The following is a 144,179-nucleotide window of genomic DNA, read 5'->3' as shown; positions in this document are numbered from 1 at the left end:
CCCCACTCCAGTTGAGGCTGAACTGATGTTTTATATAAGTTCAGCATTACATCCTGTTTTTTTGTATTCCATGCCTATTATAAAGGCCAGGATCATATACGATAGGGATCAGGATCTACTCCAATTCCACAAACGAGACTCAGCGTTCCTTTGTTTAACTAATTATATTCATTTAGATATGCCAGGGGGCTCATACCCATTGTGGACCCAGTGGGCAGCATCGGAGGCATCAATGAGATCCTGGGGTATTTGGCCATGGGTTTCCTGAAAAACTACAAAACCACCAGTTGTATATTGATATCCAGATAGTGATATTATTCATTTTCACCAGTCATCAACTATCACAGAGGTGCTCTGCTATCCTAGCCTAATTATGTCTACAACACTAGATTACTTCATTATATTCCATATGAGTACTTGTGATTATACTATCCAATCACTATTAACACTACATTGTCCAATGACTACTAAAGCATGCATACGTTGTAGCATGTGACTACCTGTGGTTAGTCCCGCTCACTTCTCTGTCCTGTTTGCTGTTCAAATTTCTTTTAAGCCATTCACCACACCAGCATCAGGAATGGGCAATCCACTGATACCTTGAAACAGTAATTTAACTGTGGATAGATTAATATTGCATTGATGAGAGGGGGATAATGTGGACGTCATTGTCTAGACAGTAACCTGACAGAAAGGATTAGTATGGAGCAGGACAATTTTCATTCAATTAATTACAGGAGAATACAAGCCTAGTTAATGAAATCTGTGCTCACATATTTACCCTTCTAAGTCTGAGATACTGATGCACTTACTTTGGCCTCAGGACAGCAGACCTCTGCACTTCCTCTCATGTCTGTCTGGTTACTGTGGGTTGGGATTTTTGGATCATGATAAACTATATATGCTTTTCGATCACAATGATCACTGTTCTTTAAAGCAATAGGAAATCCCACTTCACTGCCGCACATCAAAATGAACATGTCATCGGGGGCACACAAGGAAGCTGCTGCTAACAATAGCCGACTGGCAAGTAGTCGAAAAGATAACCGAGCCACAGCTATTTGAGAGGCGGCATCCTCTCACTGAGGAAGTCAACTGCCTGCTTTAAACTCAACCCAACGTCACAAGAACACAGAAAATGCTGGAAAAACTCAGCAGGTCAGGCGGCATCTGTGGAAAAATTACCAGACTTAATAGGTGGAATTTAATGATCATGGCAATGGCAACCCTGCTGTGGCCATGTCCGAGAGTCCCAATGGTATTAAATCCCAAATCTGCCAATCTTCTGGCTTCCATCCACATTCCTGGGTGCTACAGGTGAGATTTCCTACCTCCAAGAACTGCCAGCCGTTCTCCAGAACCAGCAATGTCATTGGGTGTGGTGATCACTGCTACAGGACCTCGGATTAGGATTGTCAAAGGAGCGCTGCAAAACAGGCAAGCGGGATGGGATCGCAGCAGCCAGCTAAGCAGGCTCTGTTGAGGGTTTGGGGTGGGTGACAGGGGGAGGGGGATGGTGGGAGAGGAGAATCAGTGTAAAGGGCAGGAGGTTTGCTAGTGTCACACGGGAGGGTTTAAACTACTATGGCAGGGGGGTGGGTACCGGAGCAATAGGTCAGAAGGTGAAAAAACTGAGGGAGAACTAGGGAATAGGGCCAGTATGGCTCTGAGGAAGAGCAGACAGGGAGATGTTGCTGAAAACAGCGGGACTGGTGGCCTGAAGTGCATATGTTTGGTAAAGCAGATGAACTTCGAGCTTGGATTAGTACTTGGTACTATGATGTTGTTGCCATTACATATATCTGGTGTAGGAAGGACAGGATTGGCAGCTAAACGTTCCAGGATTTAGATGTTTCAGGCGGGATAGAGGGGGATGTAAAAGGGGTGGAGGAGTTGCGCTACTGGTTAGGGAGAATATCACAGCTGTACTGCGGAAGGACACCTCAGAGGGCAGTGAGGCTATATGGGTAGAGATCAGGAATAAGAAGGGTGCAGTCACAATGTTGGGAGTTTACTACAGGCCACCCAACAGCCAGTGGGAGATAGAGGAGCAGATAGGTAGACAGAGTTTGGAAAGGAGGAAAAGCAACAGGGTTGCCTGGTATGGAGCAAAATCTTACGAGGAAAGGCTGATGGACTTGAGGTTGTTTTCGTTAGAGAGAAGAAGGTTAAGAGGAGACTTAATCGAGGCATACAAAATGATCAGGGGGTTAGATAGGGTGGACAGTGAGAGCCTTCTCCCGCGGATGGAAATGGCTGGCACGAGGGGACATAGCTTTAAACTGAGGGGTAATATATATAGGACAGAGGTCAGAGGTAGGTTCTTTACGCAAAGAGTGGTGAGGCCGTGGAATGCCCGACCTGCAACAGTAGTGAACCCGCCAACATTGAGGGCATTTAAAAGTTTATTGGATAAGCATATGGATGATAATGGCATAGTGTAGGTTAGATGGCTTTTGTTTTTTTGACTTCCCATGTTGGTGCAATATCGTGGGCCGAAGGGCCTGTACTGCACTGTATCGTTCTATGTTCTATGTCCTATGGTTGTTGTGATGGGAGACTTTAACTTCCCCAATATTGACTGGGACTCACTTAGTGCTAGGGACTTGGACGAGGCAGAGTTTGTAAGGAGCATCCAGGAGCGCTTCTTAAAACAATATGTAGATAGTCCAACTAGGGAATGGGCTGTACTGGACCTGATATTGGGGAATGAGCCCGGCCAGGTGGTAAAAGTTTCAGTAGCGGAGCATTTCGGGAACAGTGACCACAATTCAGTAAGTTTTAAAGTGCTGGTGGACGAGGATAAGAGTGGTCCTAGGGTGAATGTGCTAAATTAGGGGAAGGCTAATTATAACAATATTAGGCGGAACTGAAGAACCTAGATTGGGGGCGGATGTTTGAGGGTAAATCAACATATGACATGTGGGAAGCTTTCAAATGTCAGTTGAAAGGGATCCAGGACCGGCATGTTCCTGTGCGGAAGAAGGATAAATACGGCAAATTTCGGGAACCTTGGACAACGAGAGATATTGTAGGCCTCGTCAAAAAGAAAAATGAGGCATTTGTCAGGGCTAGAAGGCTGGGACAAGACGAAGCCTGTGTGGAATATATGGAAAGTAGGAAGGAACTTAAGCAAGGAGTCAGGAGGGCTAAAAGGAGTCACAAAAAGACATTGGCAAATAGGGTTAAAGAAAATCCCAAGGCTTTTTACACATGCATAAAAAGCAAGAGGGTAGCCAGGGAAAGGGTGGGCCCACTGAAGGACAGGCGAAGGAATCTATGTGTGGAGCCAGAGGAAATGGGTGAGGTACTAAATGAATACTTTGCATCAGTATTCACCAAAGAGAAGGAATTGGTGGATGTTGAGTCTGGAGAAGGGTGTGTAGATAGCCTGGGTCACATTGAGATCCAAAAAGACGAGATGTTGGGCGTCTTGAAAAATATTAAGGTAACGGATACTATTAGCATGGACTCAAAGCCCCCGAAGTCGGAGACCTGGTTATCGGACATGGCTAGCTTTCTCTGTTTGGAGAAAATCAAGTTCGTCTTGAGAGGGTCACTGTTAGGGTTCACCCGGAGGTGGCAACCGTTCGTCGACTTCTTTGCGGGAAATTAATTGTCAGCAGATGGGAGAGGGGTGGGGGGGATAGTTTAGATTAGAGTAGGGAGTCAATAAGGGTGGGACCTGTATGAGTGGTAAATGGCTTTTGCACTCTGTTTATGGTTTCATGTATATTGTTTATTTTGTTGTTGTCACTATACCAAAAATACCTCAATAAAATGTTTATGAAAAAAAAAGAAAAATATTAAGGTAGATAAGTCCCCAGGGCCTGATGTGATCTACCCCAGAATACTGAAGGAGGCAAGAGAGGAAATTGCTGAGGCCTTGACAGAAATCTTTGGATCCTCACTGTCTTCAGGTGATGTCCCGGAGGACGGGAGGATTGCCAATGTTGTTCCTTTGTTTAAGAAGGGTAGCAAGGAGAATCCAGGGAACTACTGGCCTTATGTCAGTGGTCGGGAAATTACTGGAGAGAATTCTTCGAGGCAGGATCTACTCCCATTTGGAAGCAAATGGATGCATTAGCGAGAGGCAGCGCGGTTTTGTGAAGGGTAGGTCGTGTCTCACTAACTTGATAGAGTTTTTCGAGGAGGTCACAAAGATGATTGATGCAGGTAGAGCAGTGGATGTTGTCTATATGGACTTCAGTAAGTCCTTTGACAAGGTCCCTCATGGCAGACTGGTACAAAAGGTGAAGTCACACGGGATCAGGGTGTGGTAGTCACTACTAGTGGCATATTATATGTATTACGGCACTACCCATATAGTAAGGGTACAACGGTAAATCCCTGCCTGCTGGCTCTGCCCAGCAGGTGGCATATAAAAGTGTGTGCTCTACGATGCTGCAGCCAGTCTGGTTCCAGCTACAGGAGGCACAACATCTTGCTCAATAAAGCCTCGATTGTTCCATTTAAACGATGGATCTCCGCATCAAGCCTGATCACCTGCAGCTGAGCTCTCAAGCAGCCAACGCTACGTCCGCCTTTGACCACTGGCAAGCCTGCTTCGAAAGCTACCTCAGAACAGCCGCTGAAGAAACCTCGGACTCGCAGAAGCTGCAAGTCCTCTATTCACGGGTGAGCCCTGACATTTTTCCCCTCATCTGGGATGCGCCCGCCTACTCCGAAGTGATGGAGCTCCTGAAGGGTGAATAGACCAGTGAATCAAGTATACGCCAGGCACCTCCTGGCCACGAGACAGCAACTCCCTGGGGGGTCTCTGGACGATTTCTGGCATGCCCTGCACATCCTAGGTAGGAACTGTGACTGCCAGGCAGTTTCGGCAGTCCAGCACACCAAACTTTTAATTAGAGACGCTTACGTCACGGGCATGAAGTCTGCGTACGTCCGCCAGCGGCTACTGGAAGGGGGTATGCTCGATCTTGCGGGAACTAGGCACCTCGCTAATTCATTAGAAGTGGCCTTCCATAACGTTCAGTCCTACGCCCCTGACCGCGCGGCACTCTCGTGGGCATCGTGGGCCCCACCAGCTGTCGACTCCAGCTCACCGTAAGCCTGCTCCGTGCGGCAGCCAGCCAACCCTGGGGGGCACAAGTGTTGTCTTTGCAGGCAAAACAAACATCACAGGCAGCGCTGCCCGGCGCGGAGCGCGTCCTGCAACGGGTGTGGGAAGAAAGGACACTTCGCTGCTGTTTGCCAGGCCCAGTCGGTCGCCGCTGTTTCCAGGTCCGGTGTTCCTACACTCTCCACGTGCAACCCAAGGGCGCTGCCATTTTCCCCTCCGCAAGCCACGTGCGGCCTGTGGGCGCCACCATCTTCCTCACCGCAAGCCATGTGCGGGCCGTGGGTGCCGCCATCTTTGATGACGTCCGCCATGTGCGCCCCATGGGCACCGCAATCTTCGGCGCCATTTTGGACGGCGTCTCAGGACCCCTGCTCGTCTGGCCGTTCATCGCCTGCCGCTACCTCCGCCACCGCTGACCAGCCCGGGACTTCCCAGCATCTGCCACAGCTCGCCTCTAACACCCATGATCAGTCCCTACCCCGCAACCTCAAGGCCGCGACGACGACGGTGAAGATCGATGGGAACGAGACGACCTGCCCCTTTGACTCCGGGAGCACAGAGAGCTTCATCCACCCCACTACGGTAAGGCACTGGATCCTCCCGGTACACCCCGTCACCCAGAAAATCTCCCTGGCCTCCGGATCCCATTCCGTGGATATCCGGGGCTACTGCATTGCAACCCTCACCGTCCAAGGCATAGAGTTCAGCAACTTCCGGCTCTACGTCCTCCCCCACCTCTGCGCTGCCCTGTTACTCGGCCTGGATTTCCAGTGAAATCGCCAAAGCCTAACTTTAAAATTCGGCGGACCCCTACCTCCCTCACCGTCTGCAACCTCACGACCCTGAAGGTCGATCCACCTTCGCTGTTTGCGAACCTCACTCCGGATTGCAAACCAGTCGCCACTAGGAGCAGACGGTACAGTGCCCAGGACAGAACCTTCGTCAGGTCGGAGGTCTAGCGGCTTCTGCGGGAATGGGTCATTGAGGCCAGCAACAGCCCCTATAGAGCTCAAGTGGTAGTAGTGAAGACTGGGGAGAAGCACAGGATGGTCACTGACTACAGTCAGACCATCAATCGGTACATGCAGCTCGACACGTACCCCCTCCCACGCATATCTGACATGGTCAATCAGATTGCACAGTATTGAGTCTTTTCCACAGTGGGCTTGAAGTCTGCCTACCACCAGCTCCCTATCCGCCCGGAGGACCACCAATACACTGCATTCGAAGCAGATGGCCGCCTCTATCACTTTGGCGTCACTAATGGGGGCCTCGGTCTTCCAGCGAGAGATGGACCGAATGGTTGACCGGTACGGGCTGCGGGCCACCTTCCCGCACCTCGATAACATCACCATCTGCGGCCACAATCAGCAGGACCACGGTGTAAACCTCCAAAAATTCCTCCAGACGGCCAAACTCCTTAATTTCACATACAATAAGGAGAAATGCATGTTCCGCACCAACCGCTTAGCCATCCTTGGCTATGTCGTGGAAAATGAAGTCCTAGGGCCCGACCCCGACCGCATGTGCCCCCTCTTGGAACTCCCTCTCCCCCACTGCCCCAAGGCCCTGAAACGATGCCTGTGGGTCCCTAATTATGTGGACAAGGCCCGCCCACTCATTCAGTCCACAGTTTTCCCCCTGGCAGCTGAGGCCCGCCAGGCCTTCAACCGCATCAAGGCAGCCATTGCCAAGGCCACGATGCACACGGTCAACGAGTCCCTCCCTTTCAGGTGGAGAGCGATGCATCAGACGTAGCTCTGGCCACCACCCTCAACCAGGCGGGCAGGCCCATGGCCTTCTTTTCCCGCACCTTCCATGCCTCTGAAATTCAGCACTCCTCTGTCAAAAAGCAGGCCCAAGCCATAATGGAAGCTGTGGGACAGTGGAGGCATTACCTGGCCGGCAGGAGATTCACTTTCCTCACTGACCAACGGTCAGTTGCCTTCATGTTTCATAATACACAGCGGGGCAAGATCAAAAATGACAAGATCTTGAGGTGGAGGATCGAGCTCTCCACCTATAATTACGAGATCTTGTATCACCCGGGTAAGCCCAACGCGCCCCGTGATGCCCTTTCCCGCTGTACATGTGCCAGCGCACAAGTGGACCGACTCCGGGCTCTCCACTATGACCTGTGCCACCTGGAGGTCACCCGGTTCTTCCATTTCATCAAGGCTCGCAACCTGCCCTACTCAATTGAGGAGGTCAGGACCGTCATCAGAGACTGCCAAGTCTGCGCTGAGTGCAAGCCGCACTTCTACCGGCCAGATAGAGCTCACCTGGTGAAGGCCTCCCGCCCCTTTGAACGCCTCAGCGTGGACTTCAAAGGGCCCCTCCCCTCCACCGACCACAACACGTATTTCCTGACCATGATTGATGAGTACTCCCCGTTCCCTTTCGCCATCCCATGCCTCGATATGACTTCTGCCACGGTAATAAAAGCCCTGCACAGCATCTTCACTCTGTTCGGTTTCCCCACCTACATCTACAGCGATCGGGGATCCTCCTTTATGAGTGATGAGCTGCGTCAGTTCCTGCTCAGCAACGGTCTGGAAGGCCGTCCTGCTGGCCCTTTGGTCTAAAAATCTCCTGGTCTCCCGCTGGCAGGAGGTCCTCCCCGACGCGCTCCACTCCATCCGATCGCTCCTCAGCACCGCGACTAACGAGACCCCTCATGAACGTGTGTTTGCCTTCCCCAGGAAGTCCACCTCCGGGATCTCGCTCCCAACATGGCTGACAGGTCCTGGACCCGTCCTCCTCCGGAAGCATGTGCGGACCCATAAGTCGGACCCTTTGGTCGAAAAAGTCCATCTCTTACGTGCTAACCCGCAGTTCGCCTACATGGCACACCCCAACGGGCGCCAGGACACAGTCTCCCTCCGGGACCTGGCACCCGCTGGATCCCCACCCACGACCCCCGAACTGACACCCCCCCCCCCCCCCAGTTGCCTCATTCACCCCTGCATCGCTCATCCTCCCTCCCGCGAACCTCACCGCAGCCCCCACCCCAGCAGGGTCCGTCCTCCCACTGGATCCATTCAGGGGAGACGAAGACGAGGACAACACGCTCTCGGAGTCGCAGGTAACCAAGTCGTCGCCCACATCACCACCAGGACTGAGGCGATCGCAGAGGAGGGTCAAGGCCCCCGACAGACTTAACTTGTAATGTTTTCCACTACCCCTGCCGGACTCCTTTTTAACAGGGGGGTGAATGTGGTAATCACCACTAGTGGCATATTATATGTATTATGGCACTGCCCGTATATTAAGGGTACAACGGTAAATCCCTGCCTGCTGGCTCCGCCCAGCAGGTGGCGTATAAAAGTGTGTGCTCTCCGATGCTGCAGCCATTCTGGTTCCAGCTACAGGAGGCACAACATCTTTGCTCAGTAAAGCCTTGATTGTTCCACTATTCTCGTCTTTGTGGTAATTGATAGTGCATCACTGGGGTGAGCTGACAAGATGGATACAGTACTCGCTAGGTCATAGAAGGCAGAGAGTAGCAATGGAAGGGTGCTTTTCTGATTGGAGGGCTGTGACTGGTGGTGTTCCGCAGGGATCAGTGCTGGGACCTTTGCTGTTCGTAGTATATATAAATGATTTGGAGGAAAATGTAACTGGTCTGATTAGTAAGTTTGCAGATGACACAAAGGTTGGTGGAATTGCAGAGGGTGCAGAAGAGATTTACCAGGATGTTGCCTGGTATGGAGGGCATTAGCTATGAGGAGAGGTTGAATAAACTCGATTTGTTCTCACTGGAACGACGGAGGAAGAGGGGCGACCAGATAGAGGTCTACAAAATTATGAGGGGCATAGGCAGGGTGGATAGTCAGAGGCTTTTTCCCAGGGTAGAGGGGTCAATTACTAGGGGGCATAGGTTTAAGGTACAAGGGGCAAGGGGCAAGGTTTCGAGGAGATGTACGAGGCAAGTTTTTTACACAGAGGGTAGTGGGTGCCTGGAACTCACTGCCGGAGGGGGTGGTGGGAGCAGGGACGATAGTGATGTTTAAGGGGCATCTTGACAAATACATGAAAAGGATGGGAATAGAGGGAAACGGACCCCGGAAGTGCAGAAGATCTTAGTTTAGACGGGCAGTATGGTCGGCACAGGCTTGGAGGGCCGAAGGGCCTGTTCCTGTGCTGTACTTTTCTTTGTTCTGTGTTCTTTGTTGAGGATGTCTTCTTTCCAGGATAGAAACACTGGAGCTCACACATGATATTCTAGTACCCAGCTGAAACTGGTTTATTCTGGTTTGCTTACATACAGACATACACAAGTGACCACAGGAAGGTATTATTTCATTCCTCCCTCCCTACTGAAAATGTTCACAAAGTTTAAATTCCATACGACGTATATACATTTCTTGTTTTTCATGTATTTACAAATTCAACATAACCACTGGTTTCGTGTTACTACAAGATTTCTTGACCCAAATTTTCAGAACTCAGGCATGGACCTTGACCCATTTTGGACTGAGTTTGAGGAGGAGTTTTCCCCATCAAAGACTGATTTTGCCCTTGACCTTCACTTGAATCTTCTAATTCATCAGACGTGTCTGTCAGACTCTGACTGGGCTCTGAACTAGGTCCAGGCACTATTCATGTTCAATTATCCCACTTCACTCTGAAGTTAAAACGTGCAAACCTAGCTTTTCATTCCCAAACATCTTGACCAAATATGTGCAAAGACCACGTTTTCATGACTCACCTTGGTAACCATTTCAAGCAATTAATATGATGTCTTTAACGCTCACCTTCTGCTTCAACTTCAGGCATCTTTCACCCACTCTACCCCTATCATGGTTCTCTTTCTGTCTTAATTGTTTCTCTTCTACTGACTGCGCTAAATGTGGCTTGAGCAAGGAAAATCTTTTTCCTAAGGAAAACTCGCTGGCAGTAGTCGTGTGCGGTGTGCGACAGTAAATAATCAAAACAATTGCCAGTTTTAAAATCAATTACATATGACGTTTCTTCCAATTTGTACCTAGCATTTTCTTAACAAGAGCATGCTTAACATTTTGTACTATGCGCTCAGCTGCTCAATTTGAAGCAAGATGACATTGTGTAACTCTGGATTTTATTTACCCTATTCATTCTCATAAATCTTTCAAATTCTTCTGAACAAAACTCCTTTAGAAATCCATAGCAGCAAACAAACTCTGCAAAATAACAAGGGTTTTTGTTTGATTCATCGGAAACCCCTTAACCCACTTTGACTGGCTATCACAATGAAGAGTTGTTGCCCTTCTAGAATTTGAGCTTCTGTTAGACTAGAGTTGGCCATTTCATTCTCTGCAATCCTGCCTCACTGCCAGACTATGATGTATTTTCAGGGCAGAGACACCAGAGCACACACATACTCAACTGAAATTGGTTTATTCCAATTTAATTATATACAGGCACAATTCGCCACCAGAAGGTGTCATTATGCTTACTGCTTGCCACTGTTGGGTCCCCCTGTTGGGCTTAGGATTGCAGAGCAGGAGGGACATTCCCCCCACTCCCCCGTGCCCCCCTCCCCCCCCCCCCCCATCACCAGTCTGCAGTCCTTCCCACCAATACTTAACCGCAGCTTTCCCTCATGGTTTAGCCCACTCCTACCACTGGTTGAATACCAGCAGTGCCAGGTCCATTTATCAGCTTCAATTGGCCTCCAGGCGGGAAGGCCATCATCAACTCTTCCTGCCCTCGAATTAATTAGGGGGGAGGGTTAGCAGGAGTTAGGAAGTCAATAGGCTGTCAACTCCTGAGCCTTTATGCCACCCAACCCAATCCTGGTGAGAGGTGGTAAATTGTTCCCAACGTTTCAGGTCTGTGATCTTCCAGCAGACATCAAGTATCTCTTTGTTTATTAAATCTGCTGAGGGTGAGTACTGCCATGATTGCTGTTGGTTGGTAACAGCAGTTATTTGAAAAAGGAGTGGGAGTATGTGGTATCTCCGGAGGTGGAAATACTTTTTTTTTTACTCACTGCAAACATTTTCTATTTTGGCTCTGGGCACATTTTTTGGTTTTCTAAAGTGCCGGAGAGTTCATCAAAAAAACATTTCCAAAAAGAAAAATCTTTCATTTGTGTTATAAACAGATAAACAAAAGAACCAGTGAGGCGGTGAACAGGTAGCATTTTTTAATAGAGCGCCGCTGTCATAATACAGAAAGCACTGCCTGGTAGGACGGTAAAAGCAGATTCAACATTAACTTTGCAAAGGCAATGTGATATCTACTACAACAGGAAAAAAATCGAGCTGTAAGGAAAGTACGGAAGCACAGTGGTTAGCACAGTTGCTTCACAGCTCCAGGGTCCCAGGTTCGATTCCGGCTTGGGTCACTGTCTGTGCGGAGTTTGCACATCCTCCCTGTGTGTGCGTGGGTTTCCTCCGGGTGCTCCGGTTTCCTCCCACAGTCCAAAGATGTGCAGGTTAGGTGGATTGGCCATGATAAATTGCCCTTAGTGTCCAAAAAGGTTGGGTGGGATTACTGGGTTACGGGGATAGGGCGGAGGCATGGGCTTGAATGGGGTGCTCTTTCCAAGAGCCGGTGCAGACTCAATGGGACGAATTGGCTCCTTCTGCACTGTAAATTCTATGATTCTATGGAAGAGTGGGGAGGAGTGGGGCTAATTAGATACCTCTCTTAATGAGCTGGCACAGGCAAAATGGACAAGACATTAGAGAGGATGTGGAGATACTGCAAAAGTGACAGTGATGAGTTGTAGAATCAGAAGTTGGATTTCACAGGGGGACAGTTTACCCGCAAAACCCTCACCCCCCCCCCCCCGCCCCCCCATCCCCCCACCCCACCCCCCACCCCCACCCCCATCCCAGACCTAAAAGCTTGTCGGCACCTTTCCAAATTGCTGACAGCTCTGTAGTCCCAGCAGTGTCAAAAACATTGGTGGCCACTGCCTAGACAACAACCAGTCTCCACAATGAAGTAAAGATGTCTCCCGGACGTCAGGTCACCACTGTCTGAGGGACAAATTTGAGAAGACAGGGTCTTCGAGAATAGCGTCAGCTGGTGCAGGAATTGAACCTGTGCTGTTAAAGTGTCACTCCGCAACACAAACCAGCTGACCAGCCAACTGAGCTAACCCACCCCAACCTCTGGTAAAAAGCCCAGGTATAGCAAGAACTGCTAACAATACTATAGATCATAAATTCTTGTTTTTTAAACTCAAAAATCTCAACAGTAGGCTCCTTGTTTTATTATTATTTCCATCCAAGAGTTCTTCTATAATTTTCAGGATCTTAAGGGTTCATTCACTTCTCTTGAGACTGTACCAGGGTGTGCCACAGCCCTCAGGGATTCGCTCTGACTCTCCCAGGTTTAGCTACATGTTTCTGAGGTCTGAGACTTCTTAGAGTCTTTCCACTGGCATCCAGCTAGGCAACATTCCAGCTCTTTTTAAGCACCTCAAAACTGTGGGAACTCCAGCACAAGAGTGCGTCTCATTGCATTCCTGCTCAGTGACTCTAAAATCAGACAACACCCTTTAAAGCTTCTCTTAGCCTTTTGCTTCTGATCTACAGCTTCTATCAAATTCACTCTCTGCTTCGAAAAGCTGCTCCCATGATTCAGTTGCAACTGCTGGTAGCTTTCTTTCCTGCCTGTTTCAGCTCCAAACATAAACTGCCTGTTTTCTGTGAGAAATTACACAGAGAAAGCCAAAACAAAAGGGTTCTTCCTTGCAGCCTATCCCATGGAAACATAACATTTCCTGGAGGTTAGTTCTCCCAGTGAGCCAGAGAAGACACAGCCAGAGTGAGACAGAACCAAGAATGAGTTTGGGAATTTGAATCTAGGTGGGAATTGAATTAAATCAGTAAGGCAACTCCTTTTAAATTTCAGGAGTTTAAATTAATTTAAATTAAGCTAGAATTGTGCAGTGTAGGTTAACAAGGGCTGCCCCACTCACTCACATAACTGGTTGGCAGTTAAGTGTCAGTCACTTAAATCTACCTTGATCTAAAAGCAGGTGGGGGAGGGGAGTCAATTCAGGACAATTTAAAAAGAGCAACTTTAACTCACTCCCAGTGAACCAGAGAAGACACAGCCAGAGTGAGACAAAACCAAGAGTGAGTTTGGGAATTTGAATCTAGGTGGGAATTCGAAGCTGGGTGGGTAGGAAGTGCTTTTTATCCCTGGTAAGTGACTGGTAAGTAGTGTTTCTGTTTTTCTGTTTCTTTTCATTGGTGTATATATATATTTTTTTTTCTTTGTTGTTTATTTATTTATTTAATTGGGGGGGGGGGGAATTGTAATTGTTGAAGTTAACCGAAGGTTTAAGACATGGCAGGAGATCTCAGACCCGTGTCATGCTCCTCGTGTGCGATGTGGGAGCTCAGGGACAGGTCCACTGTCCCTGGCTCCTTCACGTGCAAGAAGTGTGTCCAGTTGCAGCTCCTGTTAGACCGCTTGACGGCTCTGGAGCTGCGGATGGACTCACTTTGGAGCATCCATGATGCTGAGGACGTCGTGGATAGCATGTTTAGCGAGTTGGTCACACCGCAGGTGAAAGGTACGGAGGGAGATAGAAAATGGGTGACCAAAAGACAGAGCAAGAGTAGGAAGGCAGTGCAGGTGTCCTCTGCGGTCATCTCCCTGCAAAACAGATATACCGCTTTGGATACTGTTGAGGGAGATGGCTCACCAGGGGAAGGCAGCAGCAGCCAGGTTCATGGCACCGTGGCTGGCTCTGCTGCGCAGTTGGGCAGGAAGAAGAATGGCAGGGCTATAGTGATAGGGGACTCAATTGTCAGGGGAATAGACAGGCGGTTCTGCGGACGCAATTGAGACTCCAGGATGGTATGTTGCCTCCCTGGTGCAAGGGTCAAGGATGTCTCGGAGTGGCTGCAGGACATTCTGGGGGGAGAGGGTGAACAGCCAGCTGTCGTGGTGCACATAGGAACCAACGATATAGGTAAAAAACGGGACGAGGTCCTACAAGCTGAATTTTGGGAGTTAGGAGTTAAACTAAAAAGTAGGACCTCAAAGGTAATAATCTCTGGATTGCTACCAGTGCCACGAGCTAGTCAAAGTAGGAATGTCAGGATAGAGAGGATGAATGCGTGGCTCGAGAGATGGTGCAAGAGGGAGGGATTCAAATTCCTGGGACATTGGAACCGGTTCTGGGGGAGGTGGGACCAGTGTAAACCGGACGGTCTGCGCCTGGGCAGGACTGGAACCGATGTCCATGGGGGGGTGTTTGCTAGAGCTGTTGGGGTGAGTTTAAACTAATGTGGCAGGGGGATGGGAACCGATGCAGGAAGTTGGAAGGTAGTAAAACAGGGACAGAAACAAAAGGCAGTAAGGGGGAAAGTGTAAGGCAGAGAAGCCATAGTCAAAAATCAAAAAGGGCGACAGTACAAGGTACAGTGACTGAGGGGAGCTCAGTGAATAGGACCAGGAATACTAAAAGGAATAAAACGGGAAGCGAAAACATTAATGGTAAGGTTGTTACATGAAGATATGGGCTCAACGACAAGGAAAACTAGGAGAAAGGTTAAGAGGAAATATAACTTAGGAGAGGTTACTGATCGAGGTGTTAAGATTCAGAACAGAGGTAAAAAAGCCAACATAAGTGTACTTTACCTGAATGCTCGTAGTATTCGGAATAAGGTAAATGAGTTGATGGCGCAAATCATCGTGAATGACTATGATTTAGTGGCCATTACTGAAACATGGTTAAAGGATGGTCACAACTGGGAGTTAAATATCCAAGGATATCAAACTATTCGGAAGGACAGAGTGGATGGTAAGGGAGGTGGTGTAGCTCTGTTACTGAAGGATGACATCCGGGCAACAGTAAGGGATGACATCGGTGCTATGGAGGATAAGGTTGAATTCATTTGGGTGGAAATCAGGAATAGTAAGGCGAAAAAGCCACTGATAGGAGTAATCTATAGGCCACCAAATGGTAACATTATGGTGGGGCAGGCAATAAACAAAGAAATAACTGATGCATGTAGAAATGGTACAGTAGTTATCATGGGGGATTTTAATCTAAATGTCGATTGGTTTAACCAGGTCGGTCAAGGCAGCCTTGAGGAGGAGTTTATAGAATGTATCCGTGATAGTTTCCTAGCACAGTATGTAATGGAACCTACGAGGGAACAAGCGGTCCTAGATCTGGTCCTGTGTAATGAGACAGGATTGGTTCAGGATCTCATAGTTAGGGATCCTCTCGGAAGGAGCGATCACAATATGGTGGAATTTAAAATACAGATGGAGGATGAGAAGGTAAAATCAAGCACTAGTGTTTTGTGCTTAAACAAAGGAGATTACAATGGGATGAGAGAAGAACTAGCTAAGATAGACTGGGAGCAAGGACTTTATGGTGAAACAGTTGAGGAACAGTGGAGAACCTACCAAGTGATTTTTCACAGTGCTCAGCAAAGGTTTATACCAACAAAAAGGAAGGACGGTAAAAAGAGGGAAAATCGACCGTGGATATCTAAGGAAATAAGGGAGAGTATCAAATTGAAGGAAAAAACATACAAAGTAGCAAAGATCAGTGGGAGACTAGAGGACTGGGAAATCTTTAGGGGGCAACAGAAAGCTACTAAAAAAGCTATAAAGAAGAGTAAGATAAATTATGTGAGTAAACTTGCTCAGAATATAAAAACAGACAGTAAAAGTTTCTACAAATACATAAAACAAAAAAGAGTGGCTAAGGTAAATATTGGTCCTTCAGAGGATGAGAAGGGAGATTTAATAATGGGAGATGAGGAAATGGCTGAGGAACTTAACAGGTTTTTTGGGTTGGTCGTCACAGTGGAAGACACAAATAACATGCCAGTGACTGATGGAAATGGGGCTATGACAGGTGAGGACCTTAAGAGGATTGTTATCATCAAGGAGGTAGTGATGGGCAAGCTAATGGGGCTAAAGATAGAAGGTCTCCTGGACCTGATGGAATGCATCCCAGAGTGCTAAAAGAGATGGCTAGGGAAATTGCAAATGCAAGAGTGATAATTTACCAAAATTCACTAGACTCTGGGGTGGTCCCGGCGGATTGGAAATTAGCAAACGTGACGCCACTGTTTAAAAAAGGAGGTAGGCAGAAAGCGGGTAATTATAGGCCAGTGAGCTTAACTTCGGTAGTAGGGAAGATGCTGGAATCTATCATCAAGGAAGAAATAGCGAGGCATCTGGATGGAAATTGTCCCATTGTGCAGACGCAGCATGGGTTCATAAAGGGCAGGTCGTGCCTAACTAATTTTGTGGCATTTTTTGAGGACATTGACAGTGCAGTAGATAACGGGGAGCCAATGGATGTGGTATATCTGGATTTCCAGAAAGCCTTTGACAAGGTGCCACACAAAAGGTTGCTGCATAAGATAAAGATGCATGGCATTAAGGGTAAAGTAGTAGCATGGATAGAGGATTGGTTACTTAATAGAAAGCAAAGAGTGGGGATGAATGGGTGTTTCTCTGGTTGGCATTCAGTAGCTAGTGGTGTCCCTCAGGGATCAGTGTTGGGCCCACAACTGTTCACAATTTACATAGATGATTTGGAGTTGGGAACCAAGGGCAAGGTGTCCAAGTTTGCTGACGACAGTAAGATAAGTGGTAAAGCAAAAAGTGCAGAGGATACTGGAAGTCTGCAGAGGGATTTGGATAGGCTAATTGAATGGGCTAGGGTCTGGCAGATGGAATACAATGTTGACAAATGTGTGGTTATCCATTTTGATAGGAATAACAGCAAAAGGGATTATTATTTAAATGATAAAATATTAAAACATGCTGCTGTGCAGAGAGACTAGTGTGCTAGTGCATGAGTCGCAAAAATTTGGTTTACAGGTGCAACCGGTGATTCAGAAGGTGAATGGAATTTTGTCCTTCATTGCTAGAGGGATGGAGTTTAAGACTAGGGAGGTTATGCTGCAATTGTATAATGTGTTAGTGAGGCCACACCTGGAGTATTGTGTTCAGTTTTGGTCTCCTTACTTGAGAAAGGACGTACTGGCACTGGAGGGTGTGCAGAGGAGATTCACTAGGTTAATCCCAGAGCTGAAGGGGTTGGATTACGAGGAGAGGTTGAGAAGACTGGGACTGTACTCGGAATTTAGAAGGATGAGGGGGGATCTTATAGAAACGTATAAGATTATGAAGGGAATAGATAGGATAGATGCGGGCAGGTTGTTTCTACTGGCGGGTGAAAGCAGAACTAGGGGGCATAGCCTCAAAATAAGGGGAAGTAGATTTAGGACTGAGTTTAGGAGGAACTTCTTCACCCAAAGGGTTGTGAATCTATGGAATTCCTTGCCCAGTGAAGCAGTAGAGGCTCCTTCATTAAATGTTTTTAAGATAAAGATAGATAGATTTTTGAAGAATAAAGGGATTAAGGGTTATGGTGTTCCGGCCGGAAAGTGGAGCTGAGTCCACAAAAGATCAGCCATGATCTCATTGAATGGTGGAGCAGGCTCGAGGGGCCAGATGGCCTACTCCTGCTCCTAGTTCTTATGTTCTTATGTTCTAGGTCCCAGATAGACATTTCAATGAATTGACATCAAATCACAAACCTATCCTTTGGTTTGAAAAGTAGAGATACTTTAAGACCTACCCTTGTTTACCAATTGATTTCCCACCTTTCTTTGATCAGGCAAAAGGACATGAATAATTTCTAGCTCCATTGGGGACAATTGTAATCTTACAAAATTCCATTTTGGAATTTCCATTCCAAAGCTAACAGAGGACCTTCTATAATTTATTGTTTATGCACCCTTTTCTATTTGTTCATTCATGTGATTATGGGTGTCACTGGTTAGGCCAGCATTTATCACCCTTGAGAAGGTGGTGGTGAGCTGCCTTCTTGAAGTGCTGCTGTCCATGTGGTGTAGCTACATCCACAGAGCTGTTGGAAAGGGGGGTTCCAGGATTATGAGCCAGCAACAGTGATGGTGAGTGACTTGGAGGGGAACTTGTAGGCAGTGGTGTTTCCCATGCATCTGAATCCCTTGTCCTTCTAAGTGGTAGAGGTTTGGAAGATTCTGTCAATGGAGTCTTGGTGAATCACTGCAGTGCATCTTGCAGATGGTACACACTGCTGCTATGTGTGCCAGTGGTGGAAGGAGTGAATGTTTAACGTCGTGGATGGGTGCCAAAGAAGCATGTTGCTTTATCCTGGACGGTGTTGAGCTTTTTGAGTGTTGTTGGAGCTGCATCCATCCAGGCAAGTGGAGAGTATTCTATCACATTCTTAACCAATGATTTGTTGGTTGACAGGCTTTGGGAGGCAGGAGGTGAGTTACTCGCCACAGGATTCCTAGCCTCTGATCTGCTCTTGCAGTCACAGTGTTTATATGGCTAGTCCAATTCAGTTTCTTGCCAATGGTAACCCCCAGGGTATTGATAGAGGGGGATTCAGGAATGGTAATGCCACTGAATGGCAGGGAGCAGATTTGGTTCTTTCTTGTTGAAGATGGTCATTTCCTGGCAGTTGTGTGGAGTGTATGTTACTAACCACATGAATATTGTCCAGGTTTTGCTACATATGGACATGGACCTAACGAGGGCCAAAATTGCAGTCAGCAAGGGTGTCACCTTGAGTCAGGGAAGGCGACACCCTCTTTCATCTTACATGATGGGCCTGATACATGACTAAAACCCCCTCTGCTAAATTGGGTTCTGATCAATGGAGCTCTGCTTGGGATCCTCAACAAGCCACTGAGCGACCACTACCAAAATATAGGTCTTTAAAAAAATACTGTTGTGGAGCCAGGAAGAACAGAAGCGCTCCCCTAACTCAAGGAGAGCCCAATCAGTCCAATCTCATTGCCATTCTGCTTTTCTGCCTCCAGGACTTGGTTTTGGTCCACCATCAGTGAGGCAAATATTCTGATCGATTCCTCTGTTCGAATAGGTGAGCTGCCAATGGAGCGACGACAAAAGCCAGAAACGCAATCAATTAATGTTGATAATTTCTGGGTCTCAAGCCTCCTCCTCCAACCGCACGCTGCATCGTTACTTCCACACCAGTAGCAATAATTCTATTGCTCTGTTTTCAAAGTCACTTTTAGTTCTATCCCCTAAATACATCCTTTAGCAAAGACCATTAAGGTGGCACGGCGCCGAGGATCCGGGTTCGATCTCGGCCCCGGGTCATGTCTGTGTGGAGTTTGCACATTCTCCCGTGTCTGCATGGGTCTCACCCCCCCCACAACCCAAAGATGAGCAGGGTATGTGGATTGGCCATGCTAAATTGCCCCTTAATTGGGAAAAGAAAATTTTAAAAATTAAAAAAGCAAAGACCACTAAAACAATTTTGTTGGGTGAGGATTGCAATCCAGTAATGGATTATTGAGACTTGCTATGGAAAAGGAGGTGGCAGATTCACCTCTGAGCACTTTGAGTATTGGTGAGGCTTTCTACGCATTTGTAGCCTTTCCTTCAATAAATACTGCAGCATGCTACTTAACAAATCTGAGTGTTAGGGGAAAATTCCTGACATGTTTTTAGTACACAACACCCAGCTTACAAACAAATTAGTAACTTTTCAAAACATAAGTAAATAACTCACTCTATCTGTACTGCAAATTCATTAACCTTCCATATTTAATTCTTCTATCCATGCATAATTCCATAAATTCCTTTTCCAATCCAAAGCTACTCCAAGCTACAGGCCAAATCAATAAATACATAATTCTCATCCATTTATACATTAATTTGTTGTGCTTCTCACAATCATTTTGAATCTTCAATTCCATTACCCTGACTCAGATTTGTAAATATTAAATTAAAGTCAAACCAATGTGAAAATGATTTATTTAGTTTTGCTATCCAACCCATTTTCCAAAAATTCAATAAAATATTCATTTTCTTCCAGCTGTACATTATTTAATCAGATCTTTGAAATGAATTCTCACTTTTTTAAGCTCACTGAAATGTGCTAGTGCAGTTTTTATTCGTTCATGGGATGTGGGCGTTGTTGACTAAACCAGTATTTATTGCCCATCCATGGTTGCCCTTGAGAAGGTGGTGGTGAGCCGTTTTCTTGAACTGTTACATTCTGTTCAGCGTTGGTCCATACACAATGCTGCATGTGCCTGCATAGTAGTAATGAGACTGGACTATGGCATTGTCCAGAGTCCGAGACCAGTGATCTGAGACATAGTTCAAATGTCAAAGTGGCAATGGGGAAATATGAGTTTTGTTAATTGTTAAGTCTAGAATTAAGAGGCTACTATCAGTATTAGTATAGTCCACTAAATGTTATTCAAAAAAACCCTGATTCACTAATGCCCTTTACATAAGGAAATCTGCCGCCCCTCCTGTGTCCAGCTTATTTGTGAGTCCGGTCTCACCCCAGTGTGGCCCTCCAAGCAAGCCGTTCAGTTGAATTCAAGAAGGCGGCTCACTGCCCCCCGCACCCCCCCCCCCCCCCCTTCCATTACCTTCTCAAGGACAGTTAGGGCTCAACAATAAATACTGGCCTTAGGGCAGCACGATGGCGCAGTGGTTAGCACTGTTGCCTCACGGCTCCGAGGTCCCAGGTTCGATCCCGGCTCTGGGTCACTGTCCGTGTGGAGTTTGCACATTCTCCCCGTGTTTGTGTGGGTTCTGCCCCCACAGCCCAAAGGTGTGCAGGGTAGGTGGATTGGCCACGGTAAATTTCCCCTTAATTGGAAAAATGAATTGGATACTCCAAATTAGTATTTTTTTTTAACAATAAATACTGGCCTACACTCACATCCAGTGAATAAAAAATGGGTGAAGGACGGCTGAGGACTTTGACCCAGCTAAACTGAAGGAACAGCAATATAGTTCCAAGTCAGGATCATGCATGACTTGGAGTGGAATTTGTAGCTGGTGGATTTTCCCTGTGCTTGTTGTTCGAGCTACCTGAACAGAGTGTGAGAGTGACAAAACAAAATATCTTTACCCGTCAGTCTGGCCTCAATAAAAGTCGAGATGGATTTGCAGGTACAGCATTAGTTATTTTATTTGACTTGCAAGCCTGATTCATTTCACAGAGGCATAGGACACATCTAGTCTCCTACACCCCGGAAAAGCGAATGAACAAGGAGACAAAGGGATTTCTGCAAATACATTCAAATGGTATCAAGTTTCACATACACGATTCCCATAGGTCATCCTATACCCCTCCTGACCTGGTCATACATTCTGATTGGCTCACTTCTCATCCCTTCCTCTGGCCCCCTTATTACCCAGCATCCTTTTCTCCTCCTTTGGTGGACACACCTCCTCCTTGCTTTGCCATGCAGTCTGAAATCCTTTGTCTGTGAACTCACCAGAATGAGACTGGCCTATCTCTACATTACAGTAACTAATATCTCTAAAGTAACTATTTTATATCACATTCGTCAAGAGAATTAGTGCTTTGAGGGAATCTTAAATCTCTTGGAAAAACTTTAATGTTGCATATGTTTAACATTTAACTGCACCTGCTGTTTAAATTCTAAATCTCAACCAAGGGCCTAAACAGGGAGATAGAAGTTATCCACTGCAGCAGTTAATTAGTCAAACAGGGGAACAAGCTCAAACTGGCCTGTTCTCAGTCCCTTTGTTTCAGAACATATAAATTCAGACATTCTCAGTGCAACCGGCACCCAGTGAAACATAACGCAGTGAGGGAGTTGGGTGGGCTGAGGGAGTTGGGTGGGCTAGGGAGTTGGGTGAGCTGAGGGAGATCAGTGAGCTGAGGGAGTTGGGTGGGTTGAAGGAGTTGGGTGGGTGAGGGAGTTTGGCGAGTTGAGGGAGCTGGATGAGCTGAGAGAATTGGGGAGCTAAGGGTGTTGGGTGAGCTGAGGGAGTTGGGTGAGCAGAGGGAGTTGGGTGAGCTGAGGGAGTTGAGTGATTTGAGGGAGTTGGGTGAGCTGAGGGAGTTGGGTGAGCTGAGCGAGTTGGGTGAGCTGAGGGAGATCAGTGAGCTGAGGGAGATCAGTGATCTAAGGGAGTTAGGTGGACTGAGGGAAATAAGTGAGCTGAGGGAGTTGAGTGAGTTGAGGGAGTTGGGTGAGCTGAGGGAGCTGGGTGAGCTGAGGGAGTTGGGTGAGCTGAGGGAGATCAGTGGGCTGAGGGAGTTGAGTGATCTGAGGGAGTTGGGTGAACTGAGGGAGCTGGGTGAGCTGAGGGAGTTGGGTGAGCTGTGAGAGATCAGTGAGCTGAGGGAGTTGGATGGGCTGAGGGAGTTTGGTAAGCTGAGAGAGTTAAGCGAGCTGAGGGAGCTGGGTGAGCTGAGGGAGTTGGGTGAGCTGAGGGAATTGAGTGAGCAGAGGGAGATCAGTGAGCTGAGGGAGTTGGGTGAGTTGAGGGAGATAAGTGAGCTGAGGGAGTTGAGTGAACTGAGGGAGCTGGGTGAGCTGAGGGAGTTGGGTGAGCTGAGGGAGTTGGGTGAGCTGAGGGAGATAAGTGAGCTGAGGGAGTTGAGTGAGTTGAGGGAGTTGGGTGAGCTGAGGGAGCTGGGTGAGCTGAGGGAGTTGGGTGAGCTGAGGGAGATCAGTGGGCTGAGGGAGTTGAGTGATCTGAGGGAGTTGGGTGAACTGAGGGAGCTGGGTGAGCTGAGGGAGTTGGGTGAGCTGTGAGAGATCAGTGAGCTGAGGGAGTTGGATGGGCTGAAGGAGTTTGGTAAGCTGAGAGAGTTAAGCGAGCTGGGGGAGCTGGGTGAGCTGAGGGAGTTGGGTGAGCTGAGGGAATTGAGTGAGCTGAGGGAGATCAGTGAGCTGAGGGAGTTGGGTGGACTGAGGGAGTTGCGTGAGCTGAGGGAATTGGGTTGCATGAGGGAGTTGGGTGAGCTGAGGGAGATCAGTGATCTGAGGGAGTTGGGTGGACTGAGGGAGTTGGATGAGCTGAGGGAGATCAGTGAGCTAATGGAGATCAGTGATCTGAGGGAGTTGGGTGGACTGAGTTAGTTTGGTGGACTGAGGGAGTTGGGTGGGCTGAGGGAGATCAGTGAGCTGAGGGAGATCAGCGAGCTGAGGGAGTTGAGTGAGCTGAGGGAGATTAGTGAGCTGAGGGAGCTGGGTGAGCTGAGGGAGTTGGGTGGACTGAGGGAGTGGAGTGAGCTGAGTGAGTTGGGTGGGCTGAGGGAGTTTGGTGAGCTGAGAGAGTTGAGTGAGCTGAGGGAACTGGGTGAGCTGAGGGAGTCGGGTGAGCTGAGGGAGATCAGTGATCTGAGGGAGTCGGGTGGACTGAGGGAGTTGGGTGAGCTGAGGGAGTTGGGTGGACTGAGGGAGTTGGGTGAGCTGAGGGAGTTGGGTGGGCGGAGGGAGATCAGTGAGCTGAGGGAGTTGGGTGGACTGAGGGAGTTGGATGAGCTGAGGGAGATCAGTGAGCTAATGGAGATCAGTGATCTGAGGGAGTTGGGTGGACTGAGTTAGTTGGGTGGACTGAGGGAGTTGGGTGGGCTGAGGGAGATCAGTGAGCTGAGGGAGATCAGTGAGCTGAGGGAGTTGAGTGAGCTGAGGGAGATTAGTGAGCTGAGGGAGCTGGGTGAGCTGAGGGAGTTGGGTGGACTGAGGGAGTGGAGTGAGCTGAGGGAGTTGGGTGGGCTGAGGGAGTTTGGTGAGCTGAGAGAGTGAGTGAGCTGAGGGAGCTGGGTGAGCTGAGGGAGTTGGGTGAGCTGAGGGAGTTGAGTGAGCTGAGGGAGATCAGTGAGCTGAGGGTGTTGGGTGGACTGAGGGAGTTGGGTGAGCTGAGGGAGTTGGGTGGACTGAGGGAGTTGGGTGAGCTGAGGGAGTTGGGTGGGCAGAGGGAGATCAGTGATCTGAGGGAGTTGGGTGGACTGAGGGAGTTGGATGAGCTGAGGGAGATCAGTGAGCTAAGGGAGATCAGTGATCTGAGGGAGTTGGGTGGACTGAGTGAGTAGGGTGGACTGAGGGTGTTGGGTGGGCTGAGTGAGATCAGTGAGCTGAGGGAGCTCAGTGATCTGAGGGAGTTGGGTGGACTGAGGGAGATCAGTGAGCTGAGGGAGATCAGTGAGCTGAGGGAGATCAGTGAGCTGAGGGAGTTGGGTGAGCTGAGGGAGATCAGTGAGCTGAGGGAGATCAGTGAGCTGAGGGAGATCAGTGAGCTGAGGGAGTTGGGTGAGCTAAGGGATATCAGTGAGCTGATGGAGATCAGTGAGCTGATGGAGATCTGTGAGCTGGGGGAGCTGGGTGAGCTGAGGGAGTTGGGTGAGCTGAGGGAGTTGGGTGAGCTGAGGGGTTTGGGTGAGCTGAGGGAGTTGGGTGAGCTGAGGGAGTTGGGTGAGCTGAGGGAGTTGGGTGAGCTGAGGGGTTTGGGTGAGCTGAGGGAGTTGGGTGAGCTGAGGGGTTTGGGTGAGCTGAGGGAGTTGGGTGAGCTGAGGGAGTTGGGTGAGCTGAGGGAGTTGGGTGAGCTGAGGGCGTTGGGTGAGCTGAGGGGTTTGGGTGAGCTGAGGGAGTTGGGTGAGCTGAGGGAGTTGGGTGAGCTGAGGGAGTTGGGTGAGCTGAGGGAGTTGGGTGAGCTGAGGGAGTTGGGTGAGCTGAGGGATATCAGTGAGCTGAGGAGGTTTGGGATGAGATTCAAAATAATACAGGCATTTGTGGTAAGATTTATAAAATACAGAAAAGAAAATATATAATTCAATAAAATAATCAAGTGATTAATTAAAGCACATAAGAATGCCAGGTGATGTACCATGGCTGCAGCACGTGGGAGCTGCTGGATGCCAGTGTGAATCAGCACAGATACACCTGCAGTAAGTGCCTGCACCTTGAGGAGCTTTAGCACAGAGTCATTCATCTGGAGGCTGAGTTGCGGACACTATGGCCGAATATCTCCTACAGTTTGTTGGCGGCACGATCCTCTGGTCGCGCCGGCAACGCACTCCTGCCCTCGGATTTCTGGGCGGAGTAGGGCGACTTCAATGGGAAATCCCATTGATAGCGGTGAGAACAGAGAATCCTGCTGCCCGTGGATAGTGTGCGGCCTCCCATTGCTGAGACACACGCAGATGGGGGACCGGGGAATCCAGCCGTATGTCACATCTGGGAGAGGGGAAGTTACCTGGATGCTTTGTACCAGGAGGCAGTCACATCCCAAAGCCTAGTATGCACTTACAGCAAATAATTAGGAACTCTAACAGAATGTTATCTTTTATAGGTAGGGGAATTGATTACAAAAGTAGGGAGATTATGCCAACCACTGTGCCATTGTGGACGGTCAAGTGGCACAGTGCTTAGCCAGGACCTGGGTTCGATTCCAGCCTTGGGTGACTGTCTGTGTGGAGTCTGCACTTTCTCCCCGTGTCTGCGTGGGTTTCCTCCGGGTGCTCCATTTTCCTCCCATAGTCCAAAGATATGCAGGTTAGGTGGAGTTACAGGGATTGGATGGGGGGGAGTGGGCCTAGGTAGGGTTCTCATTCAGAAGGTCAGTGCAGACTTAATGGGCCGAATGGCTTCCTTCTGCTCCATAGGAATTCTATGTTTTATTCATACAGAGGACTGGTGAGACCATCTGGAGTACTGTGTGCAGTATTGACCTTATTTAAGGAAAGATATAAATGCTTTAGAAGCAGTCCAGAGTTTAGACTAATACCAGGTCGTGGAGTGTGCTGTCTTATGGGGAAAGGCTGGACAGGTTAGGTCTGTATCCACGAGAGTTTAGAAATTTAAGAGGTGACTTGATTGCTCCTTTAAGACCCTGAAGAATCTTGACAGAGCGGATGTGAAGCTAATTCTCATGTGGGAGAATCCGGATCTAGGGGTCACAGTTTAAAAATTACAGTTCACTAATTTAAGCCAGATGGAGAGAACTGTTTTCCTCAGAGGGTCATGAATCATTGGAACTCTCTTCCTCAAAAGGCAGTGGAAGCAGTGTTTGAATATTCTCATGGCAGGGCTAGATAGTTTCTTGATAAAAAACAAGAGGGCTTATCTGCGGTAGGCAGGAATGTGGAGTAGAAGTTAGGAGTGGCTTATTCCTACTCCCAATTCCTATGGAAGAGGTCTTGTGTTCAGAAGGTATTGTTCAGGAGGCCTTAGCAAATGGCTGAGAGCATCTTGTGGATGATACATCCTGCAGCCTCTGCGTGCTGGTCATGGAGAGGGTGAATAGACCAGATGATGGGTGGCACGGTAGGACAGTAGTTAGCACAATTGCTTCACAGCTCCAGGGTCCCAGATTCGATTCCCGGCTTGGGTCACTGTCTGTGCGGAGTCTGCATGTTTTCCCCGTGGGTTTCCTCCGGGTGCTCCGGTTTCCTCCCACAGTCCAGGGATGTGCAGGTTGGGTGGATTGGCCATGCTAAATTGCCCTTAGTGTCCAAAAATTGCCCTTAGTGTCCAGGGGCTAATTTAGCACACTAGGCTAAATAGCTGGCTTTTAAACCAGACCCAGGCAGGCCAGCAGTGTGGGTTCAATTCCCATATCAGCCTCCCCGAACAGGTGCTGGAATGTGGCGACTAGGGGCTTTTCACAGTAACTTCATTTGAAGCCTACTTGTGACAATAAGCGATTTTCATTTTTCATTTCATTTTCAAAAGGTTAGATGGGGTTACTGGGTTATGGGGATAGGGTGGAGGTGTGGGCTTAGGTAGGGTACTCTTTCCAAAGGCTGGTGCTGAATAGCCTCCTTCTGCACTGTAAATTCTATGATTCAATAATGGGGTGTCAATCACGCAGGCTCCTTTTTTACTAGATGGCGTTGAGCTTCTGGAAAGTTGTTGGAGCTGCACTCAATCAGACAAATTAAGAGTTTTCCATCCCATTCCTGACCATTGTGGAAAAGCTTCGGACAAACATATGAATATACAAATTAGGAGCAGAAACAGGCCCTTCAGCCCCTCAAGCCTGCTCCATCATTCAATAGGATTGCAGCAGATCTGACTGTGGCCTCAACTCCATACTCCACCTGCCCGATAACCTTTGACTCCTTTGTTAATCAAGAGTCAAGAGGTGAATAAATCGCCAGAGAATTCCCAACCTCTGACCTGCTCTTGTAGCACAGTATCTATATAGCTAGTCTAGTTCAGTTTCTGGTCAACGGTAACTCCCAGAATGTTGAGAGTGGGGGATTCAGTGATGGTAATGCTGTTGATTGTCAAGTGGAGATGGTTGGATGCTCTCTTGCCTAGCAATTGTGTGCGTGAATGTTGTCATTTATCAGCCCATTCTTAAATGTTGTCTGAGTCTTCCTGCATGTGGACATTGGCTGCTTCAGTATCTGAGGAGTTACAAATAAACTGTGCGACCATCAGTGCACAGACCCTTATACTGGAGAGAAGGTCAATGATGAAGCAGCTGAAGATGGTTGGGCCTGGGACGCTACCCTGCAGCAATATCCTGAGATGATTGGCTTGTAACAACCACAGCTATCTTTCTTTGTGCTAGGTGTGACTTTAGTCAGTGGAGAGTTTTCCACCCAATTCCCATCAACTTCAGTTTTACTATGGCTTCTTAATACCACACTCATGCAAATGCTGCTTTGATGTAAAGCGTAGTCACCCTCACCTCATGTCTTGAGTTCAGCTGTTTTGTCCATACTTGGACCAAGGCTGTAATGAGGTCAGAAGTTTGAAGCATAACCTTCTCACTTTTGAATTTTAGCTAGTTTGAGACCAATGTTGCAATACCCTTTTTGATTATTTGTTGCAACTGTGCCCTAGGTTTCAGTAATATCTGAACGTGAATCCCAAAATCTCTTTACTGGCCCAGTTCCTCGTCTCCCGCCATTAAGAAAATATTGATCCAAATCTTCCTGTCTCTGGATCATTGGGGAAGGGCTCAACATTAATCGATGCACATAAAGAATCCTAATGTGCCGTTATACATGGGAGTCGCTTGGGAAGTTGAAACTTCCAGTGGGCTGATTCCCTGCGACCCAAGACTTTTCGCAAAAGTCTCCAACCTTGAGCAGAGACTTGGGCAAGACACATAAGATTTACCTGTGTATTTAACCTGGAAATGTTTGACAGTTTAAAACTTGTTCCAACAACTGGGTAACTCCACTATCGACCACCCCACCATCCTGAGCGGACTACCCGCTCTGACCACCCAACTACCTGACTGCACCTCAGGCCAAATATCTACCTGTCTCAGCCAACCAACCACCTGTCCCAATGACCCGATTACACTCCGACCAAATTGCAATCTGCCAAAGACCCTGGAACACCACAGCAGTTGCTGAGGGGAGCACCTATCAGGTGGATCTTCCAGCTTCAGTGTCTTCGAGGGGGTCCATCTTCTAGCCTCAGAATGTTCCTGGAGATCCCTCTTCATTCTACAGGAGATCTATCTTCTTTCTTCAATGGTGGATCAGCGATGTTGGGCTCCTTTTCAATATGGCACCCAGATCAACCTCCCCTACCAGCCTCCCCGAACAGGCGCCGGAATGGGGCGACTAGGGGCTTTTCACAGTAACTTCATTTGAAGTCTACTTGAGACAATAAGCGATTTTCATTTCATTTCATTTCAGATATGATAGCGGGATACATGCAATGAAGACCATCCCACCACAGAAGATGGCACAAACCACCTAGATGTATAATTAATTACGCTGGGGATGGAAGAAATGGCATGGTTTCCCATTGACCTCTGCAGCAGGAAACCTTACGGGACTTAATCCCAGATGGGGAATTCTGCCCTGGATCTTTAATACTTACCCGAATACAGCTGATAGGGTTATTAAGAAAAGGCCTGTCCTCTTTACTCCTCTCAGTGGACTCAGGTGGGCTACACTGTGCCGTCCATTTCTGTGCCAGCCTAGGATCAAAGGATTCCAAAGAAAATGGGCAGTAGCTTTGGTTGATAAAATCTCTACGGCCAGGGAATGAATGGTAGAGGCATTGCCATGGAGAATGCACCAGGTGGTGATGACTGAAAATTAACTGCCAAGCATTGTTTGAAATTTAAAGCAGTCAACTTGACTCTGATTGTTGAAGGCATTTACCTGGGGAATGAATCAGCTAATTGCTGTCACATATTTTGTTTAGCTGGAACAGGTGCAATGTGTATACATGTCCTTTCTGTCTAAAAAGAAGAAGGCCCTGTGTATTAATAAACATAGCTTCTAGGACCAGGCATGCATTCTTTTGAAGTTTGTTGATGAGTGCAAGAAGAAAAACTTTGATTTTTTTCCCACAAATATCCAAGTTCTGTACAATCTAATTGTTGTTTTCCCCTTATTTTGGTATTCTTGCAAAGTGTCCCGATGGCTTTAAGATGCGAAACTTTGACATGTCTCTTTATTGACATATATGGTGAAAACTGAGACCCCAGGACATACCCTTTGGAACATCACATGTACCGTCCTGCCATTGAGCTCTCTGCCGATGGATGCAAACAAACAATGAGCAGCAGCGGCCAGTGGGGAGGGGGCATGGCTGGAGTACTGGTTGCACACAGCAATAATTTACGATCACAGGCGACCCAAATTTGATGGTCACTCACCCATTTTTAGTAGTTATTCAACTTAACCCCCATGACTCAATGATCCTAATATTTAAGGGGAGGTCGGCAGGGTGTGGTTGAGTATGACAGTATGAGGCAAACCCAGTGAGACCCACAAATGCAGAGGGTCATGAAGTCATTTATTTCCGGCTCAGAAAGAGGCCATTCGACCCACTGAGTCCATGCCTGTTCCCCACAGAGAAATCCAGTAAATCCCACTCTGCATCGCCCTGCAAGATTATTTCTTTCAAGTACACATCCAATTTTCTTTTGAAGTCATTGATTGTTTCCACATCCACACCACCCCAGTGTGCTGCTGTTAATTTTAAATCAGGCTTCACTTGGTCTCTGTTAGTCTAACAAGCATGACAGCAGCAAGTCATGATCATTTATTCTTCCCTTTCCTACCAAATTGACGGGCAGACTGGCTGCCTGGCAGGCAGCCAGGGGGATCCTTGGGGACAGTCTCCAGCTACTGGGAAGGGGAAATGTCAGAGATTGGAGGTTAGTGAGGGGTGAAAGTGAGAGGTAATCGAGAGAAGGATAGACTAGAAATTGGACCTTGGGTGGAACAGGAAGAAAGAGGCAATTAGAAAGAGGAAGATTGGAGATTGAGGCCTGTAATGCTTAGGGAAAGGGAGGTAATTTGATCGGAAGAAGCTGAAATCTTCCTTGTGGGCCTAGGGTCAACGTTGTGGTTCCTGCAAGGGGTGCTACAAAAGGCACTTATCTTCCACTGTGTGAGCCAAATTTAAAGTGTTAATGAAGTATCCAAGGCAGAACCCCTGCGAACCTCAAAACGCCCTCACTGTCAAAATGGCATCAAAAGTTTGTACAATGAGGCACTTCAACCGGTAGAAATTTAACCCCTCAAAAATTTATCCCACCTCCCGTGGGAGGACTAGCACTAAACCAATAATTCTTGGCACATCCTTCAAAATCCATGCTAACCCTCTGATGAACTCGTGCTTGTATATGTTGGGGGTCAGTTAGCTTAGTTGACTGGACGGCTGACTTGTGATATGGAATGTTGCTAACAGTGTGGGCTCAATTCCTGTAAAAGCTGTGGGAAGTCTGAGGCCTTTTCAGCTTTGCTTCTCGCCTGAGGTGTGGTGATCCTCAGGTTAAATCACCACCAGTCAGCTCTCAAAGGGGGAAGCAGCCTATGGTCCCCGGGGACTATGGTGACTTTCATTTCACTTGTGTTTGTGCTTAGCCTCTTTCGCCAGGCCAATAGATTCTAGTAACTTCTCCACAACTGATGTTAAACTGACAGGTCTGTGGCTTTCTGGGTTCTTCCTCTCATCCTAAATAATGGAGTACTGATTCCTTTCAGTTGCTTTAATCAAGTCGCCTTTCATTAGAAGCCCTTCACAGAGGGGCAGCCTCCTTTTTACCATAACGTCAAAGAGGCTGAGAGACTTTTGCAGCGAGACAATGTTTTCCTTTCAGAGGGCAGCAACATCACTCGCTTTTAAAATCACTGATAAATGTCCTCAGCCGTTTTGTGCACGAGTCGGCTTTCTCAGCAAGACAATAGGTGCCGAAGATGTACAGGTACCAGAATAATCACAGGCACTTACAATAATGCATGGCTAATCTTGTGAAAGAGAGCTTCTCTATTTTTATACATATGGAAAAGTACTACACTGTGTTCCATTTTTGCATCATCAGCAAAGAACCTGAATTGGTTCTCAGTATAACATAGAGCTCCATAGAAAGGTCATTGGCCTGGAATGTTAACTGTGGGCTGGGGGTGGGGGTAGAGGGGTTGTTGTGGACGTGGTTGGCTGTGAACTGGAATTATGCAGGGCCCAACCAATTAACTTCCAGCAGGCGGAGGAGGCATCCAGTGGGGTGCCAGGGGCAGTGTGAGGTCACGTCGCAGAGTGTGCTGGCACCATCTTTAAAGGACACAGCAGCAGAGAGGGACACCCTCCAGCAATGGCAGGGGCAGAACTCCTGGTTGCCTGCCCACAGTTTAGCTATGCATCCCCGCAGGTTCTTGTGGTAATCACCACTGTTGTACATATTAGAAGATGTGTGGTGAGACCCTGTACTACAGGTACGAGGGCAGTCCCCCGCCTGCTGGCTCCGTCCAGTAGGCGGAGTATAGATATGTGTGCTCCCGATACAGCAGCCATTTCGCCAGCTGCTGTAGGAGGCCGCACATCTTAGAGTAATAAAGCCTCAGTTGCATTCAACTCTCGTCTCTGTGCAATTGATCGTGCATCAGTTCTCTTCCAGGCTGCCCAGGCAAGGCAGGGGGTCACCTTCTCCGCATTGCGACCCCGCACCCTCCCCCCTCCCCCCCCCCCAACCCTGCCCTGTCCCCTGGGATGGAACAGGAGGAGACTGGGCTACAAAACCCAGCAATCCTGAGAGGACATCAGCAGTAGCCATGGCCTTTTATGCCACTTCTCCCTCAACCCCACAAACCCGCCCCTGGGGATCATATAATCCAGCCCATTGTTACTGACATCTGAAAGTAGCTAAGCCACAGTCTGTAGTTCCTGCCTTGTGGCTAACTTTGTTGCACAGGAGGCTGCAAAGTTACGGAGATAAGGTGGAGGAGTGGGCAGGGACAGGGGCTGCCCTCGAAACCGGTACACACGATCCAGGGGTTGGCATGGAGGTGTCCCCCAGCACGGTTGCCCCCAAGTTACCCCCCCCCCCAGTGCCTTCGCCAGCAGAGAGTCCGCCACTCCTAGCCAAGGGTCCCCTATACCCAGCCGATGGTCTCCCACCCTCCGCTAAGCACTGGGGTGGTGTGGTAGTCACCACGAGCAGTATTACATGTATTACGGCACTGCCCGTATACTAGAGGTACCTGGGTAAATCCCTGCCTGCTGGCTCCGCCCAGTAGGCGGCGTATAAATGTGTGTGCTCGCCGGTGCTGCAGCCATTCTGGTTCCAGCTACAGGAGGCACAACATCTTTGCTCAATAAAGCCTCGATTGTTCCACTATTCTCGTCTTTGTGGTAATTCATAGTGCATCAATTTATTGAGCAAAGAGTTTTAAAACAATGGATCTTCGCATTAAGCCTGATCACCTGTAGCTGAGCCCTCAAGCAGCCAACGCTACGTCCGCTTTTGACCACTGGCTAGCCTGCTTCGAAAGCTACCTCCGAACATCCGCTGAGGAACCCTCGGACGCGCAGAAGCTCCAAGTCCTTTATTCACGGGTGAGCCCTGACATTTTTCCTCTCATCCAGGATGCGCCCACTTATTCCGAAGCGATGGAGCTCCTGAAGGGACACTTTGTTTCTGTTTGCCAAGCCCGGTCGGTCGCCGCTGTTTCCAGGCCCGGCGTTCCTGCAACCCCCACGTACGGCCCGTGGGCCTTCTCCACAGGCCACGTGGGCCCCTGGGCGCCGCCATTTTGACGCCATTTTGGACGGCGCCTCAGGACCCCTGCACGTCTGGCCGTTCATCACGTGCCGCTACCTCAACCACCGCTGACCAGACCGGGACCTCCCAGCATCTGCCACAGCTCGCCTCGATCACTTTGGATCAGTCCCGGCCCCGCAACCTCGCGACTGCAACAACGACGGTGAAAATCGATGGGCACGAGACGACCTGCCTTTTTGACTCCGGGACAGAGAGATTCATCCACCCCATGACGGTAAGGCACTGCTCCCTCGCGGTACACACCGTTACCCAGAAAATCTCCCTGGCCTCTGGATCCCACTCCGTGGAAATCCGGGGGTACTGCATCACAACCCCCACCGTCCAAGGCGTAGAGTTTAGCAATTTCCGGCACTACGTCCTCCCCCACCTCTGCGCTGCCCTGTTACTCGGCCTGGATTTTCAGTGCCACCTCCAAAGCTTAACCTTAAAATTCAGAGGACCCCTACCACGCCTCACCGTACGCGGCCTCACGTTCCTTAAGTTCGATCCACCTTCCTTGTTTGCGAACCTCATTCCGGATTGCAAACCCATCGCCACCAGGAGTAGACGGTACAGTGTCCAGGACAGGACCTTCATCAGGTCGGAGGTCCAACAGCTTCTGCGGGAAGGGGTCATTGAGGCCAGCAACAGCCCCTGGAGAGCTCAAGTGGTAGTAGTAAAGACTACTACAGGATGGTCATTGACGACAGTCAGACCATCAATCGGTACACGCAGCTCCACGCATACCCCCTCCCACGCATATCTGACATAGTCAATCAGATTGCACAGTATCGGGTCTTTTCCACAGTGGACCTGAAGTCCGCCTACCACCAGCTCCTCATCCGCACGGAGGACCGCCAATACACTGCGTTCGAAGCAGATGGCCGCCTCTATCACTTCCTTAGCGTTCCCTTCGGCGTCACTAATGGGATCTCGGTCTTCCAACATGAGATGGACCGAATGGTTGGCCGGTACGGACTGCGGGCCACCTTCCGGAACCTAGATAACGTCACCATCTGCGGCCACGATCAGCAGGACCACGACGCTAACCTCCAAAAATTCCTCCAGACCGCCAAACTCCTCAACCTCACGTACAATAAGGAGAAATGCGTGTTCCGCACCAACCGCTTAGCCATCCTTGGCTGTGTCGTGGAAAGTAGAGTTCTGGGGCCCGACCCCGACCGCATGCGCCCCCTCATGGAACTCCCCCCTCCCCCACTTCCCCAAGAACCTGAAACGATGCCTGGGGTTTTTCTCCTACTATGCCCAGAGGGTCCCTAATTATGCGGACAAGGCCCGCCTACTCATTCAGTTTTTACCCTGATGGCTGAGGCCCACCAAGCCTTCAACCGCATCAAGGCAGCAAGGCCACGATGCACGCGGTCGACGAGTCCCTCCCCTTTCAGGTCGAGAGCGATGCATCGGACGTAGCTCAGGCCGCCGCCCTCAACCAGGCAGGCAGGCCCGTGCCCTTCTTTTCCCGCACCCTCCATGCCTCCGGAATTTGGCACTCCTGTCGAAAAGGAGGCCCAAGCAATTGTGGAAGCTGTGCGACATTGGAGGCATTACCTGGCCGGCAGGAGATTCACTCTCCTCACTGACCAACGGTCGGTTGCCTTCATGTTCAATAATACACAGCGGGGCATGATCAAAAATGACAAGATCTTGAGGTGGAGGATCGAGCTCTCCACCTATAATTACGAGATCTTGTATCACCCGGGTAAGCCCAACGAGCCCCCTGACGCCCTTTCCCGCTGTACATGTGCCAGCGCACAAGTGGACCGACTCCGGGCCCTCTACTATGACCTCTGCCACCCGGGGGTCACCCGGTTCTTCCATTTCATCAAGGCCCGCAACCTGCCCTACTCCATTGAGGAGGTCAGGACAGCCACCAGAGACTGCCAAGTCTGCGCGGAGTGCAAGCCACACTTCTACCAGCCAGATAGAGCACACCTGGTGAAGGCCTCCCGCCCCTTTAAGCGCCTCAGCATGGACTTCAAAGGGCCCCTCCCCTCCACCGACCGCAACACGTACTTTCTGAACGTGGTCGCTGAGCACTCACGGTTCCCCTTCGCCATCCCATGCCCCGATATGACTTCTGCCACTGTCATTAAAGCCCTCCACAGCACCTTCACACTGTTCGGTTTCCCCACCTACGTGCACAGCGATCGGGGATCTTCTTTTATGAGTGATGAGCTGCGTCAGTTCCTGCTCAGCAAGGGCATCGCCTCGAGCAGGATGACCAGCTACAACCCCTGGGGAACGGACAGTTGGAGAGGGAGAACGGGATGGTCTGGAAGGCCGTCCTGCTGGCCCTTCGATCTAAAAATGTCCCGGTCTCCCGCTGGCAGGAGGTGCTCCCCGACGCGCTCCACTCCATCCGATCGCTCCTCTGCACCGCGACTAACGAGACCCCTAATGAACGTCTCTTTGCCTTCCCCAGGAAGTCCACCTCCGAGGTCTCGCTTCCAACATGGCTGACAGTTCCTGGACCCGTCCTCCTTCGCAAGCATGCGCGGACCCATAAGTCGGACCCTTTGGTCGAAAGGGTCCACCTCCTACACGTGAACCTGCAGTACGCCTACGTGGCACACCCCGACGGGCGCCAGGACACAGTCTCCCTCCGGGACCTGGCACCCGCTGGATCCCCACCCACGACCCCCGACCTGACACGCCCCCCCCCCCTCAGTTGCCTCATTCACCCCTGCGCCACTCCCCCTCACCAAGCGAACCTCACCGCAGCCCCCACCCCAGCAGGATCCGTCCTCCCACTGGTTCCACTCAGGGGTGATGAAGACGAGGACAACACACTCCCGGAGTCACAGGTGACCAGGTCGGCGCCCACATCACCACCAGGACAGAGGCGATTGCAGAGGAGGGTCAAGGCCCCCGACAGACTGAACTTGTCGTTCTTTTTCCACCACCCCCGCCGGACTCTTTTTTTAACAGGGGGTGAATGTGGTAGTCACCACTAGCAGTAGTATATGTATTACGGTAATGCACGTATAATAGAGGTACATGGGTAAATCCCTGCCTGCTGGCTCCGCCCAGTAGGCGGTGTATAAATGTGTGTGCTCGCCGGTGCTGCAGCCATTCTGGTGGCAGCTACAGGAGGCACAACATCTTTGCTCAATAAAGCCTTGATTATTCCTCTACTCTCGTCTTTGTGGTAATTGATAGTGCATCAGGTGGCAATCCCAGCGACCCGGGCTCTTTGCCTGTGAGCAAAGATGGCTACTCACCTCCTCGGCTCCCCACAGAGGCCATTCCACCAGGTTCATGTTTTTCAAAAGGAGTACTAATCGGCGGCAGTGTGACCACTTGCTGGGGAGCCGCTGAATGATGGGAGGCCATTGGATATGGGGTGGCTCCCATTAATTGTATGGAAATAGGGCTTAAGTGGTGATAATTGGTTTCTCTCCATGCTACCGACATCCCAACTTTTCCTGTGGGAGAGGCCCGTGTTAAGTATTGGGTTAAGAGACATTGCAATTAGTTGTCTCATTTATGTTAAGTATCCATTAATTGACACTGAAATGTAAAGGGGCTTCAGGTGGCCTCTGTCAGGTGATGTATAGTTAGCGTTTTGTGCAAAGGCTGTTGGAGTGAAATAAATGTATGTTTGTGAAAAAGGGACAGAACTTCAGACTCTTCATATCACAGCAACTGAAATGTCTAACAGCCCTTGTATAACTAACTGTTTGGCACCTGCCGTAGTTCTCATTTTCTGCCTCTCCCGCTATCGACCTTGTTTTGCTTGAGCGAGAGTGTAACGAGGCCGGAGAATTGGGCCCTAAATTATTGGGGTTTCAGTCCAGTATCCTCGCTACTGTTGGGTCTGGTCTAAGATCATAATAGCCTTTTAAACTCTGACATACACATATCCTCCCACACACACACTCACATACGTTCTCTCACGTACACTATCAAGCGTGCACACAAATATGCTCTCAAGTTCACACACATTCACACACACTCTCTCTCATACACACACTCACATATGTTCTCACATGTAATGACCTCCAATTGGCATTATTGGGTGGCCAATTGGAGTAAGAGCTCCCTCAATGATAGCTCATTGAGGGGGGCCATATAAGCACCTGTGTAGGCTTTGTGAGGCAGTCTTAAGTTGACTGGAATGCTAGCAGCACTGGTTGTAGCTGCTCTTGTAAATAGTTATTGCAAATAAATACTGATGTGGTGACGGTACCCCGGCCTCCTGTGGATTATTACATCACATATACACTATCAAAAACACACACAAGTTCACACCATACCACACTCATGCTCTCAAGTATACATTGTGGTAGTCACCACCGTTGTATTTTATATATGGGTATTACGGTAAGGCCCCTGTACTACAGGTACGGGGGTAGATCCCTGCCTGCTGGCTCCACCCAGTAGGCGGAGTATAATGTGTGTGCTCTCCGAACTGCAGCCATTTTGTAAGCTGCTGTAGGAGGCCACACATCTCTGTGTAACAAAGCCTCAATTACTCTCTACTCTTGTCTCGTCGTAATTGATAGTGCATCAATTTATTACACAGAGATTTTCAGAGATGGATCTCCGCATCAAGCCGGATCGCCTGCAGCTGCATCCTCAAGCAGACAACGCTAAAAGGGACTTCCAACATTGGCTAGCTTGCTTTGAAGTATACATCAGGTCTCTGCCAGACCCAATCTCAGAAGCACAGAAGCTCCAGATTCTGTACACGCGGCTGAGCTCCAACGTTTTTCCCCTCGTCCAGGACGTGCCTACCTACGCAGAGGCCATGGTGCTACTGAAGGAGAACTACGCTCAGCAGACCAATAAGATCTATGCCAGGCACCTCCTATCCACTCGGCACCAACTTCCCGGTGAGTTGTGGAAGATTTCTGGCGTGCCCTGCTCGCCCTGGTGAGAAACTGTGACTGCCAGGCCGTTTCTGAACATTCGAACCTGCTAATGAGAGACGCATTCGTTACGGGCAAAGGGTCTGACTACATCCGCCAGCGCCTCTCAGAAGGGGCCACGCTTCACCTCGCGGCGACCAAGAAACTCACCCTCTCGCTCACGGTCGGCTCACGCAACGTACAGGCTTATGCCCCCCGACCACACCGCCCACCCCCACCTGTGCATCGTGGACCCAGCCAGCGGCCACCCCATCGTGGACCCCATCAGCGACCGGCCTCAGCCAACCCCATGCCTGCGCCACACGGCAGCCAACCAACCCCGAGGGACCCAAGTGCTACTTCTGCGGACAGACAAAACACCCCCGGCAGCGCTGCCCAGCGCGGAGCACGCTCTGCAAGACCTGTGGCAAGAAGGGACATTTCGCTGCAGTGTGCCAGGCCCGCTCAATCGCCGCTATTGTCCCGGCACCCCCCACGTGTGGCCAGTGGGCGCCGCCACCTTTCTCTCCTCAGACCACGTGCGGCCTTGGGCGCCGCCATCTTGCTTGCCTCAGAACCAATGGGCACTGCCATCTTGCCTGCCCCAAGACACGTACGGCCCGTGGGCGCCACCATCTGACCCGCCTCAGGACCCCTGCCCGTCGGGCACCTCATAGGGCCGCTCATTGCCTGCAACCGCAGACGACCAGCCGCGTCTCGCCTCGGTCACAATCGACCAGCCTCAACCGCACAACCTCGCGACCGCTTCGACAAAGGTGAAGGTCGACGAGCAAGAGATATCCTGCCTTCTGGACTCCGGGAGCACTGAGAGCTTCATCCACCCCGATACAGTAAGGCGCTGCTCCCTCGCGGTACACCCCGCTAACTCTGTGGCGATCCGGAGGTACTGCATCACCATCCTCACCGTCCAGAGCGTAGAGTTCAGCGGCTTCCGGCTCTGCGTCCTCCCCAACCTCTGCGCTGCCTTGCTACTTGGCCTGGACTTCCAGTGCAACCTCCAGAGCCTAACCCTGAAATTTGGCGGGCCCCTACCACCCCCTACTGTTTGCGGCCTCGCGACCCTTAAGGTCGACCCGCCTTCCCTGTTTGCAAACCTTCCCCGGATTGCAAACCCGTCGCCACCAGGAGCAGACGGTACAGCGCCCAGGACAGGACCTACATCAGATCGTAGGTCCAACGGCTGCTGCGGGAAGGTATCAACGAGGCCAGCAACTGCCTCTGGAGAGCCCAAGTGGTAGTGGTGAAAACCGGGGAGAAAAACACGATGGTCCTTGACTACAGTCAGACCATCAATCGGTACACGCAGCTCGACGCGTACCCCCTCCCATGCATATCTGATATGGTCAATCAGATTGCACAGTACCGGGTCTTCTCGACAGTGGACCTGGAATCTGCCTACCACCAGCTCCCCATTCGCAAGGCGGACCGCCCGTACACTGCGTTTGAAGCAGACTGCCGCCTGTACCATTTCCTTAGGGTTCCCTTTGGCGTCACCAACGGGGTCTCGGTGTTCCAACGGGAGATGGACCGAATGGTTGACCAGTACGGGCTGCGGGCCACTTTCCCGTATCTGGACAACGTCACCATTTGCGGCCACGATCAGCAGAACCACGCCCCTAACCTTTCCAAATTTCTCCACAACACTAAACTCCTTAACCTAACCTACAACAAGGAGAAATGTGTGTTCAGCACGAACCGATTAGCCATCCGCGGCTATGTGGTTCAGAACGGAGTTCTGGGGCCCGACCCCGATCGCATGCGCCCCCTCATGGAACTCCCCCTCCCCCACTGCCCCAAGGCCCTCAAACGATGCCTGGGGTTCTTTTCGTATTACGCCCAGTGGGTCCCAAACTATGCGGACAAGGCCCGCCCACTCATTCAATCCACCGCTTTCCCATTGACGGCCGAGGCTCACCAGGCCTTCAACCGTATCAAGGCCGACATCGCCAAGGCCGCGATGCACGCGGTCGACAAGACGCTCCCCTTCCTCACTCTGGCCGCCACCCTCAACCAGGCAGACAGGCCCGTACCCTTCTTTTCCCGCACCCTCCATGCCTCTGAAATTCGGCACTCCTCCGTTGAAAAGAAGGCCCAAGCGATCATTGAAGCTGTGCGACATTGGAGGCATTACCTAGCCGGCGGGAGATTCACTCTCCTCACTGACCAATGGTCGGTTGCCTTCATGTTGAACAACACACAGCGGGGTAAGATCAAAAATGATAAAATCTTGAGGTGGAGGATTGAGCTCTCCACCTACAATTACGAGATTTTGTATTGCCCCGGTAAGCTCAACGAGCCCCCTGATGCCCTGTCCCGGGGTACATGTGCCCGAACGCACAAGTGGACCGACTCCGGACCCTGCACGACGACCTCTGTCACCCGGGAGTCACCCGCTTTTACCACTTCATTAAGGCCCGCAATCTGCCCTACTCCATCGAGGAAGTCAGGGCTATCACCAGAGACTGCCAGGTCTGCGTGGAGTGTAAACCGCACTTCTACCGGCCAGACCGTGCGCGCCTGGTTAAGGCCTCCGGCCCCTTTGAACGCCTCAGCGTGGACTTCAAAGGGCCCCTCCCCTCCACCGACCGCAACACGTACTTTCTTAATGTGGTCGACGAGTATTCCTGATTCCCCTTCGCCGTCCCATGTTCCGAAATGACGTCTGCCACCATCATCAAAGCCCTCAACACCATCTTCGCTCTGTTCGGTTTCCCCGCCTACGTCCACAGCGACTGGGGATCCTCATTTATGATCGATGAGCTGCATCAGTACCTGCTCAACAGGGGCATTGCCTCGAGCAGGACGACCAACTACAACCCCAGGGGAAACCGGCAGGTGGAGCGGGAGAATGGGACGGTCTGGAGGGCCAGAAATCTCCCGGCCTCCCACTGGCAGGATGTCCTCGCCGACGCACTTCACTTCATTCAGTCGCTCCTGTGCACCGCGACCAACAAAACCCCCCATGAACGTCTCTTTGTCTTCCCAGGAAGTTCACCTCCGGGGTTTCGCTCCCAACGTGGCTGGCAGCTCCAGGACCCATTCGCCTCCGCAAGCACGTGTGGCTCCACAAGGCGGACCCGTTGGTTGATAGTACAGCTACTCCATGCAAACCCGCAGTACGCCTACGTAGCGTACCCCGACGGCCGCCAAGACACAGTCTCCCTCAGCGATCTGGCACCAGCTAGGTCCCCACACCCCCCCACCCCTGCCCCGGCGCCACCCTCCCCTCCCCCGGCGCACTCCACCGCAGCCCCCGCTCCAGGACAATCCGTCCTCCCCTTGTTCTCACCCGGGGATGAAGAGGATTTCGACACGCTCCCGGAGTCACCGAAGACCAAGCCGACACCTGAGTCGCCACCAGCACTGCGGCGCTCCCAACGACGGATCATGTCGCCGGATAGTCTAAATTTGTAACCTTCTCTGTAATTTTAAAACCAATCTGTATGTATATAGTTTTCCACCACCCCCCGCTGGACTCATTTTTAACAGGGGGTGAATGTGATAGTCACCACTGTTGTATTATATTGTATATATGGGTATTATGGTAAGGCCCCTGCACTACAGGTATGGGGGTAGATCCCTGCCTGCTGGCTCCGCCCAGTCGGCGGAGTACAATGTGTGTGCTCTCCGAACAGCAGCCATTTTGTAAACTGCTGTAGGAGGCCACACATCTCTGTGTAATAAAGCCTCAATTACATTCTACTCTCGTCGTAATTGATAGTGCATCATACATACACTGCACATGCTCTCTCTCTCATACACACACAAAGCTTACACATACCATGAACATGCTTTCAAGTACGTACAAATTCACAAACGCTCTCTTTCATACACCCTCTCACACACACTCACATGCTCTCACACACCATGCACATGCTCTCAAGTACACAAATATTCGCACACGTTCTCTCTCACACACACACACGCACACACATGCTTTCAGGTAAACACACATTCACACACATGCCTTCAAGCATGCTCATAAGTACACACACTTTCACACGTGCTCTCTCTCTCACACACATACGCCACACATGCTATCAAGCACACGTACTAGCTCACACACAAGCCATACACATGCTCTCAAGTACACATACATTCACACAAGCTTTCTCCCTCTCTCACATGCACCCTCTCATACACACACGCACATATGTTCTCTCATACAGGCTATCAGCAAAGACATGCAAGCTCACACACATAAGTAGACACAGATTCACACATGCTCTCTCTCTCACACACACCTTCTCTAACACACTCTCCCATGCACACCCAGATATGCTCACACAAACACTACACACATGTTCTCAATCTCACACATGCTCTCACTCACATGCACGTTGACACACAAACTCACACACGCTCTCTCACATACACTCACACACACATGCTCTTACAAGCACTAAGACACACAGACGCATTCACACATGTACAGGCTCTCAAACTCATACACCCTCTTTTACACATCCTCTCACATATTTGCTCGAAAGCACACTCACACACATACTCTGAAGCACACACAATCATACATACTCTGAATCACACACAATCACACATACTCTGAAGCACACACAATCAGCTCCCACAAACAGCCACGTGCATACAGAAGCTTTCACACACGCTCACTTTCATGCACACATTCCTACGCAGACAAATCTACAAAGGTCTTACACAAAAACTGACACACACAGATACTCCCAAGTTCAGACACCCTGGGCGGGATTCTTCCGTAATCGGCGGGGCGGGCAACTCCGGCGGGAAGGAGTGGCGTGAACCACTCCGGCGTCGGCCCGCCCAAGAGTGGTTTGCGCCCCGCCGGCCGGCAGGAAAGGGGCTTGGCGCCACGGCAACCGGGGCCGAAGGGCCTCCGCCGCCCGGCGTGAGTTGGCGCATGCACGGGAGCACTAGTGTGTGCTGGCATCATCTCCGCGCACGCGCAGAGGGCTTCGTTTCCGCACCGGGAATGGCGGACCGCTACAGCCTCCGGTGCGGAAGGATAGAGTGCCCTCGCAGCACAGGCCCGCCCGCGGATCGGTGGGCCCCGATCGCGTGCCATGCTACCGTGGGGGCACCTCCCGGGGCCAGATCCCCCCGCGCCCCCCCAAGAACCCCGGAGGAAGCCCGCGCCGCCAGGTCCCGCCGGTAAGGACCTACTCCAATTTACACCAGCGGGACCTGCAAAAGATGGGCGGGACTTCGGCCCATAGCGGGCCAGAGAATTCGGGCATCCCCGGGGCCCATTGAGTCACGCCGGACCCCGCCATTCTGCGAGGTGGGCGGCGCAACTCATGCTGGGCCGGTTTTTGGGGCGACGGAGAAACCCGCCCTCTCATACACACTCTCGGGTATAATAATAATAGTCGTTATTATTATCACAAGTAGGCTTACAAAAAAAATCAGAATGTCCAATTCACTTAACAAGCACGTCTTTCGGGACTTGTGGGAGGAAACCGAGCACTCGGAGGAAACCCACGCAGACACAGGGAGAACGTGCAGACTCCGCACGGTTAGCGACCCAAGCGGGAATTGAATACACACAATTTCACATGCACACTCTGATGCACAAACTCTGACACATACGTTCACAGACACACACTCACATGAAAACAATGTCACATGCTCTCAGTCAGTTTGTGACTTTTTGGTGAAGCCAGTTGTTGAGTTGGGAGCCGTTTGACAGGTAAGTTTAAAAGGTGTTGCCAACTTCAGCTGTCATAATTACATGCGCATAATAAGTTAAGTATGTTTTTAAATGATTGATGAGAGGGATCTGTCCTTTACAGGTAATCATTAAATAAGTATTCGGATGCATTGGAATATTTTCTCCACTGGATAAAGGCTCTGAGGATACAACCGCATTGAGAATCAGATATTAGTGTGCCACCTGGATCCTGTGCTTTGAAGTTTGATTTAAAATGCAGACTTCTGTTTGGCCTTTGAAAGAAATCTGACCAGGTGGAGTGGGGTGGGGTGGGGGGAGGGGAGGGGGAGGGGGTGGGGGGCGGGTGAGTGTATGAAGTGTATGACGGGTGCACGGGGGTACTGGAGGTAATGGAGCAGGGATGGAAGATATGAAGGGGTACGGTGGGAGCATAGGGACTGGGTGAGAGAATGAAGGAATATGAGGAGCAAGGCTTGTGGGCCTAATAGTGTTATGGGCCAGGGTTTAGAGAACCCCAAAGTGTATCATGGAGTTCACCTGACCCACAACCTTGAATAGATTGTGGTATGGGGAGCACATGGCCCACTCTACAGGTGTGGTACAGCAGAAATGGAAAATTATTTTTTAAAGCAAAACAATGTTTATTCTATGAACTCAAGTTAACCTGTTTAAAACATACAGTGAACACCTTAGCAACCAGTAAATCAAATACAAACCCCAAAGAATACAACACTGAGTAATCCTTAATAAATTCCCAAACAACATCCAGAAGACAAAAGACCCTTTTAACACAGAGATCAGGTTTAAATTCTCTAATGAGAGCAGTTATCCCTTTGAAATCACCCAAATGAACAGTCTTTAGCTTGCAGAGAGATCCATGTACATCTGCAGGCTTTCACTGCAGCTCTTCTCTCTGAAAACGAAATTAAAAACACAGGCACACCCAAGCTTTTCTCAAAGTGAAACTAAAAGCTGACAGACAGCCCAGCTCCACCCACACTCTGACATCACTGCAGTAATAAACACCCATTTCTTAAAGGTAAACCCACTACAGTTATTCTATAAAAAACACCCATTTCTTTAAGGTACACCCACATGACAATAGTCTGGAATAGAACTGCTCTGATGTCCCAGTGAATGGAGGTAACCCTTCCAGCCTTCCGGCTTCAGCATCTGCCTGCATCAGGAAACAAGATGGCGACTCTCTGCGAGCTCTCCCAAACAGATCCTCTTTTTACATCTCTTATCCTTTTCTTTTATTTCCATGTACTAAATGATCTGTTTGAGCTGCTCGCAGAAAAATACTTTTCACTGTACCTCGGTACACATGACAATCAACAAACAAATCCAATCTCAGGTTTCCATCAGAGGGGCAATGGCCCTGACTCCAGCCGGATCCTAACTACCAGTGCGGAAAATAACTTGTGTGTGCGGGTTTATAGACGAGGTAGGAACATAATGTTGGGAAATGGCCCAACACACGATTCCCAACTTAAAGGAGAGAAATCCAGCCCACACGCTCTGAGTGCTGGACATTACAGCTGCAAACTGGGCAGGCAGCACTTACACGCCAATGTAAACTATGGTGTGATGATGTATGGTCGGTAATACACCACCGTCATGCCAGTCTCGATATTAAGGAAGTCAGCCGGCACGGAAATAATTAACAAGCTACTGAGCATGATAAATGTGCAATTGTACATGACCTTGCATTGCCCACTCCATTTTACAGGTGGACAGAAAAACGTTTGGGAGTTCTTTACACCAGGTGTGAAGAGGAGGCACAAGGGCAGAAGAAAATACTTCCCTAAGGGATCCCTTAGGGAAGCAGAAGAATCTGCTGATGAAGGTGGCAAAGATTGTAAGTTATTTGAATTAATTTAGCCACTGTTTTGAGCCAGACGTAAGATGCAAAGAGAGGTTGAGAGGACAGGGGACCTTTAAATTTGTAGACGTGACTGACTGGTTGAAGGCATATCCTCTTTCCTGCATGATGGTGTCCCAGTCTAGACTTCTGATTGAGCACAGAGCCTTCCTTTGTGTCTCTAATAGTTCACCACACTGCTGGGTAGCCACTAATTGGCATAAGACGGTGGGAGGAATGCTTTAGATTCTGTTTACTTCACACTGCCCAAAACAGTAAAATAGTCCCTCTCTCACACACACTCAGACACACATACTCTACCATAGACCTTCTCTCTCACACATACACTCAGACACACATACTGTAATACAGACCCTCTCACACATACACTCAGACACACATACTGTAATACAGACCCTCTCACACATACACTCAGACACACATACTGTAATACAGACCCTCTCACACATACACTCAGACACACATACTGTAATACAGACCCTCTCACACATACACTCAGACACACATACTGTAATACAGACCCTCTCACACATACACTTAGACACACATACTATAACACAGACCCTCTCTCACACACACTTAGACACACATACTGTAATACAGACCCTCTCTCACACACACTCAGTCACACATACCGTAATACAGACCCTCTCACACACACACACTCAGACACACATACTGTAACACAGACCCTCTCTCACACACACACACTTAGACACACATACTGTAATACAGACCCTCTCTCACACACACTCAGTCACACATACCGTAATACAGACCCTCTCACACACACACACTTAGACACACATACTGTAATACAGACCCTCTCTCACACACACTCAGACACACATACTGTAACACAGACCCTCTCTCACACACACACACTTAGACACACATACTGTAATACAGACCCTCTCACACATACACTCAGACACACATACTGTAACACAGACCCTCTCTCACACACACACACTTAGACACACATACTGTAATACAGACCCTCTCTCACACACACTCAGTCACACATACCGTAATACAGACCCTCTCACACACACACACTTAGACACACATACTATAACACAGACCCTCTCTCACACACACTTAGACACACATACTGTAATACAGACCCTCTCTCAGACACACATACTGTAATGCAGACCCTCTCACACACACACACTTAGGCACACATACTGTAATACAGACCCTCTCTCACACACACTCAGACACACATACTGTAATACAGACCCTCTCACACACACACACTTAGACACACATACTATAACACAGGCCCTATCTCACACACATTCAGACACATGTACTCTAATACAGACCCTCTCTCTCACAAAACACATTCAAACACAGGCACTCTTTCTCTCACACACAGCCACTCTCACAAACACATTGAGGTACACGTACCGCAACACAGAGTTCTCTCACAAACACACTCAGCACATATTCTAACACAGACCATCTCTATTAAACACATACATATGAGGAGAGATTGAGTCGGTTGGGATTGTATTCGCTGGAGTTCAGAAGAATAAAGGGGAACCTCCTAGATATCTATAAAATTCTAACAGGACTAGATAGGGTAGATGTATCAAGTATGTTCCTGAAGATGGGGGTGTCCAGAACCAGGGGTCATAGTCTGAGGATAGACCATTAGGACTGAGGTGAGAGGGCAGCAAGGTGGCGCAGTGGCGCCGAGGTCCCAGGTTCGATCCCGGCTCTGGGTCACTGTCCGTGTGGATTTTGCACATTCTCCCCGTGTCTGCGTGAGTTTCGCCCCCACAACCCAAAGATGTGCAGGTTAGGTGGATTGGCCATGCTAAATTGCCCCTTAATTGGAAAAAATGAATTGGGTACTCTAAATTTATAAAGAAAAAGGACTGAAATGAGGAGGACTCTCTGTAATGATATGCATATTGACTAGAGTGTAAAGGGTGAACAAGTTAATGATAATACGTCTTACTAATAGAGGGAACCACAGAACAGTCATATATATATATCATGTGACTTCGAGGTTTCTGGGATTAGAAGATGTTTAGATGATTAGGAGTTGAGAGTTAGGAGAGAGATGGATAAGAAAGTCAGGCATAGAGAGCAGTTGTATACTTGAGAGTTCTGTAAGTTAGAGATAGCATAGTTTTATATAATAATCTTCTACTTTAGAAATGTGAACAAATCTTAGTTAGCAGTGTAATAAATTTATAGTATTGTTTGTTAACAAAGCTTTGTGTTCTTTATTCAACACTATGCTTCTGAGCCATCCAGGTAAAGCAGAATAGAGAACATAACATGGTACAAGGAGTAGACAGTAACATGGTACCAGAAGTGATCCTAGAGTGGAATATTCAAGTTTAGGGAGAAAGAAAGAATCTCCATGTGAAAAATAAATGTGCGAAGAAAAAATCTCAACCAGACTCCAGTAGCAACAATAAGACTCCAGCAACAACCAGAAACATCACAGAAAGAAATGCCCAACTGAAGAGTCATGGAAAGTCTGGGTTTCCAAAGGCATTCAGCATATTGGGTAATGTAGGTGTAAACTGGAGTTTGAACTGTATCTCTCATTCTCCAGCCTACAAACTGCTAGTGATCAGTGTAAAACTGCTTTATTGCTACTAATAGCTGGACCGCAGGCTAGAAGTGTACAACTCATTCCACTTTGCGAATGAAGTAGATAAAAATAACTTTGAACTGGTCATTGAAAGATTTGATCATTATAGTGAAATGAAAATGAAAAATGAAAATCGCTTTATTGTCACAAGTAGGCTTCAAATGAACTTACTGTGAAAAGCCCCTAGTCGCCACATTCCGGCACCTGTTCGGGTACGGGAATTGAATCCGCACTGCTGGCCTGCCATGGTCTGCTTTAAAAGCCAGCTATTTACCTCACTGTGCTAAACCAGCCCCTATAGTGAGTTTAAAAGAAATGAAAAGCTGTGTAAAAGACTGCAAAAGAAACAAAAAGTGGTGATCGAAGATTCAATTTAAATGTCCCATGTGACTAAAGAATCTAAAAATAGAAGTGCCGAAACGTTGAATCAAAGTAAGAAACATGTTTGCCTCCATTCAAGCTATGGCGCAGTTCAAAATTAATTGTGCTGAAAAAGTCCAATCTGCGCAAGCGCGCCCGAAATAAATGCGCACTTCAGAAGTCGGACAAAGAACAAACAAAGAACAAAGAAATGTACAGCACAGGAACAGGCCCTTCGACCCTCCAAGCCCGTGCCGACCATGCTGCCCGACTAAACTACAATCTTCTACACTTCCTGGGTCCGTATCCTTCTATTCCCATGCTATTCATGTATTTGTCAAGATGCCCCTTAAATGTCCCTATCGTCCCTGCTTTCACTACCTCCTCCGGTAGCGAGTTCCAGGCACCCACTACCCTCTGCGTAAAAGACTTGCCTCGTACATCTACTCTAAACCTTGCCCCTCTCACCTTAAACCTATGCCCCCTAGTAATTGACCCCTCTACCCTGGGGAAAAGCCTCTGACTATCCACTCTGTCTATGCCCCTCATAATTTTGTAGACCTCTATCAGGTCTCCCCTCAACCTCCTTCGTTCCAGTGAGAACAAACCGAGTTTATTCAACCGCACCTCTTAGCTAATGCCCTCCATACCAGGCAACATTCTGGTAAATCTCTTCTGCACCCTCTCTAAAGCCTCCACATCCTTCTGGTAGTGTGGCGACCAGAATTGAACACTATACTCCAAGTGTGGCCTAACTAAGGTTCTATACAGCTGCAACATGACTTGCCAATTCTTATACTCAATGCCCCGGCCAATGAAGGCAAGCATGCCGTATGCCTTCTTGACTACCTTCTCCACCTGTGTTGCCCCTTTCAATGACCTGTGGACCTGTACTCCTAGATCTCTTTGACTTTCAATACTCTTGGTTCTACCATTCAATGGTTCTACCATTCACTGTATATTCCCTACCTGCATTAGACCTTCCAAAATGCATTACTTCACATTTGTCCGGATTAAACTCCATCTGCCATCTCTCCGCCCAAGTCTCCAGACAATCTAAATCCTGCTGTATCCTCCGACAGTCCTCATCGCTATCCGCAATTCCACCAACCTTTGTGTCGTCTGCAAACTTACTAATCAGACCAGTTACATTTTCCTCCAAATCATTTATATATACTACAAAGAACAAAGGTCCCAGCACTGATCCCTGTGGAACACCACTGGTCACAGCCCTCCAATTAGAAAAGCATCCCTCCATTGCTACTCTCTGCCTTCTATGGTCTAGCCAGTTCTGTATCCACCTTGCCAGCTCACCCCTGATCCCGTGTGACTTCACCTTTTGTACTAGTCTAACATGAGGGACCTTGTCAAAGGCCTTACTGAAGTCCATATAGACAACATCCACTGCCCTACCTGCATCAATCATCTTAGTGACCTCCTCGAAAAACTCTATCAAGTTAGTGAGACACGACCTCCCCTTCACAAAACCGTGCTGCCTCTCACTAATACGTCCATTTGCTTCCAAATGGGAGTAGATCCTGTCTCGAAGAATTCTCTCCAGTAATTTCCCTACCACTGAAGTAAGGCTCACCGGCCTGTAGTTCCCGGGATTATCCTTGCTACCCTTCTTAAACAGAGGAACAACATTGGCTATTCTCCAGTCCTCCGGGACATCCCCTGAAGACAGTGAGGATCCAAAGATTTCTGTCAAGGCCTCAGCAATTTCCTCTCCAGCCTCCTTCAGTATTCTGGGGTAGATCCCATCAGGCCCTGGGGACTTATCTACCTTAATATTTTTTAAGGCACCCAACACCTCGTCTTTTTGGATCACAATGTGACCCAGGCTATCTACACCCCCTTCTCCAGACTCAACATCTACCAATTCCTTCTCTTTGGTGAATACTGATGCAAAGTATTCATTTAGTACCTCGCCCATTTCCTCTGGCTCCAGACATAGATTCCCTTGCCTATCCTTCAGTGGGCCAATCCTTTCCCTGGCTACCCTCTTGCTTTTTATGTACGTGTAAAAAGCCTTGGGATTTTCCTTAACCCTATTTGCCAATGACTTTTCGTGACCCCTCCTCGCCCTCCTGACTCCTTGCTTAAGTTCCTTCCTACTTTCCTTATGTTCCACGCAGGCTTCGTCTGTTCCCAGCCTTTTAGCCCTGACAAATGCCTCCTTTTTCTTTTTGACGAGGCCTACAATATCACTCGTCATCCAAGGTTCCCGAAAATTGCCGTATTTATCTTTCTTCCTCACAGGAACATGCCGGTCCTGTATTCTTTTCAACTGCCACTTGAAAGCCTCCCAGATGTCAGATGTTGATTTGCCCTCAAACATCCGCCCCCAATCTATGTTCTTCAGTTCCCGCCTAATATTGTTATAATTAGCCTTCCCCCAATTTAGCACATTCATCCTCGGACCACTCTTATCCTTGTCCACCAGTACTTTAAAACTTACTGAATTGTGGTCACTGTTACCAAAATGCTCCCCTACTGAAACATCTACCACCTGGCCGGGCTCATTCCCCAATACCAGGTCCAGTACCACCCCTTCCCTAGTTGGACTGTCTACATATTGTTTTAAGAAGCCCTCCTGGATGCTCCTTACAAACTCCGCCCCGTCTAAGCCCCTGGCACTAAGTGAGTCCCAGTCAATATTGGGGAAGTTGAAGTCTCCCATCACCACAACCCTGTTGTTTTTACTCTTTTCCAAAATCTGTCTACCTATCTGCTCCTCTATCTCCCGCTGGCTGTTGGGAGGCCTGTAGTATACCCCCAACATTGTGACTGCACCCTTCTTAGTCCTGATCTCTACCCATATAGCCTCACTGCCCTCTGAGGTGTCCTCTCGCAGTACAGCTGTGATATTCTCCCGAACAAGTAGCGCAACTCCACCTCCCCTTTTACATCCCCCTCTATCCCGCCTGAAACATCTAAATCCTGGAACGTTTAGCTGCCAATCCTGCCCTTCCCTCAACCAGGTCTCTGTAATGGCAACAACATCATAGTTCCAAGTACTAATCCAAGCTCTAAATTCATCTGCCTTACCCGTAATGCTCCTTGCATTAAAACATATGCACTTCAGGCCACCAGACCCGCTGTGTTCAGCAACTTCTCCCTGTCTGCTCTGCCTCAGAGCCACACTGTCCCTATTCCCTAGTTCTCCCTCAATGCTCTCACCTTCTGACCTATTGCTCCCGTGCCCACCCCCCTGCCATACTAGTTTAAACCCTCCCGTGTGACACTAGCAAACCTCGCGGCCAGGATATTTATGCCTCTCCGGTTTAGATGCAACCCGTCCTTCTTATACAGGTCACACCTGCCCCGGAAGAGCTCCCAGTGGTCCAGATAATGGAAACCCTCCCTCCTACACCAGCTGTTTAGCCACGTGTTTAGCTGCTCTATCTTCCTATTTATAGCCTCACTGGCACGTGGCACAGGGAGCAATCCTGAGATTACAACCCTCGAGGTCCTGTCTTTTAACTTTCTGCCTAGCTCCCTGAACTCCTGCTGCAGGACCTCATGTCCCTTCCTGCCTATGTCGTTAGTACCAATATGTACAACGACCTCTGCCTGTTTGCCCTCCCCCTTCAGGATGCCCTCTACCCGTTCGGAGACATCCTGGACCCTGGCACCAGGGAGGCAACATACCATCCTGGAGTCTCTTTCACGTCCACAGAAGTGCCTATCTGTGCCCCTGACTATAGAGTCCCCTATTACTATTACTCTTCTGTGCTTTGACCCTCCCTTCTGAACATCAGAGCCAGCCGTGGTGCCACTGCTCTGGCTGCTGCTGTTTTCCCCTGATAGGCTATCCCCCCCGACAGTATCCAAAGGGGTATATCTGTTCGAGAGGGGGACAACCACAGGGGATTCCTGCACTGACTGCCTGCCCTTTCTGGTGGTCACCCATTTCTCTGCCTGCACCTTGGGTGTGACCACATTTACATAACTGCGATCTATGACGCTTTCCGCCACCTGCATGCTCCTAAGTGCATCCAATTGCTGCTCCAACCGAACCATGCGGTCTGTGAGGAGCTCCAGTTGGGTGCACTTTCTGCAGATGAAGCCATCCGGGACGCTGGAAGCCTCCCGGACCTGCCACATCTCACAGTCAGATCACAGCACCCCTCTAACTGACATTGCGTCAATTAATTAAAATTAAAATTTGTCTTTTATTTTTTTAATATTTTTTTTTTAATTTCAAAGTTACTGTCAACTATCTGTTTCCTAGCACTAGGTTTCTAATAGAAATGCGATAGCTAACTATAGTACTCTCCGATCTCTGGCTTAGATATCCCTCTAAATTATAATTAAGTTATTATGTTTAATTAGTTACCAAATACTAGCCACTCTGGCCACAGCTTTTCTGTGATGTCACTTCAGTTTCCCCCCGACACACACAATTTGAAAAAAGGTATAAAAGTAAAAATAAGTAAAAATCACTTACTTACCTTCTTACCTTCTGAGTGTCTTAGATGTTCTCAGGTTCTCTCGCTGACAGAGACTGCTCCTACACCTCCGAACCTTGACCTGCACAATGCTAATAATATAATAATAATATAATATGGCACTTACCTCACACCAATGGGTCTTATTATTAGGTTAGAGGAGGAGGGCGGGTGGGAGACACTACACGTGTAGTGTCTCGGGTTTCCTCTCCACCAAAATTTATTGATTGGGGGGGGGGGGGGGGGGGCCTTCCCAGAGGTCCGCGGGTCGAACTTCCGGTTCCCGCCTTATATAAAAACAAATAAAACAGAAAACAAGAACAGACACGGGACCAGGTAAGGGTTTTTAAATTCACTACTCACCTCCCAGAAGGCCCCTGTGCACCGCTGCCGCCGAAATCCAAAGGGCTGCTCCTGTAAAGGTAAGTGGTTTTAAAGTCGCTACTCACCTCCCAGAAGGCCCCTGTGCACCGCTGCCGCCGAAATCCAAAGGGCTGCTCCTGTAAAGGTAAGTGGTTTTAAAGTCGCTACTCACCTCCCAGAAGGCCCCTGCACACCGCTGCCGCCGAAATCCAAAGGGCTGCTCCTGTAAAGGTAAGAGTTTTTAAATTCACTACTCACCTCCCAGAAGGCCCCTGCGCACCGCTGCTGCCGAAATCCAAAGGGCTGCTCCAGTAAAGGTAAGTGGTTTTAAAGTTGCTACTCACCTCCCAGAAGGCCCCTGCGCACCGCTGCCGCCGAAATCCAAAGGGCTGCTCCTGTAAAGGTAAGAGCTTTTAAACTCACTACTCACCTCCCAGAAGGCCCCTGCGCACCGCTGCCGCCGAAATCCAAAGGGCTGCTCCTGTAAAGGTAAGTGGTTTTAAAGTCGCTACTCACCTCCCAGAAGGCCCCTGCGCACCGCTGCCGCCGAAATCCAATGATTGTTCATTTGGAAACTTAAAAGTTGGTCTCAAGTAGGATGGGACTTTGTATCCTCATACAAAGTCTGTACTTGATGATGAATTAGTAGGCTGAAGGGTTGTAGACATTTCAGACATGCGCAGTTAAAGAAAAAAACGTACAATTCAGAACCTGAACTTGAGAGTTCTGTAAGTTAGAGATAGCATAGTTGTATATAATAATCTTCTACTTTAGGAATGTGAACGAATCTTAGTTAGTAGTGTAATAAATTTATAGTTTTTTTGTTAACAAAGCTTTGTGGTCGTTATTCAACACTATGCATCCAAGCCATTCAGATAAAGCAGAATAGAGAACACAATTCACAGCTCCAGGGTCCCAGGTTCGATTCCGGCTTGGGTCACTGTCTGTGCGGAGTCTGTACATCCTCCCCGTGTGTGCGTGGGTTTCCTCCGGGTGCTCCGGTTTCCTCCCACAGTCCAAAGATGTGCAGGTTAGGTGGATTGGCCATGCTAAATTGCCCCTTAGTGTCCAAAATTGCCCTTAGTGTTGGGTGGGGTTACTGGGTTGTGGGGATAGGGTGGAGGTGTTGACCTTCTGTAGGGTGCTCTTTCCAAGGGCCGGGGCAGACTCGATGGCCGAATGGCCTCCTTCTGCACTGTAAATTCTATGATAAAAAACAATCTCCTCACCCAGAGTCGCTGGCCAGTGGAATTTGCTGTCACAGAAAGCAGTTGAGGCCAAAACCCTGAGGCCACGATTTAACCACCGTGTTGTGCCTGGACGCGCCGGTGAATATTGGGATAGGCCAAAATCAAGATTCGAGCCGGGCACGACCCATTTTGCAATTCACCGGACCTGCTCCCCACGGTGAGTTCCGAATCTCGCCCAAAAATGGAGAGAATATAATTGACCCTCATTTGCATTTATTTCAATCTCATGAGCGAGATGGAAGTCAAATGCTGCGGCATCCCGGCAAGTACCCAACTCCCCAACGAGAAATCAGGCGGGCATTATTTAGTACTCCTTTTTCATCTGTGAAGCTGTCACGATGTAAAGTGCAGTGTTAGAATATGTGTTTGAGTGTGTTTTGTCAGAGAGAGGGTCTGTGTTAGAGTACATATGTCTGAGTGTGTGTGAGATAGGGTCTGTGGTGGAGCACGTGTGTTTTAGTGTGTGTGTGCATATATGTGTGTGCATGTGTGAGAGAGAGTCTGTGCCTGAATGTGTGTGAATAATATTCATGATTGTTCATTTGGAAACTTAAAAGTTGGTCTCAAGTAGGATGGGACTTTGTATCCTCATACAAAGTCTGTACTTGATGATGAATTAGTAGGCTGAAGGGTTGTAGATTTAAATTATGTGGAGCAGCATGGACCTTGCAGATGTTGTGTGGCGATAATAAGATTAGACATTACTGAATGTCTCACTGATTAGTTTGTCCCGTAGCTCGCTCTCTCTCGCTCAGCAGCTGTCTGTGATGCAGCTGTGTCCTACTTAGGTTAAGCTTCAGTGTTACTGTCAGTATGACTGCAGGAGGAGCTGCGAAAAAGGCAGACTCAGGACTGCAGTTTGGAAGTATGGCTACAGCAGATGTGATTCATACCTGGAATGACCGAGCTCCAGGTAGGGAAGCATGGGCAAAGGAAAACCCCTGGAGTCATTCCAGGCTCAGTCAGATGCTTTAATGAGGGAGACTGACGGTTTCAATAACTCTTCTCTTAACTAATATTTGCTTGCTGTGAACCGCATTATAGTGGCAGAGGAGTAGTAAGTGGAGGTGACAGTTCAGGACTGCTGCAGTCTTTGAAGGGCCGCACACAGATGTATATATCCCTACCACTGCTACAGAGTGTACCTTAACTTAGTCACATATCCTGGGCTTTTTCAAGAAGCACTAAACAAGGAAGCTCACAATTAGATTAGTGCACAAGTAATAGAAGTAATAGTTTCTAATGTTGCCAGTAACTATTAGTAACTAATACTTGTTACTAATAGTACTCTGCCAGCAAGCAGAGTGTTTGATCAGTGAGCAGACAAGTAGGGCATGAGGAAATTATTTCTCTCAGGGCACAATAACACACAATTCTTTTGGGTAATCTTCACACATATTCAGTTCAGAGAGGTATTTTACTCCATATGGGTCCTTCGATCACTCTGGGAACATGTCTAAAACAACTGAACGGCTGTTAGCAGCAAAGTAAACCCCTTGTTAATGCCATGGATTATTACCTGACTTGGTAGACCCCTTGTTAATGCCATGGTTATTACCTGACTAGGTAAACATCTTGTTAATGCCATGGTTATTACCTGACTAGGTAAACCCCTTGTTAAGGCCATGGATAATTACCTGACTAGGTAAACATCTTGGTAATGCCATGGATTATTACCTGACTAGGTAAACCCCTTGTTAAGGCCATGGATAATTACCTGACTAGGTAAACATTTTGTTCATGCCATGGATTATTACCTGTCTGTTGGTGATTAGGTAATGTCACAAGAAGGCTCACTGCAATGAAGTTATTGTGAAAAGCCCCTAGTCACAACATTCTGGCGTCTGTTCGGGTACACAGAGGGAGAATTCAGAACCTCCAAATTACCTAACAGCACGTCTTTCGGGACTTGTGGGAGGAAACCGGAGCACCCGGAGGAAACCCACGCAGACACGGGGAGAACGTGCAGACTCCGCACAGACAGTGTCCCAAGCCGGGAATCGAACCTGGGACCCTGGCGCTGTCAAGCAACAGTGATAACTACTGTGCTACCGTACCCCCCTAATTACTGCAACAAATACACACCTTAACCCAGGCTTTTAAAACCCTTACTGCAACAGACATAAAATATAATATATATCAATTTCTTACATTCAACACACTGTGTCCCTCTGATTTAGGGGTTTTTGTTTTGACATGCAATTAGGCATGGTTCCTTGGGAAACCCAGCAGGCAAACAGAGGTGAGAAGAGTTGGATTCGTAAGGTAAGTGCCATGACAGCACTTCTAGCTTCTAGGCCAGGAAGATCAGGAGTGTTTCTTTCAACCCAAAGAGCAGAATCTTCCCACCTACACAATCTCTTTCCAACACCACCCTCCCCCAAGCCATAAGCTCGCCATATGTTGCCTTCGATCTCTCCTCTACTTTTATCACCCTTTCAGTTGGCTAAAACCTCAGCAAACTTTCCTCAATTCCACTTCAGTTTTGTTGTAAAATGTGATTGGTGTTTCACTGAGAGGTTTGTAGACATGTATAGTTACACAGAAACCTTTTATTGGTAATCCTTAACTTTGCACAGATTGAAGACACTGCCCTTCCAGACTCTACTCCACAGACAATCTACAATCATGTAATTCTCTACATCACAATCTGGATGATATTGTTTTCCAGTCCCACATTAACCTTAACTCTGCCGAACACCCTTATCCTACACTCCTCCCACCCAAGTCCTTACATAAATACATTTACAACACAATCTTTACTTTCCTTGCTACCCACAACACCCCGCCGACCCAAAGTCTCTGGGCTAGATTCTCCGCAGCCCCGCGCCCAAATCGCGGCCGGTGCGGGGGCGGAGATTCCACTTTCACGCCGTGATCGGGCCCGGCGCCGGTCCGGCAATTCTCCGGGCCACGGAAATCGGTGTGACCGCGGAGTACGGTGCGCGGCCGGGGGCCCATTGTCAGAGGCCCACCAAGCAAACCTCCGCTCCCGACCGGCTGAGTTCTCGACGGCGTGGAACTAACCACCTATTGCCGGTCAGGATGCTGGCGTGGCGGCTGCGGGTTCAGTCTGCGGCCCCCCGGGTGGTGGGGGGGAGGGGGGCCGAGCACATCGGAGACCGGGGGGGGGGGGGGCTTATAGGCGGCCAGGGATTAGATGTGTGGGGTTAGATGCTCGGGCGAGCGGCCAATTGGGGGTTTATTTTTTCTGTCTGGCTCCACGGTCTGAGTCCGCCATGGAGCTGGAGGTCACAGATCTTCTAGTTCTCGCTCCGTCATGATTGGAGGAATGATGGTCTCAGTAACTTTGGGTTAACTTTATCCGTTTGACATTGCGGTTGTAGTACTCTGTGCTTCTGGTACTTGGTTGTCTCCATTTGATTCTCTTTTTGTGCTCCTTCGAGTTGTATTTCTTTTTATCAATAACCCCTGTGTTCAGACACTGTGGGTGGGATTCTCCGATCCACTGGTGCAGGCGAGCTCCCGCCGGCAGTGGGATCCTCCGTCCAGCCAGCCAATGAGCTTTCCCATTTTGGGCACCTACACGCCGTCGGGAAATCCAGGGGCGTGGGTGTGCTGCCGGCGAAGCGGAGCATCCCATCTGGAGAATCCAGCCCCATAGCTTTGTCCCATTGTTTCCAAAGAGGGTATGCACTCCGAGCATTCCTGGAGTGGACTTGGATTTTCCTTTTCCGTGGGGCCCGCCATGTTTTTCTTGGAAGTTGACAATTCAGAAATGGAACCTTCATTTTCACTTGTTTCACAATTTCAACAATGTAATTTTCGACAACTCCAAGTACATGTGAGGCATTTAGTGCTTTTTCTTCCATCTCCGTGAGATTCAGCATCAGATTTACATTTTCTAATCTTATTTCTGTCTTTTCTTTCTCTGCCTGAAGCACAGCTTTGTCCATTATTTTAGTTACACTGTTGTCCAGGTCAGTCTCTGGCAAAGTCTTAACTTGGCAAAATTCTCCGTTTGGGAGACTACGTTCTTTGTGGGGGGGGTCTCTGTGGGGGGGTCCCTTTAGTTAGGGGATCGCTGTTAGTGGTCCCTTTAGTTAGGATGTCCCTTTAGTTAATGGATTCGGGGGGATTCTTTAGCTAGGGGTCCCTGTGGCGGGGTACCTCTAGTTAAGGGGGTCTCTGTCGGGAGTCACTTTAGTTACAGGGTCCCTGTGGGTGGTCTCTTTAGTTTGGGGATCCCTGTGGGTGGTCCCTTTAGTTAAGGGGTCCCTGGGGGGTTTCCCGAGTTAGGAGGTTGCTGGGGAGGGCGGTAGAGGGGTCTGGTGGGGGAGGGATGGGTCATGCATTGTGAGGGGGTGGTGACCCTCAGATTGACTTTGGGGGCAACTTCCTTAAGGAGCTATCCCGTTGACCTACCGTGAGGACCACCGCTCCAGGTTCTCCTTTGTTGATACCTGTTGTGATCCCCGTCCACGTGATTCCAAGCCCAGGGGGCCAGAAAATCACAAGGGCCCGGAGACTCTGTCGTCAGGCCATCCATTAACATTCTCCTGCTGGTGCGCGGGTGCGAACCACGATCACACCTGCCAGCGGGGCGCTGGAGACGCCGATCCCGACTTTTCCCAGACGCCCAATTCTCCGCCGCATGTGGGAGCCCAATACCGGCGGCGGACAGCGGAGAATTTCAGTTCTGTGAGTGTGCTACTCCTGGCTTGATTGTCTGCTCACAATCTGGAAGGTTCCACAGCTTTTCCAATGCCTCCTCTTCTTCATTCAGCTGGTTCTTTCTTGTAGCTTCGGGCAACCTCCTGGGATATGAAGCATTGCTGTGTCATCTCTGCCAACTGGTCCTTCAACTTGTTCAAATTGACATCTTCTCTTTGTCATTTTCCAAAGGGACAAACATAAAATGTTGGATAAACTCAGCAGGTCTGGCAGCAGCTGTGGTGAGCGAGACAAGGGGCAATGTTTCGAGTCCATATGCCTCTTCAGAGCTGGAAGAAGAATGAGGGCCTTTCTTTTCAAAAGTTATGAATAGTTTAACTTGGCACATGAGATTTTTAAAGTAAATTGTTTGAGCCAGGATTTTTAAGCCTGGTAATCAAGTGCATGCGAGGTTTCTGTGAACTCTGCCAGCAGCTTTTTAAAAAAGATGTTACCATTCAACTCGGCCGCCTTGTGTTATGGGGCCAGCTGAGACTCCTCACCGCAGCCTTTGTTCAGCTGCGCTCTGGATGTGCTGACCCTGATGGCTGCCCATTTTAAAAGGTAAGTTCAGCTTTTCTACTGTATTTTTTGCTCACCGCTCATGTGATTTGGATCGTACCATTTGATGTGCCATCAATGAACACAGGATGAGTAGTGAACGTAACTGAGGCTTTAATAAACTAAATAGAAAGCCTCCTGGCCTCTGATCCCGAACTGGAGGCGGAGCCATCGGGCAGTGGTTTATCACATTACATCTAATACAGTGGCCATTTGCCACAATACACATATTATACACTACAGTGGTTTACCACATTCACCCCCTGTTAAAAAAAGAGTCCAGCGGGGGTGAAGTGGACTTAAAGATCAGGTCTGTTGGGGGCCTTGACCTTCCGCCGTGATCGCCTCAGTCCCGGCTGTGGTGTGGGCACCGGTGTCGAGACCTGTGTGTCCGGGAGCGTGTTGTGTGTTGTCCTCTTCTTCACCCAGTTGTTGAGTCGGTGGGGGGGGGGGGGGGGCGGTGTATGGATGGGGTGGTGGTGATGGTCGCCGGTCGGCCTACGGGTGCCAGTTCTTGGGGAAGCACGGTAGCATTGTGGATAGCAAAATTGCTTCACAGCTCCAAGGTCCCAGGTTCGATTCCGGCTTGGGTCACTGTCTGTGCAGAGTCTGCACATCCTCCCCGTGTGTGCGTGGGTTTCCTCCGGGTGCTCTGGTTTCCTCCCACAGTCCAAAGATGTGCACGTTAGGTGGATTGGCCATGATAAATTACCCCTAGTGTCCAAAAGTGCCCTTAGTGTTGGGTGGGGTTACTGGGTTATGGGGATAAGGTAGAGGTGTTGACCTTGGGTAGGGTGCTCTTTCCAAGAGCCGGTGCAGACTCGATGGGCCGAATGGCCTCCTTCTGCACTGTAAATTCTATGATAATCAATGATTGAGGTAGGTGGGTAGAGGTGGGGGGAGGCGGTGTAGGGTCGGGGGTGGTGGTGATGGTCGCTGGGGAATCTGCAGGTGCCAAAGCCTGGGTAGAGGTGGAGGGAGACTGTGTCCTGTCGCCCGTCCTGATGTGCCACGTAGGCATACTGTGGGTTGGCATGGAGGAGCAGGACCTTCTCGACGAGGGGATCTGATTTATTGCTCCTCGCATACTTCCGGAGGAGGACGGGCCCCGGGACTGTCAGCCAGGACGGGAGCGAGACCCCGGAGGTGGACTTCCTGGGGAAGGTAAACATACGCTCGTGAGGGGTCTCGTTGGTGGCAGTGCACAGGAGCGACCGGATGGAGTGGAGCGCACCGGAGAGAACCTCCTGCCAGCGGGATTTTCTCGACCATAAGGCCAGCAGGACGGCCTTCCAGACCGTCCCGTTCTCCCTCTCCACCTGTCCGTTGCCCCGGGGATTGTAGCTGGTCGTCCTGCTGGAGGCGATGCCTTTGCTGAGCAGGAACTGACGCAATTCTTCTCTCATGAAGGAGGAACCCCGATCGCTATGGATGTAGGTGGGGAACCCAAACAAGGTGAAAAGACTGTGCAGGGCCTTGATGATGGTGGCAGAGGTCATGTCAGGGCATGGGATGGCAAAGGGGAATCTTGAGTATTCGTCAAAAACGTTGAGGAAGTACACATTACGATCAGCGAAGGGGAGGGGCCCTTTGAAGTCGATGCTAAGGTGCTCAAAGGGGCGAGAGGCCTTTACCAGGTGCGCTCTGTCTGGCCGATAGAAGTGCGGTTTGCACTCCGCGCAGACCTGGCAGTCCCTGGTCACGGTCCTGACCTCCTCGATGGAGTAAGGTAGGTTGCGAGCCTTCATAAAGTGAAAAACACAGGTGACCCCCGGGTGACAGAGGTCATTGTGGAGGGCCCGGAGTCAGTCTACTTGTGCGCTGGCACATGTACCGCGGGATAGGGCATCTGGGGGTTCATTGAGCTTCCCGGGTCGATACAAGATATCGTAGTTGTAGGTGGAGAGCTCGATCCTCCACCTCAGAATCTTGTCATTCTTGATCTTGCCCCGCTGTGTGTTGTTAAACATGAAGGCAACCGACCATTGGTCAGTGAGGAGAGTGAATCGCCTGACGGCCAGGTAATACCTCCAATGTCGCACAGCTTCTACGATGGCTTGGGCTTCCTTTTTGATGGAGGAGTGTCGAATTTCAGAGGCATGGAGGGTACGGGAGAAGAAAGCCACGGGCCTGCCCACCTGGTTGAGGGTAGCGGCCAGAGCAAAGTCCGACGCATCGCTCTCCACCTGGAATGGGATGGGCTCGTCCACAGCATGCATCGCGGCTTCGGCAATATCTGCCTTGATGCGATTGAAGGCCAGGCGGGCCTCAGCCGTCAGGGAAAAATGGTGGATTTAAGAGGATGGGCCTGGTCCGCATAATTGGGGACCCAGTGCGCATAGTAAGAGAAGAACCACAGGCATCTCTTCAGGGCCTTGGGGCAGTGTGGGGGGGGGGGGGGAGTTCCAGGAGGGGCGCATGCGGTCAGGGTCGGGCCCTAGGATTCCGTGTTCCACGACGTAGCCAAGGATGGCCAGGCGGGTTGTGCGGAAAACGCATTTTTCCTTATTATAGGTGAGTTTCAAGAGTTTAGCGGTGTGGAGGACGTGCCAGAGGTTTTCCTCATGGTCCTGCTGGTCATGGCCGCAAATGGTGACATTGTCTAAATACGGGAACGTGGCCCGCAGCCCGTACTGGTCAACCATTCGGTCCATTTCTCTTTGGAAGACCGAGACCCCATTGGTGACGCCAAAGAGGACCCTGAGGAAGTGGTAGAGGCGGCCATCTGCCTCAAAGGCAGTGTATTGCTGGTCCTCCGGACGAATAGGGAGCTGGTGGTACGCGGACTTCAAGTCAACTGTGGAGAAGACTCAATACTGCGCTATCTGGTTGACCATGTCAGATATGCGGGGAAGGGGGTACGCATCGAGCTGCGTGTACCGATTGATGGTCTGACTGTAGTCGATGATCATCCGGTGCTTCTCCCCAGTCTTGACGACCACCACTTGGGCTCTCCAGGGGCTGGTACTAGCCTCAATGATCCCCTCTCGTAGGAGTCACTGGACCTCTGACCTAATAAAGGCCCTGTCCCAGGCACTGTATCGTCTGCTCCTAGTAGCGACGGACTTACAGTCCAGGGTGAGGTTAGCGAAGAGCGGGGGTGGGGCGACCTTAAGGGTCGCGAGGCTACAGACGGTGAGGGGGGGCAGGGATCCACCGAAATTTAAAGTAAGGCTTTGGAGGTGGCACTGGGAGTCGAGCCCCAGTAATAGGGCAACGCAGAGATGGGGAAGGACATAGAGTTTGAAGTTAGCGTACTCTACGCCTTGTACAGTAAGGGTCGCGACACAGTACCTCAGGATTTCTACTGCATGGGATCCGGAAGCAGGGAAGTTTTCTGGGTCGCGGGTAAGATTGGGAGGGAGCAGTGCCTTACCGTATCTGGGTGTATGAAGCTGTCTGTGCTCCCAGAGTCGAAAAGGCAGGCCGTCTCGTGCCCGTTGATCCGGACGGTCATCGTAGATTTTGTGAGGTGATGGAGGCGAGCTTTGGAAAGTGATGGGGAGGCCGGTCGGAGGTAGCGGCGGCCAGTGTACGATCGGGTGAGCAGGGCGCCCGGGAGGCTGAGGAGTGGTCCCAAGATGGCGGCCCCCATGGGTTGCGCGTGGCGGGTGGCATCGTTGATGGCATCAAAGATGGCCGCCCCCATGGGTCGCGCGTGGCAGGTGGAGTACAAGATGCCGTTAAAGATGGCGGCCCCATTGGTCGCACGTGGTGGCCAAAATCGAAGATGATGGCGCCCACGGGTCGCACATGGCGGGTGGCGCAGCAGCTGGGCCCCGACAGGTAGCAGGCAGCGCTGCTGGGCCTAGAGGTTTTAGGGAGAGATCGGGCCTGGCAGGCTTTCGCAAAGTGGCCCTTCCTCCCACACCCGTTGCAAGGCGTGTTCCATGTAGGGCAGTGTTGTCTGGGATGATTATCCTGGCCGCAAAAGTAGCACTTTGGGCCTCTGGCGTTGGCGGGCTGCTGTGCGGCACAGGCTTGCGCCGCACCCAGGTCGGATGATGGCGGCGCCCACGAGGTCCATGAGGATGCCGCGCGGTCAGAGGTGTAGGCCTCCATGTTCTGGTCGGCCACCTCCAGCGAGTTTGAGAGCTGCACTGTCTCTGGGTGGCCGAGTGTACCCCCTTCTAGCAATCGCTGGCCGATGTAGTTTGATTTCATGCCTGCGACATAAGCGTCCCTGACCAACAGCTCCGCGTGTTGGGTAGCCGATACCACCTGGCAGTCACAGTTCTGGCAGAGTACCCGCAAGGCATGCAGGAATTCTGCTTGTGATTCCCCAGGGCGTTGTCGTCTCGTGGCAAGAAGATGCCTAGCATACACCTCGTTTACAGACTTTACATAGTGTCCCTTCAGCAGCATTATCGCCTCCGTATATGAGGGGGCGTCCCTGATGAGAAGAAAGACTTGCGGGCTCACCCGTGCGTGGAGGATCTGCTTCTTTTGGGGGTCGGTGAAGTCTTCGGTGAAGGATCCGAAGCAGCTTAGCCAGTGCTCGAATGTTGCCGTGGCATCGGCTGCCTGAGGAGGGGGGGGCGGGGGGTTGGGAGGACGTCTGCAAGGGCGACAGGAAGGTGGTTCTGAAGGGAAAGGTCTGGCACGGTATCACAGTGGTTAGCACTGGTGTCTCACAGCGCCAGGGACCCGGGTTCAATTCCCTCTTTGGGTCACTGTCTGCGTGGGTTTTGCACGTTCTCCCCGTGTCTGTGTGGGTTTCCTCCGGGTGCTCTGGTTTCCTCCCACAGTCCAAAGATGTTCAGGATAGGTGGATTGGCCATGATAAATTACCCCTCTGTGTAGGAAAGGTTAGGTGGGGTTATTGGGTTATGGGGATAGGGTGGGTTGTGGGCCTAGGTCGGGTGTGCTTTGGGAGGGTCGGTGCAGGCGCGATGGACCGAATGGCGTCCTTCTGCACTGTAGTAGTGATTCTAGTGAATGGGAGGCCTGAAGGGGGGATAGCCTGAAGCGGTTATAAAGGGTGGGGACCCTCGAGTCACTGTCCGTGTGGAGCTTGCACAATCTCCCCCGTGTTTGTGTGGGTTTCGTCCCCACAACCCAAAGATGTGCAGGGGTAGGTGGATTGGCTAAATTGCCCCTTAATTGGAAAAAATGAATTGGGTACTCTAAATTTATAATAAAAAATGAAGGGGGGCTGAAGCAGGCGCACGGAGGGGAGGGAGCCTGAAATATGGGATATGTGCTTTAAGGTTGGGGGGAGCCTTCATCGACCCCACAGCAGGATATACTTACCAGGGAGGGGAGGGGCAGCAGTGCCTTGATGCTGACAAGGAATGATAGGGGTGGGCCTGGGTCACCCTCATGCCTGAGTGGTATGTGGGGTGGGGGGGTGACGCGGACATTTAGTGATAGGGGGAAGTTTACCCCTCCATGGTCGAGGGTCCGGGTGTTGCCCATGTTCATGGGTGGGGAGGTGTGGGGAACCTCCAACTTAACTTTGAGATCTGTGCATGCTTGAATAGGGGTGCCCCGATCTCTGAGGAGCCAGTCTTGCCTGTGTCTTTAGTTCCCCACTCCAGAAAAAATTCTAAGTGTGTGAGCAATTAAAGAAATCTCCAGAAGACGCAACAATTCACTGGCACCTCCCTCAGTTTAGTCTATTGTATTCGCTGCTCCCCTACTGACTCATTACCAAGGTGCAAGGAAGAACGTTGCACTGGAGAAGGGTGCCCAGCCTCTCCAGGAGCAGCAGCTTCTCCCTCCAGACCTTCTGCCCTCCCTCTGGCCTCCAGCTGTTGTCAGTGACTGGCTTCAATGGCCTCTGTGCAAGGTTTCCACACCCATCTCCCATGGCGGAGGAAAACTCCCTGAGGCCAAACAAAAGGCAAAATGCCATTGGATAACAGAACGTTTCTCGGCACTGTGTCCGCCTGACAGCGGATTTCAACTTCAGTCTGCTGATTTGCAGTCTAGTGTATATTTGGAACATTGGGCGTCAATAAGGAACTGATATTTATTTGCCATTGTACCTGGATCTTTGTGCACATTATAATTCAAATAAATTGACTGACAACAAATTTAATCTATCCTCAGGGTCACAGTTAAAATCTACAAATGCTTTTGAAAGAAAGACAGAAAGGAGTCTGATTCTTTTCAATCAGAAAGCTTTCATTACATTTACTTGTGCTCCCGGGCAGCACGGTGGCGCAGTGGTTAGCACTGCTGCCTCACGGCGCTGAGGTCCCAGGTTCGATCCTAGCTCTGGGTCACTGTAGGTGTGGAGCTTGCACAATCTCTCCATGTTTGCATGGGTTCCGCCCCCACAACCCAAAGATGTGCAAGGTAGGTGGATTAGCCACACTAAATTGCCCCTTAATTGGCAAAAAATGAATTGGGTACTCTAAATTTTTTTTTTTAACGTTTTTTTAAAAAGTTTACTTAAGTGTTCTGCAAGTTTGTGGTTGAACCTGGCTCTGACCTTTTCGGAGCAGCGAAGTTAATTGCTTCCAACGACATCTGATTTTAATTTGTTTCGTATCAGATTAATTCTGCTTAAATATTCACAAAGCAACAAATTTTACAGTGCATAATGCAAACATATGTCAGGCATAAGACAATTTTAGATTTCTTAATTTGAATGGGTATTTCTCCATGGTGACAGAAGGGGATAAGGAATTAACAAATGAATGTTATGCAATTAACCCTTTGGGTTCTCAAGAAGAGCCACAATGCATTATCTTTTTATTTTTAATGGTTTTCCGAGTTTCAAATTTGATGGTGGCACGGGATGAGCAAGAATAGTTCTTTGACATGAAAATGACTCCAAGGGTATATGGAACAGTCTCTCCCAAAAAGATGTTGGTGCAAGAATCTGATCCAGTAGACATAAGAATTTAAATTCAGATCTCCAGGCACCGCAGCCTGGTGACATGTTGGACTAAAACCTTGCCTCTGAACTTTAACCCATTCTTGAACATTTGTTACCTTCCGAGACAGAGTGTTTGCGGATGGGAGGTATGGAAGGTTTCTCCAAACGTAATTGCAAGCACTCTGTCTCTGTCATAAAGACACAAAACTTGAGCATCATATATTTCTGAAACTGCAAATGATTACACGAGTTGCTGTTCAAACATTTAAGAAGGAACGATTTACCTGAGGTGTTTAACTGAAGAGTCCAATCTAAATGGTTGCTGCACAATTATGTTTTTCAAAGAGGAATGTTTTATTTAACTAAAACTAACATTGATAAGTCTTCTCAGCCTAACAATATCTGCCCAGTTTTAAGCATATTACTGATGTCATGGGGAAAAACTGTTGCTTTCAAGGCAACTAACATCCCTTCATCTTGGGAAGGTAGTGGCGTAGTGATATTGTCCCCTGACTAATAATCCAGAGACCCTCTGGACCTGGGTTCAAATCCCACCATGGCAGGTAGTGGAATTAGAATTCAATTTAATAGAAATCTGGAATTGAAAGTCTAAGGATGGCCATGAAACCATTGTCGTAAAAACCCATCTGGTTCACTAATGTCCTTTAGAGAAGGAAATCTGTCGTCCTTGTCTGGCCCACATGTGACTCCAGACCCCCCACATCACTGTGGTTGACTTTTAAATGCCCTCATCCCATGAACAAATCCAAATAAAATCAGGTGGACTGTACTGTGCTCCAGGATAACTTTGAAAACAGAGGCCAGAATTAATTTAACACTTCCCCAACCTCCTCCCCTCGCCATTCCCAGCAGGTGAGCAGGCGGGAGAGTGGGTGGAGACATGGAAATAAATATAGTTGGATCTCGGGCAAAAAGCCCCTGTCCCCTCATGCAACCACTCAAGCATTCCTTACCCTCCCCGCCCTGGGGCCCCAACTACTTACCTTGTCCTCCGAGTCCAAGGACTTAGTGCCAAGCAACTCCCTGCAGTGCCTCTTCTGGCCACTGCAGCGCTGTTCCATGAGGAACTGGTGAGCAGCTGGTCAATCTGATTGGCCGATAGCTCTCCAATGCGGGACTTCCTCCTCTGTGAGGGGCAGAATTCTCACCTTGGATTGGAATGGATTGGATTTGTTTATTGTCACGTGTACCAAGGTACAGTGAAAAGTATTTTTCTGCGAGCAGCTCAACAGATCATTAAGTACAAAGGAAGAAAAGGGAAGAAAAGAAAATACATATAGGGCAACACAAAGTACACAATGTAACTACATAAGCACTGGCATCGGATGAAGCATACAGGGTGTAGTGTTAATGAGGTCAGCCCATAAGAGGGTCATTTAGGAGTCTGGTAACAGCGGGGAAGAAGCTGTTTTTGAGTCTGTTCGTGCGTGTTCTCAGACTTGTAACTCCTGCCCGATGGAAGAAGTTGGAAGAGTGAGTAAGCCGTGTGGGAGGGGTCTTTGATTATGCTGCCCCCTTTCCCCAGGCAGCGGGAGTTGTAGATGGATTCAATGGATGGGAGGCAGGTTTGTGTGATGGACTGGGCAGTGGTCACGACTCTCTGAAGTATTTTGCGGTCCTGGGCCAAGCCGTTGCCATACCAGGCTGTGATGCAGCCCGATAGGATGCTTTCTATGGTGCATCTGTAAAAGTTGGTAAGGGTTAATGTGGACATGCCAAATTTCCTTAGTTTCCTGAGGAAGTATAGGTGCTGTTGTGCTTTCTTGGTGGTAGCGTCGACGTGGGAGGACCAGGACAGATTTTTGAAGATGTGTACCCCTAGGAATTTGGAACTACTAACCATCTCCACCTCGGCCCCGTTGATGCTGACAGGGGTGTGTACAGTACTTTGCTTCCTGAAGTCAATCACCAGCTCTTTAGTTCTGCTGGCATTGAGGGAGAGATTGTTGTCGCTGCACCACTCAATCTCCCTCCTGTATTCTGCACCTGGTGCCAATCAACCCACATTAGAGCTTAATATGGCAATGGGGCTGCTGGAGTCGGCAGGGATTTGTTCCCCACTGACTTCAGATGATGGATGCCGAGTTCCCATCATCCTGAAAATTCAGGCCAAAAAATGGACTCAGGCACAATATAGCAGAATATTGTGGAGGGAGGAGGGGGTTTCGTGGAGAGAATCAGGAGATGGAAGAGGTCCATGAAAAGTTTAAGTAAACTGAACAAAACTGGATTGACACCTTGGACCCATATTTTAAGAAGAGATGATTTTAAGATATTGAACGTGGAGTTTTGTCTCAGGAACATGAATGAGGTCAGATGGTAATATAAACTGGATGAGGGAAAATGATTGCTGGTGTACGATAGTAACAGGAAAATTACACCATCCAATTTGATCTAAGAGGTGATTATGGGTGCATTCCAGGAATCAAACCAAAGGGATTAGGGAATATGAAAACGAAATGAAAATTGCTTATTGTCAAAAGCAAGCTTCAAATGAAGTTACTGTGAAAAGCCTCTAGTCGCCACATTCCGGCGCCTGTTCGGGGAGGCTGGTCGGGGAATTGAACCCGTGCTGCTGACCTGCCTTGGTCTGCTTTAAAAGCCAGCAATTTAGCCCTGTGCTAAACCAGCCCCTGGTCCCTGGGAAACGCAAGTCACCTGGGCATGATTCATTAAAAGATATTCAATCTGGTGTCAGTGTACCTTCTACTGAAAGACAAGGAAATGTCGTTCAGAATTTTGTGTTTTTAGTGTTTCCTCAAAAGCAGCTTTGTAGCTGCACAGGGACAACTTAAGAGAACAATTGCGTGACATCATCGGAGATTATACCATCGGGGAATGGGCAAACGGGCAGTCTAACATCGCAGCCTGTAGTGCTAACGTCTTCTAAATAACGCTTTATGTTTTGGTTGAATTCCACGCCTGTAAACTCAGTCTTGCATCCAGCACATAAAAACTGGCAACGAGGAGGGCGAACAGCGTTTTCTTTTATCCGTCCATGGGATGTGGCCGTCGCTGGCTGGGCCAACATTTATTGCCCATCCCTGAGGGCAATTAAGAGTCAACCACATTGCTGTGTGTCTGGGGTCACACATCGGTCAGACCAGGTATGGACAACAGATTTCTTTCCCTAAAGGACATTAGTGAACCAGATGGGTTTTTACAACAATCGACAATGGTCTTATTGTCACCTTTAGAGTTTGAATTCCAGATTTTTATTGAATTCAAATGTCACCATCTGTCATGGCGGGATTCGAACCCAGGTCTCCAGAGCATTACCTTGGGTCTCTGGAATACTAGTCCAGTGACAATGCCACTACGCCACTGCCTCCCCTCAATGCCACTGCCTCCCCACAGCGTTTGTAGGCACCTGAAGAAATAATTGAAATGATCGATACTTAAAAGCAGCGATAGCGGTTGCCGCCACTGGAGGAACAGAAAAATCCGAAGGAAACAACCATGGAGAGCAGCCCGCCATTACTCCGCCCGAAATGAATTTGGTAGTCATGAGTAGCAAGTACCCTGCAACAGCAAATTGAGATTTGGGGCTCAGAGGTGATTTACAATTAAACACACATTGCAGAGGCCCCTATCAATGGGAGAGCCCCAGGCCAGGTCATGAACTGGGCATCCAATCAGAGGCTGATTACTCTGCATATGCTAATCGGTTCATTTGTATTTGTTGAGCCTGTCAGAGCAAATGCAGAATCAATACAGCCTCCAACTGCTGAGTCTGAAAGAGCGCGAAAAGTGGTAATGGACAGTTAACTTGAGGCGCGCGTGAGACCACATCGAGAGACAAGGGAAAGGCTGCTGAGGTTTGCGACTCAAGCCACGAGGAGCTGAGCAGGCGAGCAGGTTTGTGCCGGGTGCCGGCACCAACAGACCCAGGCCAGCAACACATATGCAAGGCTCAACCACCAAATCATGCCATGGGGTCAGCCACCAAGCAGGTGAGACGACCAGGTTTGCAATAGGTGCCAGCATGGAGCGAACCCAGGCCAGCAACAGTGAGGTGTGACCACTGAATTAAACTGTTAGGTCAGCTGCGCATAAGGCAAGGAGAGCAGGTTTGCACCGGTTTGCACTAGCGGACCAAGGCCAGCAACAACAACAGGCCCACGAGGCGCAACACCCCAAATCAAGCGACTCCTCGAGGCGAAGGAGAGGTGCAGCGCCCATGACAAGTGAGGCAGTCTGCATTGAAGGCCCCAGGCGAGCAAGGTGGGTGTGACTGTGAGAATAAGAAAGTGTGAGAGGTGGAGGGACACTGGGAGGGGATAGAGGTGGGGGGGGGGGGGGACAGTGTGTGAGGGGGTTGGGTTGCAGACTTGGAGGGAGGGAGAGTGTATGAGGTGGAGGACACTGTGAGGGGATAGAGGTGGGGGGAGGGAAGAGTGTTTGGGTGTGGGGGGAGGACAGTGTGTGAGGGGGTTGGGTTGCAGACTTGGAGGGAGGGAGAGTGTGTGAGGGCCGGGTTGCATTATGGAGGGAAGGAGAGTATGGGATGGGATTGGGGGTCCATGGGGAGTTTGTGAGGGGATTGGGTAGGAAGAGAGTAGAGTGAGTGTCGTTTGAAATCCATGATCAGAATCACAGCTTAATAGTTAAAAGATGAATCCAGACTTCCGCTTGTGACCATGGAGTGATTGGTCACATAAAGGGCTGTTCCTCTTCCAAGTCACAGAAAAGGGCTCTTTTTACTCAGATCCGGGTGGACCACTCTGCAACTGGATCCTCGATTTTCTGACCAACAGACCACAATCAGTAAGAATGAACAACAACACCTCCTCCACAATAGTCCTCAACACCGGCGCCCCGCAAGGCTGCGTACTTAGCCCCCTACTCTACTCCCTGTACACACCAGACTGCGTGGCAAAACTTGGTTCCAACTCCCTCTACAAGTTTGCTGATGATACGACCATAGTGGGCCGGATCTCGAATAACGATGAGTCCAAATACAGGAGGGTGATAGAGAACCTAGTGGAGTGGTGTAGTGACAACAATCTCTCCCTCAATGCCAGCAAAACTAAAGAGCTGGTAATTGACTTCAGGAAGCAAAGTACTGTACACACCCATGTCAGCACCAACGGGGCCGAGGTGGAGATGGTTAGCACATCTCCAAAAATCTGTCCTGGTCCACCCATGTCGACGCTACCACCAAGAAAGCACAACAGCGCCTATACGTCCTCAGGAAACTAAGGACATTCGGCATGTCCACATTGACCCTTACCAACCTTTACAGATGCACCATAGAAAGCATCCTATCGGTCTGCATCACAGCCTGGTAAGGCAACTGCTAGGCCCAGGACCGCAAGAAACTTCAGAGAGTCGTGAACACCGCCCAGTCCATCACACAAACCTGCCTCCCATCCATTGACTCCATCTACACCTCCCGCTGCCTGGGGAAAGCGGGCAGTATAATCAAAGATCCCTCCCACCCAGCTTTCTCACTCTTCCAACTTCTTCCATCGGGCAGGAGATACAAGTCTGAGAACACGCACAAACAGACTCAAAAACAGCTTCTTCCCCACTGTCACCAGACTCCTAAATGACCCTCTTATGGACTGACCTCATTAACACTACACCCTGTATGCTTCATCCGATGCCAGTGCTTATGTAGTGACATTGTATATGTTATGTTGCCCTATTATGTATTTTCTTTTATTCACTTTTCTTTTCATGTACTTAATGATCTGTTGAGCTGCTCGCAGAAAAATACTTTTCACTGTACCTCGGTACACGTGACAATAAACAAATCCAATCCAATCCAATCCAATTTTGATGAAAAGGCGTAGGTGAATGTTAGAGGAGTATTTACCCCTGGAATGGTAGGTCTCCTGATCGCCAGACCCGGCAGAAAACATTGAGAGGAGAGGCTGGAAAGTTGAAACAATCTTGTGCTTCACAGACAGTCTCTTCCAGCATGCAGGTGGGGGAGGAGCAAGCTGTAAGGCCCCAGATACAGGAACTGATGACTTTTATCAAGGAGGAATTCTATAAACAGAGGAAAGAAATGCATGAGGATCATGCAAAGGCCATTGCAGAAGCAGTGGCATCCCTGAAGAGTACTTTGGAGAGGTGTTTGGAGGTGCAGGGGTCACAGATTCAGGAGATTGAAGGAGTGATCTCGGACCACAGCGATCGTGTGGTGGCTCTGGAGGCGGAGGTGGGGCTCCTAGGAGACCTTTGTAAAACGCTAAGGGCAAAGGTGGAGGAGCAGGAGAATGCCTCGAGAAGGCAGAACCTGCCTGAAGGGGTGGAAGGTGTGAGTGCCACGAGGTACGTCTCGAAGTTGCTGGCGGGGCTGGTGGCAGAAAGGGTGCTAGATAAGGCACCTGAAGTGGACCGAGCGCATAGGTCTCTGAGGCAAAAGCCTAGAGCTGGGGAGCCGCCGCGGGCGGTGATCGTGAGACTCAATAAATTTGTGGAGAAAGAGAAAATTCTACGGTGGACCAAGGAGAAGCGTAGCTGCGACTGGGAGGGAAATAACGTCTGGATTTATCAGGACATCGGAGCCGAGTTGGCAAAACGGCGGGCAGGTTTCAACAAGGCCAAGGCGGTGCTGTACTGGCGGCAGATCAGGTTTGGGGTGTTCTACCCGGCGAAATTATGGGTGACGTTCGGAGGCCGGGAGTATTATTTCAAGACCCCAGAAGCGGCCAAAGACTTCATTAAGGAACATAAACTGGGGGAGAACTGAGTGGACAATGCTTGGGAACCAGGGTGCTGGCACTATGTAATGGTCGGGAGCATGTTTGAAGTGGGTGTAGGGATTGGTTTTTTTTAACCTTTTTCTGTGGGGGGAGGGGGGGGTGGTTTCTGTTCAATGTTGAGTTTGTAAGGAGTTGTAGGGGTGAAAAGTTTATGTGGGGATGGATGTTCCCATCCCCCTCCTGTTTTATGGGACTGTTTGCGTTTAACATCTGTTTGTTTGCTTTTGGAGAAAGCTACCTGGAGTTCAGGAGAAGTCCTTGTTTGGGTGGGGGAGGGTAAGGCCAGCAGGAGGCCTTCTTCTTTGAGCTGAGGCGTGGGGGAGGGGGGCGGAGAGGGGGGGGGATCATTCGAGTGCGCCTTTGGGCAGGGGTAGCCGCGCTAGCAGGTTATGCTGGTGAACGGAAGTGAGGTGGTGGGGGAGAAGGCCAAGAGGGGTGGCTGGGGGGAGGGGGGAAAGGGGAAGTGGGGGAGGAAGAAGGAGAAGGGGAAAAGCGGGGGGGGGTGGTTTCTGCGACGCAGCAGGGGGTGAGAGATGACATGGTCAAGGGCGAAGAAAGGGGCCATCTGGGATGGGCTAGGTACAGAGTGGAATTAAAGGGGCAGGAGTTAAGTGGGGAAGATGACGGACGGTAGAGGGGATTGGAGGCGCAAGCCTCTGGTAAGGTTGGTAACGTGGAACGTCCGGGGACTGAATGGGCCGGTTAAAAGGTCGCGGGTGTTCACGCACCTCACGAGCTTGAAAGCAGGGGTTGTCTTTTTGCAGGAGACATACCTCCGTGTGAAGGACCAGGTTAGGTTAAGGAAGGGGTGGGTCGGGCAGGTTTTTCACTCGGGGTTTGATTTGAAATCGAGGGGTGAAGCGATTTTAATGAGCAAAACATTGGGATTCGTGAGTGCGAAGGAGATGAGGGATCCAGGTGGGAGATATGTGATTGCGAGTGGGGTATTGGAAGGTGTGAGTGGGTTATTGGAAGGGGCACCGGTAATGTTGGTAAATGTGTATGCCCCAAATTGGGACGATGTGGGTTTTATGAGGGGGTTGCTGGCAGCAATCCCGGATTTGGCCACGTACCAGTTGATCATGGGAGAAGATTTTAACTGTGTCCTGGAGCCGAGGGTGGATAGATCGATCCCCAGGTCGATGGGTAGGGTACGAATGGCAAGGGAGCTGGGGGGGTTTATGGAGAGGATGGGTATGGTGGATCCATGGCGCTTTCAGAACCCAGGGGGAAGGGAGTATTCCTTCTTTTCACACTTCTAAGTTGTATTCGAGGATTGATAACTTTGTAGTGAGTCGGGAGATGTTAGTTGGGGTGGAGGGGGCAGAGACTGTGGGGATAGTTATCTCGGACCATGCACCCCACTGGCTGGATATTCGGTTCAGTACGGGACGAGAGCAGAGGCCGGGGTGGAGGTTTGACTCGGGGTGGTTGGCGTGTGGAGGTTTTTGTGATAAGGTGCGGTTGCCGATTAGGGATTATGTGGAGTTCAATCAGAATGGGGAGGTGTCGGCGGGCATTTTTTGGGAAGCACTGAAGGCAGTGGTCCGGGGAGAAATTATCTCATTTACGGTTTGTACGAATAAGGAAAGGAGGGCGGAACATGACCGTCTAGTGAGCGAGATAGTGGAGGTGGACAGGGAATATTCTAGGGTGCCCACCGTGGAGGGATTGGCGAGGAGGAAAAAGTTGCAGGGGCAGTTTGACAGGCTGACAATGGGGAGGGCAGTAGGACAACTGCGTAGGGCAAGAGGGGTGCAATACGAGTATGGGGAGAAGGCGAGCCGCATGCTGGCGCACCAGCTGCGGAGGCAGGCTGCGTCCAGGGAAATATTGAAGATCCGGACTGGGGCTGGGGATGTGGTGTCAGAGCCAGGGAAGATAAATGAGGCACTTAGAGAGTATTACCAGGGACTTTATGAGGCAGTCCCAGGAGGAGAGGAGGGGGACATGGGGTCGTTTCTGGACGAGCTGGAATTTCCCCAGGTGGAGGAAGCAAAGAGGCAGGCGTTGGAGGAGTCCCTGGGGCTGAGGCAGGTGCTGGATAGCATCAGGGGTGTGAAGTCGGGGAAGGCCCCTGGGCCGGATGGGTACCCGGCAGAATTTTATAAGGAATTTGCGGGGGACCTGGCAGCACATCTGTTGGGGGCGTTTAATGAAGCACTGGAGAAGGGGGAGTTGCCGGAGACGATGAAGCAGGCAGCAATTACACTAATCCCCAAAAAAGGGAAGGATCTGGTGGAATGTGGGTCGTATAGACCCATATCACTATTGAACACGGATGTGAAAGTATTGACTAAGTTGTTGGCGGGGAGGATGGAGGATTGTGTCCCTGGGGTGGTTGCAGAAGATCAAACAGGCTTTGTGAAGGGAGGCAGCTCACGAGTAATATAAGACGGCTGTTGAATGTGGTGGTGAATCCGTCGAGAACTCTGGTACCGGAGGTGGTGGTGTCCATGGATGCGGGGAAAGCATTTGATCGGGTGGAGTGGCGGTACTTGTTCGAAGTTTTGGGAAGGTTTGGGTTTGGGCTGAGATTTGTGGCATGTGTGCGGTTGCTGTATGTGGCACCAAGGGCGGGGGTGAGCACGAATGATATGAGCTCACGAAGCTTTGACTTACACAGGGGTACGAGGCAGGGGTGCCCGCTGTCGCCGCTGCTGTTTGCGCTGGCCATAGAGCCATTGGCGATGGCTCTCAGAGGGTCGGCAGAGCGCAGGGGATAATGAGGGACAGAGGGAGCATCGGGTGTCGCTCTATGCCGATGCTGTATGTTTCGGATCCGTTGGAGAGGATGGGAAGGATTCTGGGCTTGCTGGGGAGGTTTGGAGGGTTCTCGGGATACAAGTTGAATGTAGGGAAAAGCGAGGTATTCCCGGTGAATGAGCTGGCACAGCGGGCTAATTTAGGGGGGATGCCATTTACGGTAGCGAGGGATAGGTTTAGGTACTTGGGGATTCAGGGAGTGAGGGGATGGACAGGGCTCCATAAGTGGAACTTAACAAAGCTGGTGGAGGAGGCCAGGGAGGATCTTAAGAGGTGGGATACACTGCACTTAACATTGGCGGGGAGGGTCCAAGTGGTGAACATGAATATTCTGCCTAGGTTCTTGTTTATCTTTCAGTCTGGAGGAGCTAAGGGAGAGGGTAGAGCGGCCGATGGGGAGTGAGTTCAGGTATCTGCAGGTTAGGGACCTTGCACGAAAGGTCTGGAAGGGGTTCCCTAGATTGCCGGGATACACCCTGCTGGAGCGACTGCTGCTTCCGGATGTGGAAGGGGAGGGAAGAATTGGGGATATATACAAGTGGCTGGGGGAACAGGGAGGCGAGCAGGTGGTGAAGATCAAGGAGAAATGGGAAGCGGAGTTGGGAATGGAGACAACTTGAACCTAATGAAAATGTGGGGTTGACTGTGCAAAGGAACACTTGCTCACTCACACACTTCATTCGATGCCTAAAATCAAGATAAGTTTAATTAACAATATAAAGCGACACTATCAATCTGGCTGTCAAAAGTGCAGAAAATTGAAGGCGAAGCAAGAAGATGAAATTGGACAAAAAGACAGTTTGTCATTTTACTTTAAAAATGTTCGAAGTGTTGAACAGTGCACATTCATCCTCATCCAAAAGTATGGGTGAATTACCTGATGACTTAGACTTGCCGATTTACGGATACCACAGCACCTGAAAAAGGTGAACAAGATGTGTACTCTAAATCTTCTGTTGACGTGAGGGAAGGAACCTACTCCGAAGACACTGCCTTACGGCCAAAATCTGTTCCCTGGGTATGATAGCATATTTTGTATTCTTCATAAGTCCCACCTTCTGAGGGTGAAGAGAAATGGCATGACAGAAAGGACAAATTGATTGATTTGGGGGGGGAAACCTCTGAGGCAGTCTGTTGTTATGTTTGCAAATTATTCCCTGACCCGAGAAAAGGGAAATAAACATTTGTTGGCAGGTTCTCTAGCTGGAGAAATGTTGGAAGAGATATTGCTGATCATGAAACCTCCAAAGCTCATATTAAGGCTATGTGTGCGTTCGTTCAGAGATGTAAATCACCTGGAAGAATTGATTGCGTTTCCGGCTCAGTTTGGAAAGGAGTGTTCTCATTGGAGGAAAGTGCTGAGATGTGTTGTTGCCACAGTCAAACTGATGTCTTCCTTGGGCCTACCTCTAAGAGTGATCAGTATCAAATCCAAGAGGTAATTTTTTTATCCTGCCTTTAATAACTCAGTGAATTTGACGAGCTTTTCAAAGAGCATTTGAAAAGTTAGCAACATTGTGGCTCAGGGAAGACCAACTTTTCAACATCCAGAACCTACGATGACTTCATCACTATAATGTCTGAGTAGCTCAGAAACCAATTCACTAGTGAAGTCAAAGATGCCAAATACTATTCCACAATAGTTGCTTCAACACCAGATGTGAGTCATGGGGACCAATTAACATTCATTTTAAGGTATGTGACCAGCGATGATAATGATAAACTTGTACAGCGATTTCTGTGTCTTGTCCAGCTACAATCCCACACTTCTGAGCGTCTGGAGACAACTGTTTTGCAAATCATTGTGAATTTAGATTTGGGCATCAAAATTTGTCGTGGGCAGAACTTCAATAATGTCATCAAACTTCAAATTGACTTCAAATATTCAGTTTTACAAGCAAAACTAGACAATGCAAGCCCATGTTACAGTGGGCTTGTTACAGTCACTCTTGAACTAAATCTGCAAAGCAGCAGCTGAAGCAGACACATGAACATTAACAGAAAATGCAGGTACTTCTGATAGTGAGAAGCATACAGGACATAGGAAGTTATTTTTTTCTTTTTTAATAAACATTTTATTGAGGTTTTTTTTGGCATTGTGACAGCAGCAATATAAACAATGTACATAAAAATATAACCATAGTGCAAATACCACCTCCCTCGCCAACAGAGCCCACCATTAATTAACCCCCTAATCTACACTAATCTAACCCCCCCACCTCTGCTGACTATTAATTCTCCGTGAAGAAGTCGATGAATGGTTGCCACCTCTGGGCGAACCCTAACAGTGACCCTCTCAAGGCAAACTTAATTTTCTCCAGACAGAGAAAGCTAGCCATGTCCGTTAGCCAGGTCTCCAACTTCAGGGGGCCTCGAGTCCCTCCATGCTAGTAATATCCGCCTCCGGGCTGCCAGGGAAGCAAAGGCCAGAACGTCTGCCTCTTTCTCCTCCTGGATTCCTGGATCCTGCGACACCCCGAAAATCGCCACCTCTGGACTCAATGCCACCCTTGTTTTTAATACCTTGGACATGACGTCAGCAAACCCCTGCCAAAATCCCCTCAGCTTTGGACATGCCCAGAACATGTGGACATGGTTCGCTGGTCCTCCCGCACACTTTGCGCATCTATCTTCCAACCCAAAAAATCTGCTCATCCGGGCCACTGTCATGTGGGCCCGGTGAACGACCCTGAATTGAATCAGGCTGAGTCTGGCACAAGTTGTGGTCGCGTTGACTCTACTCAATGCGTCCGCCCAAAGGCCCTCCTCTATCTCTCCCCCCAGCTCCTCCTCCCACTTACGCTTCAGCTCCTCGGTCTGCGTCTCCTTTGATCCCATAAGTTCCTTATAAATGTCAGAAACCCTCCCCTCACCTATCCATCCTCTGGAAACTACCCTGTCCTGAATCGCAGGAGTGGGAAGGTTGGTACCTGTCTACGCAGAAAGTCCCGCACCTGCAGATATCGAAATTTGTTTCCCCCCCGCCAATGCAAATTTCTCTTCCACCGCCCTCATATTCGGAAAGCTCCCCTCTATAAACAAGTCCCCATCTTCTCAATCCCCGCTCTCCGCCATATTCGGAACCCCCCGTCCATCCTCCCCGGGGCAAACCGGTGATTGGCGCAGATTGGGGACCAGACCAATGCTCCCACATGTCTCCTCCATTGCGGAAACCATTCTGAAAATGTTTTTAGAAATACCTGTCACAATTGTTTTTGGTAAACATTCCTTTTCTGTATTGAAAAAGAGTTTAAAAATTATTTGTGAAGTATGATGAGTCAAGAACATTTCATAGAATCATAGAAGCACTACAGTACAGAAAGAGGTCATTCAGCTCATCAAGTCTGTGCCAACCCTTCGAAAGAGCACCCTACCCTGCAACCCAGTAATGTCAGCTAAACGTTTGAACACAAAGGGGCAATTTAGCATGGCCAATCCACCTATCCTGCACGTCTTTGGATTGCAGGAGGAAACTGGAGCATCCAGAGGAAACCCATACAGACATGGAGAGAAAGTGCAAACTCCACACAGAGTCACCCAAGAATGGAATTGAACCCGGGCCCTTGGCGCTGTGAGGCAACATTGTGCCTCTGTTCCACCCGGGACAAGTTCAGAAATATTGATAATTGAAAGTGCGGCTTTGCTAGATTTTACCTGCGATGATTCAATTGATGAAAAAGTATAGAAGAAATGCTATCTAAATTGCCATGCCAACAAGGGATGAAGCAAGAAAATCTAAACACTTGTCCCTCTTCCATATTCTCTTGCTTAAATTCTGTTTCTCAAAATGGACCGTTGCTGGTCTGATATAATGGCTGCAGCGGGTCACAAGCTGGTGGTTCTAACCACCATCACTCTCAAGACTGGACATCAGAGAGTCTCTGGGACAAAGGACGGAATCCTGCAGACAGAGACACTGATATTGGACTTGGACTCACTGGACACTCCAATCAGTGAATTTAAGGCAATAACTTCCTTGATTTTGTGAGAGGAAGTAAGGAAGTTAACTTTTATTTTTGAAACTGAATGAGACTCTGTGAAATATACTGAATGGCAGCTTATGCATCTTGTTGACTGGAGTATTCGCTCCTGCACTGGACTGGCTCATTCTGGCCTGCACTGTAGCGATGTCATTGGCTGATTTTTCCATCTCGGTGCTCATCAGCAAGTTCCATGTTTGCTAACCCCAAGCCACACAACAACACAATATCTACCATCTTCACCGTCATTCTGACAAGCTTGCATTTCAATTCAGCAATTGTTTTTACGAGTGAAAAAGCAGTGATTGAATTATCTAATTTTGTGGCTTCTGCCTTTGCGGTCTGTGGGGTGAAGGAGGGTGGGGTCGGGAGGGGTATGAGGTTGGGAAGGGGCCCCAGAAATTAAGAAAAGCGCGGCGCCCTACGATCTGTAAATCTGCCTCTGCTGTGGGTGATACAAAACACAAAGGAAAACAGGCTGAGCTCGGGTTGTGCCTTATTTTGGGGAGAAAGGAAGCAAGTTAGTGCCAAAAATTTGTGGCACTCTGTGCACATGCAGGTCTTCCCATCGAGAAAGTGGCAGTGGTTTATGGCGCGTGGGACCGTTTGATGAGACTACAGATGGAGCTCATATACAGAGCAATTCGACTATTTTGTTCAAGCTAACAAGATAGCAGCAGATACAAAAGTTCCAACATCCCTGAGCATTATTCGGGTAGGGGGTGGAGATATTTAAACTCCTTAGGAATCTGGTACTGTCGGAAAAGCCAAGCGCATAAACGTACAAAAAAATAATGGAAATCTTGCGTAATCACTATTCACCAAAACCTTGAGTATTCACAGAAAGATTTAGATTTCATCATAAGCACAGCCAAGAAGAGGGTGAATCGATTACGCAGTTTGTAGCTACCCTGAAAAGACTGGTTGAACACTGCGAATTCGGGGATGTGTTAAACGATACCATCAGAGATAGATTAGTCTGACTGTCTTTCAAACGCACCCCTTTGGTGCTACTTACAGGCTCCTGGCTGCTCTCACTGCTGAATGCTGCTCATGCCCTTTAAATGCTCAGAAGGCCTCTGATCATCTGGGAGCCCACCCAAGTCGTCCCTTTGGACACCCTCATACTCCGGCTGTATCATCAAGGGGATGAGCATGACTAAGCTCATTCAGGGGCCCACCAGATGTTGGTACTCCTCAGAAGCACTGTCCACTGCAAAGGAAGCAAGGGATCAGCAGAGCTCACCCTAACCAACAGACACATGCACCATGGCCTTTGGAGCTCTCTCTGGTTCTCAGCCCCTCTCAGGGCAGAGGCCTCACCAGTGATCCCCACCCCTCCGGATCACCAGCTGTCTCCTCCTGGTGAGGCTGGCAGCGCTTACTGCCTCTACCACCACCTCCCAGGCGGTGTTCAGAAGGGCAGGCAAGAGTCTGATGCCCACCCTGGGGAAGAGGTTGTCCCTTTGCTCCTCACTGTCATGAAGTTATTGGTACACTTTGGACTCCCGACCTTGGGGGTCAGGTCTTATGTGAGCCATCTTTGTGTCTGCCGTGAGTGTGTGGTAAGATGAGCGCTTAGAAACAGCTCCAGCTGTCAGGCTCTTTGGCGCTAACACCGGCCCCAGTGGTTAGGATGCCCGTTGAGCTTGGAATTGCTCTGATTTTGCGCCGGCAGAGTGCTGGCCCATATGCATGTCCTGACTTGTTACCGAATAGAGCCCCCAAACGGGAACGCAAATCACACGCAATTCAGTTCTGACAGCAATACTTAAAGATGCAAATTCTCCATTTCAGAGATTAGGGGCTGGATTCTCTGATTCTCAGGCTATGTCCTGACGCCGGTGTGGGAAGGTGGCATTATACGACCGAAAAATAGGGGGAACTCGGTGTGGTGGCTGCGGACTCAGTCCAGAGCCACCAGTCGGGGAAGAACCAATCTGTGGGCAGGAGGGCTTTGGCAAGGGTTGGGGGCACTGTTGGGGGGTGGTCCGGGGCTCACGAGCCGGCCAAAGGGGGGACACTACGCTGCAGGCCGCCGCCGTGCGCATGCGTGGACATGGACCCGGTAATTCTCCGGCCGTCTCGGCAGCTAGAGGCGGGTGCTCTACACTGCCTGCATGCTAGCCCCCAGCCAAACGGAGGATCCAAACGGTGGCCGTTTTGCACCGCATGTTTGGTTGTAAAATGCCACCCTTCCCATGCCGGCATCAGGATATAACCTGAATATCGGAGAATCCAGCCCAGAGAATCAGAGAGCTGGATTCTCCGTTTGGGAGTCGATGGCTGGAATTCTCTGTTTGGGAGTCTATCTTCTCCCACCGGAGATGAATCCCTCTGATTTGCACTCCCTCTGCCCAGAGGCAATTTCCTAACCCTCGCCATGCAAATTTATGCATGGCAGGGTTTGCAAGGGATTCCCTCAATAACCCTTACATTCAGGCCGCCATTTTGAGCTCATGGCCCGATAGTGATGTCCGCCGACTGGTCCCCCACAATGCAATTCTGCCCCCCCACCATGGGATTTTCTGGGTCACCCCGCACCCTACAGTACGAGGGTTATCCGACCACCCCATCGACCCCCCCACCAGGGACACCCATTATAATGACACCCCATAAGAGAGACCCCAACCAGAGACCCCCTCATAACAGAGACCCTCACCAGAGATCCCTCATTACAGGGCTCCCCAATAAGAAAGACCCTTGCCTGGAAGCCCCTCATTACAAAGACCCCCACCAGAGACCCTCCCCATGAGAGATAGTTAAGTGTCTCATTTCCTCTTTTCCTCTACAGAAAGCACTTAACTGTCTTTGATCCAAGGTCTGTCGATCATAGCTAAATGTTTATAAACATTGTGTTTCGTTTTACACCTGACTACCTTGAAATCCACTCAATCATGAAGGGAAATGAGGTTAAACAATCCAGACAGTTGTATGTTTGTGGAAGCTGTCAATCACAGCCAAGTGAAATCAATTTCACATTGACGTGAATGAAAGCCTTGCAGATCAAAGATCTGAGCGGGTTTAAAGGCACCTCGTGGTTTTCTCTTTCTAGGAATTGACAGGGGCTGCTTCATCTGCCTGAACCAGCAAGTGTATTGCACAGATGAGTTTGATGCAGTGATTTTTTTTTCACTCTCTCTGTCTGGACTGCTCTCTAGCTTTCAGGCATGGGTGTCTGTAGTGGGAGGCTTCCAGGCAGGCGTTTCTCTTATGGAGGGCTTCCAGGCAGGGGTCTCTCTTATGGGGACTTTATGGTGAGGTACTCTCTCTTGGGGGGGTGGGGGTTTCTGTAATGGGAGCTTCCACGCAGGGGTCTTTCTTATGCAGGGGTTTATTGTTGGGGTCTCTGTAATGTGGAGTCTCTGATGGCAGTCTCTCTAATGGGGGGGGGGGGTTCTGGTGGGGGGCCCGTGGGGGGAGTGGGTGGGCAGGATTTGCATTGTGCGGGGGTGAGTGACTCTTGAAGAGTTACCCTCATGACCCACCATAAGGTCCACTACGTAAGGGCTATGCTGAAAAATACCTACACCAATTCTCGCCCATGTGAATCCTGGGCCAGAGTATTGGAGATTCACGTAGACTTGGAGAATCCGGTTCCCAGCCCATTTGCATCCTCCCACTGTCATGGGGTGTGATCCTCAATGACACTGCCAACGGGGAACCAGAGCATCGGAACCACCAATCCCATTTTTTGGCTGACGCTGGATTCTACGACACATCGACAACTCCACTACAGGCGGTGGACGGCGAAGAAGTCATTCCTCCCACCGGAACTGAATCGCTTCTGATTTGTGCTGGTGCTTTCACTTCCTCTTCTGCTCAGCAGAAAGCACTTAACTGCTTTTAATGTGGTCAGGAGCTGTAAATCATAGATAGATGTTTATAAACATTGAGGTTAGGTTCAAACAGGGTACTTGAGAAGCATTTAAGTGTGAAGGGAAATGAAAATAAACAATCCAAACACCTGACTGTCTGGAAGGCATTATCCTGTCAATTACAGCCTACTAAAGCTATTTCTCTTTGAAAGTGAATAGAAACCTTGCAGGTCAAAGAATCTAAGGGGTTTAAAGCTTTAAGATGATGTGCTTTTAGCATTCTATGAAGTAATAGCTGCTGATTTCTACACCTGTGTCTATGGCAACAGGTGTAAGGGACAGGTGGGTGAAAAAGCAGTGATTTTTACTGCATCTGCCTATGCTGCTGTTTCGCTTTCAGGCAGGGGCTACTGATGGGGTTGGGAATCTCTGATATGAGGGTCTCTGATGGGAGATTATCTGATATGGGTGGGGGTCTCTGATAGGAGTCTCTGCAGATCTGATAGGATCTCTGATTGGGGTCTCTGGTGGAGGGTCTGAGGGCGCTATGATGAAGGGGCTGGGAATGGGGTGGACAGGATTTGCATTGTGGGGGAGGGGAGCTGCCAATGGACTTTGGGGGCACCTACGTTAAATACTTACCCCCTTGGCCCACTGCAAGATCCACCACATCAGGACCACACTGGCAAGTACTTGCACCAATCCATGCCCGTGTGAATCCTGGCCAAGAGGGCCGGGGCATCACAGAGGCGTGGGGGATCTGGTGTCCGGTCCGTTAATAGGATACAAATGGGTTCAAATGACCCATGTGCATCATCCTGCGGGCACAGGGAGTAAACCTCGATGCTGCCACCAGCAGGGGGCTGATGCCGATCTAGCTTTTTGCCCGACACAAGATTCTCCCACATTGGGAACTCCACTACCGGCGGTGAGCAGGGGAGAATCCCCCCCCCCCCCCCCCCCACCCCCCATAGTGTTTCAGTGTTTCCTCACAAGCAGCCTTGTAGCTGAACAGAGGCACTTTAAGAGAATGATTGCGTGACATTATCGGCCGTTTGCGCGGTGTAATATCGAGGCCTGTAGTATTAACACCTTCTAAATAAAGCTCTATGCCTTGATTGAACCTCTGAGGCCTGCAGACTCAATCTTGAATCCACCACAAAGAATAGTTTATTGATTGCTTTATTTGTGGGGGATGATTGTGTGTTTGGCTATACCAACAGTGCAATAGATAATGCATTTGATTTCAAGGAAAGTAACAGGTGCCAGAACTACTTCTTTCCAACTCCATGCTATGCACACCAACCTTGCAGTTGCCTGGTGGCTGAGCATGATCCTCTCATTGTGCAGTCAAGAGCTGACCCCGCCACAGTTTCTGGGTTTTGCAGTCCACATGCTTCCTTTCCCTCCCCTTTGCCCCCATCCCACCCCACTGCCCCCTCAGATCAATATCAGGAACCCAGCTGCCAGCCCCACTGATCCCAACCAACTGACATGTTAATAGCCTTAGAACAAGGATCCATGCACCTGGCGGGAAGCTGCCATGTTAGCTATATGCCGACCCATTTCTCCCAGGGAAGTAGGGTTAAAGTCATCTCTTTTTAAGAATGTATTTGATGGCCCTTCAGTAGTGTAATTCTAGAGCTATATTCCCCCCAAAGGCTGTGGATTTGACGATAACTAAAACTTTTCAACACTGAGATTGATGGACTTATGTTGGGAAATAGTATCAAAGATTAATTGGCCAAAGACACATAATGGAAAAACAGAGCTGATACACAGATCAATAATGATCGTGGGTGTGAATGGTCTCCTGTTGATATTACTTCACAGTCAAGAATTAGGCAAAATGAGATGAATGGGTATGACTTCAATGAGAATGTAAATGTGTCGCCTGCTGTAAAACGGGTGGCCAATTCACTGGTACCAAAGCTCAATTTTATCCTCAATGTCTCAAAGTCAAGACAGTCTTCTTCATTATGTAAGTTGCTTTTGAAAATCTGTCATTGCAACAAGTGACCGGCCTTTGACCCACATCCAGTGCCCCCTTCTAATGAGACGGTGAAACAAATGATTATTGAAACCATTTGGCACAGTACTGGGTTCTATAGGTACAGATTAGTATGGCAAGAGGCAAATTAGAAACATCGGAGAGAAAGGTTGAGTAATCCATCAACCTAGGCAGGATAGTTTATTGCTGTGCAGCAAGAGTGCACAACCCTAAATTTCCACAGGTCCTCCAGCAGAAGTCTGCCAGGAGTGCAGGAGAAGGCCCAGCAATTTGTGGATTTGGCCGGTCCCAATCTTTGTTCCCCATTTCTGGGCATGAGAATTCTATTTGGCATGAAATCTCCGTCCAGCTCAAATCACAGGTCAGACTTTACTGCACTCCTGGCCCAAGTTATTCCGGGTGATGTAGACCTCGGGAATAACAATGGGCTGGATTCTCCCAAAATGGGACTATGTCCCCATGCTGGCGTACAAACGGTGGAGTTCTACTCCAGAAATTCCGAGAAGCAAGTTGAGCTAATTCAATGCCCTGCAGGGGGCTGTCAGGGACCTGGAGTAAATCTCGCAGCTTTAGCTGCGGATATGGGCCTCCGCACTTCCAGTTTGAAGTCCGCGCATGCACACAGCGGTCTCCAGCGGCCGCGCCGAGCTCGGACTCGGACCGCAGAGCCAGACGGAAAAATGAGACCCCCCGATTGGCCGTGCGCCCGGGCATCAAACCTGGCGGATCTAAATCCCCTGGCTGCCTATAAGGCCCCCACCCCCACCCCCCGGTGTCCGATCCCCCCATCCCCGACCCGGGCGGCAGCGGACTGAGTTGGCAGCCGCCATGTCTGCATCCCAACCGGCAATAGGTGGTTAGTTCCACACCGTCGGGAACTCGGCCAGTCGGGAGCGGAAGATCGCTGGACGGGCCTCTGTCAATGGGCCCCAGCCAAGCCGCGTACTCCCCGGTCATGCCGATTTACGGGTCCCGGGGAATCGCCAAACCAGCGCTGGGCCCGATTACAGCGTGAAATTGGATTCTCCGCCCCTGCGCCGGCCACGATTTCGGCGCGGGGCTGCGGAGAATCCAGCACAATGGGTATCCCACAATCGGTGCCTCACCAGCGATGCATTTGGGGGCTCACTGGAGGTCATCTTGTTTGGATGCAAGTTGTTGTTATCTCAAGCTCTGACTAAAGCTAAAGTTGTGCGGCAGTAAAAATGATCTCTAATTGGTGATGTAGTGAATTTTTGGTGACATTTGGTCCCCCCTACTCAGTAAATTTGGAGCAAAGAGTATGAAAGGGCACTGAGGTGGGGTCAGTGAGTTTTAAGGTTGCACCTGCTGTTGTTAGCATCTTGTGAAATGTGTGAGCGAGGCCAGGCTCACAGATGGTGGTTAAATTGTCTCTATAAATCAGAGCGACAGAGCATGCAAATGAATTCTGACAGCTTTTAGTTTTCATTTCTTGCCAATTGTAGAAGAGTATCAATCATAATACATAAAATGATGCAACCACAGACCTCAATAACTCTGGACAGGAGTCTATAGATCCTGCCGAGAAACGTACATTTGGAATAAGAGAAGGCTATTCAGCCTGTTCAGTCAGTTCTTTCTCTCAGAAGGGTTGACAGTCTAAACCCAGTTTATGAAGCCAAAACACTCTGCAGCAGACTTTACAGCTCCACATGCTGTGGATGGTTCACCTTTGTAACCTTTTTGTAACCAGCGGCTCTAGTGTATTATGCATGTGGTGTTTACTGTCGAGGTCATGTCTCCCTTCCGGGAGTTTGTTCAGCTGCGGAGAGGGAGGGAGAAGAAAGAATTTCAACCTCACTGCAGTTCTTAAAGAGGTTGCCATTGTGGTGATATGCATCACTGTATATACACAAGGGGTTAATGTAAATACACTACAACTAAGTAACCACTAGAAGGCGCACCAGAGATGTCATGACATGCAGACATACAGCCAATGGGTCATTACAACAGGACACAACCAATGAGCAATCAAGACACCCAGAGGTGGCATTACCACAAGGGGACATTACACAACCCATATAAAAGGACAGGGCACACATGCTCTATCTCTTTCCACAGACAGAAATCTAGAGAGTACATCATGGTTGATCAGAAGCATCACACACAGCACATGGCTTAGAGCAGACTGGTTTAGTTAAACTGAGTTACTACAGTTAGATTAGCAGGAGAGTCGAACTCATTTAAGAACTGTGTTAATAGTTCAATAAACATATTGAACTCATTACAAAGTCTGGACCTTCCTTTGTCAAAGCAGACATCAAGGAAGCAGGTTATGCTACACAAAGAAGCATAACACAACGTGGTACCAGAAGTGCCAGTTCAATCTATTTAGTACAACTCAGCTAGATCCATGACAACCAGCAACAGCACCCAGACACGATGATCGAGATTCCGGTTCCTCAGCAACTCAGGTACCACGGCAATCTTAGTGCCAACTGGCATGCATTCAAGCAAAGATTTCAGCTTCATCTGGAAGCAGCCGACCTAAATGGCGGGGCCGATGCAAAAAAATTAGCTTTTCTACTCACCATTGCGGGTGAGCATGCAACAGAGATCTGAAACTTCTTCAAATACTCCAAAGGGCAGGACAAAAAAGACTTCCAGACAGTCCTGGACAAGTTTGAAAATTACTGCAAGGTGAATACAAAAGAAATCGGTAAAATTGGCGCCTGTACTCACCACGAGGCAGAGGTAGGGAGGCAACAGAAGCAAACAGCATTTTTGATTGGCAGCCATCTTGCGCGTATCCAGCCCACCCAGTCTGCATATGCGCAGTTCCCGAAGACGTGAACCGGCAAAACAGTGTTTTGCGCATGCGCAATCCATTCCTACACTTTACGGCACGAGCGTCAGGATGTCAGAGGCCCAGGACCACGCCCACTTCAAAGGGAAATGTCCGAAAATAGTGAAGAATAGTTTTAAAGCCAGAAAACACAATTCTTTCACCACGAAAGACAGCACAATGCCTGAATTTCGACCAGTAGATGAAAATAACCTCCGCAGAACCCTGCAACAAGCAGTTAGCACCGCCTAACGAGATGATTTGGTCCTTGAAGACTATGACAGTCTACCCAGATTACTTGAGCCACCAGAAGAAGACTCTGATAGTCTACCCAGCTCATCTAACCGACAAGAAGACACTGAAGGTCTACCCACTGTATGTGCGACAAGTGACGAAGGCTTCACAATTCCCACACAAGATGTGCAACTGACAGATCTCAGCTCGTATGCACAGAGGCACTCGACAATCCAAGTGAAACTACTCGTGAGTCCAGTGCAACCACGTCAATTGAAACCTCATCCACTCGAGCCTCTCCACAAGAAAATGAAACCTTGAACATTTTGACTCCGACAGAGGACCATCAAGAAACCAAAGATGATTCAGGTGAACCAGAACAGACTCCAGACGGGGAGCATCAACAAACCGAAGATGATTCAAGTGAACCGGACATGACTCCAGACGGGGAGCACCGAGGAATCAAAGACGAAACAGCAGATGCCACAAAGGACACTGACACAAGTAACTTTGTGAAGGACTCGAATTCTCCACTCGGAATGGACGTTGAGCACAACAAGCGCAACAACAAAACCTACAAAAACAACAAAGACAAGGAGAAGCGGATCAACGGCACCAACGTCAACAACAAGAACGACAAAACCAACAACACTGGAACAACGACTGGTACGACATGGTACAACTCTGCCAATGCAGGACACTGTGACAGCACAGCTCAAGACAATGGCAAGTGTGCAGACATACCATGGCATGATAACGCATCTTACAAATTCACGTTTGCTACACTACAAACAAGCAGCCCAGCTTTCAAGGCAGCTGACATACTGCATCAATACCGCAAACACAGGCACCAGTCCAGGTCAGACAGGAAAGATGACATCAAGAATCGCTACCACAAGCATCGAAAAAAAAAGAGTCCAAATCAGACAATGAAGTGATTTGACCACCTCATGATGACTTCTTGGTGCCTTAAGCACAGGGACGCTGACGGCGTTCACAAGGAAATGACAACATCAACATCGACACTTCAATAACAAAACAAGAAAGCCACTCAACCATACAAATTCATGAACTTTGGACTCATAAATATTATTTGGTATTGTACAATCATCACTGTCATCATGATTTGTACATGACATCACTTATCTACCTATTTTGTTCAATTTTCGTTAACCAAGTACAGAAAATATGTAACACGAAAAAAGGGCGGATGTGGTGATATGCATCACCGTATATACACAAGGGGTTAATGTAAATACATTACAATGAAGTAACCACTAGAGGGAGCACCAGAGATGTCATGATATGCAGACATACAGCCAATGGGTCTTTACAACAGGACACAACCAATGAGCAGTCAAGACACCAGAGGTGGCATTACCACAAGGGGGCATTACACAACCCATATAAAAGGACAGGGCACACATGCTCTGTCTCTTTCCACAGACAGACATCTAGAGAGTACATCAGGGTTGATCAGAAGCATCATGCCCAGCACGTTGCTTAGAGCAGACTGGTTTAGTTAGACTGAGTTACTACAGTTAGATTAGCAGGAGAGTCGAACTCATTTTAGAACTGTGTTAATAGTTCAGTAAACATAATGAACTCATTACAAAGTCTGGATCTTCCTTTGTCAAAGCAGACATCAAGGAAGCAGTTTATGCTACACGAAGAAGCATAACACAACAGCCATTGCCATTTTAAACGGAAGCGTCAGCCAAGCATTCTACAGAGTCAAGAAACACTGGAAAAGATTGCAGCAGGAGCAGATAAATTAGTGCTAGAATGTGTCTTCTGCCAGGTCAGTCTCTATATCAAAGAGAGGTGCCGACTGGATTGGAGGAGGTTGCCTAATAGGTAAATACATGCTCACACATTCAGCTTGTCAATTATTCTAAGTATTCATGTCACAAAGCTTCTCCTCTCACTATTTCACTCCTTGACTATGACCATGCGCAAGTCTTCCCCAGCTTCACAAACGCACATACCTTGTAATACAGGGTGAACACTGTATGTGCTCCTCAGACTTCCAGCTTCTCAGCTGGAAGGACACAGTGGAAGGAGGGAGCAAACCTGCACAGGGCTCCTGCACAACTATAGACCCTGGTGCCTTTTGAAAACATCACATTCAAAATCATGGGGTGGGCAGCGTAGAGGAAAGTGAAACTGGGGCCCTTCCCAAGTTGAGAACTAGGGTTATCCCTTTTCCTCCAATTGATTCACTCACTCACTGTAACATTAGCACATAGTTGTTTACCACAATGCGGTACAAAATATCTTTCCGTTGAAGCACAATCAGTAAGGATAAACAACAACACGTCCTCCACGATAGTCCTCAATACTGGGGCCCAGCAAGGCTGCATACTTAGCCCCCTACTGTACTCCCTATACACACACGACTGTGTGGCAAAACTCAGCTCCAACTCCATCTATACGTTTGCTGATGACATTATAGAATTTACAGCGCAGGAGGCCATTCAGCCCATCGAGTCTGCGCCAGCTCTTGGAAAGAGTACCCTACCCAAGGTCAACACCTCCACCCTATCATAGAATTTACAGTGTAGAAGGAGGCCATTGGGCCCATCGAGTCTGCACCGGCTCTTGGAAAGAGCACCCTACCCAAGGTCAACACCTCCATCCTATCCCCCTAACCAAGTAACCCCACCCAACACTAAGGGCAATTTTGGGCACTAAGGGCAATTTATCATGGCCAATCCACCTAACCTGCACATCTTTGGACTGTGGGAGGAAACCGGAGCACCCGGAGGAAACCCACGCACACACGGGGAGGATGTGCAGACTCCGCACAGACAGTGACCAAAGCCGGAATCGAACCTGGGACCCTGGAGCTGTGAAGCAATTGTGCTATCCACAATGCTACCTTGCTGCCCTAACTAATGCCCTAATGCCCTATGAACGTAATGGGTCGGAACTCAAAGTACGGTCAGAGTACAGGGGGGAGATAGAGAACCTAGTGGAGTGGTGTAACAACAACAATCTTTCCCTCAATGTCAGCAAAACTAAAGAGCTGGTCATTGACTTCAGGAAGCAAAGTATCGCACACACCCCTGTTTGCATCAACAGGCTGAGGTGGAGATGGTTAACAGCTTCAAATTCCTCGGTGGGCACGTCATCAACAATCTGTCCTGGTCCACCCACGTCAACGCTACAACCAAGAAAGCACAATCGTGCCTATACTTCCTCAGGAAACTAAGGAACTTCGACATGTCCACATTGACTCTTACCAATTTTTACAGATGCTCCATAGAAACCATCCTCTCTGGCTGCATCACAGCCTCATATGGCAACTGCTCGGACCAAGACCGTAAGAAACTACAAGTTTCAAGGTTCAAGTCACAACTACAAAGTCAAAGAGATCTAGGAGTACAGGTCCACAGGTCATTGAAAGGGGCAACACAGGTGGAGAAGGTAGTCAAGAAGGCATACGGCATGCTTGCCTTCATTGGCCGGGGCATTGGGTATAAGAATTGGCAAGTCATGTTGCAGCTGCATAGAACCTTAGTTTGGCCACACTTGGAGTATAGTGTTCAATTCTGGTCGCCACACTACCAGAAGGATGTGGAGGCTTTAGAGAGGGTGCAGAAGAGATTTACCAGAATGTTGCCTGGTATGGAGGGCATTAGCTACGAGGAGCGGTTGAATAAACTTGGTTTGTTCTCACTGGAACGAAGGAGGTTGAGGGGAGACCTGATAGAGGTATACAAAATTATGAGGGGCATAGACAGAGTGGATAGTCAGAGGCTTTTCCCCAGGGTAGAGGGGTCAATTACTAGGGGGCATAGGTTTAAGGTGAGAGGGGCAAGGTTTAGAGTAGATGTACGAGGCAAGTTTTTTACACAGAGGGTAGTGGGTGCCTGGAACTCGCTACCGGAGGAGGTAGTGGAAGCAGGGACGATAGGGACATTTAAGGGGCATCTTGACAAATATATGAATAGGATGGGAATAGAAGGATACGAACCCAGGAAGTGTAGAAGATTGTAGTTTAGTCGGGCAGCATGGTCGGCACGGGCTTGGAGGGCCGAAGGGCCTGTTCCTGTGCTGTACATTTCTTTGTTCTTTGTTCTTTGTACAGAGTCGTGAACACATCCCAGTCCATCACACAAACCCACCACCCATCCATTGACTCTGTCTACACCTCCCGCTGTCTCGGGAAAGCGAGCAGCATAATTAAAGACCCCTCCCACCTGGGTTATTCTCTCTTCCAGCCTCTTCCATCGGGCAGAAGATGCAACAGTCTGAGAATTAGCATTAACAGATTCAAAATCAACTTCTTCCCCACTGTTACCAGACTCCTGAATGACCCTCTTATGGACTGAACTGATCTCTCCACACATCTTCTCCACTGAGTAGCACTACACTCCGTATGCTTCACCCGATGTCTATGTCTATGTATTTCCGTTGTGTTTTTATCATGTATCCTATGTTTTTTATGAATGGAACGATCTGCCTGGACTGTACGCAGAACACTACTTTTCACGGTACACATGACAATAAATCTAAATCTAAATTTCAAGTGGATATAGCCAGCACACCAGAGCCCGTCCAGTACTCACTGCATCCGTTGATGTGCCGACAGGATGACACCCATCCCAGGAAGCACTTTGAGGAAACTATCCACCATACAAAGCATGTCAACATGGACCATTTCCAGGTGTATCTGTAGCAGAGACCAGAGTGACAGAGGCATTTTACACAGTGGGAAATCTCTCATTAATGCTCCAACTGCTGAAATGGAGATGTTGTTCTCTGATCTCTAACAGGTTCTGTTTTCTGCTTTCAATCTGCTTATTCTACTATGCGCTGCATTTTTTTAAAATTCTTTCCTGGGGCGTGACATCGCTGACAAGGCCAGCATTTTTTGCCCACTCCTAATTGCCCTTGAACTGAGTGGCTTGCTGGACCATTTCAAAGGGCAGTTAAGAGTCCAGCACATTGCTGTCAGCCAGACTGGGTGAAGATGGCAGATTTCCTTCCTGGAAGGGGATCGATGATCCAGTTGGGTTTTTACAACAATCGCTGCACGTTTTCCTGATCACCATTGTTGAGACTTGATTTATATTCAAAATTCATTAATTGAATTAAAATTCCACCAACTCCTATGGTGGGATTTGAACCTGTGTCCCCAGGGCCTGGGCCTCTGGATTACTGGTCCAGTGACATTTCCACGCTACCAAGATCTCCCTAAAAATTAAGCTTCTTTCTCTAGTTGTTGTCATGCATTGTTGCTGCTTCCAGTGAGGTAATTTTGACTTTTAAGTGGCTGATGTGGAGTCTGGTGTCGGTTTCCCACACCAGTGATTTTAAGACTTCTGATTGATTTGCAATCTACAGGCAAACTGCAATGTGCCAAACAACACAGTTCATTAGATTCAGCACAGAAAAACTGGTTAGACCTCCCACCAGGAAAGCAATCATGATGGATAGACAACAGTGGCCCAGACTGTTTTTGCTGACCCGGCAGTGCGCTTCCCAACCCCTTAAAAATAATTCGACACTTGGGTTTTGCCAAGCCTCTTCCATTGCCTATAGGGCTGGTTGAAGTATTCAGGGTGCCGGCTCCGATCAGTTCCGAACAAAAACGGCAAATGTCACAGGACCCTGATGTTCTTGTTCAATGGTCTGCTGTCTGAATCAGGCAGGCACTTTGTCAGGCCTCTGTTAAACTTGCACCTTTTAAAGTAGTAACAAAGTGTGAATTACACTCCTGATTGTCACATTTAGCTTGTGCAAAGATACGTGAATCCAATGGATACAACTGCACCTGCAAGTTATGCGAACCATAAATGGTGAGAAATTCTCCTGTATGAACACAACTGTCCCTGAATCATTGAATTCAAGTGAGATACCTGTACAGCCCAAACGCTGCAAGTGCTGGGAAAATTGAAACTTTCAGTGCTGCAGTCAACCGGGTTTACTTGAATGCGGGTGTCAAGGAATATGACGAAAAAATTGAACAATTTCTATTTCCAATGCCTTTTGTGACGTCAGTACATGCCAAAGTGCTTCACAGACAATGAGAAACTTCTGGAGTTGTAACATAGGAAATGCAGCAGCCAATCTGTACAAAACAAACTCCCACAAACAGCAAGGTGATAATAAGCAGCGAGCCAGTTTTCTTAGTATTGTTTAAGGATAAATCTTTGCCAGGGCACCAGGGATAACTCCTGCTCGTCTTCAAAATAATGCCATGGGATCTTTCACTTCCAGTTGAAAGCAACTGTGTTGGTGGTTTAATGTAATGCAAAAGGCAATACATCCATCAATGCAGCAATCCTTAAGTATTGCACTGAGTGCTCAAGTCACTGGAGTGGGGCATGAATGGACAGCTATCTGCCTGAAAGGTGAGAATGCTGCTGACTGAGCCACGACTGATGACATGGAGCAGAGGGGGTAAATGAGGTTAAGGTAGAGATCGGCTGTAATCCAATTGAATGGTGGATCTGGCTCAAGGGGCTGAATAGCCTCCAACTATTCTTAATGTTCCTAGAACACGGCAAAGCAACCAGGACAGAGGGTGATGGCGGGAGAACATCAGAGAATTATAAAAGCTAATTACTGCGGATGCTGGAATCTGAAACAAAAATAGAAAATACTGGGCCATCTCAGCATGTCTGACAGCATCTGTGGAGAGAAAAGGGAGCTGACGTTTCGAGTCTGGATGACTCTGTCAAAGCTGGAGAGAACTGGAAATGGGGTCAGATTTATACTGTAGTGGGGGGAGTGGAGTAGTGGGGCAGGATAGAGGACCAGCGATAGGTGGAAATAGACAAACATGTCGAGGACAGAAGATAAAAGGAATGCAAATGGTGGTGATTAAAGCTAAGAAGGGTGCTGATAGTGACACATAAAGAGATTAGAATGTGTGAATTATATGTGGAGATCAATGCACCCGATCTAACAACCCACCTAATTTTCTGCTTGATGTACCTAGCAACTAAAAAAAAATCAGACTGAGAAAAAAATGTCCATGTTCGTCGGCCTGATCCATTCTCTTATGCTGTGAGGCCCTGACTCAGAAAAATCTTATATTGCATCTTTGACGAATAGCAATCCAATGCACTTCACAGCTGAATAATCAAAAAGAAATAACTGAGACAAAGAAAGTTTCATTTTATTTTGTGAGGAATGTCATGTGAGAGTACCTTTAAGAAATGGATGTTTAAGCAATTGTCATGCGAGAGTGCCTTTAAGAACTGGATGTTTAAGCAATGTACCTTTAAGAAAACAGTGATGTCATAGAATGGGTGGAGCTCAGCTCAGTTCAGCCATTTTGCAGTTTGGTTTGGTAGTTTGAAAAGTGCCTGGCTGGTTTTGCTGAGAGTAGCTAAAAAGTGCCTGGCTGGTTTTGCTGAGAGTAGCTAAAAAGTGCCTGGCTGGTTTTGCTGAGAGCAGCTTAAAAGTAGAAAGCCAGTTTGAGACAGCAGCTTGAGAAGTTCTGGTTTGCTGTGATCTACTTGAAGGGAGAAAGCCAGGTTTGCGAAAGCAGCGTGGGTGTGTCTGTGGGTTTCCAGAGAGCTGCATGAAGAAAGCAAGTTGCTTGAGCTGAAGTCATCCAAACTAATATATCTCTGCCATTCTACAGAAAATATATATATCCTTTAACCTGATGTGATATTGTTTAAAGGTGTTAAGTCTCTTGGAAGTGTGAAGGAACATTTTAAGGAAGTATTTACTGTTGCAGTATTTTCTGAGTTATCTTTGAAGTAAGGAGTGTTAAGAGATCCAATGTTTATTTAAGATGTTAAATTGAGTTCATGGAATAAATAGTGTTTTGTGTTTAAAAACCCACGTGTCTATAATTGTAATCCCACACCTAGGGAAAAAGCCGTGTGCTAGGAAAAGCAACAAATCCATTAAAGGGGGAGGTTGGTTGAACTCCATGATACATTTTGGGGTTCTAAAAACGCCTCGCCCATAACAATTGGGGGCTCCAGGGGGGTAAAAGTCTATCTATTGGATTGGCTTTTGTGAACTTAAAGACAGTGAAGGATTGTTGCTTTTCTGGTGTGGTATTTTAGTTTAAGTGGGGAGAGTGTTGTGAACAATGGCTCTTTCAGAGGCTCAGACGTTTTTGGGGGTGGAGAATGTCACACGCAGTACTTTACGGACAGAAACGAAAAGCTAGATTTGGCAAGAACATTGCAGTTAACATTACCTGACAAAATGCGAAAAGGTGAGGTAATCATGGCGGTGGTTAAGGATTTAAAGTTGCCTTAGATAGAGTTTGACTCATTGGAAATGGCAAAAATTCAGTTGCAAATTAAACAAATGGAACATGAGAAAGAATTAAAGCGGCTTGCATACGAGAGTGAGAGAGAGGAAAAAGAAAGGGAAAGAGAGAGAGAGGAAAAAGAAAAGGAGAGAGAAGAATGGAGAAAAGAAAGAATAGCCCTAGCAGAACAAAAAAGAAAAGATAGGGAGATACAGATCAGGGAAAAAGAAAAAGAGAGGGAGTTTGAACTTCAGAAAATGGCCATGAAACATGACAATCAGTTAAAATTGGCAGACGTAAAGGGAAACGTACAGTTGGATGATAGTGATGAGGATAGTGAGAAAGAGCATCATAGTCGAAGGCTTGGTGGGAATCTATTTAAATATGTCCAAGCATTGCCAAGGTTTGACGAGAAGGAAGTGGAAGCCTTTTTCATTTAATTTGAGAAGGGGGCTAAACAAATGAAATGGCCACAGGACATGTGTGTGTTACTGATTCAAACAAAGCTCGTAGGTAGAGCTAGTGAAGTGTTTTCATCACTACCGGAGGAGGTATCTGGAACTTATGAGGAGGTGAAGAAATCCATCTTAAGTGCATATGAGCTAGTGCCTGAAGCTTGCAGACAAAGGTTTAGAAATTTAAGGAAAGAATTTGGTCAAACATACATGGAGTTTGAAAGGCTCAAACAGAGTAATTTTGATAGGTGGATAAGGACTTTGAAAATAGACCAAACTTATGAAGACCTCAGAGAAATTATACTTTTGGAGGAGTTTAAAAATTCAATTCCTGATGTAGTGAGAACTCATGTGGAAGAACAGAGGGTTAAAACTGCGAGATTAGCAGCGGAAATGGCCGATGATTATGAATTAGTTCATAAATCAAAGATTGGTTTCCGACATCAGTTTCAGCCGGTGAGGGTTAGAAACTGGGGATATGAGAAATACTCAAGTGGTAAAGGTAAAGGTGATCTGGTGGGAGACAATAAAGAGAGTGTACCTCAGATTAAAAAAGAAATCTAGGAGGGTGGAAAAGAAATGAAAAGTTTCAGATGTTTTCATTGCAATAAACTAGGCCACGTAAAGTCAGTGTAGGTGGTTGAAGAAAAGCACTGGGAAGGCTGATGTGGTAACACAGGTTAAGACAGTGGGATTTGTTAGAGTGGTAAAAGAAAGCCCAAGGGAAGCGAAGGAGGTGCAAACGATTGTACAGCCTGTTCAAGAAATAATTGTTAAGAAGGTGCCAGATGTCTTTAAAGAATTTACTTGTGTGGGTAAAGTTTAGTCATGTGTATCAGGAGGAGCATGTAAAGAAGTCACAATTTTAAGAGATACAGGGGCTAGTAAATCTTTAATGTTAAGAGATGAGGAATTATGTAGTTTGGGAAGAATGTTACCAGAAAAGGTGGTGATATGTGGAATTCAGGGTGAGAGGAGTAGCGTTCCATTATATAAGGTAAGGTTGGAAAGTACAGTGAAGAGTGGTGAAGTGGTAGTAGGAGTAATAGATAAACTATCTTGTCCAGGAATACAGTTTATCTTGGGTAATGATATAGCTGGATCGCAGGTGGGAGTGATGCCTACTGTGGTTGATAAGCCAGTGGAAAATCAGTCAACTGAAGGGTTGAAGGATGAATATCCTGGGATTTTTCCGGATTGTGTAGAAACAAGGTTGTAAAGTCACAGGTTAAGACGAGGAGAAATAAAAGAGTGAAGATGAAGTTGAAGTGCAATTATCAGAAATGATTTTTGATCAGATGGTTGAAAAAGAGCAAGCACAACTGGAGGATGAGGTGGATATTTTAGTTCAGCAAAATTGGCGGAGTTACAACAGAAAGATGTAGAAATAAAATGGATATATCAGAAAGCATATACGGAAGAGGAATCTGAGAGTATACCAGAGTGTTATTACCGTAAAAATGATGTCTTGATCAGAAAATGGAGACCTGCACATATGCAGGCGGATGAAAAGTGGGCAGAAGTTCATCAAGTAGTATTGCTGGTAGGGTATAGAAAGGAGGTGTTGCGAGTTGCACATGACATACCAGTGGGAGGTCATTTGGGAATAAGGAAAACTCAAGCTAAAATCCAGAAACATTTTATTTGCCTGGACTACATAAAGATGTAGTTAAATTTTGTCAATCATGTCATACATGTCAAGTGATAGGGAAACCTCAAGCAGTGATAAAACCAGCACCCTTAATACGCATTCCAGCATTTGAGGAACCTTTTACAAGGGTCCTAATCAATTGTGTAGGACCGCATCCTCAAACAAAAAGTGGGAATCAATATCTTTTGACTAATGGATGTGTCTACTAGGTTTCCAGAGGCCATTCCAGTACGTAATATTACAGCTAAAAGGATTGTGGAGGAGTTACTTGAATTCTTTACTGGAATTGGACTACCCACAGAAATTCAATCGGATCAAGGAACGAATTTTACAGCAAAGTTAATCAAAGAAGTTATGGATAACAGCAGCTTGAGAAGTTCTGGTTTGCTGTGATCTACTTGAAGGAAGAAAGCCAGGTTTGAGAAAGCAGCATGGGCGTGTCTGTGGGTTTCCAGAGAGCTGCATGAAGTAAGCAAGGTGCTGGAGCTGAAGTCACCCAAGCTAATATATCTCTGCCATTCTACAGAAAATATATATATCCTTTAACCTGATGTGATACTGCTTAAAGGTGTTAAGTCTCTTGGATGTTTGAAGGAATATTTTAAGGAAGTATTTACTGTTGCAATATTTTCTGAGTTATCTTTGAAGTAAGGAGTGTTAAGAGATCCAATGTTTATTTAAGATGTTAAGTTGAGTTCATGGAATAAACAGTGTTTTGTGTTTAAAAACCCACGTGTCCATAATTGTAATCCCACACCTATGGAAAAAGTCACGTGCTCGGAAAAGCAATAAATCTATTAAAGAGAGAGGTTGGCTGAACTCCATGATACATTTTGGGGTTCTGAAAATGCCTCGCCCATAACACAATGTACCTTTAAGAAATGGAGCTGATCATATTACTGAAGTGATGTCAGAGGGTTGGGGGAGCTGAGCTCACTTCTGCTTTTTGAATTTCAGTTTGAGAACACAGCTGGGAGTGTCTGTGTGTTTTGCTGTGAGCTGCATGAAGAAACAGAGCTGGTCTGTTGATTTCTGCAATCCAAAGACTATAAATATATTGAATGTAACTTAATGTGCTCCTATTTTTGAAGATTTGAAGTCTTTTGGATGTTTAAAGGAACGGTTTGAAGGATTATTTAGTGTTGTAGTCTTTTGGGGTTATCTTTGAAGTAATGGGTGTTAAGATATTCAAGGTTTGTTTTTAAAAGGATAACTTGAGTTCATAGAATAAACATTGTTTTGTTTTAAATACCACTTGTCCATCTCTGCTGTATTCCACTTGGAGAGTACGCCGTGTGCTTCCCACACCATAATCTATTAAAAGTTGTGGGTCGGTTGAAATCCATGAAACATTTTGGGGTTCTGTAAACCCGGACCCATAACAGGAAGCAGCCTTGGTAAAGGCAATATATTGCACTGTATGTTTTTGTGATTCATTGATTGCATACCGCGTCATACAGAGAGCTGACATTTAATCAAGCAAAATGGTATCCTTAAGTCAGCTAAAATCGAAGAGGTGCCTGGGATGGATATCAGCTTTCAATTCTGCATTCCTACAGCAATCTCAGCATCAATCATTTGCACGGTACAATAAATTAACTCCCTTTTGTTCTGAAGAAATCCTTCAGGATTCAGGTCAAACAACATGATTAATGTACAAAGCAATGGCAACGACTTGCATCAATATATCACATAGTTCAGAAATGGCTGTGCATTTGAACACTGAAAGCATGACATCCTACTCCTGGGAGGAGTAAGAAGTGTAATGACTTGACCCTGGCTGTTAAGTTAAGACTTCAATTCAGCGTTCTTTATCATTAGCAGCACAGCCCTGCATCACTTTGCCATAAAAGCAGCAGTAAAATTTGGTCCTTCCCTGCTTCACACAATTCCCAATAAATCATAGCAACGGAGGGCACCGCGCCAGTTTGCAGACGCGGAACTGGAGACCATGCGGCATGGAGGAGAGGTGGGCCATCCTATACCCAGGGGTGGGAAGGAGGTTCCAACACAACGCTCTCCACCAAACCTGGGCGCAGGTGGCAAGAGTTTGTGAGCGCTGTGGGACCTACAGGCAGGACAGCAAAAGCAGTGCCGCAAAAGCAGGGTGAGTAGGTATCATTGTGCCCCTGGCACTAATGAGCAGGTGGAACAGTACCTGAGGAGGGGCCTCCCAGGCGAACGGCAACCCCCAGGAGGTCAGCCTTCGGACAGTGTGGCACCCTGGCACTGCTGGTGCCACTCGGGCCACCCGAGCTGGCAAAGACACAATGGGCCGAATGGCCTTGTTCAGTGCGGTGACCATTCCATGATTCTAACTCATAGATAATCATAAAACCTCTAAAGTGCAGAAGGAAGCCATTCAGCCCATCGAGTTAGGGCAGCATGGTAGCACAGTGGTTAGCACAGTTGCTTTACAGCTCCAGGGTCCCAGGTTCGATTCCCGGCTTGGGTTACTGCCTGTGTGGAGTCTGCACGCTCTCCCCGTGTGTGCGTGGGTTTCCTCCGGTTGCTCCGGTTCCTCCAACAGTCCAAAGATGTGCAGGTTGGGTGGATTAGCCATGATAAATTGCCCTTAGTGTTGAAAAAGGTTGGGTGGGGTTACTGGGATACAGGGATAAGGTGGAGGTGTAGGCTTTGGCAGGATGCTCTTTCCAAGGGCCGGTGCAGACTCGATGGGCCAAATGGCCTCCTCCTGCACTGTAAATTGTATGACCTATGAGTCTGCACTGACCCTCTGAAAGACCAGCCTCCCTAAACCCAATCCCCCGCCCGATCCCCATAACCCCACCTAACCTTTGGACACTAAGGGGCAATTTAGGATGACCAATCCACCTAACCTGCACATCTTTGGACTGTGGGAGGAAACTGGAGCACCTGGAGGAAAGCACGCAGACAATTTGCAAACTCCACATGGACAGTCACCCAAGGCTGGAATTGTACCTTGGTCGCTGGCGCTGTGCGACAGCAGTGCTAACCACTGTGCCACCGTGCCGCCCTTGATCCACATTCACTGCAAACCTTCTTTGACCTGAGTCAAACATATGGGGCGAAATTCTCCTACCCGCCCCGCCACATTTCTGCGCCGACCGGCCGGCGGGAGTCTCCGTAACACCGGCCGGTCAATGGGGTTTCCCATTGTGGGGCAGCCCCACGCTATCGGGAAACCCCCGGGCGCCGGCAAAACGGAGACTCCCGCCGGCGGAGAATGACGCCCTTGAGATCCTGAGAGAATTTGACAAGGTAGATGGTGAGATGGGAGAGTCTCGAAGAAGGGGGCTTAGTTACAAGATAAAGGGCCGGGCATTTAAGACAAAGGTGCGGAGAAATGTCTTTTCGCAGAGAATGGTCAAACTCTGGAATTCTTTTCTCCGGAAGGATGGTGGACGCTGGATCCTTTGAAGTATTTAAATTGGAGGTGGATAAATATTTGATAGACTGAGGAATAGAGGGCTATGGGGAAATGGCACTGGAAAGGAGTTGAGGCCGGCATAGATCAGCCGTGACTGTATTGAATAGCGGGGGCAAGCTTGAGGGACCTGGTGGCCTACTCCTGCTTCTATTTCTAGTGTTGTGTTCTTTGTTGCGAACAGTTCTTAGGACTAGGGTCTCTGAGTGTGGCTGGCGGAAGGACTTGTTGCCTGGGGATAAAATCTGTCTTGGAGCGGGGATCTCAAGTTGACTAAGGGCCTTTGTTTGAAATGCAAATGGTTTAACTCTTTCTGCAGGTGTGGGTAGAGGGCACTTCTTACCTAAAGGGGCCTCTTTACCCAATACGGCTTCCAGAAGCACATGCTTCCTGCCAACTTTGGAAATTTAGTAGGCCGCGTCGCATCAAACTTACGGTGCTACATGCAGTTGAAGACTTTATAACTACCAATGTATTAATATAACAGTATCACTAATAGGGGAGTGAAGGACATTGTGTTAATTGTCGGAATTGCATGGGTGCCTTGTATAGTTTTACAGAGGTGGATACTAATAATAGCTGACAGTTAGCACATATCCAGGGAGAGCAATTTGATGGATCATTTCATATGGCAGTGAAAGGTTCGCATTCCTGTACTGCTGGTTCTAATGTATCACTCAGAAGCTGTAGGGAAATATTGACTGATAATTAAACCAGCTTCATGGTGCAGCGTGTGTCAGCGTTAGCGAGAATTAATGAGGATGAAATAAATTTCATGCCTGCGAATGAATCACATCAACATGCAAAGAAAGCCTAATCCCTCTGTTTAGTGAGAGACAATAAATAATGTCCTTGGCCAGGATTTATTGGTGGCGGGATTCTCAGGACCCGCTGCCAGTGCACCCCCGCCCGTGGCGTTTGCCGTCGGTGTGGGGTGGTTTCAATGGGAATTCCCATTGACAGCGGCGGGAGCAGTGAACCCGGCTGCCAGCGAGCGGCACGCCACCTCCCATTGCTGAGAAACACGCGGCTGGGAAACCGGGGAATCCCACCCAAGCTGTTTTGAGATGAGAGAATAAGTAACTGATGCCCTGGAGAAAATGAATGATTCAACCTCGAACTGGAACAAGCTGTCAGTGGTTTGGGAAAGAGGGTAGTGGAGTCTGAGAACAGAATTAGTGTGGTTGAGGCTAGCAACATTTGCAGCGATAGGTTACTTTCTTATTTACTCCGGAGAGAGGACAGGTGTGGGCACCTCAAAAATTTAATGAGACGGAATAACCTGTGAATTTATGGGGCATCGGCAAACTAAACAGGCGGAGAAATTATCCGGTGGGTGGAAACCTTCCTCAAGGACTTACTGAAACAAGTGGTTAATTTTCCACTACAACTAGAGAGGGCTCACAGATTGCTGTAACAATAGCTATAACAAAGTTGTCAGAAAATAACGCTAACGGATTGGACAAGTCTATCACCGGTTTGGAAATTGATGAGGCAATAGATGCACTTAAAAAAATAATAAAAGTCCCAGCTCTGATGGCTAAATAAATCTTTTTAAGACTTTTAATAAAAACTGGTAAGATCTTTATAAAACCTTTAAAGACATATTTGCACATTTACTTCAAAAGGCCTATCACTCATTAGAAACGGGATCATTGGCTCCTTCGCAGAGAGTTGCAGTCACAACGGTCATTCATATGGAGGATAGGGACCCAACAGAGTGTGGGTTGTATCACCCCATATTGTTACTTAATTGCAATCTGAAAATTCTAACATCAGTGCTAGCCCATAGAGAAAATAGGATAACAAATGAGGTTACACACAACTGGATTTATAACAGGGCATTACTCCGGAGATAATATCCACAGGCTCTTAATATTATGACTCATGCTCAAGACGGTGGAGTTGAGGCCAAGATCTTAGACCATAAAATCATAATGTGGAGATGCTGGCGTTGGACTGGGGTGAGCACAGTACGAAGTCTTACAACACCAGGTTAAAGTCCACCAGGTTTGTTTTGATGTCACTAGCTTTCGGAGTGCTGCTCCTTCCTCAGGTGAATGAAGAGGTATGTTCCAGAAACATATATATAGACAAATTCAAAGATGCCAGACAATGCTTGTTTGCGAGCATTAGCAGGTGATTAAATCTTAACAGATCCAGAGATGGGGTAACCACAGGTTAAAGAGGTGTGAATTGTGTCAAGCCAGGACAGTTGGTAGGATTTCACAGGCCAGATGGTGGGGGATGAATGTAATGCGACATGAATCCCAGGTCCCGGTTGAGGCCGCACTCGTGTGTGCGGAACTTGGCTATATGTTTCTGCTCGGCGATTCTGCGTTATCGCGCGTCCTGAAGGCCGCCTTGGAGACGCCCCAAGCATTGTCTGGCATCTTTGAATTTGTCTATATATATGTTTCTGGAACATACCTCTTCATTCACCTGAGGAAGGAGCAGTGCTCCGAAAGCTAGTGACATCGAAACAAACCTGTTGGACTTTAATGTGGTGTTGTAAGACTTTGTACAATAAGCCCATAAGACATAGGAGCAGAATTCCGCCACTCGGCCCATCGAGTCTGCTCCGCCATTCAATCATGGCTGATATTTTCTCATCCCCATTCTCCTGCCTTCTCCCCATAACCCCTGATCCCCTTATTAATCAAGAACCTATCTATCTCTGTCTTAAAGACACTCAGTGATTTGGCCTCCACAGCCTTCTGCGGCAAAGAGTTCCACAGATTCACCACCCTCTGGCTGAAGACACTCTGTTTAGACACTGAAAAGGCATTTGATTGTGTATCATGGGTGTACCTACTTCAGACTTTAGACCACCTCGGGTTTGGACCCAACTTTGTCCAGCTCCTCTATTCAAATCCATGGGCTTCTATTGGAATAAATGGTCATATTTCAAAAGCACTTTGGGCTAAAGATGGGGACGTGGCAGGGTCGTCCTCGCCTCGCCTCCCCCCCCCCGCCCCCGCCTTCTGTTTGGTATATGTACAGAACCCTTAGCACAAATGTTGAGAGATAATACAGACATAAAAAGGGTTATAGCTGGAGAAGAGCACCAAATCTTATTATATGCTGATGACGTCCTACTATACTTATCAGATCCTACAACATTCATATTTTCTTTGAGAGTATGAACAAGTTGGGCTTTTATTCAGGTTAATAGTTTAAGGTTAATCAGTTTCATAAGTCAATATTTCTAAAACTGAAGCAATGGAGATAAGTGGACGGATCCCCAACCATATTAAGATACAATTGAATTTAAATGGACCAGTCGGGGCATTAGCTATCTCGGTATTCTTGTCCTACCATCAATTAATAGAATATATGGAGCAGATTACACTGCACAGGCCTTCTGCTCACTCACCGGCTGCTGCAGAAGTTTGGGATAGACAAGATCTATGATAAGAGCATCAACTGTATCAAGGATGATGTGGATCAATGGTTGAGCCCATCCCTCTCTCTGTTAGGGTGGATTGAAGTTATTTGGATGACTGTCCTCCCCAGATTGTTGTCCCTATTCCAAATGCTATCTATCCTGATTCCAAACTTTAATTTACTGAATCGTCTTATCTCCCATTTTATATGGCAAGTTAAACAACCCAGAGTGTGATTTCAAACATCGCAGCTTACTAAGTTGGAAGGAGGTTTAGCACTCCCTAATTTTACATTCTATTTTTGAGCAGCTCAACTAAAAGCTATGACAGCTTGGTTAACAGACAGAGTAGAAACGTGGTGGTTGAATCTGGAGAAGCTTGCTTGCCAACTTCCATTAACAGCACTGCTATTTATGGGTAATCGCATGAGGGACTGCAGATGAATGAATGGTTGAGATTGACTATCAATATTCGGAAAGAAATTGAGAAATCATTTGATTTACCCAGTGCAATCTCGGCCCTGACCACTATTGGGTCTATAAAAAAACTCCATACCCTCCAGGCATGATAAATGCTTTAAGAAATAGTCTGAATAATGGTTTCACCTTCCTTCACCAGCTATTTCAGCAAGATACTCTAAAAACATTTCAGCAGGTCAGAGGAGAATTTGACCTTCCAAATACTGACTTTTTTAGACACCTATAGATAAGACACTTCCTTTTAAAACATGAAGACCTAAACAAAGTAAGACGGCTGTCTCCAATAGAGATATACTTTGTAAACATTCAACAACGATCGCTGGGGGAAAGTAATATCCAGTAGATATTTCCATTGCTCTCCATGGAGCCGAGCAATTCCTTACACATTAAAAGGAAATGGGAGATTGAACTGCAACAGGAGATACCAGTGCAAGACTGTAATTAAATTTGTTCTGAGGCCCATCTTGTTACCTACTCAAATTCCTGGAGAGAATATAAATGGAAGCTCATTACCAAGTACTTCAGAACACCATATATTACTGTGAAAATTGGTTCCTCCCCCACAAGCTGGAGAGACCAATTGGTCATTACTTACACACATCGTATTGGGATAAGGTATTCAAAACATTGACATCCCACAGATCCCTCCAAACTGCTTTATTAGGTACAATTCCAGAAGGAATGGAAGGAGGAAAACGTAAGCAAACATGGGCGGGATTCTCCATCCCGCCAGCCCCATTTACCGGCACGCGCACCCCTGCCGGCAGCGGGATTCTCCATTCCCGCAGCCGGCCAATGGGGCGGTACACCCACGCCCGCGCATTTCCCAATGGCGTGGGGTCGTTCCTATTGGACAGCTGCGACCAGAATTGTGCACAATATTCCAAATGAGGCCTAACAAAGGTCCTGTACAGCTGCAACATGACTTGCCAATTTTTATATTCAATGCCCTGACCGATGAAGGCCAGCATGCCGTATGCCTTCTTGACCACCTTATCCACCTGCATTGCCATTTTCAGTGATCGGTGGACATGCACGCTGATCGGTGATCGGTGGACATGCATGCCCAGATCTCTGCCATTAAGGGTGTCACCCTCAATTGGTTGAAACCCATACACTCAATGTATGAAACTTGGTTATTCAAAGTCAGAGAACTATTTGAGATGGAAAGAATCATGCATGCATTCCGCTTGCAAAGCGAAAAATTCTTTCAAAGATGGATCCCGGTCATGGAACTAAACCATAGAGAGCATTCCCCACCCAACTCCAGCCTAGCAGCATTCACCATATATATTTTATTTGCCCCTATTTCTTACCGTGCTTTCCCATCCATTTCTTATCGTTATTTTTCACTGGTACTCTTTGAATAGACAGCATTTGGAACAAGTACAACATTGTGGGGAGGTCATTCATCCTAATAACTTCAATGCGCCCTAACAGAGCGGGGGATGGGTTCAGCCACCAAATCCTTGATACGGTTAATGCCCTTTTCATCGATCTTTCTTTGTGAGGAAACAACTTTTATACCGACCAGTTATCATATTATAATTCCTGTTTATCTGCTGTATCAAAACTTGTCTGTACACATAACCTGATTCTCTAATCTGAAAGTGCCTTTGTAATATCGTTTCTTGTATATTTCCGTCAACAGCACTGATGATTCATGTGATGGACAATTCTAACGCTTTTACCAGGTTAATCTTATGTTTCTGTACACTGTGAGAAAAGAAAAAGAAAAACAATAAGTTCAAAAAAAATCAAGATGAAATGTCTGACAGCAAACTTGGAGAATAGAGAAGTTGCAAAAAAAATTACAAAATGAAGTTAAGATGAAGGAGAACATTTTAATGAGATAATGTAAAATAAGCTGAACTTCATGAAAAAGCAGCTAGGAAATAAGAACAAGATCAGTGCAGAATTGAATTGGGAGAATAAGAGCTTGAAGCAGGGAAGCTTGGCAATCAGATATGAACTGAAGCGGTAAAAACACTGACATCGACAACAGAACCAGCAATTCAGACGGAGAACGAAACTGAGATTACGTGCCAGAACAGGATTGCTGAAAGGGTCGCACTAATGGAACCACAAGAACCAGTATGATAAAATGGTTGATGAAAAACTTGCCGAATTGAAATGCTGGAAAGAGAAGAAACCTCATCAAATGACCCAAGTGTCAGAAACAAAGTACAATGACCATTCCATCACGTGTGACAGACCGAGATTATGAAAGAACTGTCAAGACAAGACTTAGTTCTATTGTGATAATATGTGTCTGGATGCATTATAATGTAAGGTGCACAGCAGAGCAGGTGTCAATGTGGGACTGGAGAGTGGCACCGACTACAGAGTGATGTATGTAGCCACATGGTCAGAGAACAATCTAGAACAGAAACTGGTAAGCAGCAAACCTGTATGGAACAGTTCAATGCAAGACGATGGGCTGGATTCTCCGCCCCCGCGCCGAACGCGATTCTGGCGCTGGGGCGGACACAATTTCACGCCGAAATCGGGCCCGCCGCCAGTCCGGCGATTCTCCGGGACCCGAGAGTCGGCGTGATTCAGAGTACTCCGTGCTGCTGGGGGCTCACTGCCAGAGGCCCACCCAGCGATCCTCCGCTCCCGACCGGCCGTGTTCCCGACGGCATGGTTCTAACCACCTATCGCTGGTTGGGATGCTCGTGTGGCGGCTGCGGGCTCAGTCTGCGGCCGCACTGGTGGGGGCGGGGGAATCGGGCACCGGGGTGAGGGCCTTATAGACGGCCAGGGGACAGATCAGTGCAGTTAGATCTTCGGGCGCGCAGCCGATCGCGGGGGGGTCTACATTTTTAATCAGCCTCCGCGGTCAGAGTCCGCCATGGCGCTCTGCCGCCGTGCCCATGCGCAGACTCGAAACCGGAAGTGCGGGGGCCCGTATCCACAGCTAAAGCTGCGTGAACTACTCTGGGTCCCTGCTGGCCCCCTGCAGGTCAGTGAAGCGGCCCCACTTTTTCCCAGTAATCTTCAGAGTAAAACGCCAGCGGTTGTACGCCGGCGTGGGGACATATTCCCATTTTGAGAGAACCCTGCCCCATATTTAGAACTGTACATAGTGAAACGCCTACCAATAAAAGTGTTTGTTTACTGGTTAAATGGGCATAAAAGTTTCATGAGCTGGCATGGAGGGTATGAGGGGCTTCCGGGATTAGTGAGGGCTATAGGGCTTAGAATGTAAACAAACTGAGACAAAGCCGCAAAGAGCTGAGGTGAACCTTTTAACCAGTCCACCTCAGCACTTGGCCACACCTGTGTCCAACCCTGATCTGCTTCTGGCGCAATGGGCCCAGCTCTATCCAATCCCTGTCTCCCCAGAGCAAAGATAGTGCGTTAAAGAACACTTCATATCAAAGTGGGTATTGCTGAGTTTGCATCATACGTAAGTATGCACTTCACACAACCCAAGTGGATTCCCGTGGGTGGGCAGGCCATGTAGCATGTGGGAGTCATTGCCTAGAATCCCAATCACACCTTGCTGCCTGGACACTGTGCCTGAACACTGCGGGAGGCAACACCACACACGCAGCAGCCAACATCCGAACACCAGGGAATGGGCTGCAGCACGGGGGGAGGGGGGGTTTGAAGGAAAAGTGGGGGGGGGGGGGGTGAAGGGAGGACTGGGGGCCGCATGGTGGGTTGGGGGGGGGTGGATGCCGACATGGTTTTGGAGGACAGTATTTAGCACAATCTCAGGGGGCCTTACACATAGATGTGGAGCCCAGTCCCCTGGACCCGGGTGTCGGACCAGCCTGAATTGCAGGCGGGAGCGACGACGGATGTTTTAGCCGTCACCTCGCTCGCAGATGGGTCGTGTGCCTCGGCGTGGCGGGGGTACCTGTTGGAGTCTTTGACCCTGGAGAAGGTGAACTTTGAGTTGAGGCAAATGGGGGGGCGGGGAGGGGGGGGGCGTGAGGCGAAGGAGGGGTTCTACAATTCTTGGGGTTTGTTCAGTATGGACTTTTGGGAGTTGGCTACCGTTGACTGTTGAGGGGGGATCGGGGGGGTGTTGGGTTTTCGGAGGGTTGTCTCTTTTTTTTAATATTGTTGAGATTGTTTTTCTTAAGTATGATGAAAATGATGAAAATATGGCAAGTAAAAATTTATCTTTTAAAAATCTCAAATGATTTTGACTGTACACACCTAGCAGGTGGCTGGGAATATGACAAGATGGAGCCAGCAGCTTGACTTCTTTTATTACCTTTTGGGGGGGGCCCAGGAGGAGCAGGTATGCTTCGCCAGAACCTACAAGGAATCTTTGGAGCTGCCCAGCACCAGACTCAATCTTCAGAGATGTCCCCCCCTCCCCCACCCAGTGACTACTGGGAACCCTCAGCTGCAGCCTCCTGCTACTAAATTGCCATCCCCACCCACCAACCAGGCACAAAGCTCTGCTGTCAATATCAGAAGGGTGGCGACCCACCTGAACAGCCATTGCCTGCAACCCACTATCAGGTTCGCATGCACTCCTCCCCCACCCCAATCCCCAGTAGGAAATTGAGGCCAGTGTCATTGAGCTAAAGTAGTCACTATCCAGCCGCCCCTGTTTAGAAAACAGGGTGAAATTCATTGCTGACAACAAGGAACCTACACCTGGACACTGCGTAATGAATACAATGACATATCAAAGCACGAGTCTTCAGAATAAATGTGGAAAAGATTATCCAAAAAACACATTTGCGGCATGCAAATAATAAAAGCGATACTGAATTATACCAAGAAAGAAAGGACAGAAACATCATTATTTATATAATACCTCAAGATGTTCCAATGCAATTGACTACTTTTGAAGTATAGCCATCACTGTATGCAGCAAATGCAGTCACAAAGCAAACTCACAGGAGTAAAATAAATGATCTGTGTTAGGTTGCTGCATCAATATTGGTCCGAATATGAGAAAACTCCCCTGTTTTTCTTTCAATAATGCCATAGGATGCTTTACATATAACTGAGAAGGCAAATAGGACATCAGTTTAATGTCTCATCTGCTTATACTGAAGCCCTGTCTCCATAATAACATTTATACAATATAGCAAGATCTTGTCAACAGCAAGCCAGTCAGGCAATTTTCAGTCACACATATCTTGTATGTAGTGTTTTGCCTTTCATCATTCAGAGAGCATCACTTACTAATAGCTTCTGTCTAATCCTTTCGCAATGAAACCACACATTCAAACACAACCAAATTCATTCCACAATCTGCTTGCGAAGATCACATCACAGCTTCAAGAAACACGTTCAAACATCAGAACCTGCTTCTCATTTTGTGTCCGAGATTGCATCGTTTCACTTGGCAGATTTAGAATGATATTATGCAGATCTGACATTGCTCTCCAAAAAAATGCAGCTTGGTTACAGAGATGAGTCCAATTAGTAAACATCACTGAAAATTCACAGTAAGGTCTTTAAACTCCACACGTATATGCATGGTTAGTCATAGAAATATAGATCAGAGAGTTTTTAAGACTCAAATTCAGGGCGAGGATGATATTATAAGCAATGAAGGGAGAAGTTTAGAAACATCACAAGGAACTAGATTAAACAACAATGTCAGAAGGTTTTGGCAATGATTTGTTATTGTGAACATAACAATTTCACAATGCTTCCATACAGTTGTGAACTGAGATTTGTTGCTTCAAGTCATGTATTAAGACAGAAAATGCCAGATACACATAGGAGCTCCACCATCAGTACATGTGGACTGCAAATCCTTTCTCATAACGTAATGATGGTTCAGGTTCTGTCTCGGGGCTTCCCTAGGGAGTGTACAATGTAGACTTGTTTGATACATTTTTAGTTAAAACCCGTAACTTCAGAGGTCCCCAGTGTCAAATTATGGGGGTACCCCAGAGATGTGCTGGGAACTCTTGGAGGTTCAAAGGTTTCCTTGGTAATTGCCCAGAAGTGCAAACTTTGGCTGGGCAATTGCCCAGCACTGCGAACGATCTGAAAATGTGAGTTAAGACCATAAGACCATAAGACATAGGAGCGGAAGTAAGGCCATTCGGCCCATCGAGTCCACTCCGCCATTCAATCACGGCTGATTTCAACTCCATTTACCCGCTCTCTCTCCATAGCCCTTAATTCCTCGAGAAATCAAGAATTTATCAACTTCTGTCTTAAAGACACTCAACGTCCCGGCCTCCACCGCCCTCTGTGGCAATGAATTCCACAGACCCACCACTCTCTGGCTGAAGAAATTCCTCCTCATCTCTGTTCTAAAGTGACTCCCTTTTATTCTAAGGCTGTGCCCCCGGGTCCTAGTCTCCCCTGCTAATGGAAACAACTTCCCTACATCCACTCTATCTAAGCCATTCATTATCTTGTAAATTTCTATTAGATCTCCCCTCAACCTCCTAAACTCCAATGAATATAATCCCAGGATCCTCAGACGTTCATCGTATGTTAGGCCTACCATTCCTGGGATCATCCGTGTGAATCTCCGCTGGACCCGCTCCAGTGCCGGTATGTCCTTCCTGAGGTGTGGGGCCCAAAATTGCTCAGTATTCTAAATGGGGCCTAACTAATGCTTTATAAAGCTTCAGAAGTACATCCCTGCTTTTATATTCCAAGCCTCTTGAGATGAATGACAACATTGCATTTGCTTTCTTAATTACGGACTCAACCTGCAAGTTTACCTTTAGAGAATCCTGGACTAGGACTCCCAAGTCCCTTTGCACTTCAGCATTATGAATTTTGTCATCGTTTAGAAAATAGTCCATGCCTCTATTCTTTTTTCCAAAGTGCAAGACCTCGCACTTGCCCACGTTGAATTTCATCAGCAAACCTGTTAAATCACAAACCTTGTATGGTTCTGACTGGGTTGCACTTAATAGAAAGAGTTAGAGAATTAAAACTACATCTAACCTCTGGTAGCTATTGTACAGGTCCAGACCGAATCCATAGGTGACTCCTCTGACACCCCAGGAGATTCACACCATCCTCTGACTAACCCACCCCAACCCCCCCGCAACCCCAACACACCCGCTGCCCCCCCCCCAACCAAGGATTTCACACCGTCTGTGATGATATGTGCCTGCATGCAATATAATCTAAAGGAACTTGGCAGAGCAAGTATTAACGTGGGACTGGAGAGTGGCACAACTCAAGGTGTGATGTGTGCAGTCACAGGGTAAGAGACTGTTCTCAGAGAACAGTCCAGTAGCAACACTCTGTAAGCAGCTAGCCTGCTTGGTGGAGCAGCACCACGTATGACCATACCTTGGAACTGTAAATAGTTAAAACCTACCAATAAAGGTTTTATGCTTAAACGTACAAGTCTCAGTATCTCAGCAATGAGACACCACCGCTGCAGCAGGAACAATTCATATTTTGACACAGACTATCTCACCCACAGGACTGCCCACTGCCCCCCCTCCCCCCATGAGACTTCCCCACCCTCTTCCCAATCCCATAGCTGTGTCTCCCCACCTGTGACTACCCTGCGTGGGATTCCCCAATGGAATTCCTCCTCCTACCCAGGTCCAACCCAGAACAGAGGCCCGACTTGCCCCCCCCCCCCAATGCCTGACCCCCCCTCCCCAATTTGAAGTCCTCCCCCCCCCCCCCCTCCACACCTCCCCACCCCCCTTCCAGGCGCAACACCTCTCCTTTCAAGGCCCGACCCTGTCCTCCCCAGGCCTAACCCAACCCCCCGCTGCTCTGACCTGCATTAATCACCCCAACATCTGATCCCCCCACCCCCCAAATCATGTTCCTTTGCCTGATAGATTTACCTTCTCCCTGGCCTGTCAAGGACCTTTAAATTTCAATGGACCTTTAAACTTATCTGGCTTTTGACAGATAGTGCCGTAAAAAGGAGGCGTGGCCTCTTCATTAAGCTCTCTGCACTTCAACGCTGGGCCCCGGGGGCACACTGAACTGATTGGATCTTGTCTGGCCTGAGTCAGAAGGTCACGTGAGACAGGATCGGGAAAAAAATTGACATAAGTAATTGGGCACAAAATGGCAATCCAACGCTGATTGCCTCTCTGAGGAAGTTTAGATCCATTTGCTGATTTGGAAAGAGGGAGCAGAAATATTAAGGACATTAGCAATTTGGACAAATAAATTGCAATGGTCTCCTTCTGATGCAGGGTGGCTACAGATGTCCTTGCAAAACATGGTCAGGGAAACATAGTTTGTCTTTATTTGGCACCTTACATATTTTCTGGGTGCTTAAAAATGCTTCACAGAGAATTAAGTATACATTCACTGTTATTGTGTCAGTAAATGATTAAGTAATCTGTTCTATTGTTATCCCTGAGGGCTTATCTGTCTCATCTCAAAGAACCTGTGTGGTAGTCACCACTGTTGTATTATATTGTATATACTGCATTGCATACAAGGGTATTACGGTAAGGCCCCTGTACTACAGGTACGGGGGTAGATCCCTGCCTGCTGGCTCCGCCCAGTAGGCAGAGTATAAATGTGTGTGCTCTCCAAACGGCAGCCATTTCGGCAGCAGCTGTAGGAGGCCACACATCTCTGTGTAATAAAGCCTCGATTACTCTCTACTCTCGTCTCGTCGTAATTGATAGTGCATCAATTTATTACACAGAGATTTTACAAAGATGGATCTCCGCATCAAGACGGATCGCCTGCAGCTGCATCCTCAAGCAGACAACGTCAAAAAGGACTTCGCACATTGGCTAGCTTGCTTTGAAGCATACATCGGATCTGCGACAGACCCAATCCCAGAAGCTCCAGATTCTGTACACGCGGCTGAGCTCCGAGGTCTTTCCCCTCGTCCAGGACGTGCCTACCTACGCAGAGGCCATGGCGCGACTGAAGGAGAACTACGCTCAGCAGACCAACAAGATCTTGTAGCGCACAAAGACTCACGAGAGACGAATAGAGATGAAGTCGATGAGGCTTTATTAAGCGTGACTTGTTCCCCGCAGTTCAGTAGCTGACTGGCCTGCGGGGGAGAACTCCAGGTTCTTATACTCCGCCTTCAGGGCGGAGCTAGAGGTCAACAGCCAACCAGGACCCGGGATCTGTCAGCCAATGACATCACGGCTTCACAGTCCCACATGACCCCTAATGCATACTACCACATTCACCCCTTGTTAAAAATGAACCCGGCGGGGTGGTGCTTCGTATGGTGGTAAGGGTTTACAAGGCTGGACCTGGGAGGAAAACTTTTGCATGTACAGAGGTTTTTTTTTTTGTTTTGAACTATTTACATTAAAAGGGGGAAAAGGAAAACGTTCTCGTTACAGTCCACAATATAGTAGTGTTACATTGATGCCACAAGTCGGTCGGGCGGTCTGGTCGTCCTCGTCGATCGCCTCGGCCCCGGTGGTGGTGCTTGTTCCCGTGTTGTCGTCTCCGGGAGCCTTACGGTTTCTGCTTCCGCTTCACTTCTGGTCGGACCTGGGAGGAGGACCGATCCCCCCGGGAAGAGGGCGCTCGCGGGGTGCGCCGGTGGCAGGGAGGGGGTGATTGGTGTCGGGGGGGTGTGTGTGTTGCCGGCGGGCGCCAGATCTCGCAGGGAGACCGTGTCCTGTCGGCCGTCGGGGTACTCCACGTAAGCGTACTGCTGGTTCGTGTGGAGGAGGCGAACCCTCTCGACCAACGGGTCCGACTTGTGCGCCCGCACATGTTTTCGGAGCAGGATGGGTCCTGGGACCGCCAGCCAGGTCGGCAGCGACGTTCCAGAGGAGGACTTCCTGGGGAAGACAAGGAGGCGTTCATGAGGCGTTTGGTTAGTGCTAGTACACAGTAGCGACCGGATGGAGTGGAGAGCGTCCGGGAGGACCTCCTGCCACCGTGAAACTGGGAGGTCCCTGGACCGTAGGGCCAGTAGGACGGTCTTCCAGACCGTGCCGTTCTCCCTCTCTACTTGCCCGTTCCCCCGGGGGTTGTAGCTGGTCGTCCTGCTCGAGGCTATACCGTTGCTGAGCAGGAACTGGCGCAGCTCGTCACTCATAAAGGAGGACCCCCTGTCGCTGTGGACGTATGCGGGGCAACCGAACAGTGTGAATATGGTGTTAAGGGCTTTAATGACTGTGGCCGCTGTCATGTCAGGGCAGGGGATGGCGAAGGGGAAACGGGAGTACTCGTCCACCACGTTCAGGAAGTATATGTGCGGTCGGTGGAGGGGAGGGGCCCTTTGAAATCCAGACCAAGGCGTTCAAAGGGACGGGAAGCCTTGATCAGGTGCGCACCATCCGGCCTGAAAAAGTGCTGTTTGCACTCTGCGCAGATGTGGCAGTTCCTTGTGACTGTACGGACCTCCTCCACAGAGTAGGGGAGGTTGCGGGACTTTATAAAGTGGTAGAACCGAGTGACCCCCGGGTGGCAGAGGTCCTCGTGGAGGGTTTGGAGGCGGTTAATTTGTGCGTTGGCACATGTGCCGCGGGATAGGGCGTCGGACGGCTCGTTCAGCTTTCCGGGACGATACATGATCTCATAGTTGAAGGTGGAGAGCTCGATCCTCCACCTTAAGATCTTGTCGTTCTTAATTTTGCCCCGCTGTGCATTATCGAACATGAAGGCTACCGACCGTTGGTCCGTGAGGAGAGTGAATCTCCTGCCGGCCAGGTAATGCCTCCAATGTCGCACAGCTTCCACTATGGCTTGGGCTTCCTTTTCCACTGAGGAGTGGCGGATTTCTGAAGCGTGGAGGGTTCGGGAGAAAAAGGCCACGGGCCTGCCCTCTTGGTTAAGGGTGGCCGCTAAAGCTACATCGGAGGCGTCACTCTCGACCTGGAAGGGGAGGGACTCGTCGATGGCACGCATCGTGGCCTTTGCGATATCCGCTTTGATGCGGCTGAAGGCCTGGCAAGCCTCTGTCGACAGGGGGAAGGTCGTGGTCTGTATTAGAGGGCGGGCCTTGTCTGCGTACTGGGGGACCCACTGGGCGTAATATGAAAAAAAACCCAAGCAGCGTTTTAGGGCTTTTGAGCAGTGCGGGACTATTATCCCATTGCGCACTACATATCCCAAGATGGCTAGCCGGTTTGTGCTAAACACGCACTTGTCCTCGTTGTATGTGAGATTCAAGGCTTTAGCGGTCTGGAGGAATTTTTGGAGGTTGGCGTCATGGTCCTGCTGATCGTGGCCGCAGATGGTCACGTTGTCGAGGTACGGGAACGTGGCCTGCAACCCGTGTTGATCAACCATTCGGTCCATCTCTCGTTGGAAGACCGAGACCCCGTTTGTGACGCCAAATGGGACCCTGAGGAAGTGGTGTAATCGCCCGTCTGCCTCGAAGGCTGTGTACTTGCGGTCACTCGGGCGGATGGGGAGCTGATGGTAGGCGGACTTGAGGTCCACGGTGGAGAAGACCTTATATTGGGCAATCCGATTGACCATGTCGGATATGCGGGGGAGAGGGTACGCATCTAGTTGTGTGTACCTGTTGATGGTCTGGCTATAGTCTATGACCATCCTTTGCTTCTCCCCTGTCTTTACTACTACCACCTGTGCTCTCCAGGGACTGTTGCTGGCCTGGATTATGCCTTCCTTCAGTAGCCGCTGGACTTCGGACCGAATGAATGTCCGGTCCTGGGCGCTGTACCGTCTGCTCCTAGTGGCGACGGGTTTGCAATCCGGGGTGAGGTTTGCAAACAAGGATGGGGGCTCAACCTTGAGGGTTGCGAGGCCGCAGATAGTGAGTGGGGGTATTGGGCGCCGAATTGAAACGTTAGGCTCTGCAGATTGCACTGGAAATCTAATCCCAGTAATGTGGGCGTGCAGTGTTGGGGAAGGACGTAGAGCCTGTAGTTTTTAATCTCCCTCCCTTGCACCGTTAGGGTCACTATGCAGAAGCCTTTAATCTGTACGGAGTGGGATCCTGCAGCTAGGGAAATCTTTTGAGCACTGGGACGGATGGTCAAAAAACAGCGTCTTACCGTGTCGGGGTGGATGAAGCTTTCCGTGCTCCCGGAGTCGACCAGGCATGGTGTCTCGTGCCCGTTTATCAGCACCGTTGTTGTCGTCGTCTGGAGCATCCGGGGCCGTGCTTGGTCCAGCGTCATTGAGGCCAGACGTGATCGTAGTGTTTGAGCTTCTTCCTCGAACCCCGTGGAGCCGTCGACACTGGGGTCCGTTGTTGCCGTCCAAGATGGCGGCCGGGGGGAACAAAATGGCCGCCCTCATGCATCGCACATGGCTGTGGGGGTCACAAGATGGCGGCAGGGGTGGACAAAATGGCCGTCCCCATGCGTCGCACAGGTCTGGGGGATCCCAAGATGGCGGCTCCCCTCCTCCCCTCGTGGTGGCCGGGACCCAAAATGGCGGCGCCTGCGGGTCGCACATGGGGCGCTGAGGGGGTTGGGGAGCGTCAGAAACGCGCAGATCGCCTTGTTCTCCGGGGACAGCGGTAGTCGGGACCCAAACTGGTTGCGCCTGCGGGTCGTACATGGGGCGCTGGACAGCGGTGGCCGGGACCCAAACTGGTTGCGCCTGCGGGTCGTACATGGGGCGCTGGGGGGGGGTTGGGGAGTGTTAGAAGCGCGCAGGAATCCTTGTTCGCCGGGGAACGCGGCGACCTCCCGGGACCGGCACACAGCCGCGAGATGGCCCTTTGTCCCGCAGCTCTTACAAGTCGCTGCGCGGGCCGGGCAGCGCTGCCGGGGGTGTTTCGCCTGGCCGCAGAAATAGCAGCGGGCTCCCCCGGGACGACTTGGCGTCTGAACCGCGCAAGCCTGTGGGGTGGGGGGGAGGGGGGGTTTGTCGCAATGGGGGTCCACGGAGCCCAAGGGGCTGCCGCGCGGTCGGGGCCGTAGGCGCAGGCGTTTCGCGCGGCCACATCTAGTGAGGCTGCAAGGGCCCGTGCCTCTGAGAGTCCTAGCGACTCTTTTTCTAAAAGTCTTTGGCGGATTTGGGAAGAGTTCATACCAGCCACAAAAGCATCACGCATCAACATGTCCGTGTGTTCCATCGCGTTTACCGGTGGGCAGCTGCAGGCCCGTCCCAAAATTAGTAGCGCGGCGTAGAAATCATCTATCGATTCTCCGGGACTTTGCCGTCTCGTTGCGAGTTGGTAGCGTGCGTAGATCTGGTTCACTGGGCGAACATAGATGCTTTTTAGTGCTGCGAACGCCGTCTGGAAATCCTCTGCGTCTTCGATGAGAGGGAAAATTTCCGGGCTTACCCTCGAGTGCAGCACCTGTAGTTTCTGGTCTTCTGTGACCCGGCCGGGGGCCGTTCTGAGGTAGGCCTCGAAATAAGTCTGCCAGTGTTTGAAAACTGCTGCTGAGTTCACTGCGTTGGGGCTGATCCTCAGGCATTCCGGGATGATCCTGAGCTCCATAGTTCTTTTAAGCACGCTTAATAAATTGTAGCGCACAAAGACTCACGAGAGACGAATAGAGATGAAGTCGATGAGGCTTTATTAAGCGTGACTTGTTCCCCGCAGTTCAGTAGCTGACTGGCCTGAGGGGGAGAACTCCAGGTTCTTATACTCCGCCTTCAGGGCGGAGCTAGAGGTCAACAGCCAACCAGGACCCGGGATCTGTCAGCCAATGACATCACGGCTTCACAGTCCCACATGACCCCTAATGCATACTACCACAGATCTACACCAGGCACCTCCTGCCCATGCGGCACCAACTTCCCGGTGAGTCCGTGGAAGATTTCTAGCGTGCCCTGCTCGCCCTCGTGAGAGACCGTGATTGCCAGGCCGTTTCGGCCGCTGAACATTCTAACCTGCTAATGAGAGACACGTTCATTACGGGCATAGGGTCGGCCTACATCCGCCAGCGCCTCTTAGAAGGGGCTACGCTTGACCTCGCGGCGACCAAGAAACTAGCGCTTTCGCTCACAGTCGTCTCACGCAACGTACAGGCGTATGCCCCCGACCGCACGGCTCACCCCTCCTGGACATCCTGGACCCCGGCAGCGGCCACTCCATCGTAGACCCCATCAGCGGCCGCTCCCAGTCAACCCCACGCCTGCGCCGCGCGGCAGCCAACCAACCCCGGGGGACCCAAGTGCTACTTCTGCGGACAGACAAAACACCCCGGCAGCGCTGCCCGGCACGGAGCGTGCTCTGCAAGGCCTGCAGCAAGAAAGGACATTTCGCTGCAGTGTGCCAGGCCTGCTCAATCGCCGCTATTGTCCCTGCACGCCCCGTGTGCGGCCAGTGGGCGCCGCCACTTCCTCGCCTCAGACCACGTGCGGCCCGTGGGCACCGCCATCTTGCCTGCCTCAGGACACGTGTGGGCCGTGAAGCCGCCATCTTCCCTCCCTCAGGACCCCTGCCCGTCGGGCACCTCATCGGGCCGCTCATCGCCTGCATCCGCCGATGACCAGCCGCGCCTCGCCTCCATCACGATCGACCAGTCCCGACCGCACAACCTCGCAACCGCGTCGACAAAGGTGAAGGTCGACGGGCATGAGATATCCTGCCTTCTGAACTCCGGGAGCACTGAAAGCTTCATCCACCCCGATACGGTAAGGCGCTGCTCCCTCGCGGTACACCCCATCAACCAAAGAATCTCCCTGGCCTCCGGACCCACTCCGTGGCAATTCGGAGATACTGCATGGCCACTTTCACCATCCAGGGCGTAGAGTTCAGTGGCTTCCGGCTCTACGTCCTCCCCAACCTCTGCGCTGCCTTGCTACTCGGCCTGGACTTCCAGTGCAACCTCCAGAGCCTAACCCTGAAATTTGCCGGGCCCCTACCACCCCTTACTGTGTGCGGCCTCATGACCCTTAAGGTCAACCCGTCTTCTCTGTTTGCAAACCTCACCCCAGATTGTAAACCCGTCGCCACCAGGAACAAAGGGAACAGTACCCAGGACAGGACCTTCATCAGGTCTGAGGTCCAGCGGCTGCTTCGGGAAGGTATCATCGAGGCTAGCAACAGCCCCTGGAGAGCCCAAGTGGTAGTGAAAACGGAGAAGAAAAACAGGATTGTCGTTGACTACAGTCAGACCATCAATCGGTACACGCAGCTCGACGCGTACCCCCTCCCACGCATATCTTGCACAGTATTGGGTCTTTTCGACAGTGGACCTGAAATCTGCCTACCACCAGCTCCCCATTCGCAAGGCGGACCGCCCGTACACCGCGTTTGAAGCGGACGGCTGCCTTTATCGTTTCCTTAGGCGTCACTAACGGGGTCTCAGTCTTCCAACGGGAGATGGACCGAATGGTTGACCGGTACGGACTGCGGGCCACTTTCCCGTACCTGGATAACGTCACCATCTACGGCCACGACCAGCAGGGCCACGACGCTAACCTTTCCAAATTTCTCCACACCGCCAAACTCCTCAACCTAACCTACAACAAGGAGAAGTGTGTGTTCAGCACGAACCGATTAGCCATCCTCGGCTATGTGGTTCAGAACCGAGTTCTAGGGCCCGACCCCGATCGCATGCGCCCCCTCATGGATCTCCCCCTTCCCTTCTGCCCTAAGGCCATCAAACGATGACTGGGATTTGTTTCGTACTACTCCCAGTGGGTCCCTAACTATGCGGACAAGGACCGCCCACTCATCCACTCCACCGGTTTCCCACTGATGGCCGAGGCTCACCAGGCCTTCAACCGTATCAAGGCCGACATTGCCAAGGCCGACATTGCCAAGGCCGCAATGCACGCGGTCGACAAGACGCTCCACTTCCAAGTCGAGAGCGATGCATCAGACGTCGCTCTGGCCGCCACCCTCAACCAGGCAGGCAGGCCCGTGGCATTCTTTTCCCGCACCCTCCATGCCTCTGAAATTCGACACTCCTCCATCAAAAAGGAGGCCCAAGCTATCGTTGAAGCTGTGCGGCACTGGAGGCATTACCTGGCCGGCAGAGGATTCACTCTCCTCACAGCCCAACGGTCGGTTGCCTTCATGTTTAACAACACACAGCGGGGTAAGATCAAAAATGATCAGATCTTGCAATGGAGGATCGAGCTCTCCACCTTTAATTACGAGATTTTGTATTGCCCCAGTAAGCTCAACGAGCCCCCCGATGCCCTGTCCTGAGATACAGGTGCCAGCGCACAAGTGGACCGATTCCGGACCCTGCACGACGATCTCTGTCACCCGGGAGTCACCCGCTTTTATCACTTCATTAAGGCCCGCAATCTTCCCTACTCCATCGAGGAAGTCACAGCTGTCACCAGAGACTGCCAGGTCTGCGCGGAGTGTAAACCACACTTTTACTGACCACGTGCGTGCCTGGTGAAGGCCTCCCGCTCCTTTGAACGCCTCAGTGTGGACTTCAAAGGGCCCCTCCCCTCGACTGACCGCAACACGTATTTTCTGAATGTGGTCGCCGAATATTCCAGATTCCCCTTCGCCATCCCATGCCCCGATATGACGTCTGCCACCTTCATCAACGCCCTCAACACCATCTTTGCTCTGTTCGGTTTCCCCGCCTATGTCCACAGCGACCGGGGATCCTCATTTATGAGCGATGAGCTGCAGCAGTAGCTGCTCAACAGGGGCATTGCCTCGAGCATGACGACCAGTTACAACCCCCGGGGAAACGGGCAGGTGGAGCGGGAGAATGGGACGGTCTGGAAGGCCGTCCAGCTGGCCCTACGGTCCAGAAATCTCCCGGCCTCCCTCTGGCAGGAGGTCCTCCCCGACGCACTTCACTCCATTCGGTCGCTCCTGTGCACGGCAACTAACGAAACCCGCCATGAATGCCTCTTTGCCTTCCCCAGGAAGTCCACCAGGAAGTTGGGTTTCGCTGCCAACATGGCTGGCAGCTCCAGGACCTGTTCTCCGCAAGCACGTGCGGCTCCACAAGGCGGAACCCTTGGTTGAGAGGTGTCCACGCAAACCCGCAGTATGCCTACGTAGCGCACCCCGACAGCCGCCAAGACACAGTCTCCCTCAGGGACCTGGCATCAGCTGGGTCCCCACACACACCCCTCTGCCCCGGCGCCACCCTCCCTTCCCACAGCGCACGCTCCCTTCCCCCAGCGCACCCCACCACAGCCCCGCTCCAGGACAATCCGTCCTCCCTTGGTCCCACCCGGGGATGAAGAGGATGTCGACATGCTCCCAGAGTCACCGACGACCGAGCCGACGCCTGACTCGCCACCAGCACTGCGGCGCTCTCAACGACGGATCAAGATGCCCGACCGTCTAAATTTGTAACCTTCTCTGAAATTTTAATGACAATCTGTATGTAAATAGTTTTCCACCACCCCCGCTGGACTCATTTTTAACAGGGGGTGAATGTGGTAGTCACCACTGTTGTATTATATTGTATATACTGCACTGCATACGAGGGTATTACGGTAAGGCTCCTGTACTACAGGTATGGGGGTAGATCCCTGCCTGTTGGCTCCACCCAGTAGGCAGAGTATAAATGTGTGCTCTCCGAACGTCAGCCATTTCGGCAGCAGCTGTAGGAGGCCACACATCTCTGTGTAATAAAGCCTTGATTACTCTCTACTCTCGTCTCGTCATAATTGATAGTGCATCAACCTTGTTATGAGCGAGGCGTTTTCAGAACCCTAAAATGTATCATGGAGTTCAACCAACCTCTCCCTTTAATGGATTTGTTGCTTTTCCTAGCACACGGCTTTTTTCCCTCGGTGTGGGATTACAATTATGGACACGTGGGTTTTTAAACACAAAACACTGTTTATTCCATGAACTCAACTTAACATCTTAAATAAACATTGGATCTCTTAAAACCCCTTACTTCAAAGATAACTCAGAAAATATTGCAACAGTAAATAATTCCTTAAAATGTTCCTTCAAACTTCCAAGAGACTTAACACCTTTAAACAGTATCACATCAGGTTAAAGGCTTTACTTTAAATCACCCAAATGATCCAGAGATAGTCTTTCATGTCAGAGATCCAGCTCCCTGCAACCACAGACACTCCCAAGCTCTTTTCAAACTTGCAGCTCTCTGGAAACACACAGACCCACACAAGCTGCTTTCTCAAACCTGGCTTTCTACTTTTAAACTGCTCTCAGCAAAACCAGCCAGGCACTTTTTAGCTGCTCTCAGCAAAACCAGCCAGGCACTTTTTAGCTACTCTCAGCAAAACCAGCCAGGCACTTTTCAAACTCCAGAAACCCCACTGCAAAATGGCTGAACTGAGCTAGCTCCACCCACTCTATGACATCACTGTTTTCTTAAAGATACATTGCTTAAACATCCAGTTCTTAAAGGCACTCTCGCATGACAACCTGTATATGGGAGACGGCCTACCCCTTCACTGCAAGGGCTTCAAAGGTTTTTTTCCCCAGTTCATTGTCAGGTGGAATTTCACTTCAGGGCATCCCCACCCTTCGTCAAATTACATTATTAAAAATGGATACAAACCCCAGAGGTGGCTGAGAATACACAGTCAGCTACTGACTTGAACAGCTGTAGGGTGTATCTCTAAGGCACAATGGAACCCCTCCCTGTTTCCAGAGAAGTTACTTCTAAAAGCAACCAGAGATCAATTACCATCTCTGGTAAAGGCAAAGGGACATAATGGCAATCCCATCTCAAGAGATCCTGTAACTGATTACTATCTCTGGTAAAGAAAAAGCCATCTAATCTTAAAAGACCTGTGTGTTATGCCTAGATGGACTAGTGGATTCTCTTTTTCACTTGGAATATACAAAGAAGAGGTTAAAAGCTAGCTAAGGGAACTAACTGCCCTTAGGTCTGTCTGTGTGCACTCTGTGAGGATAAGCAGCTATAAGTTTTTAGTGACAGAAGAAGCCACCAGCGCCCCTGCAAATAGCTTTCTCTTTCTCTGACTGTGGAGGTCAGAACCAAGCAGCAAACAGATCTCAGCTGAAAAAAGAACTGGGGAACTTCTCTACCAAGCCACTGAACACTGGAATTGAAGGACAGACTATTCGACTACTGAAGTCAACTCCACTGGAATCAATTTGTAATGGCCACACACGTCATCACCTGCTCCTTGTGAGTAAAGGACTGTTTCATATACTTCTTTACACCACGGTAGCATTGTGGATAGCACAATTGCTTCACAGCTCCAGGGTCCCAGGTTCGATTCCGGCTTGGGTCACTGTCTGTGCGGAGTCTGCACATCCTCCCCGTGTGTGCGTGGGTTTCCTCCGGGTGCTCCGGTTTCCTCCCACAGTCCAAAGATGTGCAGGTTAGGTGGATTGTTAAGGGAACATCCTGGATTTTGAATATCTCGTCAATCAAACTGTCAGTTGTCATGATATTCAAACACACTTCACAACACACACATCATGATAGACAGACGAACAGACCAAATAGCACACATAACACGACAGCCAATCACAGACAAGAGCAGACACAGTATAAGACAAGAAACACGACACCTCCTGGCCAGTCCATCTGGAGACAGCACAGGGCCAGGACCTCATTAACAAGACACTCACACAGTCACCACGTGCTGAGTACCAAGTCAGATGTGTAAATAACTCGTTGGAATAAAACTGCGTTGTACCAATCGCAACCGTGTTGGTTCGTCTGTACCTCAGAGCACCCAACACCACATCAGTCACAGACAAACTGAGCCAATCACTTAGCACTAAATTTAAACAATTGATCTCTGTTCTGTAGCTGGTGAAATGTGTAACATTGTGTCAAAATAAGCTGGGGTTGTAAATTTCTTGGTGTCAAATTTCCTCTTACGCCTTAGATTCCACCCATATTTGTATCTATTTTGCTGGTGCCCATTTACGTCTAAACTTCCTGCCAATCTCATTACCATACATTGGAACTTAAAAATCAGGAAGCTCCAGAGGAAAGTGCAACATTTTTTGAAAATTAACATTTCAAACTATCTAATCATTATTCAAGCACACTGATGCCAGGAAGGTATGTTAAAAGTAACAGAAAACACAGGACAAGTTTCAGCGAGGATACGTTTAAAACAAAATCACCTAAAGGAGTCACAAGAAAACAAAAGAAAAACAATTTTGTTTCTTTTAGCACCTGAAATTTTGGGTTTAATGTGGCTCTTCTTTTGAGAAATGAAATTTCCTTGTAAGGCTCTTTAGCCTTGAGGCATATGGTGAGGCCAAATGCATTTGGTTGCAGGGATCAGTTAACAGACATAAACAGATGAAGAAATATGGGTGTAGTGTTACTCCCCTACTGGGCTGCATGTCTCAGTTTTGCACTGACTTTCATCAACAATCACATACATTTGCAAACAAATTCATCCAAGTATTTCCTACAAATCTGATATTTTGGTATTGAAAATGCACCCATTGGATTTGTTTATTGTCACGTGTACCGAGGTGCAGTGAAAAGTATTTTTCTGCGAGCAGTTCAACAGATCATTAAGTACATGAAAAGAAAAGGAAAGAAAAGAAAATACATAACAGGGCAACACAAGGTACACAATGTAACTACATATCGGGTGAAGCATACAGGGGTGTAGTGTTAATGAGGTCAGTCCATAAGAGGGTCGTTTAGGAGTCTGGTAACAGTGGTGAAGAAACTGTTTTCGAGTCTGTTGGTGCGTGTTCTCAGACTTCTGTATCTCCTGCCCGATGGAAGAAGTTGGAAGAGTGAGTAAGCCGGGTGGGAGGGGTCTTTGATTATGCTGCCTGCTTTCCCCAGGTAGCGGGAGGTGTAGATGGAGTCAATGGATGGGAGGCAGGTTCGTGTGATGGACTGGGCTGACTCTCTGAAGTTTCTTGCGGTCTTGGGCCGAGCAGTTGCCATACCAGGCTGTGATGCAGCCCGATAGGCTGTTTTCTATGGTGCATCTGTAAAAGTTTTTAAGAGTTAATGTGGACATGCCGAATTTCCTTAGTTTCCTGAGGAAGCATAGGCGCTTTCTTGGTAGTAGCGTCGATGTGGGTGGACCAGGACAGATTTTTGGAGATGTGTACCCCATGGAATTTGAAACTGCTAACCATCTCCATCTCGGTCCCGTTGATGCTGACAAGGCTGTGTACAGTACATTGTTTTCTAAAGTCAATGACCAGCTCTTTAGTTTTGCTGGCATTGAGGGATAGATTGTTGTCACTGCACCACTCCACTAGGTTCTCAATTTCCCTCCTGTATTCTGACTCGTCGTTATTCGAGATCCAGCTATGGTCGTATCGTCAGCAAACCTGGAGATGGAGTTGGAACCAAATTTTGCCACGCAGTCGTGTGTGTATAGGGAGTACAGTAGGGGGCTAACTATGCAGCCTTGCGGGATCCCAGTATTTAGTACTATTGTGGAGGAGGTGTTGTTGTTTATTCTTACTGATTGTGGTCTGTGGGTTAGAAAGTCGAGGATCCAGTTGCAGAATGAGGAGCCAAGTCCTAGGTTTTGGAGCTTTGATATGAGCTTGGCTGGGATTATGGTGTTGAAGGCGGAGCTGTAGTCAATAAATAGGATTCTGATGTAGGAGTCCTTGTTGTTGAGATGCTCTATGTATGAGTGTAGGGCCATGGAGATGGCATCTGCTGTGGACCGGTTGTGGCGGTATGCGAATTGCAGTGGATCAAGGCGTTCTGGGAGTATGGAGGTCATTAAAATGGTCTATCATTAAGTCTGATAGTCTAAATAGTCCTGAACTTGTATGGAGATTCTCCCAATTTCCTGCTGTAGCTTGGGCAAAAGATTGGTGGAGCCTCTGGGGAAAATGACACCTGTGGCCAATTTTCAGCATTTTGCCTCATTTCATTGAGTACTTGCCAGAGAGAGACCCCAGACACATTTCAAAAGTAAAATACACAATCGTGTATTGAAAGGACACTTCTCTTTTCTCTTCCACAACAGAAAGCTCAAGTTAGAAGGGTAGGTGTCACGGGGAGGCATGGTGGCGCAGTGGTTAGTACTGCTGCCTCATGGCGCCGAGGACCCGGGTTCGATCCTGACCCCGGGTCACTGACCGTGTGGAGTTTGCACATTCTCCCCGTGTCTGCGTGGGTCTCACCCCCACAACCCAAAGATGTGCAGGGTAGGTGGATTAGCCACGTTAAATTGCCCCTTAATTGGAAAAAAATCAAGAATTGGGTACTCTAAATTTGCGTTCTTGCTGCAAGAACAACTTGCATTTATGCAGTGCTTGCTGAACATAAAATATTACAGCACAGAACAAGACTGTAAAGATTACTGTGCCTAATTTCATTCTCTGAAAGAACTACAAATTAATCCCATCCACTGATGTTTCACTGCAGACTGTAAATGACTGATATAGCCAAAATAGGATAGACCGCAATGTTTCTTCTTCTCATGTACTTATCCAATCGCCTCTGAAAGCTGCTATTGAAGCTGCTGTCATCATCCTTTCAGATGGTGCATTCCATACCATAACAATTGGAATTAATTAATTAAATCAAATTAATTGAAACGAAACATTCCTGACTAACATTTATTCAGGGGGAATAAGGAAGGGAAAAATGACAGAAGGAGGTGTGGGTAAAAGGCAAAGCAAATAAGGACACAAAAGCCTGTGACAGTCCTGAAGACTAAGATGAATTCAGAATCCAGCAAAGGAGGACTATAAAGATAATAAAGAGAGAGAAAATAAACTATTGAGGGCAAACTAGTGAGGAATATAAAAAATGACAAATAAGAGCTTCTTTAAATATATAAAAAGGAAGTGAGGTCAAAGTGAACCCTTAGAAAATGAATTAGGGGAGATAGTTATGGGGAACAAGGAAATGACAGAGGAGTTAAACAGATATTTTGCATCAATCTTTACAGTGGAAGACACTTCAAACTATAGAATACGGGGGCACAATTAAATACCATCACTATCACTGGAGGAGAATTATTAGCCAAACTAATGGGGGTAAAGACAGGGGGCGCGATTCTCCACTCCCACGCCGGTTGGGAGAATCGCCTGGGCCGCCAAAATTTCCGGGGACGCCGGTCCGACGCCCTCCCGTGATTCTCCCAAGCGGCGGGAACGGGCAGGTCGAGTTTCGCGGGCCGCAGGCCAGAGAATCGTCGGAGACACCGAAAATGGCGGTTCTCCAGCACCCCCGCTATTCTGAGGCCCAGATGGGCCGAGCGGCCAGGCCAAAACGGCGGGTTCCCCCCGGCGCCGTCCACACCTGGTCGCTGCAGTCATGGGCGGTGCGTGAACGCTGGGGGAGCGGCCTGTGGGGGGGCGAAGGGGGATCCTGCACCGGGGGGTACCTCAAATGTGGGGTGGCCCGCGATCGGTGCCCACAGATCATCGGGCCGTCCTCTCTGAAGGAGGACCTCCTTCATTCCGCGGACCCGCAAGATCCGTCCGCCATCTTCTTGCGGGGCGGACTTAGAGAGGACGGCAACCACGCATGCGCAGATGACGTCCGTTATGCGGCGCCGGCTGCATCATCTATGCGGCGCTGCTTTTATGTGGGCGATAAGGCCTGGCGCGGGTAGATGATGCAGCCCCGATACTGGCCCACTGTCAGGGCCTGAATCGGTCGGGACCGGGACCGTTCCGCGCCGTCGTGAACCTCAACGGCGTTCACGACGGCGCGGCCACTTCGGCGTGGGAGTGGAGAATCCCGCCCAGGGCTTTTCCCACTGAGCCCTCAAATTGAAACAGAGTCCCGGTAGATAGCGTGGTGTTTCTCAGCGATGTGCACGCCATTAAACACCCGGGTAAATGCGCTCATCACGGGACTCTGTTCCAATTTAGAACGCATTCACCATCTCTTCCAATAATGAGGGATATTTCCATTGTGTCCTATCTTCTGTAAAATTGTAATCAGGCTATTCTGTGCACTAAGGGAATAATTGGGTTCACACAAAGCAGCAATGTTAAAACAAATTCACAGTCATGGAACAGCAACACCATATGGATGTTAAATTTGCAAAGAATAGCATTCAAGAGTATTTAGAACTTCTTTGTAGTCTCTAATTGGAAAAAAATTAATTTTTTGATAGAAATCACTTCAGTATGATGCGTCCTGGGTGACACTACAATGATTGAATGAGTTGGTGATAATGTGTACTCCAATACGCAAACACTACAATACCCCCAATCAGCCTCAGCCATGAAACAGATGAGCTTACCACGTCGGTAGTTATCTTTGGGACCTCCAAAGTCTCATACAGGCCTGGAAAGGGACAGAAAGTAGAATATATCTTGTGGGAGCAAATTCATTTTTCAGAGGCCTGAACCCCTTTTTAAATTTCCCAATGATTTTTCTCCAGTGTTGCACCTACAGTGTCCTGGCGATTGACTTTCAATTCCTGCAGGCTCCAGGCCAATTCTGGAGGATTGGCAACCCTAACTACCCCCAATGCTTGAATATTTCCCTTGTGTCTCAATAGCCAGACCTGGTGAAATATTCAAAGCGGAGTATGACCAGCACATTGAGCAATTTGCTTTTAACTTCCTATAATGTTTTAGCAACGTCGATCAAAAGTCTTTGTTGACTTTTGCTCTGTTTTCCCTGGACATGTTTTGTGTTGTCTGTGATAAGCCATCAATAAACACACGACGAGTGATGACCGTAACTGAGGCTTTAATACATTAAACAGCAAGCCCCCTGGCCTCTGGTCCAAAACTGGGTCGGAGGCAGAGACCAGCCACCTTTATACATGAGCCCGAGGGGAGGAGCCACAGGCGGAGCCAGCCAGGACACGGTAGCATTGTGGATAGCACAATTGCTTCACAGCTCCAGGGTCCCAGGTTCGATTCCAGGCTTGGGTAACTGTCTGTGCAGAGTCTGCACATTCTCCCCATGTGTGCGTGGGTTTCCTCCGGGTGCTCCGGTTTCCTCCCACAGTCCAAAGATGTGCAGGTTAGGTGGATTGGCCATGCTAAATTCCCCATAGTGTCCAAAATTGCCCTTAGTGTTGGATGGGGTTACTGGGTTATGGAGACAGGGTGGAGGTGTTGACCTTGGGTAGGGTGCTCTTTCCAAGAGCCGGTGCAGACTCGATGGGCCGAATGGCCTCCTTCTGCACTGTAAATTCTATGATTCTATGAGACATGTACAACACAACACAATGCAATACAGTGGTTTACCACATTCACCCCCTGTAAAAAAAAGAGTCCGGCGGGGGTGAAGTGGTCTTAAAGGTCAAGTCTGTCAGAAGCCTTGACCTTCTGCCGTGATCGCCTCAGTCCCCGCTGTGGTGTGGGCACCGGTGTCGAGACCTGCGCGTCCGGGAGCGTGTTGTGTGTTGTCCTCTTCTTCACCCAATTGTTGAGTCAGTGAAGGGTACTGCGGTGTATGGGCGGAGGTGGTGGTGATGGTCGCCGGTGAGCCTGCAGGTGATAGTTTGTGAGGTAGATGGGCAGGTGTGGGGGAAGGCGGTGTAGGATCGGGGGTGGTGGTGGTGATGGTCACTGGGAAGCCTGCTGGTGCCAAATCCCAAATGGAGGCTGTGTCCTGTCGCCCGTCCTGATGCGCCACGTAGGCATGTTGTGGATTGGCATGGAGGAGCAGGACCTTCTCGACGAGGGGATCCGATTTATGGCTCCTTGCATGCTTCCGGAGGAGGACGGGCCCCGGGACTGTCAGCCAGGATGGGAGTGAGACCCCGGAGGTGGATTTCCTGGGGAAAGCAAACATACGCTCGTGAGGAGTCTCGTTGGTGGCTGTACACAGGAACGACCGGATGGAGTGGAGTGCATCGGAGAGGACCTCCTGCCAGCGGGAGACTGGGAGACTTCCAGACCATAGGGCCAGGAGGACGGCCTTCCAGACCGTCGCGTTCGCCCTCTCCACCTGTACGTTTCCCCGGGGGTTGTAGCTGGTCATCCTGCTGGAGGCGATGCCCTTGCTGAGCAGGAACTGACGCAACTCGTCGCTCATGAAGGAGGAACCCCGATCGCTATGGATGTAGGCGGGGAACCCGAACAGGGTCAAAAGACTGTGCAGGGCCTTGATGATGGTGCCAGAGGTCATGTCAGGGCATGGGATGGCAAAGGGGAATCTTGAGTACTCATCAACAATGTTGAGCAAATACATGTTATGGTCAGTGGAGGGGAGGGGCCCTTTGAAATCGATGCTGAGGTGCTCAAAGGGGCGAGAGGCCTTTACCAGGTGTGCTCTGTCTGGCCGATAAAAGTACAGCTTGCACTCAACGCAGACCTGGCAGTCCCTGGTCACGGTCCTGACCTCCTTGATGGAGTAAGGCAGGTTGCGAGCCTTAATGAAGTGAAAAAAACGGGTGACCCCCGGGTGACAGAGGTCATTGTGGAGGGCCCAGAGTCGGTCTACTTGTGCACTGGCACATGTACCACGGGAGAGGGCATCTGGGGGCTCATTGAGCTTCCCAGGTCGATACAAGATATCGTAGTTGTAGGTGGAGGGCTCGATCCTCCACCTCAGAATCTTGTCATTCTTGATCTTGCCCCGCTGTGTGTTGTTAAACATGAAGGAAACCGACCGTTGGTCAATGAGGAGAGTGAATCGCCTGCCGGCCAGGTAATGCCTCCAATGTCTCAAAGCTTCCACAATGGGTTGGGCTTCCTTTTCGACGGAGGAGTGTCAAATTTCGGAGGCATGGAGGGTACGGGAGAAGAAAGCCATGGGCCTGCCCGCCTGGTTGAGGGTAGCGGCCAGAGCAAAGTCCGACGCATCGCTCTCCACCTGGAATGGGATGGACTCATCCACAGAGTGCATCGCGGCTTCGGCAATATCTGCCTTGATGCGATTGAAGGCCAGGCGGGCCTCAGCTGTCAGGGGAAAAATGGTGGATTTGACAAGTGGACAGGCCTTGTCCACATAATTGGGGACCCACTGGGCATAGTACGAGAAGAACCTCGGGCATCTCTTCAGGGCCTTGGGGCAGTGGGGGAGGGGGAGTTCCATGAGGGGGCACATGCGGTCAGGGTCGGGCCCTAGGACTCCGTGTTCCACGACGTAGCCGAGGATGGCTAGGCGGGTTGTGCGGAAAACATTTTTCTTTATTATAGGTGAGTTTCAGGAGTTTAGCGGTGTGTAGGAGGTGCCAGAGGTTTTCCTCATGGTCCTGCTGGTCATGGCCGCAAATGGTGACATTGGCTAAGTACGGGAACGTGGCCCGCAGCCCGTACTGGTCAACCATTCGGTCTATTTCTCTTTGGAAGACCGAGACCCCATTGGTGACGCTGAAGGGGGCCCTGAGGAAGTGGTAGAGGCGGCCATCTGCCTCGAAGGCAGTGTATTGGCGGTCCTCCGGGCAAATAGGGAGCTGGTGGTACGCGGACTTCAAGTCAACTGTGGAGAAGACTCGATACTGAGCAATCTGGTTGACCATGTCAGATATGCGGGGGAGGGAGTACGCATCGAGCTGTGTGTACCGGTTGATGGTCTAACTGTAATCGCTGACCATCCGGTGCTTCTCCCCAGTCTTGATGACCACCACTTGGGCTCTCCAGGGGCTGGTACTAGCCTCAATGATCCCCTCTCGCAGGAGTCGCTGGAACTCTGACCTGATAAAGGCCCTGTCCCGGGCACTGTATAGTCTGCTCCTAGTAGCGACGGGCGAAGAACGAGGGTGGGTCGACCTTAAGGGTCGCGAGGCTACAGACGGTGAGGGGGGGCAGAGGTCCACCGAACTTTAAAGTAAGGCTTTGGAGCTGGCACTGGAAGTCGAGCCCCAGTAGTAGGGCAGTGCAGAGATGGGGGAGGATGCAGAGTTTGAAGTTAGTTTACTCTGCGCCTTGTACAGTAAGGGCTGCGACACAGCACCTCAGGATTTCTACTGCATGGGATCCGGAAGCCAGGGAGATTTTCTGGGTCACGGGTAAGTTTGGGAGGGAGCAGTGCCTTGCCGTATCTGGGTGAATGAAGCTGTCTGTGCTCCCGGAGTCGAAAAGGCAGGCCGTCTCGTGCCCATTGATCCAGACGGTCATCGTAGACTTCGCAAGGCGGTGCGGCCGGGACTGGTCGAACGTGATGGAGGCGAGCTTCGGAAGGCGGTCGGTAGGCCGGTCGGAGGTAGCGGCGGCCAGCGTATGGTCGGGGGAGCCGGGCTCCCGGGAGGCTGCGGAGTGGTCCCAAGATGGCAGCCCCCATGAGTCGCACGTGGCGAGAGGCATGGCGATGGCATCCAAGATGGCGCCCCATGGGTCGCGTGTGGTGGGTGGCAGCGGCGATGGCATCCAGGATGGCGGCCCCCGTAGGTCGCGCGTGGCGGTTGGAGGATGCGTTAAAAATGGCGGCCCCCATGGGTCGCACGTGGCAGCCGAAATTGAAGATGGCGGCGCCCACGGGTCGCACATGGCAGGTAGCGCGGCAGCTGGGGGCGGCCCCGGCAGGCAGCAGGCAGCGCTGCTGGGCCTAGAAGTTTTAGGGGGACATCGGACCTGGCAGGCCCTTCCTCCCACACCCTCTGCAAGTTGCGTTCCGTGCAGGGCAGCATTGTCTGGGGTGATTAGCCTGGCCGCAAAAGTAGCACCTCGGGCCTCCGGAGTTGGCGGCCCGCTGTGCGGCACAGGCTTGCGTCACACCCGGGTCGGATGATGGCGGTGCCCACAAAGTCCACGAGGGTGCCGCGCAGTCGGAGGTATAGCCCTCCATGTTCTGGGAGGCCACCTCCAGCGAGTTGGAGAGTTGCACTGTCTCTGGGAGGCCAAGTGTACCCCCTTGTAGTAATCGCTGGCGGATATAGTTTGATTTCATGCCTGCCACATAAGCGTCCCTGATCAGCAGCTCCGCGTGCTGGGTAGCCGATATCGCCCGGCAATCACAGTTCCGGCAGAGTACACGCAAAGCACGCAGGAATTCTGCAAGTGATTCCCCCGGACGTTGCCATCTCGTGGCAAGGAGATGCTTAGCATACACCTCGTTAACGGACTTCACATATTGTCCCTTCAGCAGCATTATTGCCTCTGCATACGAGGGGGCGTCCCTGATGAGGAGAAACCCGTGCATGGAGGATCTGCTTCATCTGGAGATCTGTGATGTCTTTGGTGAAGGATCCGAGGTACGCTTCAAAGCACCTTAGCCAGTGCTCAAATGTTTCTGTGGCGTCGGCTGCCTGTGGGTCCAGCTCCAGGCGATCAGGCTTCAGTGATGAGATCATCTTAGAAGATTAGTGTATTAAATTGATAAGCCATAAATAACACACGACGAGTGATGAACGTAACTGAGGCTTTAATACACTAAACAGCAAGCCTCCTGCCTCTGCTCCCGAACTGGATCAGAGACGGAGACTAGCCACCTTTATTCATGAGCCTGAGGGGAGGAGCCACAGGCAGAGCCAGCCGGGACAAGCCCAGGCATGTACAACACAACACAATGCAATACAGCGATTTACCACAGTTTGCTAAGACTCCTTGGATCGCTTTCAACATCCTGCTTCACCAGGCAAGCAAGGAACAACACTGCAGTTTGCCGATCACTGCGACCGATCCACAGCAGATGCTATCTCCCTGGCTCTACAATCAACACCCGAACACCTCGACAACAAGGACACCTATGTAAGACTGCTGTTCATCGACTACATCTCCGCCTTCAACACCATTATCCCGACAAGACTAATAACCAAACTCTGGACTTCTGGTGGCAGTCATGGAGTGAAAGGTCGCACATTTGGTAGCTCCTGCTCGTGGTGCACAAGGTACACTGGAGCCGCTCCTGGTTAAGGCCTTTACTGAGTCTAAGGAACTGGGAGTGCTCCCCCCAACGCTATCACAGGCATCGATCTCTCTCATCTTGAAACAGGATAAGGACCCAGAGAGCTGTGGATCATACAGGCCGATCTCCCTTTGAATGTAGACGTTAAATTGTTGGCAAAGATCTTGGCCACAGGTATAGAGGACTGTGTCCCGGAGGTAATCAGGGAGGACCAGACGGTATTTGTGAAGGATAAGCACCTGGCGTCCAACATTAGACGGCTCTTAAATGTTATAATGATGCCAGTGGAGGGGCGCGAGGTGATAGTAGCCATGGATGCAGAAAAGGCCTTTGACCGGGTGGGGTGGAAGTACCTATGGGATATTCTAGGCAGGTTTGGGTCTGGGCAGGGATTTGTGGATTGGGTCCTGTTGCTATATCAGGCTCTGGTGGCGAATGTAAGAACGAACCGCTCCGGTCAGAATATTTTAGTCTTTGTAGGGGGACAAGACAGGGATGCCCCTTCTCCTTGCTACTGTTTGCCCCGGCCATAGAGCCCTTGGCAATGGCCCTTCGGTCATTGAATGTCTGCCGGGGTATAGTGAGAGTGGGGTGGAGCATGGGGTCTCGCTCTACACGGACCATTTGCTTCTATGTATTACAGACCCTTTGGGGGGGAATGGCTGGAATCATGGAGACACTGGAAGAATTTGGGCAGTTTTCAGGTTACAAACTAAATATGGGAAAGAGCGAGGTGTTTACGATTCAGGCACAGCGGCAGGAAAGGAGACTGAGGGAGTTACCTTTTAAAGTGGTGGGGAGGAGTTTCAGGTATCTGGGGATTCAGGTGGCTAAGGACTGGGGGCAGCTTCACAAGTTAAATTTGGGTAGAGCGGTCGATCAGATGAGGGATTTCCACAGCTGGGACTTGCTCCCGCTGACACTGGCAGGGAGGGTACAGACGGTGAAGGTGACAGTCCACCCGAGGCTGCTGTTCTTTTTTCAATGTCTCCTGATTTTTGTCCTGAAGGCCTTTTTTAGGAATATGAATGCAGTAATCTCGGGTTTTGTGTGGGCTGGTAAAACTCCGAGGGTGAAGAAGGCACTCCTGGAACGGGGGCCGCAGGGAGTGGGGGTTGGCCCTCCCGAGGTTTATTAACTATTACTGGGCGGCCAACATATCGATGGTCAGGAAGTGGGTGGTTGGGGGGGGGGGGGGGGGGGGGCGGGGGGGCGTCGGTTTGGTAGCGAGTAGAGACGGCATCCTGTAAGGGTACGAGCTTGGAGGTTTTATTAACGACGTTCCTGCCATTCTCGCCGGCTCGGTACTCCACAAGCCCAGTGGTGGTGGCAGCCCTGAGGGTGTGGGGGCAATGGAGACAGCACATGGGATTGGAGGGGGCATCAGTGTGGTCACCGATCTGTGACAATCACCATTTTGTTCTGGGGGGGCTGGATGGGGGCTTTAGTGGCAGCGGGCAAGGATTGAGAGATTTGGGAATTCCTTCATTCAGGAAGGTTTCCCGAGCCTGGAGGCTTTGGAGGAGGAGTTTGAGTCGCCAGGTGGGAACGGGCTTCGGTATCTACAGGTACGGGACTTTGTCTGGAGGCAGGTTCCAAGCTTTCCTTGCCTCCCCCTGAGGGGCCAACAGGACAAGGTAATGTCAAAAACAGGGGTTGGGGAGGGGATATACAAGGATTTGATGGAGTGGGAAGGGGTCCCAATCGGGGAGGTGAAGAGGAAGTGTAAGGAAGAGTTGGGAGGGGAGTTGGAAGACGGACTATGGGAAAAGGCCTTGAGGAGAGTCAATTCATCCTCATTGTGTGCCAAGCTTAGTCTGATCCAGTTCAAGATGGTCCATAGGGCTCATATGACTGTGGCCCGGATGAGTAGGCTTTTTGAGGAAGTGGAGGATAGGTGTGAATGCTGTGGGGGAAGCCCGGCGAATCATGTGCATATGTTCAGGGCGTGTCCGAAGTTAAGCGGATTCTGGCAGGAATTTGCGGATGTCATGTCAGAGGTCCTGGAAGGGAGGGTGACTCCGAGTCCAGAATTGGCAATATTTGGGGTATCCGGGGTCCCAGGGGAGGAGGGAGGCCGGTGTTCTGGCCTTTTCCTCCCTGGAGGCCCGGAGACGGATTTTGCTGGGATGGAGAGACTCAGAACCTCCAAAGTCAGGAGCGTGGGTCAGCAACATGGCGGGGTTTCTCAGGCTGGAAAAGATTAAGTTCGCCTTGAAAGGATCAATTCAGGGGTTCGCCCAAAGGTGGCAGCCGTTCATCGACTTCTTCAAGGAAAATTGAATGTCAGCAAGGGGGGCGGGGGGGGGGTGGAAAACAGGAGACAAGGTAGTGTAAGACAAGGAGAGGGAACTTCGTATATGGGTAATTAGGAAATAGGGCAGGGGTAGTGTGGGGAATGTATTGCTGTAACAATTCACCATGTGCATATCTGTATTACGCTGTTTACATGTGGGCTCCACCTATGGACCATTGTAAGGTATTACCTATGATGTAGCATGTTGGGGCCTGTGTGGGCTCCGCCCCTGGCTCCATCCCTTGAGGGGAGGTATAAAGAGCAGTCGACCTGTAGGCGGTTCCCACTAACAGATCAGTCGCAGGCAGGCACTGTTCTAGTTGATGAAAGCCACAGTTTACTCCTACTCCTGGTTTCGTGTGAATTGATAGTCGCATCAGGTAGTAAGGGATGTTTTTATGTTTTTTGCGTGTGCCAGCCCACTCAGTTGTTTAAGAAATGTTAAAGTGTTAAAACTGTGAAAATTACAAATGCTTCAATCAAATATTTTCTAAAAAAAAAATAATGAAACTCTACAGTCTTGGACTTGACCCCTCCCTGTGCAGCTGGATCCTCGACTTCCTCACCAACAGACTGCAATCTGTCAAGAAAGACAACAGCACCTCCTCCACAAGAGTCCTTAACTCCCGGGGTCCCGCAAGGATGTGCTCAGTCCTCTACTGTACTCCCTAAAAACACACATGACTGTGTGGCAAGATTTAACTCCAACTCAATCTATAAGTTTGCAGATGATACGACTGTGGTGGGCCGTATCGCAAACAACGATGAATCAGACTACAGAAGGGAGATAAATCACTTGGTTGCATGGTGTACCGAAAACAACCCCTCTCGAAATGTCGGAAAGACCAAGGAACTGATCATCGACTTCAGGAAGCGCAGCACGACACACACTCCCATCTGTATCAATGGCTCCGAAGTGGAGATGGTCGATAGCTTTAGGTTCCTGGGGGGTCACTATCACCAACAGTCTGTCCTGGTCCACTCACGTTGATGCAACAGTCAAGAAAGCCCAACAACGTCTTTACTTCCTATGGAAGCTATAGAAATTTTGCATGTCTTTATCGACTCTCACAAACCTCTACAGATGTGCGATAGAGAGCATCCTATCTGGCTGCATCACAGCCAGGTATGGCAAGATCGCAAGAAACTGCAGAGTGTGGTGAACTCAGCCCAATGCATCACACAAGCTTGCCACCCCCACATTGATTCTGTCCACACCTCCCGCTGCCTCAGGAAGGCAGACAGCATTGTCAGAGACCCCTCCCACCCAGGCATTGCTGTCTTCCAGACCCTTCCATCAGGCAGAAGGTACAGAAGTCCAAAGACCCACACATCCAGACATAGGAACAGCTTCTTCCCCACAGCTACAAGACTCCTCAACGACTCCCCCTCGGACTGATCTGTTCCCTGTAAGAGCACTATTCACAATGCCCTATGCTGCTCTTCCTCATGTATTTGCTTTGTTTGCCCCCTTGTTCCGCACTATAACCAATCAATGTTTGTCGATGTACCATTTGTCAATGTTCTCTGTTGATTATTCTTTTGTCTACTATGTACATACTGTGTACGTTCCCTTGGCCGCAGAAAAATACTTTTCACTGTACTTCAGTACATGTGGCAATAAATCCAATCAAATCAAAATCAATCAATAATGGCTCCAGTGGGGGCAGGAAATACAATTTGAAATCATAGATGGTAGTAGGCCGTATTGTTCCATCTTCCCACTGTCTCAGACATGATCCCGCCCAATTTCTGAGGAGAATCCAGCCCATCCTTTGCAAGGAATGCTAATGCAATTAAGGCTGAATGAATTTCAGTACGACTGATTGCTTTTCTCCATTTGTAATCATCCTTTAAGTACTGATGAGGGCTGGTCATAATTAATGTAGCAAAGGAGCAGAACAGAGCAGAACACCGGGCAGCACGGTAGCACAGTGGATAGCACTGTGGCTTCACAGCGCCAGGTCCCAGGTTTGATTCCCAGCTTGGGTCACTGTCTGTGCGGAGTCTGCACCTTCGCCTCGTGCCTGCGTGAGTTTCCTCTGGTTTCCTCCCACAGCCCAAAGACATGCAAGTTAGGTGGATTGGCCATGCTAAATTGCCCTTAGTGTCCAAAACGTTTAGGAAAGGTTATTGGGTTACGGGGATAGGGTGGAAGTGAGGGCTTAAGTGGGTCGGTGCAGACTCGATGGGCCGAATGGCCTCCTTCTGCACTGTATGTTCTATGTAACAGAACAGCTATGAGGCTAAATCTCACCATGGCAAGTTGTGGCTAGATCTGGTAAGTTGTGGACTGGTGCTTGAAAAAGTTTAGCATTACAGATTGCCCTTCTTGTTCTTAAACTGGCTCAATGGTGTCATTCAGGAGAGTGGACTTATCACCCCTAGTTGGTGTCCAGTTAAAGGTCAAAAGTAGGGATAGGCAACCCATGTTTCTTTGCCAGAGTGCCCCATATTCCACACAAACAATAGAAATGATTTTCGGACAGTGACATGTCCTCTTTTGTTCATTGGCTATTATGTCAGCTTTGAGTAATGAGACTTCATAACAGGAAACAGAGTGCAATGTGGTATAAAAGTGGTTAATAGAATGAATGTCATGATGGTTAGTATAGATGCAGTTAAGGGGGAGATAGGTAAATACACATGGAAAAAAGAATGGAAGGATTGTTTATAGTGTTAGATGAAGTAGAGCGAGAAAAGGCTCATGAAGAGCTTATACACCAGTACGAAACATGCTGCTTCTGTGCAGTACATTTTAAGCAATTCAATGTAAAAATGACATAACAGCAGATGAAATATAGAACACAAGGAATGCATCACCTAATGACATTACATTAAAGTGTTGGCCTGTAAATTCAATGGTATCGCACATACCTTGGATGCAAAATGATCATCTGAGCATCCATTATTCTGGGTCAAGTTTATATCCAGCCAAATCGATGAAAGCAATGACCCCTGTCTTCTCGCTATAAGCATTTTATTTGAAATTTAGACAATCTTAATCCAGTCCCTAATGGATCTGGGTCAGAAACACAAAACTAAACTCCACCATTTAAAAGACTTGAGTGAGAAATGTGATGAAATACTAACCACGTGTCTGAACAGTTGCAGCTGTAACAACACTCATTCTTGAGGCCAATAAAGACAGGACATTACACTTGATGGGTTCCCCTGCCACTGCATTCACTCTCCAGATCCTCCCCCACCGGCATGCCATGGCTGCAGTGTATATCAACCAATGGAATCCACCTTAGCAACGAGTAAAGGTTATTATTGTAGATCCTCCATCCCTGTGACTTCTATCATCAAGAAGGATAACAACAATATTGTTATGGGAACATCATCACTTTCAGGTTCCTCTCCAACTTCACACACTATGCTGAGTTAGATCCCTGTTCCTACACCATCATTGGGCCAATATTCTAGCATTCACTACTTTACTCCATGGGAGCACCATTATCACAAGGCTGCAAATTCTGGTGGCCGGACACTAGCATACTCCTCCTTGCTAAGAGTCCACCATTTACTGTAGTAAAGAACCCACCCCAAGCCAAGGAAATTAATTGGGGTAGGGCACTGTTAGCGGGGTTGACACCTCAAATTTTAAAAAGAATCCACATTTAGCAGGATACCCTTGAAGAGAGCTGTCACTGAATATCATTTTTGCCAGCAGATAGAAACAGTGAAACGGGGGAAAAAAGATACTCATCCAAACAGTTTTTCCTTCTGGTGCTTCACAGCTGAACAATAAGCAGAGGACTAAAGTCACCTCCAGTATTGAAAGAGTTAATGGGGTTTTAGGTATTATCGAAGAGTTAAAGCACACAGTTTCTTTTTTATTTCCATCAACGTTGTCAAATGTTTTGGTCATCGGAAGAAAATAATCCTCCAAAATTCACTTAATTTGGTCGAATGGTTCTGAATCCCCAATACCGACTCAGCTTATGTAGCCAGGGTGTTCGCGTGGTCTCTGGGAAGGATAGTAGAAGCAAAATGTCTCGAGTTATTCAAGGCACTGTGATGGGAGATTGTGGGCGGGATTCTCTGATCCTGAGGCTAAGTGTTGACGCCGTTGTAAATGCCCTCGCGTTTTACAATGGCGTCAACAGGCCCCTAGGAGCAGCGATCCTGCGCCGCACAGGGGGCCAGCACGGCAATGGAGCGCTTCACACAGCTCCAGCTGCGTGAGTTCGCGCATGTGCAAGGGTTGCCGTCTCTGCGCCGGGCCCGATGCAACATGGCGGAGAGCTACAGGGGGCCGGCACGGAGGAACATAGGCCCCCACCAGGATAAGCCCGCCCGCTGAGCGGTAGGCCTCGATCTCGGGCCAGGTCACCGTGGAGACCCCCCCCCCTCCCCCGGGGTCGGATCCCCCCTCCCCCCCCATCAGGCCGCCCCCACAACATAAATGCTGAGGTCCCGCCGGGTAGAACCACACGTGAACAGCGCGTGCATCGCACCGCCGCTGATTCTCCGACCCGGCGCGGGGTAGGAGAATCCCGCCCTGTATGTCTATGGAAGGGTGAGTTAGATGGTCTAAATAGCCTCCTTCATCTGAACCTATTGCTGTAATGTACAGCCGTTTTTCTGGAAATCAATAAAGCATCACTCCACCGTACTGCCTTCTGATAGGGCTGCATTGAAAGGTACAGCAAAGACCTTGGCATTTTTCAACCTGCTCTTCCTTGGCACTAAATGTTGATATAGCTCTTTCTTAACAAAGAGTTCATGTCTTCAGCAACCCAATTAGAAGAGATCAGTATGCTTTATTATCAGTTGTAAACCCCCCATCATAGTTCTGCTGCCTGCATACAGTGAGGTAAATTGGTTCTTATAGCCCGAAGGGAATCTCAACACTCTTAAAATACCCCCCAGACTTTTCTCAGACAGCCCCTCTAGTTTGTGTTGAGAACATTTAAATGAGATGTCACTGAAGTGCCTTTGCACATGCACCTTTTCATGCCAGGGTCCTGAAGTGTGGTCAAGGCCACTTACAATGAAAGGTGACATCGTTGTTTGTTTTTTGCCAAGTCCCTGTCAAATTGAAACAAATTATTGGGGGTGATTTTGCATTCTTGGTAGCTGTCAGCGAGAACAGCGACACCGGCACTTAATATCACGAGAGTCAGGAAACGCTACTATCGCCAGCGAGATTGTGTTTCCCGATTCTCCACGCCCCTTGCCAATGACGTAACAAGGTTCCCACCCACAAAGGGCAAGAAATCCATTGTAAACCATTTAAATACATTTTAATGTAATTAATGAGCCCCCACCACATGATCTCCCCTCACTTAATAATCATAGCTCGCCAAAGTGACGTCACATCGGCGAGGTTTACAACAGGTATATGTAGGTGTCAATCAGTCAAGGGGATACCCCCGGGGGCGCAAAGGTAAGTATAGTCCTCCGGGGAGCAGGGGAGAACATGCCCGGGCAGGTAGGCACTGCCCACAGAGCATGTTGACACAAGTTGGCACGGTCTCGGCACAGGTTGACTCTGCCAATCTGACAGTGCCAACCTGTGCCGAGGGCAGTCAGGGGTGGGCCTTTTCTGGAGCACCATGGGAGGGTTCCACCTGTGTGTGTTGGAGAGGGCTGGTGCCTGTAAGGAGGCAGAGTGCCCCTGAGACTGATGTGGTGGGGCAGGGTGGTGGGGGAGTCGGAAAGAGATCCCCAAGACTGCAGTGGTGGGGGGCGGAGGGAGGGGAGAGCACTCCTGAGGTGATGGTGGCGGGGGAGGGGGGGAGAATGCCCCCAAGACTGCGGTGTTGTGGAGGTCACCCCAATGAGAGCCCTGATTCCTGAGAAGGGGAGGGGGATTGCTGTGTTTGTAGTTGGGGGGTGGTGGGGCCCTACTGCTTGTGAGGTCCTCTGTGTCCACAGAGGGAGGGTTCTTGGGAGGGGGGGGGGGGGGCGTTACTCTCTGTGTTGATGTTTTTTCAGTAAGAAGTCTTACAACACCAGGTTAAAGTCCAACAGGTTTGTTTCGATATCACTAGCTTTCAGAGCGCTGCTACTTCCTCAGGTGAATGAAGAGGTATGTTCCAGAAACATATATATAGACAGATGTTTTTTCAGTTTGCCCAAAAATCTGATCATAAAA

The sequence above is a fragment of the Scyliorhinus torazame genome, chromosome 9 (genome assembly GCF_047496885.1).
Source record: "Scyliorhinus torazame isolate Kashiwa2021f chromosome 9, sScyTor2.1, whole genome shotgun sequence".
Lineage (NCBI taxonomy): Eukaryota > Metazoa > Chordata > Chondrichthyes > Carcharhiniformes > Scyliorhinidae > Scyliorhinus > Scyliorhinus torazame.
This window is presented reverse-complemented; position numbering follows the sequence as displayed.